Below are 144,179 nucleotides of genomic sequence, written 5' to 3'. Positions count from 1 at the left end.
CCTGCAGAATTGTGAGAGAATACATTTCTGTTGTTTTAAGCCACCAGGCTTGTGTTAATTTGTTATAGCAATCACAGTAAACTAATGAAGCCATATCCTCTCATTTGCACTCAAGTTTCCACACCCTATAGCAACAGAGGGTGTGTATAGTTGATACGTAATAAACTCTTAATGGACTCCAGACCAATGTTTTATATAGTTTAAAAACTAGCTCTGGGGTAGGGAAGAGGGTTGAGGGCAGCCCAAATTGATTCAAAATTATTCTTCTGCTCATACAACATTCATAATCTTACTCTAGAAAAAAATATGGTAAAATACAGTATATTTTTCTTTCCTTGCTTACCATAAGCTATACCAAACAAGAAAGGAAAAACACAGCACAAATAATTTTGATATTTTTTCAAACACAACATGCTCAATTTTTGAGAAAATTATTCTCTAAATCATTTCAGAAATATTATTTATCTTTTCCATAGGATGTACATTGATTGGACCCTTATTTTTATTCTTTTCTTATCTAAAACATCTCCCATTAATCTCTTCCCTTTAGCTATGTAACTAACATAAACATGACTTTTTATTTGGCAAGAATGGATTTGGAAATCCAATATTTATTCTGAAGCCATTCAGAGTTCTAACTTTGTTACCTAGTTATTATAAATTAAACCACAAACCAAGACTGTACAATACTCAATGCTAAATGTAAAGAAGTTTTACATTCAAATAAAATAAAAATTTCATATAAGAACTAAGCATAAAACAGCATCGAAAATAGGAACACACTTAGATAAAACTTAAAAGAAAACACAGAAAATGAGAGAAAAACTTAACAGTTATATTTCTGCAACACTTGACCGTAACCTCCTAAAACTACTTTGGGCTGTAATTAAGCAAAAAGATAAGATAGATGGTGAGTGGAGGAAGGGGAAATAAATAAAACTCTGAGTGGGAATTTCCTGACAAATGCGCCTTACCATTGGAGCTGAGCAACATCTGCATTGCTTGCATTTCCTTTCATTACCCCAACACCAATCACTTGCTCATTTATCATCCCCGTACATACGGCATTATTGAAATGTGATGATTCATCGCTTTCCATTGATCAAATAACATTCAGAGTTACTTTTCAAATGCTTTGCATATAGAGGTGACTAAATAGCTAAAAACCTGTGCACCTTCCTTTTTAATAACACATTGAGGAAAAGATTTGGTAAACCTGATTTCTAATAATTTCTCCCTTTAGCATGGAGCCCAAGCTCTCTTCACCGGCTCCATGGACCTTCATGCCAGTCTCCCTCCATGCCTGCTCATTCCACATGCTTTCATGTGCAAACAAACAAAAAATGTGTCAACTGAGAGCACTTGTGAGCCATTTATCTTAAATAAAAATATAAAGAGAACTGGGAGCAAATGGATGTGACAATTATGTAGGAGACTCTTTAGTATGTCATCTGGAAATATAGCATGTTATACATGAACAGACCAGACTTTGTAAATCAGAAGACATACTGCCATCCTTTCAGACTGTGACTACGTGTGTGTGTGTGTATGTGTGTGTCTGCTGAATGGAAAGAAATATGATCTATATGTGAGTCATTTCTGTAACCCTCTGAGAGCTTAGTGATATGTCATTGGAGATGTTCAGAAACTGTTTATTGATTGTAATGGACATGAGGATTTTCCTTTTCTACATTGTAGAATCTCAGTTAGAGATGTCAGCAAATAGAAGATTTGGGTTTAATAATCCAAATGGAAGATGTGTTAGCCCTACTGAGAGTTTCTAGGGCCTCTATGGTATGGCAATCACACATCTAAATTCAGTTCTGAGCAAACTGCTGAAGGCAGCTGTCACCCATGCTTCCCTCCACAGGTAAGCACAGCTAAGGCAACGGCTAAATTCAACAAGAGAATGTGGGCAGCTGTGAAAGGCCAAAATCTCTTCTATATTGAATCTGAAAAATCTTGTAGTACAACACATATTACAGTCTCTCTTTCCCGTCCTCTTTCCTTTTCCCTTTGTCTCTGATAGGCAGAAAATGGGTGAAACATCGACATTTATAGAACACCTACCATGTGTTAGTTAAGTTGTGCACTAGGTGCTTAACCTTACTTTAACCCTAACTAACTCAGTTATGATAACAGTATTGTCTTTGGAGAAACCTCAGCTCAGAATTCTTGCCAGTCCACTGTTCAGAAGTATAAACTGAGGCACAGTTAGCCAACACACACATCCACCATCTTTCAAAGGAGCGCAATAAGATCAATTGATCAATACGGAAAACAGGGCTGAGCCAACATATGAGCAGACTACATGGAAAAGTTTTCTTTAAATTAATATGTAAGAAGATGATTTACTGATCACAATTAAGGTCGTAAGGAAAGCAGACTGGGGTGCAAATATTCAGAGAATGTTGCAAATACTGGTGGGAATAAGGCTATAGTTTGTAGCCTTGGTCATAGACAAGAATCAAGTCAAATGAAGTAGAAGAAAAACAGAAGTGATCTACAACCTAGGAAAGATTAAGACAAAGATAAGTCCAGTCTCCAAGTTGGGAGCAAATATAGCTGATAACTCCATAGGTATTAGTAGTTTTAATCAGTATTTAAAGCAAATAAAGAATTAGCTAGATGTATCCCAATGTGAATGATGTTTCCCCAGGAGGCAAAAAAGTACTGTACGGTTTTCAGGTATATCTAAGTTGTCCTCCTCCAGTTTTTGGAAACCCTCTTAGAGCTAAAGGGACACTAGATTCAAGCCTTGGTTTCCCTTCATTGCATCTTATGCATCTGTCTTTGTGTTCTGTGAATTTAAAAATGTAATATTAGCAAAAATATACCTACCCAAGAACGTGGACTAGATATTCCAATTTGAAGAGCATATATGTTATGGACTGAATGTTTAAGTCCCCCTCAGATTTATATATTGAAATCCTAACCCCCAGTGGGATGGCATGTGGAGGTGGGGATCTTTGGGAGGTAATTAGGCCATGGGGATGGCACCATCATGAATGAAATTAGTGCTGTTTTAAAAAGAGACCCCAGGAAGCTCCCTTGCCCTTTCCTCCATGTGAGATTATAGTGAGAAGATGGCTGCCTATAAATCAGAAAGAGGTCCCTTATCAGACACCAAATCTACCAACACCTTGATCTTGAACTTCCCAGCCTCCAGAACTGTGAGAAATAAATTTCTTCTGTATATAAGCCACCCAGTCTATGCTATTTTTATGATAGCAGCCTGAATGGACTAAAACAATGAATGTTAGCAATTTTAACTATATTTTCCATGAATAGCTAATACCATTATAAAACTCTATCCTCAAATGAAAAATAAAAAATGTGACCACAATAAAAATGACATTTAAGATTCTTAACATTTACTTGGTGTATCATGTGAGACACTTTGTCTCTGACAACTCCAGTGAAAATGAGCTAAACACACAATGGATATAATGCTGCAGTGAGTTCAAAATAGACATCTTCTGTAGTATAGAACTGATATGATTTGGCTGTGTCCCCACCAAAATCTCATCTTGAATTGTAGCTCCCATAATTCCCATAGTTGCAGGAGGGACCACGTGGGAGATGAAGGTGGGTCTTTCCCATGCTGTTCTCATGATAGTGAATAAGTCTCATGAGATCTGATGGTTTTATAATGGGAGTTTCCCTGCACAACCTGCTGCCGTGTAAGACCTGACTTTGCTCCTCCTCGCCTTCTGCCATGATTGTGAGACCTTCATATCCATATGAAACTGTGAGTCCATTAAACCTCTTTTTCTTTATAAATTACTCAGTCTTGGGTTTGTCTTTATTAGCAGCATGACAGCAGAATAATACAAGAACACACATATTCAAAACACACCTGTTTTACTTAAGCAGAAAAAAGAAAAATTGTGTGTATGTTTTTGTTCTGTAAAGAAAATATAGCTAAAGAGTAACCATGTGAAATATAGGGGATAGGTGTCCAGGTCATTCATTTCACTATTTTCTCTACTCTTGTATATGTTTGAAATTTTCATAATCAGATATAACACATGTATGCTCCAGTATGTAAAGCCAGTGGCTCCTATCCCATTGGAGTTTCCCATAAGCTCATTGGGAGCTGCATGTGAAATGCTTGTCTCATTCATTGATGTAGCGGGCTGTGCCATTATTCAGGTGTCTAACAGGTCTCCTTATTAGGGAAAAAAAGCACTTAACAATGCTTGTCTAATTGTGTCCAGACAATGTAAACAGCTCATCTTTATCCAAGTTGAATTCCTAGTCTCCATAGTAGCATTTCAGTAACTATCAATCAATGTCTTTTTAGACTAGGCCCTGACAAATTGATAATAAAGATAATCTAACACTTCAGAACTGATAAATATTGGAATAGTACTGATAAGGATGAAAATAAACATTTTCCATAAGGGCTTTTGGAGAAAAAAGCTCCAGCATTAAAGAAGTATTGGATATGCAAAATAAAAGCGCTAACACCCCATTAAGGTGCAAATATAAGACTAGGTTAGACAAGTATGCAGATGGTACAGATTCTCTGTACTATACTCTCTTATGTAACTTGGTAGATGATAAATCCTTTGGATCTGGACATTTTGAGAGGGGAAGTTGGTCAAAATCTTAAGAGAAAAGGGTGGTAAGGATTTATCAATATATTATCTCTCCACAATCTCCAGAGCTCTGCTCCTAAATATGTTTGTCAAAGAAGAACTTGCTATTGTGAGTAACTTAAGAATTTATGAAGTCAAAATGGCTTAGAGAGACAGGGGTCATAAATACCCTGTGAAATTATTTAAAATATTATTTTATATATAGTAATAACAAAAAAGGAAGGAAAGATGATGACAGTTCACAACAAAGAAAAATATCAATGATTTCTTACATGTCTTGAATTTGTAAAAAGTGATTATGAGACAGCCAAGTAGAAAGGGGTCCCTGCAGAACCTCTGACAGGTCTGCCCACTGGGAGGAGTGTGCATTGGGGTGGAGCTTTGGGAATTTTGCGCCATGTGCAGTGGGGAAGAACTTGGCCTCTCCTGTTCTGGAGTGGCAACCAGGGTTTCAACTGGTGAGGTGGAAGCCTGCTAGCAGGACTCTTGCTTTGCTGAAAGCCCTTATTTCCCTTTTCACTCAATAAACCCTGTCCTTCTCACCCTTCTAAGTGTCTGCAAGCCTAATCTTTCATGGTTGTGTGACAAGAGCACGTCTTTTAGCTGACCTAAGGAGAAAGTCCTACAACAGTAACTAAACGATACATTTCCATGATCTGTCTCTTGCTCACTTAAAAACTTGAGTATATTCTTTATAGTGATGGTCTTGCATTTGTTCTGCTTTATGCAGTCATATCCATATGCAAAGACATAAAAATCTGTTTGGTCCTTCATCCTACTTTTATTTTTAATTAATTTATTCTTATTATTTTTAGAGACAGGATCTTGCTCAGTCTTCCAAGCGGGAGTGCAGAGGTGCAACCATAGCTCACTGTAACCTCAAACTCCTGGACTCAAATGATCCTCCCTCCTCAGCCTCACAAGTAACTAGGGCTACAACTACATGCCACCACACCCATCTACTTTTCACAATTTTTTTGTAGAGATGGGGTCTTGCTCTCTTGCCCCAGGCTGGTCTTGAACTCCTGGACTCAAGTGATCCTCCTGCCTTGGCCCCCCAAATATGCTAGAATTTTAGGAATGAACCACCATGCTCAGCCCCTCCACCCTATTTTTAAATTTTTGTCTTGTTTTGTTTTCATCTTACTAGTCAGAATAAATTGTGATTTCTGTATATTAGAAACCAAACTCTCACAAATGTGGAAAAGATATTAAAAGTATTTGTATGTTGTGTTAGTTTACTCTCACTTTGCTGATAAAGACATACCCAAGACTGGGCAATTTACAAAAGAAAGAGGTTTAACGGACTTACAGTTCCATGTGGCTGGGGAAGCTTCACAATCATGATGAAAGGCAAGGAGGAACCATGTCTTACATGGATGGCAGCAGGCAAACAGAGAGAACTTGTGCAGGGAAACTTCCATTGTAAAACCATCAGATCTTGTGAGACTTATTCACTATCACAAGAACAGGATGGGAAAGACCTGCCCCCATGATACAATTATCTCCCACAGAGTCCCTCCCATAATATGTGGGAATTATGGGAGCTACAAGATGAGATTTCAGTGGGGACACAGAGCCAAACCATATCATATGTCAAATAAGAATTGGAGTTTGGTGGCCAGGTGCAGTGCCTCACACCTGTAATCCCAGCACTTTGGGAGGCTGAGATGGGTAGATCGTGAGGTCAGGATACTGAGACCATCCTGGCTAACATGATGAAATCCCGTCTCTACTAAACACACACACACACACACACACACACACACACAAATTAGCTGGGCGTGGTGGCAGGCACCTGTAGTCCCAGCTACTCGAGAAGCTAAGGCAGGAGAATGGCGTGAACCCTGGAGGTGGAGCTTGCAGTGCACCAAGATCGTGCTACTGCACTCCAGCCTGGGTAACAGAGCAAGACTCTGTCTCAAAAAAAAAAAAAAAAGAAGAAGAATTAGAATTTGGGGTAAATAATTGAACTCTCTCATTAATTAAAACATTGATTCATAGTGGCCCACCTGACCAGTGAAAAACCCTGCCTAAAAGCTCATGACTCTCATGATCATAATCTACTCATTAACAAGTTGTATCTAAATTGTAGGGGAAAAAAAAGTTTACCAGCAACAATCCTATGAAAGCACATTTTAATTTCCTATCTATTTTTTTATTTAAAAATTGTTCTGGCAATCTCAAGCATGAACTACTGTATAGGAATTTTATATTTTACAATCTCTATTGCATGTTTTTCTCATTGCATACTATCAAGGCCTTTTGGTCTCTCACTCTCCCTCACCCACACTCTCTTTCTGTCACTCTCATTCCCTTAACCCACAGATTATTTCTGAGAGCAAATAAAATGAAAAATGACAGAAAAGACAGATATTACATTCTTTGGTCTTTGATATTCACAATAAGTAAAGAAACAGGGTTTTTGTGTTTTTGGTTTTCCCCAGATAGTTCATAGCCCACACTCAACCAACCCCCTCCACCATAATCTAGGAGTACTATTTTTGTGAGAGCTAGAAAGAAACATAAGCCCTTAAGACTTGACTTCTCTTGGGTGAAGATGAGTGTGATGGCCCAGGAATGCCACCATCTCCTCTACATTGCTCAGGTTTTCGCTCCATTTAAGTGAATCTGTCATGAGCATTCTGTTTCCCAGAGCATCTTCCTCACTGGTCATCAGAAAAGAAAACTGACATGAAATTAAATCTCATTCTACAGGAAATATGATTGAGGGCTTTAAGCTTGTCTTGATTTGTGGAAACATGAATATCTCAAGCCATTATCGTTGGGCCAGGGGCACTAATAATAAAAGCACTGTTTGATGAAGTAAATATCTACACAGGAAGAAACCATAAAAAATGGGTAGTGAAATTAGTCACTGTTCCTGCATTGTCTTTCTGAGAAATGAGATGGGTTTAAAGTAAGTACCCTACACTGTAAGAGGGAGCCATGATGAATGATTACACTTCAACTTATCCAGCAAGGAAAATAATTTTACATCAAAACAGACACAAGGTGTCTTAAAAATTGTAGATGAAGTAAGAAATGTATTTTCTACCTTAAAAAGAGGAAATAAAAAGAAACAAGCAAGTAATTGCTGCCTCCTTTCAAAGGGTTAAGCGTTTCTGATTAGCTTTGGGTCATGCATCACATTTTGAGTGCCTAAGCTTAACGACACACTTCATTGAACCCCATCTAGCAAGCTTCATGCTTATGAAGGTGTTCCTCTTGATTGCTTCTCATCTGGGCTACAAAACTATTGGGTTGGAGACTGACATTGATTAAGTGCAAGAGAACCGTGTTTTACTGTGACAGCTGCTAGGCCTCTGTCAACAAATCAATGTATTTTTTTTTTCTTTTCGTCTTAACTCTCCCGTTAGCATCCTGCTGTTACTAGAGATGAAAAATATCTCTGTAACTGTCTGCTGATTGACCACTTTCTGATTTGCCAATCACATAAAATGTTTGTATGATGGAAAAGACTAACCCTTCATTCTAAGCAGCTTTTTGTGCACAAATAGTGCAATTCACTAGAATTCTCTGGAGTGTGGCTGCTGCTCCTGTAATTTAGAATCACAATAAAGAGTAAGACATATTTTGCAGAAAAATGTCATGTTACTTCCTGAATTTGATTGGGAAGAGTACAACTGCACCCCGTCCATGAATTTGGGGAGTGTTTTAGCAGTGGTCTCACTCACAGATCTTCAACTGTCTAGATAAGGCAGTCATCCTTAATAGCTTTTTGCTCACAGAACACCTTTAGTTATTTATAACAGGGTGAGGTTGTTAAAAGCTGACCTCCCTTAGCATCATGCTGTGCAGGAGGAGTGGCTAGGAGATAGCAAATACAGAGATCCCCAAGCAACAGTGGTTCAAAATAGGACTTTTATAGATATATTGCTTAAAATAGCAGACTAGCCTCCAGTCTTCTACCACCAACTGTGTGGCTTGGGATTGAGCCCCGAGCTTGCTTGATTGGAACAAACACATAGGGAAAACCTATATAGAATGTGCAAATTGCTGCCTAGAGACAAGACAGAATACTCTGGGACTTTTTAATGAAAAGTATATTTTCATATGCATATGCATTTGTATACGATTTTATTTCATAACCAAATAAATAACCACAAACCAAGATTTTCACCTGGTAAAGCTTGGACAACATGGCTTATTTTGTCTAGTCAATTTCTCTTCATGCTGTTAGTAATAAACCCAAAGGACACACAGAATTTCACTGAAAACTTGTTACATCTTCAACAGGCCAAGCCGCCAATAGGATTTCAGCACTAGAAGGTGCTACTTGATGTTGGAAGTTGAATGTAGCCATGAATTGCCCTAAACTTTCTGCCAGCTTGATTAGCAAACCACAAGAAATAACGGAAGAAGGGCTGAGCACAGTGGCTCATGCCTGTAATTCCAGCACTTTGGGAGGCCAAGTAGGGGTGGGTCACCTGGTATCAGGAGTTCCAGACCACCCTGACCAACACAGAGAAACCCTGTCTCTACTAAAAATACAATATTAGCCGGGTTTGGTGGCACATGCTTGTAATCCCAGCTACTTAGGAGGCTGCGGCAGGAGAATCGCTTGAACCTAGAAGGCAGATGTTGAGGTGAGCCAAGATTGTGCCACTGCACTCCAGCCTGGGTAACAAGAGCGAAATTCCGTCTCAGAAAAAAAAAGAAAGAAAGAAAGAAAAAAGGAAAGAAGGAAGGAAGGGAAGGGAAGGGAAGTGAGAAAGAGAGAAAGAAAGAAAGAAGGAAAACTCAAATCTCCTGTATAATGTGGAAAAAAAAAAAAAAAAAACCTACTTGTTCAGATCAGGGAAAGCATCACTAACCATTTTAAAGAACACAAAGAAATAGTCCACTTAAGAGGTCAGGTTTCCAAGTGGGGTAGCACTGGACAGAAATTCTGGCTGTGTGCTGATTGTCCTCTACCTTACTCCTCCTGGGATGCCCCTTGAAGGCCCCATGCTGCACAAAATCCTGCACAACAGAGAATAGCTATAGTAACGTCTTTCCCTTATTTCATCCAGCAGAGGAGAAATAGAGTTAATATGAAAAACGAATGCATCCAAAGGTAAAAAGAGAAAGAGGTAAGATGGCCGAACTTAGTCATGAGGAAAATAGAAAGGCATCTGGAGAGGGTTCCAGAAGAATTCAAGCTAAACAGCTCTTTGGTGTTTTCTGGCACTAGTCTCCACATTTGTGGAGGTATTCTGTTATTATGAAAATGTTAGCTTCCCCTTGCATTTAGAAAAATCTCTTTCTGATTGCCATAGAGAGGTCATTAGAGTTTTCAAAAATTTTGAAGTTCCCAGTAACATTTAGAAATAAAGAGTTACAAACAGTAAGTAGATCTGGTTCTGTTATAAATTACCAAAATAGAAAATAAATTAGGATAGTAACAAAAATCAAAAGAAATTATTTCTCATTTGACTTCATGTCCACACAAAAAGTCTCTTAGAATTGCAAGGAAATATATCACATATCTCAGAGTTTTTCTTCACATTCACCCATGTTTGCCCTATTATATTATTACTTTAAGAACCAAAAAGCTTGAACAATGGATACTATTGCATCTGTGTGATGGTTAATTATGAGTGTCAACTTGATTGGATTGAAGGATGCAAAGTATTATTCCTCAGTGTGTCTGTGAGGATGTTGCCAAAGGAGATTAACATTTGAGTCAGTGGAATGGGAGAGGCAGACCCACCCTCAATCTGGGTGGACACCATCTAATCAGCTGCCAGCATGGCTAGGATAAAGCAGGCAGGAGAAGAGGGAAGAGCAGACTTGATGAGTCTCTGTGGCCTTCGTCTTTCTCCCATGCTGGATGCCTCCTGCCCTTGAACATCAAACTCCAAGCTCTTCAACTTTTGGACCCTTGGACTTACACCAGTGGTTTGCCAGAGGCTCTTGGGTCTTTGGCCACAGACTGAAGGCTGGACTGTCAGCTTCCCTATTTTTGAGGTTCTGGGACTTGGACTGATCCACCACTAGCTTCCTTGCTCCTCAACTTGCAGACGGCCTATTGTGGGACTTTACATTGTGATCGTGAGTCAATTCTCCTTAATAAACTCCCTTTCATATATACATACATCCTGTTAGTTCTGTTCCTCTAGAGAACTGTGATGAATACAATCTGTTATGAAATATCCACACATAAAAATGTTATATCAGGGCCAGTTGAGGTGGCTCACGCCTGTAATTCCAGCACTTTGGGAGGCCAAGACCGGCAGATTACCTGAGGTCAGGAGTTTGAGACCAGCCTGGTCAATGTGGTAAAACCCTGTCTCTACTAAAAATACAAAATTAGCTGGGCATGATGTTGCATGCCTGTAATCCCAGCTACTCCAGAGGCTGAGGCAGGAGAATCACTTAAACCCAGGAGGTGGAGGTTGCAGTGAGCTGAGATCTCGCCACGGCACTCCAGCCTGACAGACAGAGTTAGATTCTCTCTCTCTCTCTCTCTCTCCTCTCTCTCTCTCTCTCTCTATATATATATATATATATATATATATATATAAGTCATATCAAAACATTTATAAATGTTGCACATACTCCCTTTTTTCATGACAAAATTTGATTTTTTGTTTCTCTTACTTTAATCATAAGGAAACATTTTATTCTAACATAAGTAAAAATTAAATTAGAGCAAATAAATGATTAAAACCCATTATGGCTATATTTAGTCCCAGCTTTTTTTATGAGTGAAAGGGATTCTTTATATTATCAGAAAGCTGTGATCCAAAATTAATTTTGTTTTAAGCTTTAAGAATGTTTCTTTTTCTCTGTCATATGCCTTTAAGAACTTTCCTTTTGTCTCTTCTCTCATAAGTCAAAGAATAATTCCAGGCATGTAGAGTTTTATTCAGCTTTTTATAACATATGGGAATTAGTGAAAACTTATATACAGAGACTCCTTTCTAATTGTCCTAACATGTTGCTGAAGAGGAAGCACTTGTCACGATGTTCTCAAGCCCAGCTTTGTCATAGGTCTAAGACTATATATTTGGCCTAAAAGGAAAGGACTGAAACTTTATTTGCATCAACCCTAGGCTGATGGCTATAATTTAAAGTATTGTCTTGTGTAAGATAGTTCAAGCTTCATATTGAAATTATTAACCGTGCTGGAACAGAAAGGACACATACATAGGAAAATTTAAATATCCAAGAAAGATCCTGAAGTCCATTTACATACACATACCTTTTAGGTACATAAACAGGTACATTTGATTGCATTGTATCTTAGACTGTGTTCCATGGCAACAGATGCTGAAATGGAGAATTGCATCCAGAAGGTTAACTAAGGAAAACTCTTGAGATCTACACCTATAAGGAAGGAAAAATGGCAGAACTGAGCAGTGCGAAAAGGTGACCTGCAAAGTAGCTGCTGCTGGAGCATCCACATATCCTAGGGAGTGCTGAGGATGAAATGGCCCATAAGAGTTGTGTCCACTTGAGGCAAAGGTTCTGGCCTTTATCTCCATAGTAGCCAGTTTGGGGCCTTAGGCAGCTCCCTATGAGGGAGTACAAATGTGGGTGAGTCAGTTCCTACATCCACGAGCACTGCTCAGGAAAGAAAACAGCTGTCAGCTGCTAGCCACAGACATCCCAGCCAACTAAGGAATGGGTACATCAGCCAGTAGAGAGGGTCTGCGAGAAGCCAAGGAGTAGCAACTGGAGAAAATATATTGTTTATAGTACAGATTTTTTTTTGCCTTAGTGTAAAAAATCAACACGTCATTTACAGTTGCTCATTTTCACAGGGAAAATATGTTCTAGATTTGATGTGTTGTTTTGATTTTGTTGTTGCTGTGTGTGTTTACATCAGCCTGATTTACTTCTAATTTAAAATTAATTCATCTTAGAATTATAAAAAGAGGATCTTAGAAAAGATCACCCAATTTCCTCATTTTACAAATAAAATAACTCTTCCCATGTCAAAAGGCTGGTCAGTGACAGAGCCATATCTAGAAGAAGGTTCTAATATAAGTTCCTTTCAGATCACCATTCTGCTTCATTAATTTAAAAATATTTGTGCTGCCTGTATTGAAGACATTGGGGAGATACAAAAGAAAACTCATGGATCTCACCTTCATGCAGCTTCCAATCTGGAGACCATTTGTGCTAAAATATGACCTGTTGTTGCTGAAAATCTTATTCTAAGAAGCAGCTATCACACCATTTATATTAGCGGTTTTATGACAATCTAGTGTGAAGCCCAGCCTCTTTTCCCTGTAGAAATGTGCTGATTTTCCCATATTTTAGTTAGGAAATCAATTTTAGTAATGTTCTTCCTATCGCCTCAGTCTGTCTCTGATATGGTTTGGTTGTGTCCCCACTCAAATCTCAACTCGAATTGTATCTCCCAGAATTCCCATGTGTTGTGGGAGGGACCAAGGGGAAGGTAATTGAATCATAGGTATCTGCCTTTCCCATATGCTATTCTCGTGATAGTGAATATGTCTCACGAGATCTGATGGGTTTATCAGGGGTTTCTGCTTTGACTTCTTCCTTGTTGTTCTCTTGCTGCCGCCATGAAAGAAGTGCCTTTTGCCTCCTGCCATGATTCTGAGGCCTCTCCAGCCATGTGAAACTGTCAGTCTAATTAAACCTCTTTTTGTTCCCAGTCTCAGATATCTTTATCAGCAGTGTGAAAATGAACTAATACAGTAAGTAAATTGGTACCAGTAGAGTGGGGCGTTGCTGAAAAGATACCTGAAATTATGGAAGTGACTTTGGAACAGAGTAACAGGCAGAGGTTGGAACAGTTTGGAAGTCTCAGAAGAAGAAAGGAAAATATGGAAAAGTTTGGAACCTCCTAGAGACTTGTAAATGGCTTTGACAAAAATGCCAATAGTGACATGAACAATAAGGTCCAGGCTGAGGTGGTCACAGATAGAGATAAGGAACTCTTTGGGAACTGGAGCAAAGGTGATTCTTGTTATGTTTTAGCAGAGACTGGTGGCATTTTTCCCTTGCCCTAGAGATTTGTCAAACTTTGAACCTAAGAGAGATTATTTAGGGTATCTGGTAGAAGAAATTTCTAAGCAGTAAGGCATTCAAAGGTGACTTGGGTGCTGTCAAAAGCATTCCATTTTAAAAGGGAAACAGAGCATAAAAGTTCAGAAAATTTGCAGGCTGACAATGCAGTAGAAAAGAAAAACCCATTTTTGGGGGAGAAATTCAAGCTGGCTGCAGAAATTTGCATAAGTAGCAAGGAACCTAATGTTAATCCCCAGGACCATGGGGAAAATGTCTCCAGGCCATGTCAAAGACTTTCATGGCAGCTCCTCCCATCACAGGCCCAGAGGCCCAGGAGGAAAAAGTAGTTTCATGGGGTGGGCCCAGGGTCCCCATGCTGTGTGCAGCCTAGGGACTAGGTGCCCTGTGTCACAGCTGCTCTAGCCATGGCTTAAAGGGGCCAACACAGATCTTGGGCCATGGCTTCAGATGGTGCAAGCCCCAAGGCTTGGCAGCTTCCATGTCCTGTTGAGCCTGGGGGTACACAAAATTCAAGAATTGAGGTTTGGGAACCTCTGCCTAGATTTCAAAAGACATATGAAAAAGCCTGGGTGCCCAGGCAAAAGTTTGCTTCAGAGGTGGGGCCCTCATGGAGAACCTCTGCTAGGGAGGTGCAGAAGGGAAATGTGGGGCTAGGGCCCCTACAGAGTCTCTACTGGGGCATCGTCTAATGGAGCTGTGAGAAGAGGGCCACCGTCCTCCAGACCCCAAAATGGTAGATCCACTGACAGCTTGCACTGTGTGTCCAGAAAAGTCACAGGTACTCAATGCCAGCCCATAAAAGCAGCCAGGAGGGGGCTATACTCTGAAAAGCCACAGGGGGCAGAGCTGCACAAGACTATGGGAATCTACCTCTTGCATCAGCGTCATATGGATGTGAGACCTGGAGTCAAAGGAGATCATTTTGGAGTTTTAAAACTTGACTGCCCCACGGGATTTTAGACTTGCATGGGTCCTGTAACCCTTTTGTTTTGATCAATATCTCTCATTTGGAATAGCTGTATTTACCCAATACCTCTACCCCAATTGTATCTAGGAAGCAACTAGCTTGCTTTTGATTTTACAGGCTCATAGGTGGAAGAGACTTGCCTTGTCTCAGATGAAACCTTGGACTGTGGACTTTTGGGTTAATGCTGAAATGAGTTAAGACTTTGGGGGACTGCTGGGAAGGCATGATTTTTTTTTTTTTCTAAATGTACAAACATGAGATTTGAAGGGGCCATGGGTGGAATGATATAATTTGACTGTGTCCCCACTTAAAACTCAACTTGAATTTTATTTCCCAGAATTCTTACATGTTGTGGGAAGGACCAAGTGGAAGGTAATTGATTCATGGGGGCCAGTCTTTCCTATGCTATTCTTGTGATAGTGAATAAGTCTCATGAGATCTGATAGCTTTATCAGGCATTTCCGCTTTTGCTTCTTCCTCATTTTTCTCTTGCTGACACCATGAAAGAAGTGCCTTTCACCTGGGTGATTCTGGGTCCTCCCCAGCCATGTGGAACTGTAAGTCAAATTAAAATTCTTTTTGTTCACAGGTTCAGGTATGTCTTTATCAACAGCATGAAAATTAACTAATACAGTCTCAAATAACTATGCCCATGAGTGACAGGGCTGAGCTTCAGAATTAATTAGACCCAATTCAGGCTCAAGTACACTCTTCCTATTCTTTAAGCTGTCCTCTGTCCCTGCTCAATATAGTTTCAGGCTGATGTTCCATTTCTCCATTCATGCCAAATTATTTGTCCTACAGTCATAAATTGCTCTTTTTTAAAGAGAGTATCTGTCAACATTACATGGGCCTTCCTGATCCCTCAGTCCAGTGGAGGTAACCGAAGACATCTAATTGCCAGAGACAGAAGCTACAGCTGCCAATCCTAGGGAAAAAGCAATACATCCTACCCAGTATGCTGGAACATCCTAATGTAGCACAGCAAGTTTTGGCCATGGAAACTGCTCTGTCCATATGGTGTTTCCATGTTTCTACTTGCTTCTCTCAACTTGATTTTCATATATATGACAAAGGTGACAATGACAGCAATGATGATGATGATCATCATCATGATATCTATCAAGCACTGACAAGTAATTTTATAAATACCATCTCATTTTTATTTTGATCTACAAAAAAAGGGTGTATTTCACAATTTTTGCAAAGATGACCAACTACATATATCACCTTTCTTTTTTGTAGCATTCCATTCTCTCAAACACAATTGTCTACCCGTCCTAGTATCCTATCTGATGCCTCCATGGAATCTTCAAAAGACATTTCCTTGTTTCGGCTGGAGGTGTTATGCCACTATCATTGTTGTTAACAATTTTACGTGCTTATTTTATTTATGTGTATTTTATGTTTGTATAAAATTTATTAGAACCACTACTGCCTTCTTTATAGCAAATTAAAAATAGTAGACAAAAATAGAAGGCTAAAATCCAGCATAAAATATTCTTTATACAAATGCATATCCCACTCCTTCCAACAATTCCTGCTGAAAGCCCCCAATAAGGAGTCCAAATGTAAAAGTGAATCCTCATGTCACTATGCTCTGTCCCTAGAGCCTGTCTCAGCACAACTTGGCAACACACACAAAAATCAGACACAACTCTAATCTCAAAGCATTGATAAGTTGCAAAATTTTCCTTGTGATTTTGATGAAGAGATAGAGGAAGAAATGATGACTTCTATCTTATAAAAACAGAAAGGTTCCCTTTAATAAATCCAAACTTATCTTCAAGTTTCTTCTCCTCCAGCAACTGCCATCTTCTATTTTCCATGAAATCTTTCTCTTTATAGTTATGTCCAATAAAATTGATCCTCTATCTTTTCTCAATCTTTCCCCAAACTGTCCACCAAATCTCGTTTTATAGAACTATTTCACAAAATAAAACAAACAAATCTAGTACTTTGGGGAAGTAAAGGAAAAGAAAAACAACTAGAACCTACCTAATAGACAGCATTTTGTTCCATATGGCAGAAGGTTTAAGGGAAGACGTTGGTGTGTGTGTGTGTGTGTGTGTGTGTGTGTGTGTGTGTCTGTGTGTATGTTCAAAGTGGGGGCAGATTTCAGTGGAGCTGAGCTCATCTCTCCAAAACAACTTGCTGACCTCTTACTCCTTTTCAAAAAAAAAAAAAGTAATCTGAATGCCATTTAGCTTTCACAACTTTCCTCAGTTCTGGTCTTATGTTATCAACTTCCTGTTGGAAAACTCTCCCTCAATAGCCTACCAGCATCTCAACACTATTAATAAAAGTAACTCATTATGTGTGCTGGGACATTTGCTTCTTTTCAACCTGTTTGATTCATCTTATCATCAAAGTGCTCAAAATTTAAACCTTAGAATCTTCTCACCTCCTGCATCCAAGTGGCTCTAATTGAAAGTATCTCAAAGCCTTTCCCATCAGCATCTCCACCATCAAAGCCTTGCTTTAACCCTTCATATCTCTTATACAGTTTTTGCAATAGCCACTTAAATAGCTTCAATTTTCTGCCATCAGAAATTGCTTTCCTCTTTTATGTAATATGTTCCCTATGATTAAGAACTTTTGTTTTTGCTGTTTATTATGGAAAATTTCAAACTGATAGAAAAGCAATGGAAATAATAAAATAAACCTAAGTACCCATCAACCAGTTTTAACAATTCACAATTCATAATTGTAATATTATGATTTATAAAAAACATATATATTTGGTATTTGTCTCCATCCCTCTCACAGAGCTCCCCAAACTCTTGAAATTTCATAAGTGATAAGAGAGATAAAGGAGAGTAGACCATCTTTTGTCATTCATAACAAACTCATTTCAACTACAATTGAGTTTATGTTAATGAAGTGACTTTGGGAAAGCCCCTAGATAACTATGGGATAGAGGCTGGTTGCCAGGCTAACTAACCAAGTGATTACAGAGCTGGAATTTTTAGCCCCAACCCCTGACCTCCAGGTACAGGAGAAGATTTGGAGACTGACTTGATTACTAATGACCAATGATTTAATGAATTATGCCTATGTAAGGAAGGCTCCATAAAAACACGAAATGAATTTCAGAGAGCTTCAGGGTTGGTGAACACGTTGAAGTGCTGGGAGGGTGGCACACCTGGATAGTGCATAAAAACTCACACCTCTGAAACCACCATTGCAAAATTGTAACCAAGACAGTGAAAGAGGTCTGACCTAACAAACTCATTCTTACTTTTAACCTCCAAGCTGTCCTTGTTCATTCCTGGGCATAGGCTGAACTAACCTTGGGAGGAACTTACTTTTATGATTTATAGTTTAAAACAAAGATGACAGCAAGCCTTTCCCAAGGTGAATCCTCTTCTTGCCTGGGGACTAGACTGCTGCCTTTGTAGGACTAACAAATTAGCCACAAGATTAGAAATTATGGTCTAGGAGTCATGCAGCTGGAGGCTACAAGATTCTGACCCTCCCTAAACTGCTCCTAAGATCAGTGCTTTAGATATTTTGCAGACCCTGCACCTGAGGGATCAGCTGCCACCACCCAGACTGATAAACTGGCTCATCTGATCTTGTGGCCACCACCCAGGAACTGACTCAGTGCAAGAAGACATCAATTCCCTATGATTCCATCTCTGACCCAACCAATCATCACTCCTGACTCATTGGCTTTCCCCTACCCACCAAATTATCCTCAAAAACTCTGATCCCCAAATGCTCAGGGAAACTGATTTGACTAATAATAATAAAACTCTGGTCTCCCACAGAGCCAACGCTGCATGAAAATTACTCTTTCTCTATTGCAATACTCCTGTCTTGATAAATTAGCTCTCTCTAGGCAGCAGGCAAGGCACACCCATTGGGTAGTTACACCTCTTCCCCCATACCTTGCCCTATGCATCTCTTCCATCTAGCTGTCACTGAGTTGTATTCTTTTCTAATAAACCAGTCATCTGATAAAGCAAACTATCTTCCTGTGTTTGGTGAGCTGTTCTAGCAAATGATGGAACATGAGAAGGGGACCATGGGAACCTCAAATTTATAGTTAGTCAGAAGCACAGGTAACAGCCTGGACTTGTGTTCGGCATCTGAAGTGGGGGCAGTCTTGTGGGACTGAACTTTTAAGCTGTGGGATTTGACACGATCTCCAGATAGATTGTTTCTGAATTGAATTAAACTATAGGACACTCATAGGTGTCCATAGAGAATTGGAGAATTGCTTGGTGTAGAAGGAAAAAACCCACACATTTGGTGGCCAGAAGTGTTTTGTTGGTAAGAAGAAATACAGTGAGTTTTCCCTTACGGTTACCAACTTAATTTCATCTATGTTCCATTCCTGATTATATTGAAGTAGATCCCAGGCATTCTATCATTTTAACTCTAAATAATGTAAGACAGGAACTCTATTTTTAAAACCTAATTGCAAAACATTATCACATTTAAAAATTAACCATCATTTCTCAGTAGCAACAAATCCAACAATGTTCAAATACTCCTGGTTGCCTTATATGTTTTTATTTTACAGTTTGAATCAGGATCTAAATACGGACCATAAATTTCAGTTGTTTCTACATCTCTTAAGTCTTTTCCACTCCATAGATGACCACTCCTTTCTTTCTTTCATTTTTTCTTTTATCAGTGTAGTTGTTACTGAAGAAAATGGGTTGTTTGTTTTATCTGGGTTTTGCAGATTGCACCCCCATGGTATGATTTAACATATTTATTTGTTCTCTATGTATTTCCTATAAATTAATAGTTAGATCGAGAGTAGTGATCTGCTTTAGATTTAACATTTTAGGCAAGAAAACTTCTTAGGTCTTCTCATGTAACTAGCATCAAGAGGTAAATAAGAATGGTTTGTCTCTCTTTATTTATGTTACCAGCTACTGCCTAAATCTATTAATTCATCCGTTATTTTAAGCAAAATTATTATATTTTACTGAATCTTGATTTATTAGCTATAAATTTCTTATTAAAAAAGCACTTTTCCTCGCCAATTATTTGTTTACTCTAAACTGTGGTTTTAAGCTTTGTGCTAAATCACTTCGCAATCTAGGCCTGATCTATCTTATCTAGCTCACCTCCTCCTCCTCCAGAGGCCACACGTATTTTCCCCAAGAGTGTGGTGGTTTATAAAAATTGTGTTTCAAGATAATTTTTTACATCCCCAGCATTTAGTAATGGCTGGCATATATCAGGCAATTAAGAAATGCTTGCTGAATGGGAGAGTGGATGAGAATTTCCTATATAAGTAACTGATGGTATAATACTTGTATTTATGCATGATTTCAAACACATTCAGACTTTCAGATGCTCATACCTAATGTCAGAAAGAGTTCTTTTCAACATGAGTACAATAATGCACTGACAAGTCATATTAACTTCTAGTACAACATTAGCAGTGAATTAAATGAAGACATCCTAAATTATAGCATTCAAGAGATAAATGTTATTCTAGAATAGATTTGGCACCGTGCACTCTTTGCAATATGAAGTCACTAGTTCTCAAGTATTTTCTTTTCTATCACCTGCAGTAACTAGATCATCAGTCTAAGCAGAGACAGATAACATTTGCATTTCAAAGAGAACACTCAACAAACCTGCTTCCATTACAATGAGATTTCATTCTGAGGAACAGCGCTTATCACTCCCTTATTCTCAAAACACCCTCCCTTGCCTTAGATGATACCACACCTATAGGTTTTCCTCTTACAAATATCACTTTCAGGCTGGGTGCGATGGCTTACACCTGTAATCTCAGCACTTTGGGAGGTCAGGATGGAAGGATTGCTTGAATCCAAGAGTTCAAGACCAGCCTATGCAACATAGTGAGACCCCATTTCTACTAAAGATACAAAAATCAGGTGGGTGTGGTGGTGCATGCCTGTGGTCCCAGCTACTTGGGAGGCTCAGGTGGGAGGATCACTTGAGCCTGGAAGGTTGAGGCTGCAGTGAGCTATGATCTCATCACTGTACTCCAGCCTGAGCAACAGAGCAAGAACTTGTCTAAAAAAAGAAAGAAAAGCAAACAAATATCACCTTTCATTCTGTGTCTACTGACTTTTCCTTTCTATATAGTCTTTAAATAAAAGAGTTCCTCAAACATTAAAACTAATCTTGCTTTACTTCTACTTTATATTTTTCCCCTAGGCAATGCTTATCTGCTTATCAACTTCTTATTTATTGCCCACACCTTTCATTTGAATTTTAGAATAACATATGCAAGTGTCTACTTCATCATCATCATCGTCCTGCTCTTCTTCCTTTTATTGTTTAGAATCTCAAAGGAGAGCACAACTGCATATAGTTAGAACAACTAGGAACGTGGCATCAACTCTGATGTCTCACTCTCCTTATCCCTCATATACAATAAAGTACCAGCTTTCTTTTCTGTTCTAAAAACTAATTATTTCTTGAATAAAATCATTTTTCCTTTTTAAAAACATTTTTAATTCATACATAATAACAATACATATTTATGGGGTACATGTGATATTTTGATACATGCATACAATGCGTCGTGATCAAATCAGGGTAATTGAGATATTTATCACTTCAAATATTTATCACATCTTTGAGGAACATTCAAATTCTTCTTTTTTCTTTTTCTTTTGAGATGGAGTCTCCCTCTTGTTGCCCAGGCTGGAGTGCAGTGGCATGATCTTGGCTCACCACAACCTCCACCTACCAGGTTCAAGCCATTCTCCTGCCTCAGCCACCCAAGTAGCTGGGATTAAAGGTGCCTGCCACCACGCCCAGATGATTTTTGTGTTTTTTAGTATAGATGGGGTTTCACCATGTTGGCGAGGCTAGTCTTGAACTCTGACCTCAGGTGATCCACCCACCTCAGCCTTCCAAAGTGCTGGGATTACAGGTGTGAGCCACCACAACTGACCCAAATTCCTCTCTTTTATCTATCTTGAAATATACAATAAATTTTTCACTATAGTCATCTACTGTGCTATAGAACAATAAAATGTATTCCTCCTAACTGTAATTTTGTACCCATTTATCAACCTTTCCATATCCACTTTCCTACTCTACACTTGCCAGCCTCTAGTAACACAATTATATTCTAATTCTGTAAGAGCAACCTTTTCAGCCCCTACACATGACCGAAAAGATGTAGATGCCACATCTTCTTGATTTCCGTTTTTACCATCCCAGTTCAGACCATTAGAAAAGTTGTCTGGGACCATGGCTGATATTTTGTAATGGCTTCCCTGCATAGAATCCTGCTTTGAGTCAATTCAGAATAACGTTTTAAAGAATTCTTTCATTTTCTTGTTTAAAATCCTTTGGAGGCTTCTATTCTCTGAGGATAAAGAAAAAACTCCTTAACGTCTCCTTAAAGCTTTGCCTGATCTGGATACAGTCCTCTATTCCACTCATGAACCCCAACTCTCATTTAGGTCATAAATGGCTTCTCAATTTAATAAGTACTCTATCTTTTTTTTTTTTTGAGATGGAGTCTTGCTCTGTTGCCCAGGCTGGAGTGCAGTGGCCGGATCTCAGCTCACTGCAGGCTCCGCCTCCCGGGTTCACGCCATTCTCCCGCCTCAGCCTCCGGAGTAGCTGGGACTACAGGCGCCCGCCACCTCGCCCGGCTAGTTTTTTTTTTTTTTTTGTATTTTTAGTAGAGACGGGGTTTCACCGTGTTAGCCAGGATGGTCTCAATCTCCTGACCTCGTGATCCACCCGTCTCGGCCTCCCAAAGTGCTGGGATTACAGGCTTGAGCCACCGCGCCCGGCCAATAAGTACTCTATCTTATTTAAGGAAGAGATAAGTCCTTGACACATTGGCTATTCCCTCAGTCTGGGGTATTTGCTGTGAAAGTTGTCGGAATTAAAATAGAGTCACTGATATTAGGAAAACCCTGATAAATTGAACCAGAGAAGGCCTTGAAGAAAGGGTTCTAATGCTTGGGGCCTGGTAACAAAATCCATCACAAAAGACTGCAAAAATCACAACCTCATACAACAGCCACACAATCTGAAACAAAAAAAAAATACTTCTGTGAGAATATCTGCCCAGCAACTACCTATCCAACCTGGAACTGGATGCCACCCTTATTATTAATCCTTGTAGCCAAGGATAATTGTTTCAAAACGATTATGTAAAATCCCCCTTATATTTTTCCTTTAAAAACCTTTGTCTTCCTTCATCTCCCTGAATATACATACAGTTAACTATGGCACATATATTCCCATTGCAACACCCTATTCCCAAAACACAGGTTTCCTTTTAGAGAGACTCTGTCTGCTTGTTATTTAGGCTGACAGTGACCTCACTCTTCTGCTTCATCTAATTTATCATCAGAGCCTCATTACAATCACAATTAAATGATTAATTGTGTCATAAGTTGGGAGAGCTTTTTAAAAATTATTTTTAAAATATTGGCCTCCTATATTCATCAGCGTTCTCTAGAGGGACAGAACTAATAGGATGGATGGATGATTAGATAGATAGATAGATAGATAGATAGATAGATAGATAGATAGATAGAAGTTTATTAAGTATTAACTCACACAATCACAAGGTCCCACAATCGGCCATCTGCAAGCTGAGGATCAAAGAGAGCCAGTCCAAGTCCCAAAACTGAAGAACTTGGAGTCTGATGTTCAAGGTCAGGAAGCATCCAGCATGGGAGAAAGATGTAGGCTGGGAGGCTGGATCAGTCTAGTCTTTTCATTTCTCTCTGCCTGCTTTATATTCTAGCCACACTGGCAGTTGATTAGATGGTGCCCACTCGGATTAAGGGTGAGTCTGCCTTTCCCAGACCACTGACTCAAATGTTAACCTCCTTTGACAACACCCTCACAGACATACCCAGGATCAATACTTTGCATCCTTCAATCCAATCAAGTTGACACTTACTATTAACCACCACACCTCCCAAACTAAGATGTGTGCTTATGAAGGCTAGAAAGATAAGGCTTTGTCAGTCTTAATCACTGATCTCTTAATTACTAGCACTGTCTCTGATGCATAATATACAGTAAATAAATACTTACTGAATAAAGAAAGGAATTAACCAATCAGTTAATGAATCAAAATTCACAAGGAAATTTCATTTTGTACTTTTGATTCCTAGGGTTTCAGGGACTTTCAGGGACTTTACATGTCTGTGCCAAAGTAAAATCTTCTGCTAAGGCATACACCTCATCTTTGAAAGCAACTAATAAATACAGTAACTGCATTTTTAGTTTTGTCCAATACAATTTTATACAACTAGCATTTATAAAGCACCTTTTAATAAGCAGCAATTAACTCAATCAGCATATATTTTACTGAATGGCAGTTATGAATACTATGCTAAAAGCCATATACTCCTTTAAAGCTCTGAATGGCTAATAGAGATTATTAATCCCCTCTGGTGCCCACCAGCATGTTATCTGCTACATAGAAGTTGCTAAAATTTTTCTATTATTTTTAGAAGCAATGAAGTAACATTGGGAAATACTAGTAGGTAAAGATTATGTAGATTATAAAGGGCTTTGTGTTCAAGCCATTCTTGACTCATATCATAAAAAGGAACCTCCACTCCATCATTCAGTTGACATAGTATCTCCACATTTTATTGCAGTGAAATTGTATTGATGGAAAATTGACTATAAGATAACTGACAATGGATTTTTTTTAAAGTGGCTTAAATGGAGTCCCTTGCAGAAGACTGCTGTGTAAAATTCAACAGATTCACCTTGGAACGTATTATAGTCTCTTATAAATGTGGAGTCTTTAATAAAGAAATTTCATCAACAAGGAAATCTCACAGAGTATTTTAATTCTCAGTAGTATATCTTAGCTTTGTTGATACTATTATTATTGAATGTTATTTGCTCCTGTATTTATACATAACTTAAGATTTGCTAGCATTCCTTAAGTTCAAATCTTTCCGTCCTTACTGATTTGCCTATCTGCTTATTCTGTCGACTATTGAGACAGATGTGCATACTCCTATAGTTAGGGATTTATCTGTTTCTTCTCTTATTTCTGTCAGATTTTGCTTTGTATATTTTGAGGCTATCCCATCAGATGCATATAAATTTAAGCTTACCAGTTCTTCCTGGTAAACTCATTCAGTATTATAAAATTCCTGTTTTTATCTCTATTTTTTCATTAAGTTACTTTGACTTATATTATTGTAAGTTCACTGACTCTTCTTGATAACTGTATATGGTATTTCTTTTTAACATTCTCTTGTTTTTAAATTTTATTCATTCTTGTATTTAAGGTGAGCTTCTTGTAGGCAGCATATATTTGGGTTTTATTGTTTAATCCAATATAACAATGTATTTTTAAAATTGTATCATTTAATACATTTATATTTATCATAATTATTAATATATATGAACTTATGTCTACCGTTATATTATTTGAGTTTTCCACCCCATCTGCTTATTTTTGTTTTTCTTATTGGTTTTCATGTTTCTCTGTTTCTCCTCTTTTTGGGAGTAATCTTTGTATTTAATTTTCAATTAGCTTTTACTTATACATTTCTTGGTTCATATTTTATTGCTTACCTTAACAATTGGAACTTACATTCCAGATTTATTAGTATGTATATTAAATTTAAACTTTTTACACTTTCTAGACAATGCAAGAATCTAGGGCCCTTTAACTTCATTTATCTCCCCTTTTCTGTACTATTCTTTTCACATCTTAAAATTCTACATATATTTTAAAGCTCAAAATGTTTTATTACTGTTTTAAGAAGTTAATACTTACTTAGAAGATTTCCCTACAAATGTATCCTCTTTGTTGCTCTTCAGTCATTCCTACATTACATCAATTCAATCTGAGATAATATTTCAACATTTTCTTGGGAAAATATTTAAACATAACACTGTGAAAGAATTTTACAATGAACAATCAAACACTGCCCACTAGATTCTATAATTAATATTTTACTAACCTCATTTCAACACATGTTTATGTAACTTCCCTCCTCTATTATTCCATTCATTCTATTTTTGAAGTATATCTAAGGAATTTACAGACCACTACATTGCTTGCTAAATGCTTCAGGATGGACACCATTAGCTACAGCTCAATATTTCTTCACAGCTATTTTATTTTAAGGTAAAATTTACTTACAAAGAAATGTACAAATCTTAACAATCCCATTCAATGAGATTTGCTGGATATGTAGCAGTATCTCATTGTGATTTTAACTTGCATTTCCCTGATATTGAATAGTTTTTCATGTGCTAATTTGCATATCTCCTGTTATAGAGTATCTGTTCAAATGTTTTGTACACTTTTAAGGTTTATCATTTACTGTTGAGTTGCATAAGTTCTTCTTATACCCTGCATACCAGTCCTTTGTCAGATATATGTGTTGAAAACATTTTATTGTTTTTGTATATTTCTAATTCATTCTCTTAATATCTTTTGAAAATATTTTTAAAAATTTTTGACGAAGCCTAAATTATCAATTTTTTCTTCTACTGTTGTTGTTTTCTCTATTCTAAGAAAACTTTGTTTCACCCATAAGTTTTAAAGATATTCTTCTATGTTTTCTTTTAAAGGTTTTACATTTTAAGCTTTTATGTTTAGATCCAAGACATCTCAAATTAATTTTTGGTGTAATAGGAGATAGCATTCTAGTTTATTTTTTCCATATGAATATCTAGTTGTTCCAATTTTATACACATAAAAGATACCCATTCCTGCATTTAATTGCCATGAATCTTTGATTGAAAATCAAATGTTAGCCTATTTCTGGACTCTCTATTCTACTCTGTTATTTGTTCATCCTTATTCAAATTAAGACTGCCTTCATTACCACAGACTTATAGTAAGCCTTGAAGTCAGATAGCATGATTCCTTCAATTTTATTTTCATTTTTTAAAGATTGCTTTTGGTATTCTAGAATCCATACCAAATTTTAGAACCACCTTGTCGATACTAAAAGTAAAAAGCCCAGTGGCATTATAATTAAGGTGGTATTTATTTTGCCCTCACTAAATGTCTAGCATCAATTATTCTTAAAATTGTCTGCTTATACCAAACTTGAGATTCATGTTCAGCATCAGTCCAGTTTCTGAAATTCAACTTGGATGCACAAACATTTATCAAAATTTCCTCAAGTATCCTCTGGCCTTAAAAGGCAATTTAACAAATATCTTTTGGTTATTGGTTGAGACATTTGAGATCTCATCCCCATTCGTCATCATCAGCCATCCAATTGTGTGATGCGATGGGTAATATCTTTATTCAAATTGTATTAATTTATCCAAGTGTAATTCTGTAAGTAAAATCTTTCTCAAATTAATATATCAGCAAACAGAAAGTAAAATTGTTTGTGGGTTCAGCAAAGACATTCCCTCTTCAAATCTCTTTCTCATACACAAATTTATATAGACATTCAATGTTTTCACTTCCTTTAGTTATTTACCAGCCTAAGATCTATTCTCGTATTATTTCTCAGCTGCTGACATGAAAATATTTTATGTGAAAAACAGAAATGTCCAAGATCATATTCACCCATCCAGCAAACATTCATGTAATGATTAAAAAGAAATAGACTCCCCATCAACTACTTCCCTCAATGCTCACCATTAAGCCAAGTATTCAGATTATTTCCAGTTATCAGACCATCACGTATTTTTTCCCCTACTGTTTGGTGTGACAGAAGACATTTCAAAAACCTGACTTAATTTACTTGGGCTCTCATCTTTACTTTTCAAGGCAGTCATGTCACTATCAAATGTATTATCTTACACCACTTTTCTACATTTCACAATTCTCTCCTTTTCCCATTCCTAACAAATTGATAAATGCCAACTCTTTTTGATGTGTATCCCTGGATTTAGAGACCCAGTCGAGTTCTGCTCCTGCCAGTTTTACATAAGAAATGATTCCAAATATGATTACTCATGACCTGAACCAAAATCTTCCATAAAATGCTTACAGCAAACCCTGAAAACTCATCCTCTCTGAAACTTCCAGGTGAAGTCAAAGCCTACATTCCAGCATAATAGATTTTTTTTCTTTTAAATTGGCTTTATTTTTAGAGTAGTTTTAGGTTCATAGCAAAACAGAGCAGAAGGTACACAGTGTCTATATATTCCCTATCTCCTGTCATCCTCTACACAAATAGAGCTTGCTTCCCCACTATCAATATTCTGCACCAGGGTGCTATAATTGTTATAATCACTGAATCCACATTGATACATCATTATCACCCAAAGTCCATCGTTTACATTAGGGGGTCACGGCTGATGTTGAATCTTTTCCAGGTTTTGACAAGTGTATCCAACATTATAGTATCATACAGAATAGTAGTTTCACTGCCCTACAAATCCTCTGTGCTCCACCTACTCACCCTTCCCTCTCCCCTTACCCCTGGCAAAAACTTCTTTTTACTATCTCCATAGTTTTGCCTTTTCAGAATGCCATGTGGTCGGAATCATAAAGTATGTAGGCTTCAGATTGGTTTATTTCACTTAGTAATATGAATTTAAAGTTCCTCCATGTCTTTTCATGCCTTGATAGCTTATTTCCTTTTAGTGTTGAATAATATTCCATTCTATAGATGTACCACAGTTTTTCCAGTCACCTACTATAGGGCATTATGGTTGTTTCCAAGTTTTGGCAATTATGAATGAAGGCTGCTATAAAAATCCATATGCAGATTTTTGTGTGAACATAAGTTTTCAAAACATTTGAGTAAACACTAAGGAGCAAAATTGCCTGATCATATAAGAATATGGTTAGTTTTGTAAGAAGTTACCATAACGTCCAAAGTGGCTGTACCATTTTTTATTCCCAGCAGCAATGAATGAGACTTTCTGTTGCTCCTCATTCTTTCCAGTATTTTATGCTGGCACTGTTCTTGATTCTGGCCATTCCAATAAATGTGTAGTAGTATCTTACTGTTGCTTCAGTTTGTTTTTCCTTAACGATGTGGAACATATTTTTATAGTTATTTTGCATCTGTTTATCTTCTTAGGTGAGGTGTCTGTTCAGATCTTTTGCCTATTTTTAAATCACATTGTGCCCTTATAGTTGAATTTTAAGAGTTATTTATATATTTTGGATAACAGTTCTTTGTTTATGAGATATGTCTTTTACAAATACTTTTTCCAGTCTGTAGCTTGTCTTCTCATTCCCTTGACGGTGCCTTTTGCAGTGCAGAAGTTTTTAATTTTGATAAAGTTTCATGTATCAATAATTTTTTCGTAAGTCTTTCCTTTTGTTGTGTATTTCAGAAGTCATTGCAAAATCCAAGGTGATCTAGATTTTCTCCTGTGTCATCTTTTAGGAGTTTTACAGTTTTGCAATTTGCATTTAGCTCTACAAATCCATGTTGAGGTAATTTTTGTCAACGGTGCAACATTTTTGTCTAAATTTACATTTTGTCACGTGTTATGTCCAGTTGTTTCACACTATTTGTTGAAAAGACTATCTTTGTTCCATTGTATTGCCTTTGTTCTAGGCAGTAGACTATTTTTATGTCAATTAATTTCTGGGCTCTCTATTCTAGTACATTGATCAATTCAACTATTATTTTACCAATACCACATTGTCTTAATTACTGTAGCTTTATAGTTAGTCTTGAGGTCAGGTAGTATTGAGATCAGCACATCAGAAAAAAGCAAATAGAATTACAATAAAAATCATATGTTATTAAATAATGGCCAATCTTCATGGATACTACTTTATAGATATTATAATCAATATCTTATTGATTATAAGAATGTAATCAATATGTGACAAAACATAACAGTGCTCAGTCAGGAAAACACACACACGAAGATATGAAGACATATTTTTAGATGTCACTTTACATTACAAGTTAACAAAATATGATCTTGTTCTCTTAATCAGAAAAAAATATTTTCAATGTGAAATTATGTTGAATTATATTGAAATTATGAACTTATATCATCAGCTTCTTAGCAAATTAACACATTTAGGTTGGTAGTAGAGAAGCTTTATGTTTCCTATTCTTCAGAGCTTCCTAAGCCAGATAAATGAGATATTTTTGACTGTATACTGAGACTAACAGATCACTACAGTTACAGATAGAATTGCTCTGAACTTAGAAATTCAAATCTCTTCAGGCCCATCCAATTCTCCCTCCCTCTCTTACCTGTTGTTTCTACCAAATCTGGCAAACTCACTACAAATATAAGCTCCAACAGAGTCAACTGGGGCAATCAAAGCAAAAGAGTATAATATCATTGAGTATGCATCGCTCTCAAGAAAGCTTTAGAGATTGTACAAAACATTCAACTTCTGGATGTTGTTTGTTGGAAATTGTCAGAGCAAGAGGAGCAATGTTTGTTCAACACAGTCATTATAGAGACTCAAGTACAAGAGATTATGTCCTTGGTAGCCAGAATGGTGCAAGAACTACAAAAGGCTGGGTTCTTTTACCTTTTGAAATGATTTAGACATTTTAATTATGAATGAAAGGGGTCTTTATTCTTGAGACAGGAGTAATGGATCAAATGATCCAGACATTTCAATATTAGATTCTTATTTAAGACACATACTCCTCAGATGACACCACAGAAAAGGATGGAGTCTTTTCCAACAGGGTCAATTCTAGCCTTTACAAAGTATAAATTTTAATTTTCACCTAGTCTTTGAATTGGCAAGACTTTGGCTATGTTTGAGGGTGAGCATTACAACAAATTAAATTGTTCTGCAAAAGAAAACAGAATTTTTTGTTTTTTTGTTTTTTGAGACGGAGTCTCACTCTGTCACCAGGTTGGAGTGCACTGGTGCAATCTCAGCTCACTGCAAGCTCTGCCTCCTGGGTTCATGCCATTCTCCTGCCTCAGCCTCCTGAGTAGCTGGGACTATTGGCACCCGGCTAATTTTTTTGTATTTTTAGTAGAGATGGGGTTTCACTGTGTTAGCCAGGATGGTCTGGATCTCCTGACCTTGTGATCCAACCGCCTCGGCTTCCCAAAGTGCTGGGAGAAAAAAAAATTCTCAATTGAAGGGAGGGACAAAGAAGATAAAGCAAATGTTTGCAGACAGAAAATTGTTGACTAACACAGAAGAGTGTTGAATTTCAAGTTGATCATGTTTCTGAAATTAAGTAAACACCTTCCTATCACCCATAGGCACTAAATCAAACGTGTCACAAAAGAACAGGTACGTGTGAGGATTTTTTTGAAAGAGAGAGGAATCAGAAATTTTAAAAAGAGGCCCATACCCACGTTTGGTTCAATTCCAGCTGGACATAAAGGAACAACCACAAAACAAGGCAAAAATCCAGTCAATGCAGGAAACTGGTCATGATATAGCCACGAGGAATTGACATCTCATCTTGGTTTTTATCTTTCTTCACCCCCTAACCCTGGACACAGCATAGGAATCATGACTGAAAGAGGGGATGTTGAATTTTCAACAAGGCATATGTATGATTTGGATCTGTGGCTCCACCAAATTTCATGTTAGACTGTAATCTCAATATTGGAGGTGGGGCCTGGCGGAAGGTGATTGGATCTTGGGGTTGAATGTCTCATTAATGGTTTAGCACCATTCCCTTGGTGCTGTCCTTGTGACAGTCAGTTCTTGTGAGATCCAGTTGTTTAGAAATGTTGGTACCTCCTCCCCCTCTTGCTCCTGCTTCTGCTATATTTGTACAGCCTGCAGGGCTGTAAGCCAATTAAACCTCTTTTATTTACAAATTACCCAGCTTCAGTTATTTATTTATAGTGATGCAAGAACTGCCTAACACAGCACAGAATAGAAATTATGCAATATTCATGAAGATCATTAATGGTTCTAAGATCTCAAGCCCACATTGTGTTGATGACTTCTAAGTTATAATTATAAGCCTAAAAGATATAGGATACAACGGAATGCATACAATACACCTAGAGTCACTAGAGGAGGTTCTGCCCCCAGGTTGCCCATTCACAATTTGATAAATGTTACTGAACACCTACAATGTCCAAGATACTGTGCCAGATGATAAAAGGACTAAAAGAGCAAGTCAGTCAGTTCCTTAACAAAGGTACTTACAGTACAACATGGGGCATAAGACAAGTATCAACATACCATAAAGACATGCAGAATGTGGTATGATTTTATGTGTGTGTGCCTGCATGTATGTGCGCGCACACACACACACACACCACACACACACACATTGTTTTTTAAAAAGAACTTGAAAGTTCAAAGGATGGAAAATCAGTCCCCATCATTTAGGGGACAGAGGGGATTATTGGGATTGTCTTTATTACCTAATGGTTTTGGCAAAGAGCTTTAGATGCCAGCACATTTTTTTAATGTTGAGGTATAATTTGCATGTGATACATGCAATTTACATTTATACAGATCTTACATGTGCCATTGAGTTAGAGAAAATGTAAGCATTCAGGTAATTTAATCTCATTTCAAGACAGAACATTTCTGTCACCCCAGAACATTCTCTTGAACCTCCTTCCAGTCAATTCTTACCACACATACTTTTGTCCCAAACAACCACTTTTTTTATTTCTATGGATACAATTTTAACAGACAGGCAGATGTGGAGCACATAGCATGAGCAAGTGTATAATAGCTCAGGAAAAAAGCAGGGGTTATTACAAGGTGTGCATATAGGTGTGTAGTGAGAAAAATCTATCACAGTAAAATGGGGGACATAATGTTAAGAATCCTAAATACTAGCCAAGAGGAGATATTTACATTTCATTCAGAGGAAAAGATAAATCATTTAAGCAAAATGTATTTTTGTAAAATTATCCTGATCATGTGGGAAGCTCTACTGTTTTACAGTATTAAAGGGGACACAAAGGATGTTTGCACACTACCTTAATAAACCTCCGGCAATTTTTGAGTAGTCTAAAAATGCCTCTATCCCTTAAGCTTTGCATACTTGTACTCAGCCCAAATCTGTATTAATTTGGCTGTTATTTAAATACATTTTTCTCTTTCTTACCGTTTTCCATTTCCATTTCAGCAATGTGCATTTGCAAAAGAAAGGTTTCATAGTAAAGAATATTTATCTGTTATAGGCCAAATTCAGAAAAAAAAAATACTGAACATTTTCCAAGATTGGTGTAACTCTTGTGTGAGCCGTTTGCCCTACTTCTTTCTTACTAAAACACACACATGAATTTGGAGGTGGAGTAACATATGAAAAAGTGAAAGAACAGACTTAAAAGTTGGGGTCCCTGTACATTTTTTGAGCACCACTTCCACCTTGGGCTGTCCTCCCAGAATTCTTGCAATGTGGAATCAATCACCTCATGTGTTGGTGCTGCTTAAGGTTTTCTGTCTTGCAGTGGAATGAATTTCTAAGTAATATGTCATGCATCCAATGCTCCTTCCTCTTACGTTTTTATACAAGAAGGTTGGGACTGAGAGCTGAGGACAGGAGTCTGGAAATGTGATCAGTAAAACCACTGGGAATCAAAAATTCCTTCTTCCTTCTTGTTAGGTATATCGTAAAATTGTCTTGGGGCTGTTAAAGTTTTCTTGTGGGTATATATCCTCCCTCTTTTCCTAGAGTCCTTAATTATCCTCTGCTTCTGCCATTAGTACCTTGGTAATACTGAATCAAAGAATATGCATCATACCATGGAGAAGTCCATGCAAAAGCACCATTTCCTGAAAACCATCGATTCATTGCCCCAAATAACACTTAGACATCTCACATCACTTTCTACAAGATTATTAGTCTAGCCACCTAGGCTACTGTCCACTCAGGGTAGAGGAAACTATAATTATGTTAACATTCAGGGCCTCACACTTGTCTCAAAGTTCATTCCAATAGACCTTAAACTTGGTCTTACTGATCTTTAAACAATAAAGACTGTAAGCACCCCCAAGCACGTACACAAACAAACACACACTCATACACATACAAATGTGTACATACATCTATTTCAAGAATAATCTATAGATTTTAATGGCCATTCTGTATGATCTTTGTAGGCTTACCCAACTTTGATTACTGGATACCTCAACGTGGATCTTATGATCCTACTTCTTAAAAAAAAATCAGTTGTTTTCTACCAAATATCATATGCTCTCACTTATAAGTGGGAGCTAAGCTCTGAGGATGCAAAGGCATAAGAATGATACAGCGGACTCTGGGGACTCGGGGGAAAGGGTGGGAGGGGGTGAGGAATGAAAGACTACACATTGGGTGGAGGGTACACTGCTCGGGTGATGGGTGCACCAAAATCTCAGAAATCACCACTAAAGAACTTATTCATGTAACCAGGCTGGGCGCGGTGGCTCATGGCTGGAGGCTGAGGCAGATGGATCACTTGAGGTCAGGAGTTCGAGACCAGCCTGGCCAACATGGTGAAACTCTATCTCTACCAAAAACTACAAAAATTAGCTGGGTGTGGTGGTGTGTGACTGTAATCCCAGCTACTAAGGAGGCTGAGGCAGGAAAATCGCTTGAACCCAGGAGGCAGAGGTTGCAGTGAGCTGAAATTGTACCACTGTACTCCTGCCTGGGCAACAGAGTGAGTGAAACTCTGTCAAAATAAAAGATCTTATTCATGTAACTAAACATCATTTGTTCTCCAAAAACCTATTGGAATACAAAAAGAGTTTTTAAAAATGTTTTTCAGCTGTTTTCTTACACAAGCAAACTTTGTAATAATCACTTTATCAAGTACAAAAATAAAATGTAATTCAAATGAAGTTGTAAGCATTTTAAACCTATCAAACAATTAGGAAAGGTAGACATTATTATAGTATAGGCTGCTTTCTTATTGTGTCCTCAAATGGCAGAAAGAGAGGGGCAGAGTAGACAAAAGCATATGTATTTGTTTTTATCATATCTTGAATAAGTTGTATGGATTTTTAAAAACTAAATTATTTTGAGATAATTGTTGCTTCACTTGAGGTTGAATAGCAAAAGATCCCTATACATTTTACTCAGTGTCCCCTAATGGTAACATCTTGAGAAATTATAGCACAATATCACAATAAGATATTGACATCGATACATTGAAAATACAGCACATTCTCCATCACCACAGGATGGATCTCTGAGGATTCAGTGAAGTTGTTCCTTGTATCAATAATTTGGGTTTTTTTTTTTTATGCTCAGAAATTTTTTATGGTATAGATGTACCACAGTTTATTTAACCATTCACCTATTGAAGGACATCCTGGTTATTTCCAGTTTGGGGGCTATTGTATAAAAACCTGCTATAATTATCTGTATTACAGTCAGTTTGAACTGCAGTAACCAAATACCATAGACTGGGTGGCTTATACAACAAAAATTTACTTCCTCACATTCTGGAGGGTGGAAGACCAAGATTAGGGTGGGTTCTGTTCGGGGCTCTCTTCCTGGCTTGCAGATGACTGCTTTCTTGTTGTGTCCTCAAATGGCAGAAAAAGAGAGACAGAGAGAAAGAGGCAGAAAGAGATTCATCCTCCTCTCATAAGGCCACAGTCCTATATTAGAGACCCACCCTTATGACCTCATTTAAGCTTAATTGCCTACTAAAGACCCTCTGTCCAGATATAGTCACTTTGGGGGTTAGGACTTCAACATATGAAGTTTGGGGTGACACAAATCATTCCAGAGCAAACTCCATTTGTATAACTTTTCATTTCTCTGAGTCACCCAAGTCCACTGTACCATTCTTACGCCGCTGGGCAGCATGCTGGTTGTATGTTTAGTTTCTTAAGAAATTGCCAAGCTATTTTCCAGAGTGATTGTACCATTTTACTTGCCCATATCTAAGCAATCTAGTTTCTCAGCATCTTTGCTGATGTTTGGTGTTGTCACTCTTTTTTAAGCCATTCTGAAAGATTTGTTATGATGTTGTGGTTTAAATTGCACTTCCTTAATGGTTAATGAAGCTGATCATCTTTTCGTGTGTGTGTGTGTGTGTGTTTTTTTTTAACTGGGTTGTTTGTGTTTTAAGAGTTGTTTATATATTCTAGATAACGATTATTTTGATGGATATGTGGTTTGCAAATGTTGCCTTCCAGTCTCTCACTTGTCTTTTCTTCTAAACAAGTTCATTCCCAGATCAAAAGTTCTTAATTTTGATGAAGTACAATTTTTAATCAGTTTTTTCTTTCTTTTTTTTTTCTTTTTTGAGATGGAGTCTCACTCTGTCACCCAGACTGGAGTGCAGTGGCCAGATCTCAGCTCACTGCAAGCTCCGCCTCCCGGGTTTACGCCATTCTCCTGCCTCAGCCTCCTGAGTAGCTGGGACTACAGGCGCCCGCCACCATGCCCAGCTAGTTTTATTGTGTTTTTTAGTAGAGACGAGGTTTCACCGTGTTAGCCAGGATGGTCTCGATCTCCTGACCTTGTGATCTGCCCGTCTCGGCCTCCCAAAGTGTTGGGATCACAGGCGTGAGCCACCGCCTCCAGCCTGTTTTCTTTTCTAAATGGTACTTTTTAGTGTCAAGTCTAAGAATTCTTTCCCCACACCACGATCCCCAAAACAGTCTTCCATGTTTTCCTAAAAGTTTCATACTTTTATAATTTAAATTTAAATCTGCTACACATTTGGAGTTAATTTTCATATAAGATATGGGACTTATATCAAGGTTCTTATATCTGCCTGTGGATATCCAATTGCTCTAGCATCATTTGATGAAAAGGGTATCTTTTTGCTATCGAGTTGCTTTTGTACTTTGTGAAAAATTTACTAGACATATTTGTATGCATCTACTACCTTGCACTTTATTCTAATCCATTGATTGGTGTGCCTATTCCTCTGCTAATGACACACGTTTTTTAATACTATAGCTATATGTGTTAACTCTTCAAAGTGGGTAGATTGATTCTTTCTACTTTATTCTTCTTTATCAAAATTGTTGTAGCTATTCTAGTTCCTTTACCTTTCCAGTCTCCAATTTAAAAACAGTTTGTCAATATCCACACAATAACTTGGTATTTTCCTGGAGATGACCTAGAATATATAGATGAAGCTGGGCAGACTTAATATTTTAATAATATTGTGTCTTCTTATACAAAAATGTAAAATATCTCTTTTCTTACTTAGCTATTATTTGATTTCTGTCATCAGTGTTTATTTTTCCTCATATATAGTCTGTCATTTTTTAAATTTATACGTTCCTATTTAACTCTTTTGGATATTCTTATAAATAGTACCTTTAAAAAAATTTTAAATCCCAGTTGTACCTTGCTGGCATACAGAAACATAGTTGATTTTTATGTATTAAACTTGTATGCTAAAACCTTGCTACACTCATTTATTAGTTCCAGGGATGTTTTTCATTTTTATTGGTTTGTTTTGTCAATTCTTAGGGGTTTTCTACATAGATAATCGTGATGGGTGAATAAATGGCACTTAGCCATGGTGTAGAATTCTTTAAAAAATATTGCTGCAGCCAGGCACCGTGGCTCACGCCTGTAAATCCTAGCACTTTTGGAGGCCAAGGTGGGCAGATCATCTGAGGTCAGGAGTTCAAGACCAGCCTGGGCAACATGGTAAAACCCTGTCTCTACTAAAAATACAACAATTAGCCAGGTGTGGTGGCGCATGCCTGTAATCCCAGCTACTCGGGAGGCCGACGCAGGAGAGTTGCTCGAACCGAGGAGGCAGAGGGTGCAGTGAGCCAAGATCGCACCACTGTACTCCAGTCTGGGCAACAGGGTGAGACCCTGTATTTAAAAATATATATATATATACACACACACACACACACACACACGTGTATATATATGTGTGTGTGTATATATATGAATTCTATGTGTTAATATATATTTAAGGATATTTGCCTCTATTTTCATGAGGTATATTGATTGGTAGTTTCCTTTAGTGATATTAGTAATAGCTCTGATTTTTGGTCTCAGAGTAATTTTAGCTTTATAAAATAAGTTTGAAAGTGTTCTCTCCCATTCCATTTTCTATGAGAGATTTTCTAGAATTAGTATTAACTTAAAAAAATGTTTGATAGCATTCTCCAGGGAAACCATCTTGGCTTGCCTTTCTTTTTGGGGAGTTTTAAAAGTATAGTCTAATTTTCTTAAGAGTTATAGGCCTATTCAAATTGTCTATTACATATAAGGCAATTTGTTGTAATTTGTGTTTTTTGAGAAATTGATCCAGTTCATATAAATTGTGAAATTTATAAATTTATGTTCATAGAATTTCTCATAGTAGATCCTTATTTTTTTGATGTCTATAGGATTTGTACTGATATCTTCTCCTTTATTCCTGAGACTGATATTTGTGTCTTCTCTCTTTTATTAGTCTTACCAGAGGATTATCAATGTTATTTTTCAAAGAATTCATTATTTTATTTACTTATTTTCTCTATTGTTTTACTGTTTTTAATATTGTTGATTTCTGCTCTTATCTTTATTATGTCCTTCCTTCTCCTTGCTTCTGGTTTATTTTGCTCTTACTTTTCTAGATTTTGAAGTGGGAGTTTAGATTATTGATTCAAGACTCTCCCTCTCTTTTGATATATACATTTACTGCTATACATTTTCTTCTTAGCATTGCTTTAGTTGTATCCAACAAATTTTAGTGTATTGTACTTTAACTTCTACCCATTCCATATATTTTTAATTTCCCTTGAGACTTTCTCTGTGACTTACAGAGATTATTTAGAAGTATGGGAGATTGTTTCTAAAGGTTTTGAGATTTTCTTGTTACTAAATGTTTGGAGATTTTATTTTTTATTTTTATTTTTTAAATAATTATTATTATTATTGGAGATGGAGTCTCACTCTGTCACACAGGCTGGAGTACAATGGCATGATCATGACTCACTGCAGCCTCAACTTCCTGGGCTAAGGTGATCCTCTTACCTCAGCTTCCCAAGCAGCTGGGACTACAGGCACACACCACCACACATGGCTAATTTTCATATTTTTTGTAGAGATGTGGTCTCCCATGTTGCACAGGCTGGTCTTGAACTCCCGGGCTCAAGTGGTCCACCCAACTCGGCCTCCCAAAGTGCGAGACTTACACATGTGAGCCATCACGCCTGGCTGATTTTTAAAAGCTCTTTTTAACCATTTTTTTTTTTTTTTTTTGAGACTAGGGTCTTACTGTGTCACCCAGGGTGAATTGCAATGGCACGATCTTAGCTCACTGCAACTTCCACCTCCCAGGCTCAAACTATCCTCCCACATCAGCCTCCTGAGTAGCTGGGACTACAGGTGGGTGCCACCACACTTGGCTAATTTTTTTAAATGTTTTGTAGAAATGAGGTCTCACTATATTGCCCAGTATGGCAGACTGCCAGGGTTACTACCTGAGACCAACCATCATTACAGTAGTTACTACTATTACTGCTTGAGACCAACCATCATGACAGCAGTTACTACTGTTACTGCTTGAGACCATCATGACAGCAGTTACTACTGTTACTGCTTGAGACCATCATGACAGCAGTTACTACAGTTACTGCTTGAGACCATCATGACAGCAGTTACTACTGTTACTGCTTGAGACCATCATGACAGCAGTTACTATTGTTACTGCTTGAGACCATCATGACAACTGTTACTACTGTTACTACTTGAGACCAACTATCATGACAGCAGTTACTACTGTTACTGTTTGAGACAATCATGCAGGACTGAACGAAGGGATGAACATAGAAAATGATAACAAAAAAAAAACAAAAGAAAATGTTTTAAAGGAAGGGGAACTGGGGAAGAAGAGAGCTCCCTGATTCTAGTGAGCAAAGGCAGCCCCTGAGCTTCTACAGCCCTTTGTATTTATTGGGTAGCAAGAGCAAGGAGAAGGAGATAAAGGTTGGTCAGCTGCTTAACTGATCACAGTTCATATTATTACTAACAGGCTTCAGATGTACCTAATCACAAGAAACATTTTTGCCTGGGTCCTGACCGCCCACAGCATTCCTTCTGGGAGTCATAGGCAGTTTGTCAGTCTGCCAACATTCTGAGTTTATAAGAACAGTTTGCTGTTCACTCATATACTCCAGTGATATATTGAGTTGATCACAACCCCCAATCTTTCGGCCTCCAACAGCCCAGGCTGGTTTTGAATTCCTGGGCTGTAGCAATCACCCTGCCTTGACCTCCCAAAGTACTGGGATTATAGGTGTGAGCCACCATGCCTGGCCTGGAGATTTTCTTGTTATCTTTCTGTTATTGATTCCTAGTTTGATTCCATTGTAGTGAGAGAACACACTCTGCATGATTTCACTTCTGTTAAATGTGTTTAGGTTTTGTTTTAGGGCCCAAGATATGGTTCATCTTGGTGTGCATTCCATGGGCCCTTAAATATATATATACACACACATATATATATGTATTTATATATATTATATATTTTATATATGTATTACATATATATGCATATATGTATATATTCTATTTTATATTATGTTTATGTATTATATATGTATTATATGTATAAATATATATACTTGTATATATATTCTGCTGTTGGCACTAAAGTAGTCTATAAGTATTGAATACATTCTGCTAGGTGATGGTATTGTGGAGCTCTTCTATATTCTTGCTGCTCTTCTGTCTAGTTGTTCTATACATTTGGGAAAAGGGCATTGAAGTCTCTAACTATATTCATAGATTTTTCTATTTCTTCTTCTATCAGTTTTGTTTCATATATTTTGTCTCTGTCACATTATATATGAGATAATATTTCTGTTATTGGTTTATACCTCACTTTGTTATATCACGTATCTCTACACTGAAAAGCACAAAGCATTGCTTAGAGAAATTAAAGAAGCACTAAACAAATGGAGATCTACACCCATGTTTATATGTCATAGGTCTTAATATTGTTAAGACATCAGTTCTTCCTAAAGATAGAGTCAACATAATTCCAGTCAAAGTCTCAGCAGGATTTCTTGGTTGAATGTGCAAATATAATTCTCAAATTCATATGAAAATTTAAAAACCTAGTATTGCCAAAATAGCTTTGAAAAAAAAAAAAAAAAACAATTTGAAGGACTGATTTCAAGACTTATTATAAAGAAATGGTTATCAAGATAGTGTTATAAAGGTAGACATACAGATCAATGGAATGGAATAAGAGTCAAGAAATAGACCTAAATATATTTGGACAACTGATTTTTGATGTAGATGCAAAAGCAACTCAATGGAGAAAGGACAGTCGTTTCAATAAATAGTTCTAGGATGTTTGGATGTCCATATTCAAAAAATAAACTTCAATCCAAATTCCATACCATAAGCAAAAATTAACTCAGGATAAATCAGAGACTAAATTTAAATGTAAACTTAACACTATGAAACTTCTTGAATAAAAACAAAGAACAAAATCTTTGTATCCTTTGGTTAGGTAAGGATTTCTCAGATACAATAACAAAGCTTAATCCATAAAATAAACCAATGTCTAAGAAAATGAAAAGACATCAGAGTGAGAATATATGCAAATCAAATGCCTGATAGAGAACATGTATTCAGAATTTATAAAGACTGTTAAAAGATTATAGAAGAAAAGTTTAACTTTTATAGAAGAAAACATGTAACTGAATAAAAATGAGCAAAATGACTGACATGAACATTTTGCCAACAAAAACATATGGATGCCAACTAAGCACATGGAAGAGTAGTGAATATCATTAGCCATTAGGAAAATTCACATTCAAACCACAGTGAGATATCACTATACATATGAGAATAGGTAAAATTCAAAAGAACAACCATACCATAGGAAGTTTTAGTGAGGATATGAGGGACTAGAATTTTCACACAGCTGCTAGAGGAAATTTAAAATAGTACAACCACTTGGGAAAATAGTTTAGTCATTTCTTTAAAAATTAATCATACACTTCCCATAGGAGCCAATCATTCCACCCCTAGATATTTATCTTAGAGAAACGAAAGTTGTATCCATGCAAAGATTTGTATATGAATGCTTATAGCCTCTCTATTTTTTTAATAGCCAAAACTGGAAATAATCCAGTGCTCATCAACAAAAGAATGGACAAAGAATCTATATATGTCCATTCTAAGGAATTCTATTTAGCAATAAAGAGAAATTAACTATTTATACATGTTACAACATAAATATCAAAATAATTGTTCTGAATAAAATAACCCCCACAAAACAAATGTACATACTATATAATTCCATTCACATACGATTTTTGCAAGGCAAACTGATCTATAATGACAGAAAGCAGATCAGTGTTTGCCTTGGGAAATGTTATAGAGTCATAAAAAGACGGGAGGAAAGATTTGTAAAGGAGCAGATGAAGATTTTCATTATCTTGATTATGGTGATTATTTTATGGGTGCATAATTATATCAAAGTATTATATGCTTTCAATTATATAGTTTCTTGTATTTAAATTTTACTCAATAAAATTGTTAAAAATGAAAAAATAAACAGAAAGTAATAACATATTTGGTCATACTGAGAGTTTTTGAAAGCTTGGGACTGAATTAATAGAACACCAAATATGAGAAATATAAAGCAATGACTAACTGCAAGAAAAGCAACTGATCATAAAGTGAAATTTAATTATGATATATGGTATATGTCCCTGTTGTGAAAAATATTTATGTAATTAAAATAAGATATAAACATAAATATTGATTTATTAAGTCATCAGATAATCACATTAAGAGGACTGAGAAATAGTTTGTATGGATGATGGTATAAATTAGTTAAATTATACTCTCGCAAAGTAAAAGGTTTATATAGTATAAGTCATAGAGTATATAGTATAGGTATACAATGTAAATGCCATAAATTAATAACTAACAGCATAGCTATACTATTTATTAGGTGGAAATAAATGCCAGAAAAAGTAGCCTAAATGTTTATATGTAGTTGCATGTGAGGTGGAAGAATTGAGGTTTGAGAAGGGTGGACAGGAGTCTGCTGATTTTTATTATAAATTTTGAGGTATTATCTGAATTTTTAACCTATGTACTTGTATTGCTTTTATAAAAATAAAGCCTAATTATTTACAACCCTAAGAAGTTTGTAGTTCATTATGCAATTTTTTTTGACAAACATTATTGAAATTAAAATGTTTATTGCCTAAAGGAAGAAAACGTTAGGTCAGAAAAGAGCCATGTTGAATAATTCAAAGCTAAGCATTCTGGGTAACTGAAATTTTACTGTATTATTTTAGTTTTGTTCTTCATAGATTTCAACACTTCAGACTATTCTGAGATTCCTAATTCATTATACAAGGTTTATAGAACATGTGAGCTTCTCAAGCACTAGAGAAATACAATTATTATTCCTATGAATGTGTCTAGTTTCTCAAGTCATAGGAAGGAGCTGGAATGTTTAAAACTTGGTGCATTGGTATAGCAGTATCTATAGACAGATATCTGAGTTCAATCTTTCAGTTTTATCATTGGTATCACAGACGTAGATTCCTACACTTTTTGTGTTAAACTTGTACTTCATGTCAATAACAAGTTTTCAGCATGTTTGTTATTTTTTGCTATACCAAACCATAAAAAGAGGAAAAAGAATGATCACATTACCTGGGAAAGATAATAGGACCAATTCAACTCAATACATAATATGGAGTTGAGAAATAGATCTAATGTTTAAAAGTCAATAAAATTTAAGAAAATAACATTGTTCTTATTACTGTGCCCCAGCTGAAGTCAGATATTTTCTGTAAGAACATTTTGCAGAAAGAACATTTTAACTAGAGATGTAGTAAAGGTGTACAATGCAATTGAGTAAGAATTCTAATAAATGAAGCAACAAATTAGTTCAAATAATGGTGTAACATATGCTCCGTCTAAATTAATACTCAGTGCTAAAATTTTATTTGTGTATATTTTCTACCTTTTATTTTTTTCATTGCCCTTGGTGCTTTGATTCGAATCCAGTTTTCTATATGCAAATTTAGTTACAATTTGCCTACTAGGATGTCTTTTCTAACTCTTCCAGAAGGTCAGTAACATTAATTAGATTGTAAATGGATTACCTAGATGCATTCAAAGGGTTCTCAAAGTAAATACATTTATCATGTTATGAATTTTAGCCTTGAACCTGCATTGACTGACAAGCAGAAAAATATATAATTATGGATTATAACCTCAAATTACCAGCTTTCTACATGGGTCTGGCTGATGACAGATGCTCAACCAGTTGGCATCAGCCAGCCTCTGTCTGCAAACTATACGTGGGATCAACAGCAAAGGCTCTTCTTACCATGCTAATCAAAGTGCTGTTAATTTCAAATATCTAATTTTCTAGCAACTGAGATCAATGATGAGTTCCCAGAATGGAACCATGCATTGAGGAGACCAATCAGCACCCTTAAATTCTATGAAATTGTTTGATTTGTGTATGCTGTCATTTTAGCAAAGAACTCATCCTAAGAACTGATAAATTGGACTCCAGCAAATATTGTTCTGGGTATAAGCACAGTAATCCTCAGGATTGTCAATACCAGAGCAACATGTAGAAAGCTGGTAATTCATGTTTACTGACAATGTTTTCTTTTTTTCTTTTAGATCAGTTAGCTAAGATGTCTGTCACTGCCCATGAGTTTGTATATACACTAACCATTGGCCACTTCTGTTTCCACTCTGCCTAAAACTTTCCCCGTGTCAGTGATCTTTCCAAATTGCTGTCTTTCAAAGCTATCCTTGTGTGGGGATGTTTTGGAACAGTTGTAGTTTTTTGGCTTATCCACATACTAAGCCAACTGATCCTTTCCTTTTCAGTCAGCTGAGAACCTCTATGGGATCACAAAAGGAGTGATGTTAGGGAGAGGCATGGGTGAAAGAGAGGTGGATAATACGAAGGTCTGAGTCACCAACTTATACCACTTATCTGTGCTGTCCAGTCCTGTTCATGCCCAGTCCTCCACTTCCATCTTTCTATGGATTGTTGCTCAGCTTGCTAGATATTCTGACTTGATAAGTATGTTAGAATCCAGTTAATGATGGGCAGTTGTGGCCTTATGGTCACTTCATAACCATAGCCAAATCCTTCATCTTTATTGGAACCCAATATTATTGCAGAAACTATTTTTCAACTGATGTATGATTTTTCACCAACAATGGCAAATTCTTGCACCAAAATCCAAATAGTGTACATAGTGATTCTCCTATTGGGGTTTGTCTTAACTCCACATGCCATCTTTTCTTCCCACAAATATCATCAACGTTTCATTTTCTTGATCATATAATCCAAACAGCAGGGCCTCCTGAACTGCAACCTGGACATGCTTCATAACCCTTTTCCACTCTTGTCCCTACTCAAATTTGGCAGCTTTTCATGCCATTTAATATATCAGAGGTATTGGTAAATCCAGGAGTTGAGTATGTTGCCTTTGGAACCCAGTGAAACCCACTGGGCATTATATGCTTCCTTCTTCATGGAAAGTAATGTGAGATGCAATGGTGAGTCTTTTGCTTTCAAGAGTATGTCATAGAATGTCTCAGACCAATGGACCCCTAAATAGTTTACTAACGTGGTGAGCCACGTAAGCTTAATAGAATTAATCTCCCACCTTCTAAGGCACATGTGTCTCAACAATGGCCTCAACTTATTGGCTACTTCTTGATCATCTGGTTCAATTAGCATAGTGGCATCAATATAGGCACCAGTGTCATGTTGTCTGAGATGCCCAAACAGCCCACATCACTTCAGACTATTATGACAGTAGGTGGGAGAGTTAATATAGCCCTGGGGCCTGTCAGGCCATAAATGTATATTCTTCTCTTCTAAGTGAATATGAACTGTTTCTGATCTCTTTATGGATAAGATGGAAAAGAAGCATTCATTTGTTCAATGGCCACATACCATGTTCCTGAGGTCATGTTAATCTGTTCTAGTATAAGTATTATATTTTGTCAGTATTGAGTTTACAATAGTCTATTGATTTACAGTAGTTTACTCTTTTCCTTCAGAGTTCATCTAGATTTTAAATGAGCCATACTAGAAAAATAAATGGGAACATGAGGGGTTCCACTACCCTTATATCCTTTTGTTTTATAGCTTTATGTCCTTAGGATAAAATATTGTATGATTTCCCGTTCCTCTGACTAAGATGAGAGCCTCTTTACATGCTACTAAGCAGGGCTTCTGGCTTTTATACTCAGTATTTAATTGCTGATTAAACACTCCCTGCTTTTTATAGCTTTTTCCAAACCATTAATCATGCTTAGCACCAGCCACCCAATTTCACTCTTCTTATAGTTATTATTATCCCTTCCCCTCTCCCTCACACCCACAGATTTCTCAAATACTTGATAGATTGCCCCTTGCATGGTAGCTAGATATTAAAGTGGTCTCCCAGCAAAACACCTATCTCAGTATTCACACCCTTGTGTAGTCCTTTTCCCTGGAATCTGGATTGGTCCTATGACTTGCTTTTGACGAATAAAATACAATGGAGTGTTGCTACATAGCTTTAGATGTAAGGCTATAAGAAGATTTTTATCTTCTGCCTGGGCCTCTCAGAACACTAGCTCTTAGATCATTCTCTGATCCTGGACCTCATGTCACATGAAGCCCAAACCACAAGCAGAGACCACATTCCCTCAGAGACCACTTCAAAGCCCCACCTGAGCTCCCAGCCAACAGAGCATATCAACTGCCAGCCAGGTGAGTGAGCCACCTTAAACATCTAGCCCAACTGAACTGTCAGATGTTTGCAGTTGCAGTCAACACCAGAGAGCGACAGCATGGGAGCTCCTAAATTATAACTCTCCAGCTAAGCCCAGGTAACCAAAAAACCCTGTTTTAAAGCATAAAATTTGGGGTAGTTTGTTAAACAACAGTAATTAAAACAACTGGCATATTCTTCCTTATTCACTATTGATAAAAAATTTTAACTATTAAAGACTTACTTTGTGCAAGGAGTTATGCATATTCCAGCTACCATCAGTGATAGAGTCATCATCACTAGCCAACTGATATGTGATTCACTCCTGCATCTCATCTTAGTATCTGTACTATCACACCACTCTTGGTACCAGCTGATAAAGTTTGGGTTTTCCAGGAAGCAGGTTTTAAAGACACAGAGTACACAGAATATATTAAGAGTTCTCTTAGGGACAAGAGATACAGAGAGAAAGGGGAAAGGAAGGAAGAGAAGATAACTAGGCAGAAATGTTGGGGGATGTTGTGGTCTCAACAAAGACCACAATTAAATTCATAGAAAGCTCCGAAGCTACGAAAGCTTTTCAGAGTTGTCACTTGTGCAGAGTGGGTTAATCTTTATGTTCCTCCAGAGAGCAGTTAAAGAAAGTAGGTTGCCCCTGGCAAAAGGGCAAATGGAAATTGCCAAAGGAAATATCCTGAGGACCCTGACAGCTGAAGGCATTCAGCCACCAGAGCTCTGGCAGCTGGGAAATAAGTCCCAAAGGGAAGATCCAGGTAGTTTCTTATGCATCCCCAACACCAACCTTCTCTCTTCTTTGCCTATTAACTTTTAACCAATATTCAGATGTTACCTCAGGTGTATGTTCCATCAGCACAGATTTCTTCACTCCCACATAATGTACTTAGATATCTCCTCTACATGTTCCAAAAGCATCTTCTTCTTGTGTTACTATGGTGCTTATATAATTCTATTATAGTTGATTATTTTCTTGTCTTAGACTAGACCAGACTGCAAGCTCTAGGAGAGAAGAGAATTTGTATATTTTTTTTGTATGAACTATGATAATTACAATGCTGGAAATATAGTAATCCTTAAAAAATTGGATAGAGAAAATAGTCAAGCATTGCAAGTGCATAATGACATGGCTATTTAACCACTGTCAAATCACAGATAACCATCTTCTCTCTGCCTCCCTCCCAGGCCGTATGACTTTGATTAAGCAGGTGCTCATTTAAAGGGTAGTGGATTTGCAGTTTCAGAGTGCTTACTTCAGTGTAATCCCAGGGCTATGCTCACAGCTTTTCACTGTCTTTGAGTTTCCTGAATCCCTTTGCAACCCAGTGAAACCCAAATAATGTTTCCTGAACCAGAGACTTTTAAAAAGTAGAATGTAGAGTGTAAAACAATCTCAAAAGAATCCAGCCTATAAGACTAAGATTTGATAAATGTACTAAGCAGGATAAGGTAAGCCTGTGATGAATGAAAATGATTACACTGTTATTATTACATTTACTTTTATTATTTGAAGATCACATGAACTTTTATGATTGAATATATGTTTATAAGTAATAAACATAAGTATAAAAGTAAGCAATTCAAAATGTGCCCATACTACTACTCATCCACAGCTAGATAAATAAATATCAATACATAAACAAAGATATAAATAGGTAGATAGACATTATTTTAAATTAAAATATATTGAGTTCTTTAGGATGACATCTTTTAATGCAAAAGCATATGTGATATGCTTAAGAGTATGCTCTTAGTCAATAAGAATCTGTTGAAAAATATTGAGTCAAAAAGTAATGTTATCAGATTCTGTTGACTGGAACTTTTAGTGATCTAATTTATCTATTTTTGTTGCTGTTGTTGCTCGTGCTTTCAGTGTCATTCTAAGAATTCATTGATAAATCCAAGGTCATTAAGATTTACCCCTATTTTCTTCTAAGAGTTCTGTAGTTTTAGCTCTTAGATTTGAATCTTTGAGTTAATTTTTGTATATAATGTGAAGTGTGAGTCCAATTTTGTTTTTTTACACATGGTGAGTCAGTTATCCAAGCACTATTTGTTGAAAAAGCTATTCTTTCCCCCATCGAATAGTCTTGGCACATTTGCCAATAACTAATTGACCACAGACACATGGATTTATTTTAGACTCTAGATTCCATTCCACTGATCTAGATGTAGATCCTCAAGCCATACCATACATTCTCAATTGCTGTTTAATTGCAGTAAGTTTGGAAATAATGAAGTATTATTTATTTATTATTATTTGTTATTAGTATAACAAAGTCCTCCAACTTTGTTCCTTTTCAAGTTTGTTGGGTTATCGTGTGTTTCTTGGAATTTTAGATGAATGTGGAATCAACTTGTCAGTTTCTACAAAAATTCAGCTGGGATTCTGATAGGAATTGTGTTGAATCCGTAAATCAATTGGGGAAGTACTGCCAACTTAACAAACAAAGTTCAATCCATGAATATGAGACTCTTTTTAATTTATTTTGATTAATTTTTTAATACAGTTTCATAGTTTTCAAAGTATAAGTTTCATACTTCTTTTGCTAAATTTGTTTCTAAATACTTTATTATTCTTAATGATACTATAAGTGGAATTTTAAAGAACACTATAAAAAAATAAAAAGACAACCCACAAATTGGGTGAAAATATTTGCAAATCTTATGAGGCACTTATTTTTATTTATTTATTTATTTATTTTGAGACAGTGTCTTGCTCTGTCACCCAGGCTGGAGTACAGGGGTGTAATCTTGGCTCACTGCAATATCCACCTCATAGGTTCAAGCAATTCTCCTGCCTCAGTCTCTCAACTAACTGGGATTACAGGTGCACACCACCATGCCCTGCTAATTTTTGTATTTTTTGGTAGAGACAAGGTTTAGCCACGTTGACCAGGCTGGTCTTAAACTCCTGACCTCAAGTAATCCACCTGCTTTGGCCTCCCAAACACTGGGATTACAGGCATAAGCCACCACACCTGGCCTGATGAGGCACTTTTATCTAAAATAAATAGAAAACTATTATAACTCAAAAATATAAATAACTCAATTAAAAACAAGCAAAGGACATAAATAGATATTTCTCCAGAGAAGGTATATAAATGGCCAATATAGACATAAAAAGGTGCTCAACATCATTAGCAATGAGAAAAACACAAATACAAACCACAATGAGATACCACTTCATACTCAATAGGATGGCCATAATTTAAAAATCAGAAAATAACCAGTGTTGGTAAGGATGTGGAAAAAAATTGAAACCCTCACACACCAATGTGGGAATGCAACATGGGACAGCTGCTTAGGATAACATTCTGGTAGTTCCTCAAAAGGCTGAATGTAGAGTTACCATATGACTCAGGAATTTCATTCCTAGGTAAATACCCAACAGAAATGAAAACATGTCCACATAAAAACTCATATGCAAATATTTAGAAAAGCATTATTTAAAATAGTCAAAAGGTGGAGATATTTCAAATGACCATCAACTGATAAATGGCTAAAGAAAATGTATTACATCCATACAATAGACTATTATTCCACTTTTTAAATATTATTTTTATTATCAATAAAAAGGAAGTGTGACATGGCTGAATCTTGAAACATTATGCTAAGTAAGAGAAAACAGTCACAAAAGACCATATATGATATAATTCCATTTATGTGAAGTGTCTAGAGCAGACCAATCTACAAAGACAAAAATTAGATTAGTAGCTATCCAGGTTAGAAGATAGTGGTGGGAAGTGATAGATAATGGGCGTGGGCATTCTTATGAAGTGATAAAAATGTGCTAAAATTGATTGTCACAATACTTGCAGAGAATTGTGAATATATTAAAAATCATTCAATTGTACACTACAAGTATGTAAATTTGGACATGTGAATGTTAATTGCATTTCAGCACAGCCATTACTTAAAAAAAATTAGATGAAAAAAAATTAGGACTTCTGCTTCCAGCTCCAACACATAAATAGCTTGGAAGTCATCACTACCACCCTCATAACAACAACAAACTGAACAAACTGAAAACCAATGACTTTTCTCAACCATCAGAGAACTGGTATCACAGGGCAAACCACAACCCCCAAATCTTCAGAGAGAGGAGAATACCTCAAACCACAGTTAAAATCAGCTTCCTAGGAGCAGAGAAGTTCCCGAAGGCAGTAACTGATAGAAATAATTAAATGGTAATTTAGATAAATTGTTGAAGGGTGAGTATAGGCTAGCTTGAGAGTTAAAAATTCTGGGGATATTTTCCTTTGGAATTCGTAATTTTCAAGCTAGATTACACTCAGCCTTTAGCAATTCATCAAAATTACTATTTAAGTGTTTGTCTTTGTCTGTTCAGGCTGCTGTTACAAACTGCTATAAACTGTGTGGTTTGTAGACAACAGAAATTTATTTCTCACAGTTCCAGAGGCCAGAGAGTCCAATGTTAAGGTGCTGGCATACATAGTTTCTGGGCCCCCTTTCTGGTTCATAGATAGCCACCTTCTTGCTGAGTTCTCTTATGGCAAAAGGAGTGAGGGAGCTCTCTGGGACATCTTTTATAAGGGCACTAATCCCACATATAAAGGCTCTGAATGAAGGGACACATTGAGTCTATGTCAGTATTCCTATCAGTTACTGACTCTGGAAGGAGGAGGAAATGATGAGCTGTTAATCAATGGCTATGGTTTCAGTTATACAAGATAAATAAGTTCTAGAAATCTGCTGTAAAACATCATACCTACAGTTATCAAGACATATTGCACAATTAAACCTTTGTTAAAAGAATAGATCTAATATTAAGTGCTCTAACCGCAATAAGATAAAATTTAAAATTTGGCAAAAGTAAACTTTTAAAATACATTTATAGGTATGTCTTTCAGGTACATTTCTTATTCATGTCTTTTGCCCTAATTATCATTGAAATTGTTGTCTTGTGCTCTTTATATATCAATACTATTAATTCCTATATCATAGGTGTTGTGAATATGTTTCCTAATTGATCATATGCTGTTAAACTTAAAAAAAAAAAAAATCTAAGCAGTTCAGTCTTGGGTGGAATCCCTATGCTTTTGTGAATTTTAGCTCCAGGAACCCTACTAGGCCCTCAAAGTGAAAATATGAGAAAAAACACCCTCTTGTCTTAGGCAGGAGGAATGCAAAAGTAAGCATTTTGAAATATATTCAGAGGTTCTGCATAAGAAAGGCTTATCCTGTCAAAAACTGTTAAATGCCAGAGCCAACTCTAGCCTTCATGTCTGGAGAGGTTTAAAAAAAAAAAAAAAAAAAAAAAAACAGACTAAGACATCTATTGGAGAGTTACAGCCCAGGACTATATAAAGCCCAGTAAAAACTGACATAATCGTAAGATTATGGAATGTTTTCCCCTCCAAGATCACCACATCAGCAGGGCTTCAGTATAAGGATGGTAGATTAAAATCAAAAGACCTTAAAGACATAGGCTCTATTTAAAAATTCTTAGGAACACAAACAAAACAGGGAATGAAAGAAATAAGAAACTGGAGGAACCTAAATCCTCTCTCACACTCATCTATAGAAACATGAAAAAAGGGCGAGCTCCTGGATAGATTAACATAAAGCTTCACACTGAAGGCCTACTTACCTCAGTTGCTATTATCTGTTCCATAATGTCCAGCTTCCAACAAAAAATTACAAGTCATGTGAAAAGGCAAGAAAAACTCAGTCTGAAGAGACAATACAAGCATCAAAACCAGACATAGATATAACACAGATAGTATAATTATTAGAGAAGGACTCTTTAAAAACTGTGATAAATACGTTAAGGACTCCAATGGAAAGTTACGACAACATGAAAGAACAGATGAACAGAAAAAAATAAAATAAAACTCTTAAGAATCAAAAGGAAATGTAAAAAAGCAAAAGCAGTACACATATGTTTACTGCAGCATTGTTCACAATAGCAAAGACTTGGAATCAACCGAAATGCCTATCAATGGTAGACCGGATAAAGAAAATGTGGCATGTATACAACATGGAATACTATGCAGCCTTGAAAAAGGATGAGTTCATGTCCTTGCAGAGACATGGATAAAGCTGGAAACCATCATTCTCAGTAAACCAACACAGGAACAGAAAACCAAACACTACATATTCTCACTCATAAGTGGGAGTTGAACAATGAGAGCACATGGACACAGGGAGGGGAACATCACACATTGGCGCCTATTGAGGGGTCAGGACTAGGGGAGGGACAGCATTAGGAGAAATATCTAATGTAGATGATGGGTTGATGGGTGCAGCAAACCACCATGGCATGTGTATACCTATGTAACAAACCTGCATGTTCTGCACATGTATCCCCAAATTTAAAGTATCATAATAAAAAAATGCAGCAAAAAAGAAAAGCAGTATAACAAAAATGAACACCTATTTCAATATACTGAACACAGCCAAGAAAAGGATAAGTGATTTTGAAGACACATCAATAATAACTTTCCAAAGTGAATTTTAAAATGAAAAAAAAAAAATTTAAAGGAACAGAATATCCAAAAACTATGGGGCAATATAAAAAAGGTATAAAATGTCTGTAATTGGAAAAGAGGAGGAGAGAGAAAGGAGAAAAAATATTTAAAGTAATACAAGCTGAGACTTTTCAAAAATTAATGATATACATCAAACCACAGACCTGAGAAGCTCCAAAAAAATCCAATCAGGATAAACAGAAGAAAAAAACAACCTATACCTGGGAATATCATATTCAAACTTCAGAAAACCAAAGAAAAGGAGAGTGTCTTGAAAGAAGTAAGAAGGGGAGGGAATAAGCATTTTACCTATTAGACGGTCAAGGAAAAGAACTGCACTTGACTTCTCGTCAAAAAACATGAAAACAAGAAAAGAGCAGAGTGAAATATTTACAGTACTCAAAGGAAGACAAACACCACCCTAGAAATCTGTATCTAGTGAAATTATCCTTCAAAAGTAAGAGAGAAATAAAGACTTTCTCAAACAAAAGCTGAGAGACTTTATCACCAATATACCTCCCTGACAAGAAAATATTAAAATCCTGAGGGAGAAGGGAAATGACACAGCTCTAAAACTTGGATCCACATAAAGGAAGGAAAAGCATAAGAAAAGAAATAAGTAAAAATAAAATAGATTCCTTTTCTCTTCTTGTTAATCCATCTAACAGATAATCATTTGTTCAAAGCAAAAATAACAATATTGTATTGGGTGATCATAGCATATGGATAAGTGAAATGAAAAACAACAACATTATAAGGTTAGGGAGGGAGAACCGGGAATGCTATATTGTAAGGTGCCTGCACTGTCCCTCACATGTTATTTGCAAGTGAACTTAGATTAGTTTTAAATGTATTTTGCCAACTCTAGTGCAGCCACATAAAAGTATTTAAAAAGAAGTAGAATTAATATGTCATGAAGAAGATATAATTGAGGCATATAAAATGCTCAGTCAAAACCAGGAAAGCAGAAAAAGAGGGAAGATAAAAAAAGAAACAAGTGAAATGAACAGATAACATTTACAAACATGTTACATATTAATACAACTTTGTAACAATCATTTTATGTTTTAATACTGGTCTAAATATTACCAATTAAACGATGGAGTCTAGCTTTAAATATGAAGACACAGACAACTTAAAAGTAAAGGAATATATTTTAAAAACATGTTAATACTAATCAAAGGAAAGCTAGAGTAGCTATATTAATCTCAGACAAAGAACACTTCAGAGTGAGGAAAATGATGGGGTACAAAGAAGGTTATTACATAAATGACAAAGGGGTCAGAAAGTAAAACAGTTCTTAATGTGTATGTACTTAACAACAGAGCATCAAAACACATGAGGCAAAAACTGATAGAACTGCAAAGAGAAATAGATGAATTCACTGTGATAGTTGGAGACTTCGACACCTTTCTGTCAGTGATTGACAGGTTTAGAAGTTAGAAAATGAGCAGGGATAGAGTTAACCTGAACATGAGTTTCAATGAACTTGATCTATTCAGTATATACAGGATACTTTATCCAACGACTCCAATGACAGAGGAATACAAGTTATTGTTTTGTTTTGTTTTTGAGTCAGAGTCTCGCTCTGTCACCCACGCTGGAATGCAATGGTGTGATCTCAGCTCACTACAACCTGTGCCTCTCAGGTTCAAGCAATTCTCTGCCTCAACCTCCCAAGTAGCTGGGATTACAGGTACCTGCCACCACGCCCAGCTAATTTTTGTATTTTTAGCAGAAATGGGGTTTCACCATCTTGGCCAGGATGGTCTTGAACTCCTGACCTTGTGATCCACCCACCTCAGCCTTCCAAAGTGCTGGGATTACAGGCGTAAGCCACCACACCTGGTTCACAAGTTATTCTTAAGCTCACATGGAAACATTCACCAAGAGAGACCACATTCTGGGTTTAATAAGTTTAAAAGAATAGAAACTATACAAACCTGAACAAATGTAAAAGAATGGGTACTATGCAAAGCATGTTATCAGACCACAATGGAATTAAACTAGAAGTCAATAAAAATTATCAGGAAAATTAAAAAATATTTGGCCATTATATAACATACTTCTCCATAACGTAGGGATTGAAGAGGAAATCTTAAGGGAATTTTTGACATATTTGGAACAAAATAAAAATGAAAATACAACTTATCAAAATTTGTGGGATGCAGCAAAAGCAGTGATTAGAGGGAAATTTATAGTATTCATTGCATATATTATAAAAGAAGAAAGATCTAAAATTAATAAACTCCCACATTAGAATATGAGACAAAAAGAACAACCTAAACCTCAAATAAGCAATAATAAGAATTATAGCAGTAGCCAATAAAATTTAAAATGTAAAATCACTAGAAAAAAATCAATGAAACCAAATTTGGTGGATTTTTATTTGTTTTGTTCTTGTTTTTAAATCAATCAAATAGACAAAATTCCAGCTAGGCTATCCAATAAAAAGTTAGAGAAGAAATAAATTATTAATATCAGAAATGAAAGAATGGTTATCACTACTGGTCATATGAATAGTAAAAAGATTATAAGGGAATATTATGAACAACACTGTCTATAAATTTGATGACAGATGAAATGAACTAATTTTTTGGATACACAAACTATCAAAACTTATAAGAGAAATAAGTAATCTGAATAGGCCTATATCTATAAAAGAAATTGAATCAATAATTAATAACCTGTCAATAATAAATACACAGGCTCAAATGGTTGTACTGATTAATTCTACTAATTTAAGGAAGAAATTATACCAAATTTATACATGCTCTTTCAGACTATCGAAGCAGAGTTAACACATTTTACTCATTCAATGAGGCCAGAATTACGCTAATAATAAAACCAAAGACATTACAGGAAGGGAAAACCACAGACTAGTATTTCTCATGAACATAGATCAAAATTTCTAAACAAAATATTGGCAAATCTAATCCAACAGTTTTAAAATAGTGTATAATTATACATTATAACCAGTGGAATTTATTCAAGCTATGCAAGGACTGTTGAACATTTGAAAATCAATTAATATAATCTATCACATCAAGACTCAGACTAAATGAGAAAAATCAGTATGTCAATAAACTAACTCTAATGTTTATATGGAAGGACAAAAGACCTAGAATAGCCAACATAAAACAGAAGATAATGATGAGGAGGAGCCAAGTAGGAAGACTGAGAATTCTCAACTTCAATACTTTCTTTGATTCTGCAATAATTAAGCCAATGTGATGAGAAAGAATAGACAAATAGGTCAATGCAACAAAATAGAAAGCCCAGAAATAGACCTACACATACCAAGTCAACTAATCTTTCTTGAAGGAACAAAAGCAATTCAATGGAGAAATGATAGCCTTTCAAATAAATGGTACTAGAAAAGTTGTGCATCCGTACGTTAATGAAATGAATAAAGGCAAAGACTTTATTCCTTACATAATAATTAACTTAAAATGGATCAGATACCTGAATTTAAAATTCAAAACTATGAAACCTGAACCTATGATACTAAGAAATAACGCTGGAGAAAATCCAGGTGACCTTTGTTTTGGTGAGGAAATTTTAGATGTAACACTAACACCATGATGGATGATAGAAAAAAATTGATAAGTTGGACTTTATTAAAATAAAAACCTCTGCTCTATGAAAAACACTTTTTAAAAATGAAAAGACAAGTCACAGACTGGGAGAAAATATTTGCAAAACACATGTCTGATAAAGAATTTGTAACCAAAACATGTAAAGATTCTTAAAACTCAGCAGTAAGGAAATAAGAAATTCAATTAAAAATGGACTGAAGATCTGAACAGACATCTAACCAAGGAAGATATAGTAAATAAGCACAAACAAAAATGTTCAACATTATAGGTCACTAGGGAATAAAATATTAAAACGGCAATGAGATACCACCACACACCTATTACAATGGTTAGAATTCAAAATACTGACAATATTAAATGCTTGCGAGGATGTAGAACAACAGGAACTCTTATGTATTGCTGTGGAAATGCAAAATGATACAGCCACTCTAGAAGAAAGTTTGAGTCTTACAAACCTAAACCTAACCATATCATATAATCTAGCACTTGAAGTTCTAGGTATTTACCAAGTTAAATTCAAAGCAAAAGCATGCCCGGAGATTTTATCACAGCTTTATTTACACTCACCAAAAACTGGAAGCAATCACCATGTCCTTCAATATGCGAATGAATAGATAAGCATTCAGACATCATATAGTGGAATACTATCCAGTGCTAAGAAGAAATGAGCTACCAAGCCATGAAAAGAGATGAAGGGACCTTAAGTGCATTTTGCCAAGTGACAGAAGCCAGTCTGAAAAGGCAGCATAATGTATGATTCCAATTATATGACATTATAGGAAAGTCAAAACTATAGAGGCAGTAAAAAATCGGTGGTTGCTGGGGGCTCACAGTGGGACTGTGACATAAGTTAGTAAAGAACTGGAAATTCCTAGAGCAGTAAAACTACTCTGTATAATACTGTAAGGGGTGGTTACATGACATCATGCATTTGTGAAAGCCCATAGAACTATAAAATACAAAGAGCAAATCCAAATTTAAACCATGGACTTTAATTAATCATAATGTATCAATATTGGTTTATTACAACAAACCACATGACTATAAAATATTCATAACTGCAGAAATTGTGGGGCAGGGGTGAGAATATGAGAATTCTCTGTACTATCTGCTCATTTCTTCTGTAAATTTAAAACTATTTTTAAAAATGTTTATTGATTTAAAAACAAGATTAACATGTGATGAATATAGAAATAAACTGCAGAAGCTTCAAGAAGAAAGGCAAGGAGACCAGTTAGGTAACTTTGGTGGTGCTCTGAAATATGGTAAGCACAATAAGCATGAATTAAAATTGAAAAATTCCAAAGACAGTGATGATGTAGTCAATCAAACTGTCGAGAGAGAGAGAGAGAGAGAGAGAGAGAGAGAGAGAGAGAAAGTTAAGTTAAAGGGTAGGCAAGAAGTTGTGACAGATAAAGAGAAGACAAGTTGATCCCTCAAGTTTCTGGCTTGAAAAAAAAAGTTATCTTCAGCAATCACCAACCACTATTGTACTAGAAAGAAATAACCATAGGTGATATGGGTATTTATCTTGCTAAGAATCAACAAACATTGCCACTAATTTTGCTAAAAATAATAGATTGGAACTATTTTATGTTCCAATGTTTTCTATGGCATTTCACAGGCTTATAGAGACAGTATTCTATGGTTATGATGAAAGATTCTTGACACAGAACAGTGCCTAAATCATTTGCTTTTGTAGTCAGACCTTTGGAAACATGGATTTTGATCAGTTCTTCTCATGCTGGGTCTAGTAAAATTAATTGCTGTTGACTACATTGGCAATTTAAGCCTGCTTTTAAACAGACCTTAGCAATGGTAAGGTGATCAGTTACCTGTGATTTCAAGAAAGGAGATTCTGAGACATGTTGTGGAGCAGCAGAGGCATCTTTTTCATCTCCATGCCTTTTTGTCATTGCTCACACTCCTGTTGTCAAAACCTGTGATGAACTGAGGAGAAAAGATATACTGGTGTGTTTTCCTGTCACACAAGACAAGATACAAAGGAATAGATGCTTGAAATACTCATCAATAAGACATGGGTTGTCAGTATTATATAGCAGGGCAGGCTAAATCCATTATGATTAAGGTAAGGGCCCTCATCTTAAAAGTAATTTGCACTAAAAGGTAGACAAACAGCCAAAGACTCTTAACCTTACTTGCATTTGAAGGTCTTGGAAGAAAAAAAGAAGAGGCACTATTTTGTTTCATGGTATTGGTTTGTAGAAAATGTGCACTCTCTCTCTCTCTCTCTCTGTCTCTCCCTCTCTCTCTCTCTCTCTCCCCCTCGTGTGTGTGTGTGGTGTGAGAGAGAGGGAGTGAGTGTGTGTGCATGCGCATGTATATTTATGCCTGCCAGCAAAGATAAAAGTCAGAAGTAGAGATCTACTTTCTCCCCTAGTTTTCACTTAATATGAACTACATGATTATTCAGTAAAAAAGAAAGTTAAATTCAGTCAATATTTTTGGACTACTGTAAGGAATCCACAGAAATAGAAACATGACACATTTTCCTTGATGACATTAATTTCAAATTTTTGCTCAAATGATCAAATAAGCCATGTTAGACTTAGCTGAGTTTAAACTTGGTTGAGTTTAGTCTAACAGAGCTGACTTCATAGAAGAGATTTCCTGTGAAACATCAAATTAAATTCATCCATATTTGTGGACAGAATTCTCAGTAAGTTAGGATTTGATTCGTCTCCACACAAGGAAAACCCTGTGACAGTAAGGTTTACGTTTGCTTACAGAAAAAGTCCAGAAAGAGTAGGCCCTGTGTATATTCATTTTTGAGAAATGTTTTTCAAGTGAAATCATTTATCTTATTTCTCAGATATCTTCTAATGCAAGTATAAGTCTTTTAAAAATATTTCTCACAGATTTCTCCATTGACTTCAAATCTATTCCTTATTTCCAGCTTCCACATGCATGGTGTCATAAATCCAAGTTAGCAAAAGGATTGTTTATGTATTTTAGCACAGAATCAAGAGACTTTCTTCCCTCTCTATAACAAAACTCTCTTTCTAGAGCCTCTGGTATGGAACAGCAGGAAATAATTTTGAGGAACTCTCAAAGACTGAAATTCCATAGGTCACTTTAACAGTCTCAGAATTCTAGTGTTAATTTCTAAAGTTCACTCAAATACTTCACAATCACTCACATCTGATTCCTAATCACAGCAATTTCTAAAAGGTGATTCGTATCTACCTAGATGCTTTCAAAGTAAAACATACCTAGGATAAAAACTCTTTGATAATACCAACCAGACAACTTTTAAAATGTTTGAATTCAGACACAAGAATCCAATTCCACAAAAATGAAACATAAGATTAAAACCATCTGACTTCACCGTATTTCATATTAACTAAGCCCCAGCTCAGCAAAAGTCAAGAACATAACTAAATTCACTTTTAATAATATTTTTTTTCTAATCAGCTAATACTTACCCAGTGCTCTAATAAGTTGACAGGCTCCCTTCATATACATTGGTAAGTCATATTTATAATGAAAATAAAGTTTTTAATTCTGGGATCTGGGGAAATAAATAGTATAAGTCTTGAGGATGGTTAAAATAATAGGGGCCTGGAAAAGTGTGTTATGAGAAAATGAGAAAACTATGACTGTTGAAAGAGCTAAGAATTTTTAAGAGGGAGAGAGATAACACTGGGTCAGGGGATAGGGAAAAGATACACAGTAAATAACTATCTAGTTATTTATGAGGTAAGCTTTTTTTTTTTTTTGGCAAAGCAAATGATGACACTCCCTACTTAAAATCCTCATTGTATTCCCAGTGTATATTATTGCTAATCACATGTGGACCTGTAACCACTCAGGCCACATCTTGTACCACTTGTTTTTGTGCCCACTTTTGTCAGATCTGTAATGCTGAACCATTTCTGGTGATGTTCCCAGAGAGGACTTTGATGACCACGTTCCCGAAAGGAGTGTTCCGTCTCTGTAGGCACTTTTTTAAGTACTACCTTTTCTATTTCCTTCTCTCTCAGTATTATCTTCTTTATTTGTTCATTGACTCACTTCGTCTTTGCCTTTGCACTAGAATGTATGCTCAGTGAGGTGAGGGAATCTTTGCTTTTATTTACATTTGCATTACTAAGATCCAGAACAGTGGTGTATAGAAGGTGCCCAGTAAATATTTATTGAATTGATCAATTATATCAGAAAGAAGAATTCATTTCAATGGAAAATAAAGGGTGATACATTTTCTTTCAATATGAGAAAGAACAGGATAGTAATCTATGAAGGTAAAAATGCAGTGGTTTCTCATGAAAGTGCTGAAGCCCACACTGAAGATGACTTACGTAGAGTTGCTTTAGAAGCAAATTGGAAATCAGTGGCAAAACTAAACAAACCAATCTCAAATATCCCTTCCACAATATGATTCTATGATACAAAATAAGTGGACTATGCTGTGAGTTCCTTGAGTGGAGGGGCGTTGTCTTATTCATTTTTATACTCCCAGTGAAATACCTGGCTCAAATATATTAAATGAGAAGGTCATTTTGAAGTTAATCAATATTTCCAGACTTATTTATTCTCTGTGTAGCCATCAGGGTCTAGTAAGGACGGAGAAGCCCCACCAGTAATTTGAACAGTGAATGTAGAACTGTTAACTATGGTGGTTAACCATAGTAGAATGTGGTTAACAACTGATGAAGTAGAAGAGAATTCTAAGGTGTAACAGAAATAGGAACTGCAGGAAGTGGCTCCCTCCCCTAAGGGCTGAGAGAAAAGCGAACAAGAAGAAACATAGAGGTTGTAAGTGTAAGATTCAAAAACTCCTCGCCCACCAATGTAATGAAACCCATGGATTTCAGAACAAACAGAGCTACTCATCACCATGTGAAACCCAAAACCAGAAAGCAGCAAGTCCCCTCTTCTCCCTCCAGCCTCACAATCTCCCTCTGTGCTCAACAGTGGGAGAGGCTAATATTGAGCCAGAAGAAAAGAAAAAAAATGTTGTTTGCTGAGTCCTGCTCCAGTAGCGCAAAGTAGAACAAAGAAATACGAGTTCAGTGCCGAGAAGCAACAAATAAATGGCACACTCCAACGTTTTCTAACAGCTTTGAAGGCAGTTTTCAAAGGCACATGTCCTTCAGCAACATAAAAGTAAACACATACATAGAGTCAGAAATACAGAAGGGCAGGAAAACTAAGATACATCCAGAGATTTTATGAATATGCAAAATGCATGCTTTCATGGATGGTATCTGTTTTGTACCCATTATCAAAATTAAGTCTCAAAACATTCTTATGAAATAGCTGATATCCCACATTTTATAGATGAAGAATCCCCGTGAAAGTCATGCTGTTTCTAAATTGCAGGATGAAAAACTGGTTACACACTGAAGTTTATAATTTCCATTATATTGAACTACCTCCTTGGGAAGTGTGAAGAGTTGAGATAGGATTAGAAAGAGACACATTCAGAATGGAAAGTGCTGCCTTTGCTCTTTATTTTTTTCTTTTTATTGCTCTGCTATATTACCAGGGCAAATTTCCTCACCAACATCTCTAGCACAACTACGTATTAAAACAAAACATGGAGACTCAGCAAGTGTAGCAACAACATATTACATATAGGTGAAACTCACATGCAAAGCCCTGCACTCCTCAAGGGAGTAGTAGAATCCAGTTTTCTCTTTCAAATGAACAAAAAGGCAAAAATTTGCAGCTACAGACCCATCGATACTCAAAGGTAAGCTTTCAAACCAACAAATAAACAATTAATATTTAAAGAAGAAATAAAAGCCAGGTCAGCAGCAAGCATCCTTTAGAAGTCATCATAGAGACCATTTTTATTGACACTTTCATTTTGTTGACCCATTTTTATGTACTTTTATTATAGGATACTTTTAGATATACGCTCAAGAGCATCATTTCAAAACTCCTTTAAGAAAAATATAAAAATTTGAGGCATCACTGAATATTTTATCAGGGTTCATTAGGAACTGAACAATAATAATGAGTCAATCTTGAGTGCAGTGAGAAAGCGACTGTTTCTTTGTGCACAGAAAATGCCACACAGGGTTCATTGGAGTAAGAGGGATATTTGTTACTATTGTCGAGACTTAGCCAATTTTGTCATTGCAATGGAAAGTTTACATCCAAAGCATATTTAGAATTTGCTCTTATCATCAGTTTCATTGTATAACAAAGACTCTCTAATACAATCTTAATCACATATTAGGATCTAGGAGATAGTTGGCTAAACCAGTACAAATCTAGCCACTCTGATAATGACGTGACCCTAAAATAAAGATTGAGGCTCTGGGGTAAAAACACTTCTAAGGAATTTTCTGCTGGTAGATATTAGCTAGTATGATGGTCCCTTTTAAGTCACTAAAATAAGATAGTGCTTCAGTGTACGTAACAGTGGCTGAAATTAGCCTGGCATCTCAAATGAGCCAATAACTTAAAAAGAAGGTGACTTTACAGACTTAAAATGAATGTGAAGTTGGCATAAGTATCATCAAGATATATTTACTTAGCTCCTACAATGCAACGTGCCACATGGCTGCAGATATAAATAGGAGCACAATTTCTTGCCTCAAACAGTCCAAAAACAGTTAACATCTATTTGGTAATGTGGTAGAACCCAGCTAGATGTTCACCAATTCCTTTTTTTTTTTTTTTTCCCCTGGATGCTAAGAAGGACCACATCTTCCAGTTTCCTTTGCAGTTAGCTTGCTGCCATGTAATTTGATGCTGCCAAAAGCGATGTAAGCGGAAAATTATGTACACCACTTCCAGGCCAGCCATGAAACAGGTTTTCCCATTTTTCTTACTATGGCTATTTCATGCTGAATGCAAGGGTTTCAGCAAAGTCCAGTGGAGATGTAGAAGCTAGCAGCATCACAAGCTGGAAAGCTACTTGATCCCTGAATTACTTGACCCATGCAGAAGGCTGCCTAGGAAACACCCAAGCAAACTACGGCATCATTTAGAAATATATTGTTGAAATTTAGGGACTGATGAACATAACTAAAGAAGCAGTTATTACATGTTACGCACTGAAGGTGGGACAAATAAAGGAAGACTATAAGTGAGGCTAAATTTTAATCAGTCCTGAAGAAAAAGCAGTCCTTAAGCAGAAACAAAGAGCCAGAAGTGTGGGCAGGGTCCACACTATAGGAAAGTCAAAGCAGAAATGCTCACATTTACAAAGGAGTAAAAGAGTCAACTTGGTTGAGGATTGGTGTAGGAAGAGTTGGGGTTGGAAAATAAGCAGAGGTCAGATTACATAAAATAAGTAATAAGAAGAAGTTGGCATTCCTATATGACAGAGGTCGGCAATTTTTTTTTTTTTTCTCTAAGGGGCCAGATAATAAATATATTAGGTTTTTCAGGCCATACCATCTGCATTACAACTATTCAGCTCTGCCATGGTAGGTGAAAGAAGACATAGATATTATATCAAGAAATCAGTATGTCTGTGTCCCAGTAATGCCATGTATGAATGCTAAAATTTAAATTTCATGTAATTTTCATATATCCAAAGATGGCATTATTCTTTTGATTTTTTTGAAACCATTAAAGATGTAAAAACCATTACTGGCTGACAGGCCATACAAAAGCAGGCAAGGTGTCAGATGTGACCCATAATTTGTCAAACCCTGATACATGCAATGGAGCATCACGGGAGTTTTCTGACAAGGGAGTAAGGACAGGGACACTCGTGATAATTAGTGTTGTACCTCTTAACCTGGCCAAGTGCACAAATGGGTATTTGCAGAAGGACAACTGGAGAAAAAGAGACCAAGAAGCACACCAATGCCAGTGTATACAGGCTTAGAATATTTTATTAATCAGAAAGGAAGGGACAAGATAGATAAGAATAGAGGAGAGCATCAAGATTTACTGAATATTTTAAGACCAGATAATTGAAAGAATAATGACATCAATAACTAGATTAGAACAACCTAGAGGGTAAAGATTAGGCCAAGTCACCAATCCCTAACCCAACAAAGATAGAATACTACATTATTAACATCCCAAGTGGTACACACAATTCATTTTTATAATTATATCTGTGTAGGTTTTCCTGTTGTGGTCTCTCATAATTTATCTCTGAAATACCCTGTGATGGTTAAAATTAGGCATCAGCTTGACTGAGTTGAGGGATGCCTAGATGGCTTGTGAAACATTGTTTTTAGGTGTGAGGGTGTTGCTAGAGGAGATTGACATTTGAGCTGATGGACTGGGAGAGGAAGACCCACTCTCAATGTGGGTGGCCACCATCCAATGGACTGAGCATGGCTAGAACAGAGCAGGTGGAAGAAGGTGGGATAAATTTGTTTGCTGAGTCTTCTGGCTCTATTTCTTCTTCCTCTGCCAGATGCTTGCTTCTGCTCCTCCTGTCTTTGGACATCAGACTCCAGGTTCTTCACCCTTTGGACTCGGGTATTTGCACCAGCATCTTCCTGGGGCTCTCTGGCCTTTGGTGACAGACTGAAGGCTGCACCGTTAGCTTCCCTGATTTTGAGGCTTTTGCACTTGAACTGAGTTACTACCAGCTTCTCTCTTTCCCCCAGCTTGCAGACGGCCTATGGTGGGACTTTGTCTGTAATCCCATGAGCCCATTCTCCTTAATAAACTCCTTTTTATAAATACATATATCATATTGGTTCTGTACCTCTGGAGAAACCTTACTAATGCAGACCAATATCCAGAAGAAAACAAAAGCTGATGATAGTGAGGCTAATAATTGTCAGGATGTGAGGCTTTTCATAAACTACAAATCAGTGGAGAATACTGGGAGGAAATTAGATATGTAACCTATGTTTTCCCCACATAACTCAAAGATAGTAAGAACATGAATTTGCCCTCCCACAAAATATATGCCTAGGGTGCTCTGAATCTTGTGGTGTGGTCCAACTGTGATAGATAGATAGATAGATAGATAGATAGACAATAGTCAGATATATAGACAGACAGACAGAGGTTGACAAACTTTTTTGATAGAGCCAGATAATAACCAATCTACATTTTGCACCTAATAAAGTCTCTGCAACTACTCAACTCTGCCATTGTAGCATGAAAGCAGCTATAGACATTATGTAAACAATGGACATGACTGTCATCCAATAAAATTTTATTTTACAAGATCAGATGATGTCTTATAGTTTGGTGACCCTTGCTCTATAGCACATCTGGATTTTGTTTTGTTTTGTTCTTTCCAAGTGGCCTGAGCAATCTTTTTGTCCCCTACCACTCCCGAGCTACCATCCATTCATTACCGCCAGTATCACTGTGACCCTCATTTAATCTTACTCATCTTAAATTTCACATTACTTTTTACTTTCTCTGGAAAGCCTTCCCTGGCCTCACTGATAAAATAAGATTACTCACCTCATGCCTATTTCCTTCCTCTTCCATTGCACACATCCCAAATATAATTTATATTTTAATATTTGCTTTTGTCAGCTAGACTTTCAACTCTACGAGGCAAGGGCTGTATCTGTCATCGATGCTCAGCAAAGCTCAGTATGTAATGATGCTAAATAGATTGTGGTTGAACATAATTCAATACAATTAAAGTGGACTGAATTAAGAGAGAAAAAACTCAATTTAAAACTTAATACTTAAGAAAAAGAGAGCAATTTTGCAAAAAAAAAAAAAGCTACAGCATAATTAAAAGTACTTTTATAAAGTGAAGAATAAAGGAAAACAAAAAGTTTCACCAAAAAAAGGCTTAAAATAAAAGAAAATCTGTATGTAACATACTTTTGAAAAATACAAAATACAAGAATAAAAATATTCTCAAACATACTGAGAAAAAATACATAAAAATTAAAAAATTTGTAAGGGTTTATCATCAAACTTATTTTACATTCACAAATATTACCTAACAATATGTTAATAATCATGTATCTTAAAAGGAAAAGGTTATAAATTTAAACTTTTATTGCTATCTCATTTGTTATTTACATGCGAAAGCATATTTTCCAGATATGTCAGAGTTTAGATATGCCAACTTTTACCTTTCTTGAAAAAAAATACATTTTATACAACCTACAGTTGACCAAGTGATGAACCAAAAATGATACGTAATAATGAACAATTAAAAATATCAAACTTGTATTGAATCCAATTAAATGTAGAATAGAATTGAATCTTACTAAATGTGAATTGAATGCAAATAATTCTACAAACAGGATATTTGTAACATGATTATATGATCACCTAATAGCAGTAATCTGGTCCTCATAGCCAAACCTCTATATACAAAATCTGGGACTAGAGTGAAAAGTGAAACTAAAAGTTTCAGAAATGCTTCATCTTACCTGAATGGAACTCAAGATTTTTAAATTTTCATCTTAATAACTAGGGACATATAAGGAAAACTTTTAAAACATTTTAAATAAAACCATCAGAATAATTAAAAGCAATGTTAGTAACTGCCAAATCATTTGAAAAAGTAAAAATAAAACAAGTTTGTATAGTAAAATATCAAAAACAAGGAAACATAAAATGACAGAAAATAGATATTGGTTTAGTTGTTGAATGTCAATAGGCTGGCCTTCTGTCTTAAAAATCAATGACCCTCACACTGTATTAAAACCAAGTCCCACAGGCATTTCTCTCATGAAGATATACAAATAGCCAATAAGCATATGAAAAGAGGTTAAACACTCTTAATCATCAGGGAAATGCAAATAAACACCACAGCAAGAGACTATGTCACATCTACTAGGATGATAAAAAATAATAATAATAATAATAAAAGGCAGACAGTATAGTGTCGGCAAGGGTGTGTAGAAATTGGAACTCTCATATGTTGCTACTGGGAAAGTAAAATGTGCAACCACTTTGGAAAAGTCTGGCAATTCCGCACAAAAGCTGAACATGGTTAGCATTTGACTCAGATCCCACTCCTAGGTATATACCCAGGAAAAATGGAAGCACAAATCCACACAAAAACTTGTGCACAAATGATCACAACATCATTATTCATCACAGCCAGAAAGTAAAAAGACCCAAATGTCTATCAATTGATGAATAGATAAGCAAGATGTGGTATATACTTATAATAAAAAGGGATGGGTGACTGATATATGTTGCAACATGAGTAAGCCTTGAAAATATTACGTTAAATGGAAGAAATGAAACACAAAAGGCCACACATCATAAAATTCCATTTATACGAAATGTCTATAATAAGAAAATCTATAGAGAGAGAAAGTAGGTTAGTTTTGCCTAGAAATAGGGACAGGGTGATGGGGAGATAAGGATGAAAGTATACAGAATTTTTCTCTGGGGTGATAAAATTGTTCTAAAATTATGGTGATGACTTTACAACTCTTTGCCAATACTAAAAGCTATTAAATTCTATACTTAAAATGGTTGAATTGTATGATATAAAATTCATATCTCAATAAAGCTGTTACCAAAAAATGTAAAATAACTATGAGCTATTTTGGAAAGGTAAATAGACAGAAAAAGATTTAGCAAAGATCAGCAGATAAATTAAAGGAACGAGTGGGGATAAGCATAGTAATTTCAGATAAAGGGGAATACGAGTGAAAAAGTAATTAAGTAAAATAAACAAGGCCATTGTAGATTAGTAAAATAGGTGCAAACCAGCATAAAGATATAAAAGTTATCAACATTTGTGCTTACTAACATAATATTAAAATAGATGAGGGAAAAGTAATAGAAATATAAGAAAATACTAACAGAACTACAGTTTCTATAGAAAAGTACAAGAAAAGTATAGTAAACAATAAAAAAGACTAAGAGCAACAACATTTGAATAAATATCACAAGGTAGACTTTTTGAAGCATCCATCAAATATTTGCACAAATTTAAACCAATAACAGCAAAAAACCTTAACAAAAACTTTACAGCATAAATTATACAGACTACATTCTCTAACAAAAGTGAAATAAAATTCAAAATTAGCATTGTTTTAAACAGCAATAAATGTAGTATTTTGAAAATTAAAAATTATTGTGATAAATATTTCCAAAGGCAGTTCTCTTTGAAACTCCGAAAATTATTTCCAAAATCTATACTACTTCCTTTAAAAAGTATTTTCTAATGGCTCCAATCCAATGCAGTCTTTCTCCTTATTATATCTGTTATTGCTTAGTCTAATTCACATGATTATTAACTTAATAATATATGGCCTTGCTTTCTAATAATAATATATGGCCTTGATTCATGCATGTAAATTCCTGAAAGACAAAGATACTGTGCTGAATTTATTATCACTATATTTAAATATCTTCCTGAACATAGAAAGTCAGTAAATGTTTATTAATTGATTTCATTGAATAATTGAGAAGAGAGTTGGCTGGAAATTAAGGAACAAGAGTTCTTGACCATTATTGGAAAGCCTTAATGACTCTCAGCATGTCACTTTACCTCCCTGGATTTTAATATCCTCCTTCATTAATGAATTAGTATTAAAATATTTCTAAAGTTCCTTCCAGTTCTAAAATGTGTGACTGAACTTACAGGGGAAGAAAAGACATCCGTCAGTACACCCAAAAATTCCCCTCCCTGTGCAGAAACACTGGTTTCTTTGAATGTCAGGGACTGGAACAGATTGCGCATTGTCGAGAAGAGAGTCACCCTCAATTACTCATCAATGGTGGAATTCTTTGTGGTTTACTCTCACTAACCTAGTGTTTCCTTAGTACCACCCACCTAGGTCCAAGGGGATATACATGTGTCTGAGTATGTGTGTATTTCTGCCTCTCTGACGACATTCCAAGACTAATATAAACACCTTTTAAATTACCCATTACTCTGTCACTTCTCTCTTCCACCAGAAAGAGGTTAGCCTATATTTACATTTGAATTTCTAATATTCTACCCTTTCCATCACCTTTTTCTTTCTTTTTTTTTTTTTTTTTTTTTTTTTGAGGCAGAGTCTCGCTCTGTCGCCCGGACTGGAGTGCAGTGGCCGGATCTCAGCTCACTGCAAGCTCCGTCTCCCAGGTTTACGCCATTCTCCTGCCTCAGCCTCCCGAGTAGCTGGGACTACAGGCGCCCGCCACCTCGCCCGGCTAGTTTTTGTATTTTTAGTAGAGACGGGGTTTCACCGTGTTAGCCAGGATGGTCTCGATCTCCTGACCTCGTGATCCGCCCGTCTCGGCCTCCCAAAGTGCTGGGATTACAGGCTTGAGCCACCGCGCCCGGCCACCTTTTTCTTTCTTAAATACTGATTTCATCTCTTCTATTTGTAGTCCAAATTTCAGTATTTCTTTAAATTTCTATATTGTCATAAGTGTCCTATACTTATCATTTAATATTATATTATATTGAATTATATTTTTATTACAATATTAAATGTAATGAATTACTTATTTAATATTTAACATAGGTAAGATATTGTATTAATATAATTAATTTTAATTATTAATGCTATTGCATATATAGAAACAATTCAAAGAATGTATCACGAGATTAACTAGAAATGAGATTATGTGTGATTTTTATATTTTGCTCTTTGCGTTTCTGCTTTTCTACAATTTTATGAATTGCATACACAATAATTATATATGCATTCACCCATACATACACCTTAGTTACCTGAACCAAAATCAAAAACCTTTACACAACTCTTTATTATTCTTAATTTCACTTTATGAGAAAACATCTCTTGACACATAGAAAGTCCAGATGAATACATGAAAATATACTCTAAAAGCAAATATTTTAATGTGTAAGTGGTTCTAAGTTACTGACATTAATCATTAAGTTAATAATAACCTTGATCCTATAAGACAGTCAGAATATGCTCATTTTCAGCATAGTACACTTACTAAGGCAGCAAAAAGGAACAGTATACTGGAACAGTATACTTGAACAGCATACTTGAACAAGATTTTCAACTATCATGGGCAAAATAAAAAGACACAGTTAACTAGAAAATTCAATTACTTAGAATATATTCTTTAAACATCTATCAGTCAGGCAAGTTTCACTTTTCAGGGCCTTGTATCAAAGCTTTTTAAAAATTATAAAAACCCATAAACAATGCTAATTATTCACATTTACAAATTAAACACCAAAGTCCATTCCAAGATTAAAACAGAATCTAAATTGATGTGCTTTTACCAAGACTTGATGTGATCATTATCCATCCCTTCCCACTATTCCTGAACTTAAATGAGCCCCTCCGATAAAGTCTATTTTACTGGGTATGCTTCCATAAAACATTCACATTTTATCATATAGTAAAGTTAGAATTTATGCTAAATACTTTATTATTTCCCTAGAGATAAATTCAAGTGCATCAAATACTAAATGACGTAGCAAAGTGTATTATTATAAAACTAAATGCCTCCAAATATCTTAATAGTCTTTAATGTTGATAAGTAAATGGCTGTGATGTTTTCTTTTTAATACTTCAGTCTCACTAAGGCTAACAGGAAGCCTAATTCTCATTTCTGCCAATTCCTATTAGATACAAAGAGAAGTACATTGTGTTTATGAGACTAGGGTTCCATTTCTACTAAGCATATAAAAGCTTCCATTAATCTATCTTAATAGTTATTGAATTTGCCTTTGAATGTTTGCTAAGACAATGATGGACACTCATTAATAAGAGGATAGACTCTCACAATTTGCATATGTTAGTTCCAAAACTTTCTTCAATCAAACTCAAGAAACTAAAGGAAGAAAAATGTGTCAAGTACATAAAACATTTTACTCAGACTTAAAATGCTTTTATTTCAACTTCAATTTATTTCCACTAAGGCTTCAGTGGTAGGAAAGAAGATGGAGAATATTCGTTTTACTGCCTTAACAAATTACCACAAATTTAGCAGCTTAAAGCAACACTCATTTATTAGCTGACATTTCTGTAAGTCAGAAATCCCAGCGAGTTGAACTGGGTTGTATACTCAGAGTCTCGTAAGGCCATAATCAATGTGTCATTGGATGGGTCCTTATCTGGAGGCTCTGGAAAAAATATTTGCTTTTACATTTATTTAAGTAGTTGGCAGAATTCAGTTCCTTGGGGAAGTCAGACTCGGTCTGCCTTTTCTAACCGGCTATTGGCTGTGAGGTGGGTAAGATAGTTGTCTGCATTTGTTGGCGTGTGGCCCCCTCTCTCTTTTAAATTAGCAAGACAACATCAAATCTCTCTGACCTCTCTGATCAGCTGGAGAAAATTCTCTGCTTTTAAAGGGGTTTGTGACATTGGGAGACCTACCTGGGTGGATAATCTCCCTAACTCAAGGTCATCTGTGCCATATAACATAACAAAATCATGAAAGTGATATTAATATCTCATTATAATCACAGGTTTTGGGAATTAGCATGTGGAATGCTGGGTGGCATTTTTACAATTCTGCCTGCTGGGGAATTGGAAAAATCGAGATTAGGAGTGTACCCAGGCTCTAGATGTCAGATTCTATAAATACAGAAGCCAGAGCAAAGATCTCTTTCCAGCAGAGGGGCGTTCAGGAACATCTCCTAATGTTAATCCCATACTGGTATTAGAAAAGGAGCATCAGGCCTTAAGCATTATTTGCATTATTTGCAAATGTCAATGAGCTTGGAATTCTTTTCAAGTAGATAAAGAAAAAAAATCAAGGGATCAAAGAAAGAGGAAACAGTGCAAAACTGGCTACAGTCTTGCAGTTGAATGACTCCTGTTAGGGAACTCTGGGTGGAGTTATTACACATTCAAGACTGAGAAAACTGGGTTCAGAATGAAATCCAATTCTGAAAACTACGAGATCATGGAGGCACTTCCTCTATGACTTTGAGTCACTAGAGTTCAAGTCAGGGATGCCATTACAGAGTAATCAGGAGACAAGATAAGGTACTGGTTACTGAAGGACTCAGAAGGAAGCAAGTCAGCTGGTCTGGCACCAGGATCCCAGGTGTTCAGGATCACAGCACAATTAGCATCTAACCTGACTCAGAGCTGAGTCACTAATTTACTAACCCAAGGCTCACAGTACACTCACTTCCCAGGGCCTTGACCGCTTTCAGATTCTGGGGTAGGGCTGGACATACAAGTAAGTGACCCCATCTGCAGAGCAGGAGACAGCTAGACCAGATGTCACAGAACTGTCAATATAAAGTCTAAATTCCTCTCTTTCCTTCTCTCTCCTCCCCCTTTCCTCCTGTTCATCTCACCAAATGCCATATGCCCAGCTTTAAAGGATGCTGAAAGAATCTTCCTTTACTGATTACTGGAGATGCTGGTGCACACAGGGTAATAACAAGGTCAGCAGGTCTATGAGAACCCCGAAGACGTGCTGGGAAGAGGAGCCTTAGGAGAGCAACGGAGCATACAGAAGATCTCTCCAGCATTTTTTATTCATGCCTTTTCTCTCCTTAGAGATCTTGTGGAGCAGAGAGAGAGAGAGATCCAGGAGGCCTGAGACTTGCTGGGAGCCTTTTATCATGTAGATGAGTCATTAAAACACATTGCATCATTTAACAATTACTCTTCAAAAATGGCCCTACTCCAGAATGCTCCCATTATTTTATACTGTCTCATTTGTAAAATATATTGGTGCAGGGATGGTGGTGTCAAAGTATTAAATTAAATTTGGCCTAAGGTAATCTCTGAACTTGGAGTCTTTACTTAAGGAACTACGACTGAACTTAGTACCTAGACAAACTGAAACCTACCTTAGGAGTACATTTTTGTGTAACAGATAGGTCTAAGCCAATCAGAAGCAGTGGAGCTTCGGCCAATCACAGGCTGCCAACGGATCAGATATGCACAAATAAGGCAAAAGCCCAGCTGTAACCAATGGAACTATTTCTGTACATGACTTCCCTCTTCTGTCTATAAACAGTCACGGCCCACTTGCAGAGCAGAACTCTCTGAATCTCTTCTGGTTCTGAGTGCTGCAAGATTCATGAATCATTCTTTGTTCAGATAAACTCTGCTACATCTAATTTGTCTAAAGCTTCTCTTCACAGGTTTCATTCATTTCCCAGAATTTTGTAAAACAAAATTGAATATCAAATAGCACCATGGCCTCCCATTGCAGAGTAAAGAACGGGAATGAACCTTTTACTCTGAGCACCTTTCCTGGGCTTTCACATTCCTGGTACAAAAAGCCAATAGATCGCCTTCTGGGGTATGCTTTTGTGGGAAGTTTTTGTTGGTTTGTTTTGCCCCCAGGCTGTTAAAATAGGCCATGTGTTTTTCTGGTTAACCATTAGGCATTACAACCTACACACCATATCCATGATTGTGTTGATGGAACAGATGTGAGGACAGTGAGGGCAGGGATGTGGGCTGAGGGGATGGTTTGTCCCTGCAGAGTGCAAGAAAGAAACAGAGGCCTGTGAGTTGTTTCTAGTAGTTTGTGGTAAAGAGAACCCTGTGTCGTGCTCCGAGACTCCAGGGTTTTAAGATAAGTGGTGTGCTGCTTCAGGGCATTTATGTTTAAAAAGCTCAACGGAGCAAGACAAGATAAGGAATACACAAAGATTAATTCTGAAGTTCTTGTTAAAACTAAACACTTTAATCCTAGAAAGAGAGGGTGGGGAAGAAACCCTTCTAATACACTCAGCTGAGTTCATTTTCAAAATTACCAGAAGGCTGACATACATGTGGCAGGAAGGAGGAGGGAGGAAGATGTGTTTAAAACAATTACTTTTTCTCTGAATCAGGTTTCAGTGTATCTACTGTGGCCATTGTGTCTGTCAACATTAACAGATCTTTTTTTTTTTTTTTTTTGGAAATGATCCCCACGACAATTTTGAGATTAACTTGATGAATCAAAAGAACTAGAGAAAAAAACTTGTAAAAAAAATGTGTTTGAAGAGGGGATATTTATTTCCTAGCATTTATTTTTTCATGCCATTAGCTGTAAATGCAAAAACCAGGCAATAAGCAAGAATGGGTCACAGATGCCTTCATGAAAACTGAATGCTGGGTACATGCTCAAGACCAGTTCATGGCTTCGCGCACATGGTTTTGAGGCAGTGCACATTTATGGCTAATGTTTTATAAATTCATTATGTGGTTCTGTCAACATTTCCTCAACTGGAAAGTAAGCTGATAGGGGACAAATGATGTCTACTTTTTATTCTTCACTAACTGATTTACTCAAGAAGGGAGAGAATAGGGAGATAAGGAAGTGGGGAGGAAAGGAGAAAGGGAGAGATGGGTGAGAAAAGCAAGGAAGAAACAGGAAGGAAAAGAGAAGGGAAAAGAGAGGAGAAAAGAGAGGACAGATGTGGGACATGTTTGGGGATTCACTGTAGTTTACTGAGGGAAATTAGAAATGCAAGTGTGCACTGCTCTTTGACCATGTGCACGCACATTTTATCACAGGAGTCTGATCATGCAAAACTGGAGTCTACAATACAACAACCTTTCAGGAGTCAGCCTCCTAAGAAAACAGCTTTGCCTTGTGTCAGTCATTAAATTTGGGAGCAGATTCTGGAAAGATCCCCTGAAGCATCTATATACAATTAGTAGATAGAAGACTCTTTTACAGGGTGACCACAGTAGAGCAGTCCATTTTGGAGCTTGTTGATTTAAGCTGTAAACATGACCCAAGGGATATTATGCTAAAGAAAAGGATTATTATTTCTTGACTGTAGCTCGAAGCCAGTGAACCCCTAAAACAGACTCTGACATATAGCCTTCTAGTATGTGTATTTGATATTTGGAGATGCCCACACAGTATAAACATCAGCCTTCTGCTATTATCAGGCAACCATTGTAACAAAAACACAACACATTGGTATATGTGTCACCTGCTGCCAAAGAGGTCCTTTGAAGAGATAGATACAGAAAGCCACACAAGCTCGCTCCTGTTATCACCAAGTCTGAGTAAAGATAATTCAAGAGCTCAAAGTATCTATAATCTGTTCTGCATTTAGTTGGCATATTGCAGATGTCTGCCCCAAATTTAATCTGAGAAACAGGAGAGTTAAGATAAATTATGGGAGTATAATTATCAGGATTAGTAAGGAAACATCTAGAATATATTTAGATAATTTTGGAAGTAATAAAATGGATTTATGATCTTTCCAGAACCAACCAGAGGCTTTGTTCAGGTCCACAACTGCAAGCTGGTAGTATATATGTCACTCTCACTTCCTGCACCCACTATATACACATTGCTGCTTACCCGTAGCACTCTCTTCCCTACTAGGACAGAAGAAACTTCTAGGTCTTTTTTAAAGAAAATACTCCTGGAAGCTTCCTCCAATCATCCTGAGTTGATCCACAAGTGAAAAATCTATTTGCCGTCATTTGACTAAACCATAATTTCAGAATTCTTTATGGATCTCCCCTGAGCTGCACACAAACCCCATGTTAAACATAATCATCTTTGACAGCTGATAATAGTTTGTAAATTGTATCTTTCAAGCAATTAAGAACTTTTTCTATAATTCAGATTTCATCCTATTTTATGCCTCAGGTTTTCTCATCTTGATCATTTACTCCTAGATTTTAATGTCTTTATGTTAATTCAACATTCAAGAAATAGATTCAATGAAGTCATACGGTGGTTTTCAAGAATGTCAAGTTCCTAAGAGTTTGGCTTTAATTGTCCATTAGGAACAAAATAAAAATGTTGTTGATTCTCAATTATGATGTTTCATTCTAAAATGTGGGAGATGTTCTCTGGGATGAAAGTGAGTCATTTAACATTTATGTTTTTCAACTGATATCCACTGAGGGAAAGCATACACCAATTAATGGAAAGGATCTGTCTAGAGATAAGCATCAAAAAGAAATCTGGAGAACTTCATTCTGACTTCAAACCACATAAATGAAAGGCTTGCAAGCATTATCCCTACTGTAGCCACTGCACTGTGTCCAATGCCGTAATTATGCCTTACAGCCAGAAAAGTGAGCTGCCAGGGCTTTAAGCTAAATGCCACTCCAGCTGTATTATTCACTCTGAAGAAGAAACTGCCTCTAGGAAGGTGCTTTATAGTGCCTTTAAAAAGGTAGATTCTATACCTTTAATGCCTTCTTTCTTAATTCTTACCCCCAATATTAATACTTCAAATTTAGTAAGACTTATAGAGCTAAATGGATGAAAATTTTTAATTAAAATTATGTCTACAAACGGACCAAATTATTTATAGTTTTGAACCCCCCCCAGTGGACATCATATTGCTGCTAAAACACACACCACTGGAAAATCAGAGTGAAAAGCTCATTGACTTGATGACTAACTCTCATCCCATATCAAGTTGACAACTTTCTTGCTGAGGGACCTTGAAGAAGACACTGAACCTCTAAAGCTCAATTTAAAAAAATAGTAAAGAAAGTTTGTCTATGTTCCATGGACTTTACTAGACCCTTCATAAAAATATGAACTTTTATCCTCAGAGGAAAATTGGACTGTCACAGCATTAGCTTGATTTTCTATTTATGTAATATTCCATTAATGAGAGTTAAGGACATAGTTTTAGCTAATCAAGAAGTTAGTGTTTTAGGGAAAAATATATATATAATATATGTACACACACACACACCCCACCCAAAGACAAAGCCAACCAGGAATTCAGATAAAAACAAAAAGGGACAAAACTCATTTTTGGAGAAAATGTCACTTGCCAAAGCCGGAATGAGCAGAGATGCTGGTAGCTTAAGAATAAAGAAGTGCCAGGTGCAGTGGCTCACTCCTGTAATCCCAGCACTTTGGGAGGCCAAGGCGGGCGGATCACAAGGTCAGGAGATGGAGACCATCCTGGCTAACATGGTGAAACCCCATCCCTTCTAAAAATACAAAAAAATTAGCTGGGCATGGTGGCAGGTGCCTGTAGTCCCAGCTACTCAGGAGGCTGAGGAAGGAGAATGGCATGAACCTGGGAGGCAGAGCTTGCAGTGAGCTGAGATCATGCCACTGCACTCCAGCCTGGGTGACAGAGCGAGACTCGGTCAAAAAAAAAAAAAGGAAGTAACATGGGAAATTCAAAATGATGTGATAAAATCTCCTTAATCGAAATGAAGTTCTTGCTCCCAACACAGATGAGACAGGGAAACCACCTGAGAGTAGGGAGCAGAGGAGAAGCACAATCCAATGGTAGAGAAAAGAAATGTTTTTGCTTGAGAATAAATCACTGACTCCAGAAAAATAGTAAAATATGCTAACAGGAAGTAATTTTTATTAATTGCTCAGTGGACAAACTTACTTAAGCACCTTTCATGTTCTAGGTTCTATGGCAGAAGTTTAAAGACCTACTTTAGTGGAGGGAAAAAAACGGGAGAACTTTGTGATTGATGGGTAATAGAGATTTGCCCAGGGCACACACCTGAAATCCAGCACCCATTGAGACTGGAAGTAGAAAGAAAAGCTTCTCAGAAGAGGTTCCAGTTATTCTAAGGCTTGAAGAATGCATGGGAGTTACTGAGGCAAAGAAGAGAAAGAACAGGGAGTTAAAGATGCTGAAGACATTTCAGGAGCGACTCAATTAAAAATCAAAAGGAGATCTTAGGTTAGTGGTTCCCAGCCTGTGACATTTTAGGAGCAATCTACAGTGTCACATTGAAACAAAATGTGTATGTTCCCCCTACTCACATTGACTCTTATTTGGTAAGAATAAGCCCCTGAAATGATGGATGTTGTAAAGGAGTAGGACAACCACCAGCAGAAAAATTAGAACTATTTGGCCTTAAATCCTTGCTCTACAACTTCTACCTGTGTGGTCTAGGGCAATGACTTGACACTCTTTAATCTCCATGGAGTCACTGGCAGCAACCTCATAGGTGTACTTTGGTGATAAAATGATGTGATACATGATTAACTGAGTATAATGCTCTATTCAAATTCAGTTGAATAGAGTACTGATATTAGAATTATTATTAATGTAAATGAAAGAACATGAAACTTGGAATCTGGAGACATCAAATGTGTGACATTAGGCAAGTTGCTTAGCCATTCTGAAAATCATATGGCTTAATTATTTAAAAAGAAAAAACTTTTCAAACTTTGTAAGATTGTTTTAGGAATTAAATATGGCAACATAAAAAAAACACCTAGCACAGACAAGGACCCTACTAAATTTTACTTAAATCTGGGTCTGAAATACTCATATTGTAGAACCACAAAATTGTATACAAAAATGTACTTTAATAAATAATAACAGCAAATAATTAAGTCTTTCTCTGTGTTGGGTATCTTAGGCATTTTTACATATACTTTCTCATGTAGTCCTAAAGATCACCTTTTTATTATCCCTGTTAATCCTGAGAAGTACAGTTACTTACCTAAGGTCTCACAGCATTTTTATTTTTTACCATAAGAACACCTTCTTTAAAAAGACTTCTAAATTTCCAAAGATTCTTTGAGTAATAATAGAAAAGAATCTAAACTCTAGCCCTCAAAAGAAGAGCAGAGTCCTCCTATGAAACCAGCCCCAGGGAAGCGGCATCATCATCTGTCAACCAACATTGAGGGTTTGTGTGTATTACCATAATGGTGCCTTTGAAGAGGCACAGAAATCTCTAACCTCTTAGAACTTGCTCTGCAGTTTGGAGAGATAAAGCATGTAAACAGATTAGTCTTCTTGATGCAGTGTGTATCGAAGGTAGATTGATAGTGCAGTTATTAGTGTTAGATTAGTTCAGAGGAGATTAAGGCTGCATCTGGCTGGGATGATAAAGGAACCTTCCCAGAAGAGAGCAGAGACTGAGCAACGGTTTGAAGAATGAGTAGGATCCTGATAGTCAGAGATGGATGGAAGGTATTCTAACTTGAGGATAATACATAGACTAACAATGGAAGAGGGGAAAAAAAAACCACACACCCGAAGACTATTCTGGGGATGATGAGCAGGATTTTTGGACCTAAAAGATCCCGCAGGACCATAGTGAACATTTGGGTAGGTGGGATAAGACCACATGTGAGGCAGCCTTGACTATTAGCGCTAAGAGTAATTATGACTACAATTGCAATAATTGTCAGCAACTATCATTTGCCAGCATTCCTCATATGTCAGAAAAAAGGCCAGCACTTAAATATTTCATCCTCCCAATCACCTTATGAAGGAGGTATTATTATCTGCTTTGTAGAGATGAGGAAATTGAGGTTCATGAAGGCTACGTGACTGTCCTAAAGTCACAAACTAATGAGGATCAGCCCTGGGACCCAAGCCCAGATCCATCTGATTCCCAAGATGTGTTTTTCATGATGATAGTGCTGCTACTTCTCAAAATTTTTTGGTATTTTTCTTGTAAAGAAAAGGAATTTCCTTACATGATTTTACTTGAACCTGCTAAAGTTTTTGAAATATTAATGCTCATTCCTCTTCTCTCCTGACCTGTCAGCGGTATGTACCACAATTGATCATTTCTTTCTTGATATACTTTATTTGCTCTCAGGACAAAACACTGTCTTGGTTTTTCATCTATTTCACCTTCTACATCTTTTTGAAAGTAGAAAAGTTTATTTTCCCCAACCTGCTAATGTAATGGTGGTTCAACATTTTATTTGCCACTTCTTTCCTGTATCAACACTCACACCCATTTGTGATCTCATCCAAACTATTTAGTTTTGTTTTTTAAAAATAAATTTTATTGTATATATTTAAAGTTTATAAGATGGTAGTATGGAACACATATGGATAATAAATAATCCATTATAGTAATTATAGTAAAATAATTACTATAGTGCAGCAGATTAATATATTAATCATCTCACATAGTTACTTTTTCTAACAGGAGCAGCTAAAATCTGTTTATTTGACAAAAATCCCCAACACATTACAATTTTATAAACTATAAACTACAACTCCGTTGTATTTAGCTCTCCAGACTTTTTCCTCCCATTTATCTGCTACATTGTATTCTTTGGTCTACATTTTCCCATTTGCTTCCCTGCCTCTCATCTGTAGTAATTATATTCTCTATCTCTCTATCTCTGTAGGTTTGATCTTTTCTCCCCCTAGACTCCACATATAAGTGAGATCATGCAATGCTTTTCTTTCTGTGTCTGGTTTATTTCACTTATCTCTTCCATGTACTGATGAATCAGAACCTGAAATCTCTAGCCCATACCTTTTTCTGGGAAGCCTAGACTCAGCTCCGGCTGATTTCTTGATTTCTCCACTTGGTTGTCTGAAATTGAATTCCTAGTCCTTCCCCGCCTAAACCTATTCCACCTGCAGTCTTCTACAGTTTTGTTGGTATCAACTCCATCTTCACCATGGTTTATGCCAAAGCTGTGACATCATGTTCAACTCCTCAGTTTCTTTCCCATCCCAGTGTCAAGAACTTTGGAGATGTTCAAAATATTCAGAATCTGTTCACTTCTACCACCTGCACTGCTGCCACCCAAGTCTAAGTCACCATCATTTTCCACGTGCCTATCTGATGCCGCCTTCCTCATGTGCTACTTCTGCCCTTCCCCCTTGAAGGTCTAGTCTCAGCACAGCAGCCAGAAGATTCCTTTAAACTGTATATCAGATCACTCAGTGGCCTTTTTTTTTTTTTTTTTTTTTTTACTGTATTCCCTCCCTCTCTTACTTCCCTCAGCAGCTCCACCATCACACTGGCCTTCTTTGTGTTTGTCTCCTCCAGATTGCACTAGCCGTTTCTCCTGCCTGAATTGTCCCACCTCAAATATCTGCTTGGTTAGTTCTCTTGCCTCCTTCAGATCTCAGAGCTCATTTTTCCAAGAGAGTCTGTCCTGATCATCCCATGTAAAAGTGAAAAGTGTCACAGCCCACCATCATCCCTGATTGCCCTTATCTTGATCTAATAATTCTTCTTTCTGTTTTCCATAGGACTTATCCACACCCCATAAACTACTTCATGACTTATATGTTTATTGACCATTTCCCCCAGGAGAATGCAAGCTCCTGGGAGAGGACAGATATTTTTATCTGTTTTGTTTACTCTTCACAGTTCCCAAATGGCTAGAAACAGCCTGGTACATAGAAGGCGTTCCATTAAAACTTGTTGACATTCATCTGAATGTTGAATAAACAAACACCCACAGTATGCATTTTTCTCTCATAGATACGTGTTTTCCAAGTGCCCAGGTAAAGTCATTTTTCTCTTCTAAGAAGTGAACATTATGCCTGAACACTTTAAAAACTTGAGTGAGATATGCAGAGAAGTAAAGCATATTGTCCTCAGGACACAAGTCTTTCTATGCCCAAACTTACCTTGAGGAGATAATATCTGGCACATTGTAAATGTGAATGAAATAAGTAACTATTTCAGCTATTACAATAGATTGGGAGAATAGATAGCCAAGGGTTGACCTGGAAATATGTATGAAGGAAAGTGTTGAAAATAACTAATAAAAAGTAGCCTTTGAGATAACAAAATGGCTATGTTTCCTAAACAGAGAGATTTCTTATGTTCATACTAAGTGATTAAAGCGACAGGCATGCAGAAACATTTATAAGTAGCTGTGCTTTTACTATGCTCTAACTTGAATATGTGATGCAAAATGTGGACATCTACAGAAAGCACTATGAAGGAATTATCAGAAATATTGAGATCAGTGAAGCCTAAACTGTGTCCAAGAAAATAAAACTCGTTTAAAATGAGACCACATGGTACAATACCACACACTGCACGTATATGTGAACATTTGCATACATGCAACACTGATACAGAAATAAAAATCATCCATACAGTCTTAAAAAGTAAGAGTACAAGCAATGGAATATAATTAGTCTTCCTTTGGCATATCTGTTTTCATGGAAAAATAATATGATAAAATTCAGCATAAATTAGGTACTGAAAAGTCTGCCAATCAAAGTTTTCCCAGTAGTGAAAAGCCCTGGTTCTTGTTTGCAGAAACTCTGTCTTTATAAGTAAACCTCATCACTGTACTCCTAGAATTCTGAATACAATCTGCTTTGGTGTAGACTGAATTCCTGTTTCAGCGCACTCAGTTGCTAGTTTATAAAAGTCTACAATATTCTTTTCCTAAAGTGTGTGTGTTTGTATGTGTGTGGTAATTACCAAAGTTTTAGTTTAATGAAAGCAGTTCACAGTGATATCACATAATACCAGGCTCTTACCATTCACCCATAGATCCATTTTTCTCTGCCTCCTTCCTAGCAAAGTAAGTATTAAAAGAAAAAAATAATCATCTTCCTTTTGATGCCATCTCTATGGCAGCAGAAAACTAATTTTGTTACATCTTGACACATCAGTATTCACTGTGTTGACTATGGCTTTATTTTTATATAAAGCCTAAAAAGAGAAAATATTAAACAGTAGTATAACATATTTGTCATTTTTACAGCCATAGTTCCAACCCTCAGTTGAGAAAGGTTACTTTTTCTTTGATGGATCCTTCAATGAGATATTTATTTTTGTACCACCATGATTTCACAGTGTGCTGTTATGAAAGTAACTCAAATATTACATATTTAAATCCTAAGTTTCTCCATAGTGTCAATGAGCGGGAGATAAAAGGCCAACAAATAAAGCCTTTTATTTGAGAAGAGCCAGTCAATAATTTTAAAACACAGTAAGAAAATTTAAATTATAAAAGGTAAATGGATTTATATTTGGAAAATGACACATTTAAAGTATTCTCTACAAAAATCTTGTTTTAAAAACAGTGTTTCATCAATTCTTCTTGACATCCATGATAATGACAAAATATCCTTACACATTTTCATATGTATTATTTTCTAAATGGTATAATAAAAGCTGTCAGCTACCCCCGTGCATAAAAACAGAAAAGTAGAATCCTTTGTTCTGTGAGTGACTGCATTTGCACATTATAGAACTATGAAATATTTACAAAGGGAAGGTTAAATCAATACGGCTCTAAAATTTGTACTTCAGTCTTCGGGGATTTATACCATCTTGATTTAATGAACTACGAGGAGTGAGAATGTTGACACACAGAAAAAAAATATTTCGGTTTCTCCTTTATTGTACATACAGGAAGTATTGAAGTAGGATTTGTTGACACCTACGAAGTAACTAATTATTACTTCAACTATCATTTGAGAAATCTCACAGCTAAAAGCAGATGCCAGCCATCAAAAAGAGAAAAAATATGCTGCATACTACAGTAAAGAAATACTGTATCTTCATTTAACGTAGTTTGTCAAAAATCTTTTAAAATATTTTATATTACTAGTATTTAATTTTTATAATACAAAGATTAGCCCAGATATATCAAACATACAAAAATATAAATACTATATATAGTTATCTAAAATATATTGTATATGCTATATATTATAATAATGTATGTGCATTTAATATGTCAATTATGCCTATATATCTCATTATATCACAACAAATCTGAGTTGTGAACCTAACTTTTCTTATTGTAGTACAAGACTATGTTCATCAAACAGAACAGAAACATCTCTTATTTGCAAAAATAGCCAATCTCAGTTTTTTCCAATGAAAGCATTAACGAGGAAGTACAAGGATTGAAGGAGGGAAACAAAGAGCTTTGAAAAGTGCATTTTCTTGATACATAAGACAGAATCATAAGTACTTATAAAAGGGCATAGGATATGTCAAGATGAAAACTTAGGTGAAATGCAACTTCTTTTATAGAACTGATTCGTTCAAGTTCACATTGTTACATACATATGTTATATTACATTGTATAAACTAGAAAATTCTTAACATCATCAGTGGAAACATCAGACTGTATTTAGAGGTACTGTTCATAAGTGCATTCAATCCAAATGTACTAATTTACAAGGCCCAGTGATTTCAAACTCTTGATATAACAGAGACCAAGGGGAAATAACAAAATTTTAGTAGACTCATGACTCTGGTTCTAACAATTGTCTCCTCTGTGATCTAAGGCAAGTTACTTTTTCTCCCTGAACCCCAATTACCAGCCTATGTAAGATAAATAAACCCGCTTACCTCACACGACTATTTTAAAGACCCAAAGATGTTATAAACTCTGTTTGTAATGTGTTATGTAATTCTGGTGAGACGTAAAAATCAGTTTTACCTCCATATTACATATTGCTTAAGTTTTTATTAAAACAACCCCACAGTAATTAACAACTATTTATTGAGCACAGATTCCCTGAGCACATACCTGTTAAAAAGCATATAGATTTAAAAAGATATTTTCCTGTGCTTTCTTCTAAACATTTAACATTTTACATTTAGGTCTATGATCCATCATGATTTAATCTTTGTGGAAGGTATGAGGTTTATGTTGATATCCATGTTATTACATGTGGATGTCCCAACAGCACTTGCTGAAAAGGCTATTCTTTCTCCATTGAATTGCCTTGAACCTTGGTCAAAAACTAGTTGGCATATTTGTATAGGTCTATTTCTGAACTGAAGACCAGAATTCCCTTAAGTGTATAGCAGTGAAAAGGGGAAAGTCAAAATTAAATTAGAAAGGAAAAGAAAAACAAAATTCATTGCATTAAACTAAACATAATTATGTAATATTTCTATTCAACTGGAAATGCTTACCTCATCTTTTATTATACTTCACATGGGCCTCTTAATTAAGTAATGATGTTATTTTGCTACTTGGCTGAGGTTCCCCAGAAAATAAAACATTAGATATAGCTCTAAGTGCTAATGTGCAATTAGGGACTGCAGAACCCGAGAATAGAAGCAGGAGACAAAGGGAGTAAAGGAAAGATGGATGCAGTGGAAGCTAACTGAAAATGTGTCATCAGGTGGCTGAAAATAAATGCAATTGATTGCTTGATTTCCTGGGACCTTCCTCTGAGAAACCATATAAGCCGCATCTCAGGACCATTCTTTGAGTACACAGAGAAAGGGGAAAGAAAAACAATTTTCAGCTAGCTCCTACCCATCAAAATGTTTGGTACACAGAGCATTAATTCTTGTTGACTTCCAGAATCTTCCAGCATTCCATGGCTCTTGGTGAATAGGAAAGCCCTGAAGCAGCGGTGAGATAGATAGTATGAGGTGAGACACTGTTAGATCACATCTGTGTGAACTTAGTCAGAGCCCATAGTGCAGTTGGATCCACTGAAAAATGAAGCTGAGAAAATCAGAAACAGGGTGTAAGAGATGGCTGGTACACAACACACAGAGTGGTTACTACGTTCCAGTTTTATTCTCACAAAAATACCTACCTACCCCTAATCTGATGATATTCTCATCTTGCCAATGGGTCGCTAGATCACGACTGAGCTAAAAATTCCAGCCTCCCTCAAGTACCTCTTGCCATGTCACGCATATATTAGAACCAGGCACTCCAAAAGAAAACAGGCCTATTTACTGGACAAAGCAGATAAAGGGAAAATCCTGGAATAGCTCTTATTGTACCATTATTTTACTAATAATTTCCAACCTCTAATGCCATGGCAGAAAAATCGTAGGATCTTAGTGTTTTCCTCGTGTACATTATACTAATTACTCAGCACTCTTGAACTAAGACTTGAACACTGTTGAGTGCCCATTAAGTTACTTTGCTTCTCATTTCAAAAGAAAAAAAAAAGTCAAGAGGAAAGGATCTGAAATCATCAATGTGAATGATCAAGTGGTGTGAGCAAGCTTCAGCAACCCAGGCTTTGTCTACGGCTCGGCCTCCTTAGAAATCAGGGCCCCTCCCTTTTCAAACTCTTGTAAATGTAGGCAATGCTAGTTTCTCCTTGATCTTTCCAGACTGTCTTATCAGATAATTATGCTATCTGATTAAAGGAGAGAAAGGGGCTGTCTTCATTAGCTAGCTCATACAGCTAGATTATTTTTATAGCTATAGACAAGCTAATTCTAAAATGTATATGCAATGGCAAAGAAACTCGACTAGCCAAAATAATTCTGGTATAAAGGGAAGTTGGAGGACTCACATTTTATAATTTTAAAATCATTATAAAGCTTTGGTGATCAAAACATTGTGGTTTTAGCGAAGGGGTGGGCTCCTACATCAATAAGACAAAATAGAAAGTTGAGAAATAGACCTATACAAATATGCCAACTAGTTTTTGACCAAGGTTCAAGGCAATTCAATGGAGAAAGAATAGCCTTTTCAGCAAGTGCTGTTGGGACATCCACATGTAATAACATGGATATCAACATAAACCTCATACCTTCCACAAAGATTAAATCATGATGGATCATAGACCTAAATGTAAAATGTTAAATGTTTAGAAGAAAGCACAGGAAAATATCTTTTTAAATCTATATTAAGCAAATAGTTCTTACATATAAACACCAACTGCATAAATAATTTTTAAAAATAGATGTTAACAGCAAAATTTAAAACCTTGGTTCTGCAAAAGATACTATGAAGGGAATGTAAAGAGAAGCTAAAGGCTGGAATATACCAATTACAAATCACTTGGATCCTGAACTTTAAAACTCAACAGTAAGAAAATGATCCAGCTTTAAAAAAAAAAAATTGGGCAAAAGGTTTGCACAGATACTTCATCATAAAATATATACAAAGAAACCAGATAGATGGCAAACACACACATGTACAGATGTCCAACGTCATTTGCCATTAGGCAAATGCAAATTAAAACAACGGTGTGATGTTACTAAGCCACTAACAGAAGGGCTAAAACAAAAAGTACTAACAAAACTAAGGGCTGGGGAGGAAGTAGAGCAACTAGAACTTGCATATAATGTGAAGATAGCGATGCAAAAGGGCAAAGTCTCTCTTACAAAGTTAAACATACTTTCTATATGACCCAGCAATTCCACCCCTAGGTATTTACCCTAGAGAGATTAAAACTTATGTTCACACAAAGCCTATACATGAATGGTTATAGCAGCATTATTCTTATGTGCCCAAACTAGAAACCCAAATGTTCTTCAATGAGCTGATAATCAGTGTTACAGACAATGGAATAGTACTCAGCAAGCAAAAAGAACAAACTACTGATAAACAATACTCGGACAGATCTCAAAGTTGTTAAGCTAAGTGAAGAAAAGCCATTCTCAAAGGTTAAATACTATATGGTCCCATTTATAAGACATTTGCAAAAAGACATAACTGTAATATCAGCAAACAGATTAGTAGTTGCCAGAGGATAGGGTGGGGAAGGATATTTTTATAAAGAAGCAGTACAGAGTAGGTACAGGGTAAGTTTGAAGGATGATGAAATGGTCTATAACCTGATTGTGGTAGTCATAATACAAATTTATACACTAAAGCTTGTAGAATTTGCCACAAAATAGTCATTTTAACTCTATGTTAATTTGAAAATAGGGGATTGTGGGAGTAAGTTAACTTCATTCTGCAGAGGAAGATACCCCCAGTGTAGTCCAGTGTATACTTTCTTGTCCACTCTCAGGCAACTTTAGATAATTTTAAGAAAAGGACTAAAAGAAATGATTTTACACTGTATTTCTCTCCAAATCCCTAAGGTTTCCTATGAATAATATTTTCTAGGCAGGTAACCTTTTAGATTATAATAATATAATTCATGCCCCAAGTTCTTCTGTATTTCAAATTATCATTTTTTCCAATCAAGGTATTATTAATCATTAAATAACATTTGAAAGGCACACTTAGAAAGTAAAACAACCTTTTAGAAAACTAATTGTTACCCAAAGCATCTATTTTCCCCTGTCACAAAACAAATGTTTGTGAAAGATGCTATACCCTTCCAGGAAATGTGGTCAACCTTCGTCAAAATCACAGTGCTGCTGTAAGGGTGTCCTAAAACACCATTCAGAATTATTGTGATACCTTTTAAAAAGAAATCATTTCTTGTCTACATACAATTGCGACCTATTAATAGCCAATATACCCAATCTGGACTAAGTCCATGTTGCGTGACCCATATTAGACGGTAATGATTTTTTAGATACAACAAAGGCACATTTTTCAAACCTATGACCTGGAAGTGAAAGACTTTAAATTCCATTAATAATTTCTTGAGACAGCAGCCTCCCTACTGTGAAGTCCAGGGAAAGGTGTGCATCTGTTATTAATACATTACCATAATGTTCCAACCATCTGCCTAAATAAAAACTAGGATGGGGAGGTATTTAAATAAATATTCTTGCTGAGAGGGAGACTAATTACGATGTAAAATTCCAGAGGCTTTTACCAAAAATCAATACTAGATCGGTAGTATTGTTTCTTCTACTATGGTTTTTTTTTTTTTTACTACTATTTCTTTTTAAAAGACTGAGTTTCCAAAATCTACTGGAATAAACAGGAAAACTCTAGATCTGTGTGAGCTCTATTCCTAGATTATGTTTGTTGGTATTTTGGCTTCAATAAACCACATGGCAACTAGCAGCCTGCCATTTGCTGTTGTCCTTGATGTGTTACCCAATGTGGGAATAGAGCTGCACCCTAACAGCTTATCTAATAAGACATTCCCAGCTGAACACAATAGTTATACCTCTCACCGGTAAAGCGAGAACAAAGTTTATACATAATGGCTTAAGCTCTATTCTAGGAGTGTATTCTAGAATTCCAAAATCCTAGAACAAGTTGGTTTGATTTTCAAACCCTTTGGTTGAGCTTTCTGTCCTTGTGAGGTATTATTCTTCCTTCTGGGTTTGATCATGGGGCAAAAAAGTCCTAGCCATTATCCTGCAACTGTGCTGATGTCTTCACCGGTCTTAGACCTCAGGACATAATCTTAATTTTTACAGACATGACTCGAAATGCACCTCTGGTTGGCTTGGATAGCTGATCGTCATCTCTAGCAAAACTGTTAAGCCTCTAAAATTGCCTTTGTCTTCTGGTTAGTCTCATGTCAAAATGAGATGTAGGAGGGAATGAGAGAGGATAAACTCTCCACAATGGAGAAAAGGAAGAGGTCAAATGCTCAGGCTCACTCAGACCCACGGTATGGGACTAATAGCAGTGCTGCCAGAAATTCTTTCTCTTTCAGAACTGGGCTGCTTTCTATGTTCCAATACGACATGCTGAACTCTGACCTCACATGTATCTTTTAGAGAGTAGACGTTATTCACCAATTGACTTAGGTAGTTTCTAGTCCTTGCATATTTATGTTTTCTATATCTTATGGCACAAAACAGACTAAAAATTTGTACAGTATGAAATGTATATCGAGTTTGTACCTGAAATTGTGCCAGATAGTAGGTATATGGAAACATTATCACGTCTTTCCTCTAGGTGTTTGTATTACGATGGAGAAGGCATACATAGAAAGACTAAGATACAACAGGAAGAGAGGAACATAAACAGATGTTCATGAGAAAGCTGTGAAAGCCCACAAGAATGATTTGCTCTCACACACAGTGCAGTCAGGAAAAAATATCAGGCCATGATGACACAGATCATGAAATCAAATCAGATAGAGAAGTGCATAAAGGACATTTCAAACCAAAATTCTTCATCCCACAAAATGTTTCCAGTCAGTTGGTTGTGCTTATTTTTTCAGTGGGCTTGTTACAGAGTAGCATAATCAATATTCATGTTCAAATGATTAATAGTCTTTTAAAACATGTGTGAATAGAAGTATTGGCAGTAAAGAAAAAAGAAAAAAACATTCTTTTCCAAAAAAGAATATTGGCAGTGTGGCAATTCTGGACTCCTTTCTGAACATTACTGCCTGTTTTCCTAGTGGTGGTTTATTGTGCATATATCAATTCAAGTGTTAATGGATATTTTGTGTATATTCAGTGTCTGCCACAGTTCTAAATGCTTTACACGTACTGCATTTTCTTGGTTCTAAGATGTATTTTTTTCCACATTTAACAACCTTTGACATTGGAGTATGACTCACATATGATGGCTTATAATAATTTAATTGGTGGCATTTTCTTTTTTCTGGTGCATAGCATAAAATAATGCTGTACCTTTAAATCAATAACATCACCGTATTAATTAAATATCATGGTAATTCTTTCAAAACCCACATCAATCTATTTAAAATCTGCATTTTAAAGAGAAGACAAGACACTTACGTAGGTTACATACCTAGTAAGCATCAGAGCCAGTAATCAAATCCAGGGAGTATGGACTCCACATTTGTGCTCTCAGACACTGTCTGTAATGCCTCTCAAACAACACTGCATATTACAAACCAGACCTTTTGTTCTCTAATAAGATCACACCTACTGAAGAAAATATAAAACATCCTATTCGTATTAATTTTTAACAGAAAGTGTTTTTGTAGTACACTCCCCTGAAAAAAAAAAACAAACATTGTGGCACAAGATGACCATGAAAGAAATAGAAACCTCCAAGCAGTCATGCAAAGACTCCAATACTTTCTCCATGTAGAAAAACATCATGTGCAATTACTAATGGAAATTCCATATTAGAAGTTGTGAAGAATCAGGAGAAAAGCACCTGGTAGGGAATTGCTGAGCTGACACCAACACTGAGTATATGGTAAAGACAGAAATTACATAAGGCAGAGTTTCTCCACCCCAGCCTTCCTGACATTTTGCAGCAGGTAATTTTTTGTTGTAGAGGGCCTTTTCATTGTCCTTTTATTGAGCAGTGTCCTCGACTCTACCCAGTAGATGCCACTAACACTCCCACAGGGTGACAAGCAAAACTATCTCCAGACGTTGACAAATGCCTGTTGGGGAGCAAAATCATCCTCAGTTGAGTACCACTGATTTAAAGTATCTTCTATTATCCCATATTCTGTAGCACACAGAATATATTCAGTGTGTGCTGTTGGTGATAGGAGTGAAGAATAGACAAATAGGTGAGAGAAAGAAAGAAAAGGCAAGATGGAGGAAAAGAGGGAGACAGAAGCAAAGAGGGTCTACACTGTTTACTAATACTCAATCAATAGCAGTTCCTTTTAACTCTAAATTCAGAGACTAGACAGTATTCAGTAGTACTATAAACCAAACAGAAAACTCACTCCTTAATGCAAAATCATATTTAGTAACTCTTATATGTTATTTTAGAAAGAATTTATATAAAATGTCAACCACAAGAGTGAAAAATAACTGTTCCCTTAGGAGTACAATGGTTATAGATCTGATTTTCTTAAGCATATTATGAGTTTGTTTAAAAGAGTTAATAAACAGTGTTATTGACAGACGTATGCTCATTTCACTGAGACGAAATTGTAATTGAATTGATAGGTAATGACCCTTTAAATCATAAGAGTAAAACCCAAGTGGATTCTTGCATAAACCCCAAGGCAGAATTTCTCTACATTAGTCATATTATTATTGATATGCTGTCATGCTGATATTAATACTCCAGCATGATGCTACATCAATAAGGCATTAAGGTTTTTATATATTCTGTTCTTATGAGGAAGTTTTAGAAAATATAATAAAAAGGAATAGCTCTGTGTTAACAATATAAATCTATTCCAAATGCATTAATCCATTCAGTAAATATTTATTGAGCACCAATCCAGAAATTGTGACATAATTGTAAGCTTTTTTCTTGAAATATATTCATAATAATAAAAACCCAACTCTATAGTTCAAATATGTGTAATTAATATGTTGTTATTTGCATTTATATGTTCTAGCTATCTAGAGGTTAGGTTTTTGTCATTAATAAAAATATGTAGTTTAATTCTTAAAGTACTAAAATGCCCTCCTCCCCCAAGACATTCCACAATTAGCTAAAATAAAGATAATGACATAGAGGTATCCTATTTCACTGTTGTAGCTACTTTCACCAACAATCTGTCTCTCTTGATGCTCAAAACCACTCTGTGAGATTGAGCAGGTTTTATTATTATTTATCCATTTTTAAGATGGGCAAATGGAGATTTTAAGGGATTAAAAGACTAAACTGAGAATATCACACATTTAGTCAGTGAGAAAAAAAATGGGATTTTTTTTACTCCAAGCACTATTTTTATTACACTATAGTAATGTTTCATTCATTTTTTGTAATAATAGATAATAGAAAATTATTCTTGCATTTCTGTTTAATAAAATACATTCTAAAAGCAGTGCTTCTCCAATCAAACTGGGTGTCAAAATCACCTGAGTCAGTGAGTCTGGGTAGTTCATGATCCACTCTTTGAGAAACATTGCCTTTAAATATTAATATTTTAATATTTGAAAATGAATGAATACATTAGATTATATTCCCAGGCTCAGAAAAATTCTTTAGAATGGAGATAAAATAGAGAAAAGGCAAACAGGACTGAAATGGAATGAAAGGCTGTTAAAAAAAAAATGGAAGCAGATAGTAACATGAATTCCACCCATTGTATGAATATGCCTTCAGGAATCCTTGCTGTAAGCCATACTTTTAAGACTACACTTATCCTCAACCATCTATTTTGAATTAGAAAACCCATTTCCCTCCAATTGCTCTTACAGTAATGCCAAGCACATAACCAAATTTCCAATGACTGTTTTGTTGTTGTTGTTTTAGAACTAATCCAATGTCAGCCTGATCTTGCATGTATATCATAGTAAGTCTTGAAAAATTTAGTGTGTCCTCTGTTCTGTATCTTACAAGTTCTTGACCTAGACTATTTGGTAGTCCTGTCAATTTTTAGTAATGTTTATTTCAATGTAAGAGATTATATTATACCCAAAGGTTGAAATTATAAGCCCACTTAACATCCCATTTAGTAGAAAGGAAGAAAGGTCAAAAGTGATAAAATATGTCAGTATCTAGAAAATAATAAAAATTTACATTTGTATGGTGACTTGGAGTGTTCCCAAGATGCTTTAACATATATTATCTTATCTGCTATAGACCTATAAACCAGGCAGGAGCCATAGTCTCATTTTGCATAGGAGAACTTAAGATTACAATGATGTTAAGTGATATGTCTATGGCCACATGCCTAGAAACAGACAAAAGTTCACTTCATCTAACTCTTAAACTAGAAGGCCTTCCTATGTAGTATACATCAAATGCTAAAGGGTTTTTTTACACCTGTCCATGCTTTTTCTATGTTGTCTTCAATACTTTCTATTTCTTCTGTGGTTACATGATATCTATGCTCCCCAAATATTTGCCCTACGCCTTCTGCTCTTCTTCCTCTACATTTTATCCCTGAGTCATGTGATCCAAATATTCTTTTCCATTCCAATTTCCTTATTACCAATACTGCCTAAATTTATGTTTTCAATTTAATCCATATATTTATACATCCAACTATCTAATGAATTATATCTCCTTAGATATAATTACAGGTGTGTCTCACTCGTTGTTAATGAATATGACCTCACCATGTACACTAATAAAACTGCTTCTCCTGTATTATCTCTCTCCTGGAGAATGATATTATCATCTCATTGCCCACTCCCCACATCCAAATGCACAAGTCACAGTTCTGGTGGATTTGACTTCTAAAATAGTATCTACCATTTTCTCTTCCCTACCACTGCAGTCACTGCCTCCCTTCATCACTTTATTTTATCTTGCCTGAATCACAACAATATTTTCCTAACTGGTCTCTCTTTAGCTTCTCCAATTTCTACTGATCATAGCTGCCAAAATATATTTTTGAAAACAAATCTGGTCATGTTGATCGCATGCCTCCCTGAGGAACTTGCCAGTGCTTTCAAAATCAAGATCAACCATTAGTTTAGTTCATATTTCTGATTTCTGCTTCTATCCTCTGCCTCTCTGCTGACTCATATTTCCACCCACCATACTTCTTTGGCCATATGTGACTTTCACTGCAGCTATACCGAACTACTAACAATTCTTCAAACATATCATGCATTTTCTGTCTCCCAAACATGCTGGAAAGTCATTTACCCTACCCCATGACCTTGACATAGTTAACTACTTTTCCCCCAGAACTCAGCTCAGATATCAAATTATACATAAAACATTTTTCTATCTAACCACACTCTAATTTATATGCCTCCTCATTGTATTTCCATTTGCAAAGAGCCATTAAGATGTTCATACATTTTAAACATGTATTTACCCTTAAAAGTTCCAATATATAGGAAAGGTTATAAGTATGACATTTCAGACTTTCAACTTATGTGACTTTTAAACTTATTACACAATACGTCAGTACATCAACTGAAAAAGAATATTTTAAGCTATTGTTTTACTCTTGGAAACATTCAGGTTTGGCAGTGTTGACATCAGTTTTTCTCTTCAGCAATATTTGTGCAATTATTTTGATATATTATTGAATGTTATGGTTATTTTGTAAATAATGTAAAATTTAGAAGAAAAGAAAAAATGCTGATACAAGTAAAAATACTGGTTCTACAAGTGTAATAAAATTGCAAAAAGAAAGAAATCAGGAAATTTTTAGCTTCAGTCAGTCACTCACTAGAATTAAACTGGTTGGCAGTGTCCCACTGCAAAGAAAAGAACAAAGGCCTTCTGTGAATAACTGTTGGAAACATATTGTCTTAAAAGAAATACAGTCACGGATTTTATAAATTCTTTTGCTTTGGAAAATGGACTTTCCCTTATAACTAGTAAGCATATTGTACAAATTTCACACATTGTACTTTCATAGAACTATCTAGGAATGCATTATATCTTATCACATGGGCCTGTTTGTACCCATGAAAACTGAGAAGCAATCTAGATATGCACCAGTAGAATGGGAACGAATTAATTGATGCCACAGTCACTAGATAGAATATTATGCAGTCTTTATTAGGAAGGCTATGTAGGAACCTGAAAACATAGTTATAATTTAGTATTAAATTGAATGGCAAATTAAACACTGTATGCCTATTAATTCATTTTATTTATATATATAAATAATATATCCCTATATATCAATAATATATCATTCTATACATAATATATCACAATGGAAAATTATTTGAAAGGGTTATATCAAATTTACCAGGCTCTTCAGTTTTAATAGTGAAATTATAGATAATTTATCCCTATATTTCAAGATCTTTATGATTGTTATTATTTCTAGAAATAATGAGATGGTAAATTTCTAAAAGTTTAGGAGGAGGCTATTTCTATAAGCTCAACATTGGGCAAGGAATGAACATCAATCATATATAAAATAAATATCTTGCAGCTTTGTAAATCCTCTATTGAGGAGAAAGCGTATTTTCAGTTATAAAAGAGGCAGATGCATATTAGAAGCATGATTTTGCTATTTTTTAAACCTAAATATGATTAAAAGAGCTGTGAGTAGATGTCAAGGTGACAAGGGCTGAAAAATACTGAACTGTTCTATCGTCAATTTGTTCACATGGATCTATGTTTTCTAGAATCCCCTTATATCACTTCAGCTTAGAGTTGGCTAAATGGGAAGTTGCATGAGATTTGAGAGATAGAGGTGAAACACCAGCCATTACACTCTAAATATCAACATTGGTTGGTGGCAAACAGAGAAAGGTGCCAAGGATATCTAACGTATTCCAGTTTGCCTTCCTTTCCTACTCAGCAACCAGCTTTCCTTAGCAACTGTTGGCCATAATAACTAACAGAGGCCCCAGGCCTATCACCACCATTTAGATGTGCACTAACCCAGGAAGGTAGCAGTCACAAAGTACCAACTTCCATAGATGCCTGCATCAGACCTCTTTATGGTCCTACTCTAGTAGTAGTATGATATGACTAGCTTCCAGAGTTTCCAGCAAATTCTGACTCATTCCCTTATACTAGAAATGGCTAGGGACATTTCTCTGATCTTCTAACTTCCACCCTCCTTTGGAACACTATTGCCAGAAAGGATATAGGATCTTATATCTATAATAATTTCCTTATACCAAGATATACTTCTGTGTCAAACTAAAGCAGTTATTGATACCAGAAGCTGAGAGTGTCATAAAAATCTGAAATAAGTGAACTGGCAGTAGATGGAAGTTATGAGTGTCTTACTGTTAGTAAAGGCCTGAAAGATGGACAATTTCTATTAGAGGCTGAAGAAAAGGGGATCTAACATGGAAAATTAAGCTATCAAATAATCACATATAATCTAATATATATATATACGTGTGTGTGTGTGTGTGTGTATATATATATATATATATAATAGGAATAGACAGTGGTACTGAAAAGTAGAGGCTGAGTTTTCTCCTAAAGCAGTATATATGATTACAGATGAACTCTGATTGGAGAAATGGTTACTCCAAGGGTGCTTGTTAAAATAATGTGGATTGCACCTAACTTCCAGACTTTCTGCTTCAGTCATCAAGGAAATGTCCAGGAATCTGTGTTTTTTAAAAAGACCCTAGAAGACTGTATTATCAATGAACCAATCACCATTAGACACTCAATCACAGAGAGGGAGATGGTCATAGCAGAAAAATTAAATAAACTAGCCAGGTCAATGGAAAATGGAATACAGGTCAAATCTCACTCGAATTTATAAGCAAAAATTCTAGATATGTGCATTAGGTTGAGGAACATGCACACAAATCAGTCGTGAAATAGAAATTTAAAATAATATAAGACATCCTCCAACTAATAATTATTGTTCTTTTTTTGGTGGGGGAGGGTACTTCATATATATTAACATTGACAAAGTAGTTTCAAGAGAAAGTAAAAGAAACAGAAATGTAAGCACAAAAGGTAAAGTAGTCAGATTCTAAAAAGGAAAGGAAAATGAGAGTTTTTTAGATATTACATTTAGTTACACTATAATCTCTTCATGTAATTGCATATAAAGTATCAGTTTTGAACATTAAGAGATGAGTCTTAGACTAGGATTGAGACAGAGACTAAGGTAGAGTCTTCTTACCATATCTTCAAAAAATCATTTTCTCAATTAGTCCTACTAGAGGTCAACATCATTTCTCACAGTCTGAAGTTGCTATTGCCTTTTAAGCAAACATCTTATTCTTGTTAAAGCATTTTTATGATGACTACAGCAAATTAAAGATGATCTAAAAAATTGCTATACTTTAGGAGGCCAAGGCGGATGGATCATGAGGTCAGGAGATCAAGACCATCCTGTTTAACACGGTGAAACCCGATCTGTACTAAAAATACAAAAAAAATTAGCTGGACGTGGTGGCGGGCATCTGTAGTCCCAGCTACTCGGGAGGCTGAGGCAGGAGAATGTCATGAACCTGGGCTGCGGAGCTTGCAGTGAGCCGAGATCATGCCACTGCACTCCAGCCTGGGGAACAGTGTGAGACTCCTTCTCAAAAAAACAAAATTGCTATGCTTGCTATGACATTCAAATTCTATGTGTCAATTTGGCTAGGCTATGAAGTCCAGTTGTTTGGTCAAACACTGATCTAGACGTTGCTGTGAAGGTATTTTATAGATGTGATTAACATCATCAATCAGCTGACTTTAAGTTTACTCTCGACCTTGTGAATGGATCTCATGCAATCAGTTGAAGGCCCTAAGGGTGAAACTGATGTTTCTTAAAAAAGAAGATATTTTGCCTCAGGACCATGACACAGAGCTTTTGCCTGAATTTTTGGCCTATCTGCCTACCCTATAAAGTAAGGACTCAAACTGCAATGTTAGCTTTTGCCTGAGGTAACAGCCTGCCAGTCTGTCCTACAGATTTAGGACTTATCAGCTCCCACAATTATGTGAGCCAATTCCTTAAATTTCTTTATATGTATACACACACTATATACACATGTACATATACATATCCTGTTGGTTCTGTTGCTACTGATACACCTCCCAGTGAGCAGCAGAGACTAGTTCCTTCCCACCAAATTTGTGCAAACCTTTGTGGAGTTCTTGACCAGTAAAATACAGTGGAAGTGATGTTCTCAGGACTTCTAAGGTTACATCATAAGAAACCTCGCAGCATTCACCTAGGTTTTCCATGACACTCACTCTTGGGATGCTTGTTCTTGGAAGCCAGAGCCTAGCTCACATGGAGAAGCATGCATAGATTCTCCAACAAATAGTCCAGCTGAGCTCCAGCTGAAGCCAGCACCAACTGCCAGCCATGGGAGTGGCCATCTTGGATGTCCAGTTGACTGCAGCCTCATGAGAGACCAAGAGCAAGAATCATCGCAGTCAACCCACAGCACAAAAATAAAGACGTTTTAAGCCAACAAATTTGGAAGTGATGTGTTATATAGCAATAGATAACTTCAGTGATGATAAAGCAAAAGGAAATGCCTCAAATACTGCAACCAGGAAGAGAAAATTAAACATTTCTTCTTCACAGAAGAAATATCACAGAAAAATTATTTTGCACCCAAGGGCCAAAGATTTAGAATTAACTTATTTTTAATTTTATTTTTAATTTGGCTTCTTGCAAGTGAGAATTAAAATACAAATCTGAACACCACCCAAAGCACATTTTTTATCATAAATTTCTCTGCCATCAGATATATAATCTTCAAAAAACTACTCACAGAGAAGTGTCTGGTGAAAACTGAACACAAGTAAAATCTGTATAGGCCAAGGAGCTTTTCTGTAATAATCTGCAAGGATAATGCTACCATCTAATCAACCTAATTTGCAAAATGCCAAAAGCCAGTAGTATGTAATCTTGGATAGTGATTAACATAGATTCCTTAAAGATGGGCAAAAGCAAAAAGTAAATTATTTTAATACATAGATTGAGCATTATAAATTCTGGGAAAATGTGTATTTTGTCCTTTTTATGTTTTTCTAAAAGCAAAACTATATGATGCTTTTCAGAGACAAGGTAAAAATGATAATGAATATTAGATCGCTGTTATTTGGGGTATAAATTACACTTAATAGAATCATCATCACCTAAATCAGAATTTATAAAGATCAAATGGGAGAAAACCATGTTGATTTTTAAATAAAGGGAAAGGTATGAATGTTTTACCTTTTAGAAGGGGCAATATTTTTATCTTTAAGATCTCTTTTGACTATGATAGATACAGAGGTAAACAAAGATGGAAATAGGTGAAGACATAGTCTGTGTGCTCCAGAATGTGAATAAAGGCTATCCTTTGCATTCATGTGATTTCTGGATGTAGTTAAATGGAAAAATCATGACCCTCACAAATATAACTATATGGTTTCAGTTTGAAACACGCAATTTCAAGACAAAATAAAAATGGTTATCACACTGACATTCACTTTTTTTTTTTGAGACAGAGTCTCGCTCTGTCGCCCAGGCTGGAGTGCAGTGGTGCTATCTCGGCTCACTGCAAGCTCCGCCTCCCAGGTTAACGCCATTCTCCTGCCTCAGTCTCCCGAGTAGCTGGGACTACAGGCGCCCGCCACCACACCCGGCTAATTTTTTGTATTTGTAATAGAGATTGGGTTTCACCGTGTTAGCCAGGATGGTCTCGATTTCCTGACCTCGTGATCCGCCCACGTCAGCCTCCCAAAGTGCTGGGACTACAGGCGTGAGCCACCGCGCCCGGCCAACATTCACCTCTTAAGTAGAAGACTAGAGGTAGTAGAGTCATCTCAAACTTAAGACTATTCTATTAAAAAGAAAGAAGAAAAAAAACAACGAAAAGTAAGATTTTAAAGCTCAGGCTCTCTTGCAGTTACCTTGATCCTTATGAAATCAGTTATATTTTACAGATTAAAATCTTAAAAACATGTACAATTTAATTCTACAGCCCCTTAAAGTCAAACTAAATCTTTTTCTAACACTGATGTGAGGAAGGGGAATTATATACACCTTAAGGCATTAACTTCAAAATTTTACTCAACTGGGAAGACAGTTACACCAGGATCTTTTCAAAAATCTATGTCAAAAGATAGATTAAGAGCTTCTATGCTATTTCTTTCTTAATATTTGAGAAATTTTTCATCTATTCATAAGAAATGAGGTTGTATCTTTGATAATATATGTCCATATAAAGAGATCATTCAGAAGAAGTTTATTTGCCTTTCCCTCACCATCATGTTAATTGTGCATACAACAATTACCTAATGAGTCAGGGCAGCTAACTCAGCAAATTCTTCCCTTTTTTATATTAGCTCATCATTCCAAAATTCAAAGTACGCCATGAATCATAGCATTCATGCATTGACATTCTGAAGAAAACAATTCTGCATAACTTTTAAAGTTGTATGACAGATACAATTAGTAAAAAAGGGGTTTCTGTGCTGTTATTTTCCGTGGAAGAAAAAAAAAAACACAAATCCTTCTCAATCTTTGTTATTTCAAAGCACTCTTTACTGAAAGGAAAACACTCTTTACTGAAAGGAATCCCGCCATGTAAGAAAGACAAAGTACAAGAATGCAACAAAAATATTTTTCAAAGCAAAATAGCCTAACCTATTGAAAGTCGTTTGATGCCATACAGCTAGCCCCGATGACTCCTTGCTTCATAGTTTCTCAGATGTTGTATACCGGAATGCTATTTGAACTGCGTCATTCCAAACAAGAGACAATGAAATATCTTTACATGCTGAACTTGGCAGCAACACATTCTCTCCCTCTTCCTCACTCCCAGTCTTACAGGTTAGTACAGTAATGTCAGATTTTTAAGATATATTTTAAAAATATTTCCCCAAAGACTTGGTTAGTTATTCATTTGTAGTTCAAATGACACCAAGAAATGTATGATGAAAAAACTGAAGAGTTCTCTAGGAGACTTGAATTGTTTCCGCAATGGACATTGGGCTGTGGGGCATGGGGGACACCACCAGGGTGCTCTAAAATGCAAAGTCTCCCTGAGAACAGTCTCTCTCATAAAACTCGTATCTACAGGGACATCTCTAAGAAGGTTAACTCTCTTTTGGATTAAGTGCCCAATGCAGAATTTGAAACCCCAGAGTTAAGCCAACTTAATCAAGACTGAAGGTTTTAGAGGGCAAACGAAAGGGTTTGTGGAATTGAACTGGGTAAACATCTTTCTCTCAAATCATTTGATATGGTTTGTTTTAGTATATTCTTTCTATCCACATCATTTATCTCTATCTATCTATCTATCTATCTATCTATCTATCTTCTATCTCATTGTCTTATGCAGCCAAATAATGTAAAAAACACTCCATCATGAGGGTTGCCAGTGTGATTTTTACATCCCATAGAAGGCCAGGAAGCTAGAAAGTTAAAGTACAAGGAAAAGGAAAAAAACTGGGCCAATTACATCTCTAGACCTGTAAGTGAGCCCTGGTTCAGCTGCTTGCCACTTGAAAGCCAGAAACGAGAGATGGGGGTTGGTGAGAGGAAAAACAAGTTTATCCGAAGGTCCAACAAACTGAGAAGATGGTGAACTAGCATTCTAAAGTACCATCTTACATTTCTTCAGGTTGACCAGAGGGTTTTTATGGGAGGTAAATATGGGGAAGAAGAGGGAGCTGGTATCAAGAGGTACTAATGACCACAGACATGTGGGCGCCAGGGAGGGTCCAAGGAGGTTGGAAACTTGTTTATCCTTGGTCAGGTCGCAATGCTCTTATACATCTTTTACAAAACATAGTTGTTTATATACTTCTTTAATCCCAGAGTTAATTTTAAAAATTACATGATCACTGTTTTTGCATATTATCTCAGTGCTCTAAAATTATCCTAGCCTACATGCAGGAACGGGTGAAGGCCTCTTAAATAAAACAAGTTAGTTACATTAGTTCTTGTGCTCTTTCACTATTACAGGCTTGGTACTATAAAGGCCAGGGATCTTCTAAGCTCGTTTGAGTCAGTGCCTTCAAGTATTTGAGACAAAGCAAGTAAAACAAATGGCGCTTTTGTTTACTTTTTTCATTTTTAATTTTTGTGGGTACATGGTAGGTGTATGTATTTATGGGGTACATGAGCTATTTCAATACAGGTATGCAATGCATAATAATTACATCATGGAAAATGGGGTATCTTTCCCTTTAAGCATTTATCTTTTGTGTTATAAACAATCCAATTACACTCTTTTAGTTATTTTTAAATTTACATTAAATTATTATTGACTATAGTCATCCTGTTGGGCTATCAAATACTAGGTCTATATTCATTCTTCTATTTTTTTGTACCCATTAACAATCCCTACCTCCTATCCACCAATCTACTACCCTTCCCAGCCTCTGGTAACAATCCTTCCACTCTGTCTCCATGAGTTCAATTGTTTTGATTTTTAGATGCCACAAATAAGTGAGAACATGTGATATTTGTTTTTCTGTGCCTAGCTTCTTTCACTTAACATAATGACCTCCAGGCCCATCCATGTTGTTGCAAATGACAGAATCTCATTATTTATGGCTGAACAGTACTCCATTGTGTATAAGTTACACATTTTCTTTGTCCATTAATCTGTTGAGGGAAACTTAAGTTTCTTCCAAATCTTGGCTATTGTGAACAGTGCTGTCAACAAACATGGTAGTACAGGTATTTCTTCAATATGCTGATTTCCTTTTTTTTTGCTGTATACCCAGCAGCAGGATAGCTGGATTGTATTGTAACTGTATTTTTAGTTTTTTGAGCAGCTTCCTAACTATTCTCCATAGTGGTTGGACTAATTTACATTCCCCCCAGTAGTGTACAGGGTTTCCTTTTCCACATCCTCACCATCATTTGATATTGTCTGCCTTTTGGATATAAGCCATTTTAACTGGTATGAGATGATATCTCATTGTAACTGTAATTTGCATCTCTCTGATGATCAATGATGTTGAGCACTTTTTCTTATGCCTGTCTGCCATTTGTATGTCTTCTTCTGAGAATGTCTATTCAAAATATTTTTCTATTTTTGATCAGATTATAATTTTTTCCTATAGAGTTGTTTCGCTCCTTATATATTCTAATTATGAATCCCTTGTCACATGAGTAGTTTGCAAATATTTTCTCCCATTCTATGGCTTGTCTCTTCACTTTGTTGATTGTTTCCTTTGCTTTGAAGAAGCTTTTTAACTTGATGTGATCCCATTTGTCCATGTTTGCTTTGGTTGTCCTGTGCTTATGGGCTATTACTCAAGAAATTTTGCCCAGACCAATGTCCTAGAGAGCTTTCTCAATGCTTTCTAATAGTAGTTTTACGAATTGAGGTCTTATATTTAATTCTTTAATCCATTTTGATTTGATTTTTGTATATGCCAAGAGATAGGGGTTCAGTTTCATTCTTCTGCCTATGGATATCCTGTTTTCCCAGCACCATTTATTGAAGAGACTACCTTTTCCCCAGTTGTTCTTGGCACCTTTGTCAAAAATGAGTTCATTGTAGGTGTGCAGGTTTCTTTCTGGGTTCTCAATTCTGTTCTATTGGTTTATGATATGGTTTGATGTGTCCCCACCCAAATCTCACCTTGAATTGTAGCTCCCATAATCCCCATGTGTCATGGGAGGGACCAGTGAGAGGTAACTGAATTATGGGAGCAGTTACCCTCATGCTGTTCTCATGACAGTGAGTGAGTTCTCACAAAATCTGATGGTTTTATAAAGGGTGTTTCCTCCTTCTGCTCATACTGCTTCTTGCTGCAGCCATGTGAGAAAGGATGTGATTTCCCTTCTGCCATGATTGTTTCCTGAGTCCTCACCAACCATGCTAAACTGTGAATCAATTAAACCTCTTTCCCTTTTAAGTCATGCAGTTTTGGGTATGTCTTTATTAGCCATGTGAGAATAGACTAATACAGTTAAATTTGTACTGCAGAGAGTGAGGTGCTACTGTAAAGATACCTGAAAACATGGAAGTGACTTTGGAACTGGGTAACAGGCAGAGATTGGAACTGTTGGGAAAGCTCAGAAGAAGACAGGAAAATGTGAGAAAGTTTGGAACCTCCCAGAGACTTGGAGGGCTCAGAAGATAGGAAGATAGGGAAAGCCTAGAGACTTGTTGAATGGCTTTGACCAAAATGCTGATAGTGATATAGACAATGAAGTCCAAGCTGATGTGGTCTCAGATGGAGATGAGGAACTTTTTGGAAACCAGAATAAAGGTCACTCTTGCTATGCAAAGAGACTGGTGTCATTTTGCCCCTGCCCTAGAGATCTGCAAAACTTTGAACTTGAGAGAGATGATTTAGGGTACATGGCAAAAGAAATTTCTAAGGGTCAAAGTGTTCAAGAGGAAGCACAGCATAAACGTTTTAAAAATTTGCAGGCTGACAATGCAGTAGAAAAGAAAAACCCATTTTGGGGGTAGAAATTCAATCTGGCAGTAGAAATTTGCATAAGTAACAAAGAGCCAAATAATCACCAAGACAATGGTGAAAAGGTTTCCAGGGCATGTCAGAGACCATGGCAGCCCTTCCCATCACAGGCCCAGAGGCCTAGGAGGGAAAAATGGTTTAATGAGCTGGGCTCAGAGCCCCCCTGCTTCTCTGTGCAACCTCAGGACTTGGCATGCTGCATCCCAGCCATACTATAAGGGGTCAACATACAGCTCAGGCTGTTGTTTCAGAGGCTGCAAGCCCAAAGCCTTGGCAGCAATGAGGTTTGGGAACCTCCACCTAGATTTTCAGAGGATGTATGAAAATGTCTAGATGTCAAGGCAGAAGTCTGTGGCAGGGTAGGAGCCCTCATAGAAAACCTCTGCTATGGCAGTGCAGAGGGAAATGTGGGGTTGCAGTACCCACACATAGTCCCCACTGGGGCACTGCATAGGAGAGTTGTGAGAAGAGGGCCACCAGAATGATAGTTCCACTGACAGATTGTGTCATGTGCTGGGAAAGGGGTTGTACCCTGCAAAGTCACAGGGGAAAGCTGCCTGAGGCCGTGGGAGCTCACCTCTTGCATCAGTGTGCCCTGGATGTGAGACATGGGATCATTTTGGAACTTTAAGGTTTAATGACTTCCCTGTTGGATTTCTGACTTGCATGGGACCGGTAACCTTTTTATTTTGGCCAACTTCTCCCACTTAGAATGAGTGTATTTACCCAATGCCTGTACTTCCATTGTATCTAGGAAGTAACTAACTTGCTTTTGATTTTACAGGCTCCTAGACAGAAAGGACTTGCCTTGTCTCAGATAAGACTATGAACTTAGACTTTCAGATTAATGCTGAAGTGAGTAAAGATTTTGGGGAACTGCTGGCAAGTTCTGAAATATGAGGACATGACATTTGGAGGGGCCAGGTGCAGAATGATATGGTTTGGCTGTGTCCCCACCCAAATCTCAATGAATTCTAGTTCCCATAATCCCCATGTATCATAGGAGGAAACTGATGAGAGGTAATTTAATCATGAGGGCAGTTACCGTCATACTGTTCTTGTGATAGTCAGTTCACATGAGTTCTGATGGTTTTATAAGGAGTTTTTCCTTCTTTTGCTCAGGACTTCTCCTTGCTGCCACCATGTGAAGAAGATGTTTGCTTCCCCTTCACCCTGATTTAAGTTTCCTGATTTCTTGCCAGCCATGCTGAACTGTGAGTCAATTAAACCTCTTTTCTTTATAAATTGCCCAGTCTTGGGTATGTCTTTATTAACAGTGTGAGAACAAACTAATACAGTCTATGTCTGTGTATTTATGCCAGTAACATGCTGCTTTGGTTACTATAACTCTGTAGTATAATTTGAAGTCAGGTCATTTGATTCCTTCCATTTATCCCTTTTTGTTTGGGATAGCTTCGGCTATTCTGTGTCTTTTGTGGTTCCATATGCATTTTATGATTGTTTTTCTATTTCTGTGAAGAATGTCATTTATATTTTGAAAAGGGATGACATTGAATCTGTAGATTGCCTTGGGTTACATGAACATTTTAACAATACTTCTTTTAATTTATAGACATAAAATATATTTTCATTTTTTGTTTCCTCTTCAATTTCTTTCATCAGTGTATTCTAGTTTTCATTGTAGTTATCTTTTACTTCTTTGGTTAATTCCTAGTATTTAATTTTATTTGTTGCTACTGCAAATGAGATCACTTTTTAAATTTCTTTTTCAGTTTCTTTACTGTTGGCATATACAAATGTTGCTGATTTTGTATCCTGCACCATTACTGAATTTGTTTATCAGTTCTAACAGTTTTTTAGTGAAGTCATTAGGGTTTTCCAAGTATCAGATCATATCATCTGCAAACAAGGATATTTTGACTTCCTTCTTTCCAATTTGGATGCCCTTTATCTCCTCCTTTTGTCTGATGGCTCTAGACAGGACTACCAGTACTATGTTGAATAACAAGTGGGCATTCTTGTCATTTTCCAGATCTCAAAGGAGAGGTTTTCAGTATTTTTGCATTTATTATGATAGCAGCTGTTGAATAACAAGTGGACATTCTTGTCATTTTCCAATCTCAAAGGAGTGGTTTTCAGTATTTTTGCATTTATTATGATAGCAGCTGTGGGTCTGTCATATATGACTTTTATTACGTTGAAGTATGTTCCTTCTACACCCAGTTTTCTGAGGATTTTTATGATGAAGGGGTGTTGAATTTTATCAAATAGATTTTCAGTACCAGTTGAAATGATCATATAGATTTTGTTCTTCATTCTGTTGATATGATGTATTACATTGATCAATTTGCTTAGGTTGAACCATCCTTGCAACCCTGGTCTAAAGCTCACTTGGGATAAATCATCTCACTTGGGATCTGTAATCTTTTTGATGTATTATTGAATTCAGTTTGATAGTATTTTGTTAAAGATTTTTGCATCAATATTCATCAGAGATTGGCCTGTAGTTTTCTTTCTTTGATATGTCTTTGTTTTTGGTATCAAGGTAATAATATCCTTGTAGAATGAATATGAAATTATTCCCTCCTCCTCTGTTTTTTAGAGCAGTGTGAGTAGGATTGGTATTAAGTCTTCTTTAAATGTTTAGTAGAATTTAGCAGTGAAGCCATTGGGTCCAAGGCTTTTCATTACTGGGAGACTTCTTATTACAACTTCAATCTCATTACTTGTTGGTCTGTTCAGGTTTTGAATTTCTTCCTGGTTCAATCTTGGTAGCTTGCATGTGTCTAGGAGTGTATTCATTTCTTCTAGGTTTTCCCATTTGTCAGCATATAGTTGCTCATAGTAGCCACTTAAAATCCTTTGAATTTCTGTGGTATTAGTTGTAATGTCTCCTTTTTCATCTCTGATTTTATTTATTTGAGTCTTCACCTTTTTTTCTTCATTAGTCTGGCTAAAGTTTTGCCAATTTTGTTTATTTTTCAGAAAACCAACTTTTGGTTTCATTAATTTTTTGTATTGTTTTCTTCATTTCAAATTCATTTATTTCTGCTGTGATTTTTATTATTTCTGTTCTGCTAATTTTAGATTTGGTTTGCTCTTGCTTTTTCAGTTCTTTATCATGCATTGTTAGGTTATTTATTTGAAGTTTTTCTTCCTTTTTGATGTAGGTGCTTATAGGTGTAAATTTCTATCTTAGTACTTTGCTGTATCCCATAAGTTTTGGTATTTTGTGTTTCCATTATCCTCTGCTTCAAGAAACTTTTCAATGTCTTAATTTCTTCATTGACCCACTAGTCATTCAGGAGCATATTGCTTAATTTCAATGCATTTGTATAGTTTCCAAAATTCCTCGTTATTAATTTCTAGTTTTATTCCATTGTGATCAGAGAAGAGGCTTGATATTATTAAAATGTTTTGACTGTTTTAAGACATGTTTTGTGAGCTAACATATGGTCTCTCCTTGAGAATAACCTATGTGCTGAGGAGAAGAATGCATTCTGTAGCCACTGGATAAAATGTTCTGTAAATTCTATTAGGTCCATTTGTTCTATAGTGCAAATAAAGTCTCATATTTCTTTGTGGATTTCCTGTCTGGGAGATCTGTCCAATGCTGAACATGGGGTGTTGAAGTCTCCAGCTATTATTGTATTGAAGTCTAGCTCTCGCTGTATTTCTAATAATATTTGCCTTATATATCTGGGTGCTCCAATATTGTGTCCATATATATTTACAATCATTTATCTTCTTGCTGAATTGATCCCTTTATCATTATATAGTGAACATTTTTGTCACTTCTTACAGTTTTTGTCATGAAGTCTTTTTTGTCTAATATAAGTATAGCTACATCTGCTCTTTTTTGGCTTCCATTTGCATAGAATATCTTTTTTCATCCGTTTATTTTTAATCTATTTTTTCTTTGTAGGTGAAATTTGTTTCTTGTATGCAACAAATCATTCAGTCTTATTTTGTCATTCATTTAGCCATTCTGTGCATTTTATTAGATAGTTTAGTCCATTTACTCTCAATGTTATTGATAAGTAAGGACTTACTCTTGTAACATTGTTATTTGTTTTGAGGTCTTCTTTGCCTTCTTTTCTTCCTTCCTTTCTTCCTTTTAGTGAAGGTGATTTTCTTTGGTGGTGTTATTTAATTTCTTGCTTTTTTATTTTTTGTGTATTCATTGTATTTTTTTAGTTTGAGGTTACTATGAGGCTTGCAAAAGCAACTTATAACCCATTTTTCTAAACAGATGACAACACTGATTACATAGACAAACAAAAAACATGCAAAATAAAACAACCACTCTAAACTTTAACTTCATCCACTTGCTTTTTAACTTTTTGTTCTTTCTCTTTATGTCTTATTATACCAAGTATTAAAAAGTTGTTGTCGTTATTCTTTTTTATTGGTGTATCATTTAGTCTTTCTACTTAAGAGTAGTTTACAAACTACCATTACAGTGTTACAATATTTTGTATTTTTCTGTGTGGTTACTATTACCAGTGAGTTTTGCACCTTCAGATGATTTCTTCTTATTCATTAATATCATTTTCTTTCAGATTGAGGAACTCCCTTTAGCATTTCTTGTAGGACAGGTCTGGTATTGGTGAAATTTTTCATCTTTTGTTTGTCTGGGAAAGTCTTTTTTTCTCTTATATGCTTGAAGGATATTTTCGCCAACTATAGTATTCTAGGGTAAACGTTTGTTGTTGTTGTTATTGTTGTTTTCCTTCAGCATGTTAAATTGTCATTCTACTCTCTTCCGGCCTGTGTTCATTCAAAAGTCTGCTGCCAGATATACTGGAGGTCCATTGTATGTTGTTTCTTTTCTCTTGCTGATTTTAAAGTTCCTTTCTTTATCCTTTACCTTTAGGAGTTTAATTATTAAATGCCTTGAGGTAGTCTGCTTTGGGTTAAATTTGCTTGGTGTATACCCTTCTTGTACTTGGATATTGGTATCTTTGTCTAGATTTGGGAAGTTCTCTGATATTATCCCTTTGAATAAACTGTCTACTCCTATCTCTATTTTCTCTTTAAGGCCAATAACAGTTAGATTTGCCCTTTTAATGCTATTTTCTAGGTCCTGTAGGCATGCTTCATTGTTTTTTATTCTTTTTTCTTCTGTCTCCTCTGTGTATTCAAATAGCTTGTCTTCAAACTCACTAATTCTTCTGCTTGAGCAATTTTGCTATTAAGACTCTGATGCATTCTTCATATGCCAATTGCATTTTTCATGTCTCACATTTCTGCTTATTTCAATCTCTTTGTTAAATGTATCTGATAGAATTCTGAATCCCTTCTTTGTGTTATCTTAAATTTCTTTGAGTTTCTTCAATGCAACTATTTTGAATTCTGTCTGAAAGGTCACATATCTCTCTCTCTGTGATTGGTCACTGGTGCCTTATTTAGTTCATTTGATGAGATCACGTTTGGATGGATGGTCTTGATGTTTATAGATGTTCATTGGTGTCTGGGTATCAAAAAGTTCAGTATTTATTGTAGTCTTTGCAGTCTGAGCTTGTGTCCATCCTTCTTGATAAGATTTTTAAGTTGTTCAAAGAGACTTGGGTCCCAAGTCTAACAACACTGTCGTTTTTGCAGACTCACAGAGGTATTGCTTTAGTGGTCCTGGATAAGATCTGAAATAATTCTCTGGATTACCAGGCAGAGTCTCCTGTTCTTTTCCCTTACTTTCTCCCAAACACAGTCTTTCTCTCTCTGTGCTGAGCCACCTGGAACCTGGGGTGGAGATACGTGAGCAGCCCTGTGGCCACCACCAGTGGGACTGTGCTGTGTCATAACTGAAGCCAGCACAGTATGGGTCTCACCCAGGGCCTGCTGCAACCACTAGCTGGCTACCATCTATGTTCACTCAAGTCCCTAGAGCTCTACAGTCAGCAGGCAGTGAAGCCAGCCAGGTTTGTATACTTCCCTTCAGGGCAGTGAGTTCCCCCAGGCTCCAAGCAAGTCCAGATATATTGTCTGGGAGCCAGGGATTGGAGTCAAACATCTTAGAAATTTACCTGATGTTCTATTCACCTGTGGCTAAGTTGGCACTCAACCATAATGCAAAGTTCTTCCCACTTTTCCCTCCCCTTGCCACAGGCAGAGGAGCCTCTCCCTGTGGGCACCACCACTACTGACCCATGGAGGGTTCTGCCAGGCCACTGCTGATGTTCACATCAAGCCCAAGGGCTCTTCGGTCAGGTTGTGGTGAATGCTGCCAAGCCTGGGACTCATCCTTCAGGGCAGTGGGCTTTCCTCTGGTCCAGGGAAGGTCCAGAAATGCTGTTCAAGTCCAAAAGCCTAGGCCTGGAGAGAGGGACCCCAAGAGCCTGCTTGGCGCTCTACCCTACTGTGGCTGAGTTGGTACCTAAGGTACAAGACAAAGCTCTCTTTACTTTTTCCTCCGCTTTTCTCCAACAGAAGGGGACTTTCACCATAGCTGCAGCAGCTGGGAATATACTGGGTTACAGCTGAAGTCAGGTGTCAGAGCCCAAGGCCCACAGTGCACCATCTGGATATCCTTGCTGGTTATTTGGAGCCTAAGGGTTTTTTTTTTTTTTTTTTTTTTTTTTTTTTGAGACAGTCTTCGCTCCCTCACCCAGACTGGAGTGCAGTGGTGCGATCTCAGCTCACTGCAAGCTCCCCCTCCCGGGTTCACGCCATTCTCCTGCCTCCACCTCCTGAGTAGCTGGGACTACAAGCGCCCGCCACCACGCCCGGCTAATTTTTTTGTATTTTCAGTAGAGATGAGGTTTCACCATGTTAGCCAGGATGGTCTCGATCTCCTGACCTCATGATCCACCCACCTCAGCCTCCCAAAGTGCTGAGATTACAAGCGTGAACCACCACGCCCGGCCCCCTGAGGGTTCTTTAGTCAGCACGTGATGAATCCTTCTAGGAGTGGGTTCTTCCCTTCAAGGCAGCAGGTTCCCTTTTGGCCCAGGGTGTGTCTAGAAACGTCTGGAGCTAGGGCCTGGAATGGGGGCTTCGCAACTCTGAGAGTTACCCTAGCCTACCGTGGCTGAGGAGCTGGTAAACAAGATGCAAGACAAAATCCTCTTTAGTCTTCACTCTTCTCTCCTTAAGCAGAAGGAAGGAGTCTCTTTTGTTTTTGCCCGCTGCACTGCCTGGGAGTGGGGGAGGGATGACACAAGCACTCTCTAGCTGCCCCAACTGGTGTCTTCCTAGGTCACTTGCCACCCTAGTCCTCTGGCTCTGAGCCCAACCCAGCACTAGCAGTTGTCTAGGAATTGCAATATTTGTGCCTAGACTGCCTTTCAAGTTCATCTAAGACCCCAGAGTACTTTGACTCATGGTGGCGAGGTTTGCCAAGAAACTCCAGTTCTCATGGCAGGATAGACAATTCGCCTCTGGCTAGGTCTAGTCCAAATGCTCCCTTCGTTTGTGGGTGCTGACTGAGCTCAGGACAGCTTTGCTCTCTGCTTTGCTGGGCAGTACTGAGTTCAATGTAGAGTTGCAGTACTCTCCCTCCCCTAAGTGCACACTTGCCACATGGCCACTGCCAGAGATAAGGGAGGCACGGTTTTGGCAATTCAAGACTGTCTCCTGCCCTCCTCCGTGCCTCTTTCAGCAATATGAAGTTAAAGCCAGGCACTGTAATTACTCACCTAATTTTTCGGTTCTTGTGACATTGCTTTTCTGTGTGCAGAAAGTTGATAAAATTTGGTGTTTCTGCAGGGGGTATGAAAAGTATAGGCTTCTATTGCACCCTCTTTCTCTGCCCTCTGGGTGCTTTTCTTTTTTTTTTTTTTTTGAGTCGGAGTTTTGCTTTTGTCACCCCGGCTGGAGTGCAATGGCACAATCTCAGCCCATTGCCATCACTGACTCCTGGATTCAAGCGATTCTCCTGCCTCAGCCTCCCAAGCAGCTGGGGTTATAGGCATGTACCACCATACAGGGTTTTTTTTTGTTTTGTTCTGTTTTTTTTTTTTTTTTTTTTTTTTTTTTTTTTAGTAGTAGAGATGGGGTTTCACCATGTTAGCCAGGCTGGTCTCAAACTCCTGACCTCAGGTGATCCACCCGCCTCAGCCTCCCAAAGTGCTGGGATTATAGGCATGAGCCACTGTGCCCGGCCTCTTAAGAAATGCATCTACATCTGCAGCACCTAATGTAGCAGACAGTAACTGGCCAGTATTCAAGAACTTTAAGATCCTTATCTTAACAACATAGAAAACTAACAAAGGACATTTTATGCATTTTATCTTCCAATAGCCCAAACAACTAAATACAATATAGACTGTGTCCCAAATTAATTCTATCACTAAATGCTTTCAGTTTGAAAAAAGATTGTGCTATTTAAGTATATCAGTACAAATCTTGATTGATACAAAAAAATATTGTCTGCCTGATTTGAAAGAAGTCAAGGGTGAACATAAAAATCAAAAATTAAGCATTTTTGAAAGTAACAAGCATCTTGTTATGGTGCATGCCCTGGCCACACTCCTAAGGAAAGCAGCCCACATCCACCTGTTGCTGAGGGGCCATGGTTGGGTAATGTACTGCAGGGTCAGAGCTGGCCACTTCCTAACCTGAACGAATCAGACAATGTCTCTGGAATATGTCCAAAGAAGGACTGGGTCTGATCCACAATAAGAGTTGAAGCAAGAAGGTCATGATGAAGAGGGGCCAGAGGCAGGCCAGACATGCCCATGGCAAGTTGCATGCAAGTTGAAATGATGACTGTAAACCAGCAAGCAAAGGAAGCCTGCCACTAGAGAAAAGAGATGGAAGAAGGAAGATGGAGATAAATGGGAGCCCCAGAAAGGCGACAAGTTCCTTGAGCAGCAGTCTCCATTTTTTAAAAACAATTATTTTAAAAATATATATAAAAAAAAATTGACATGCAAAAAAAGTAACAATCATCTTAACCTTATAGCTTCCTATGCTTAAAGACACTAGATTCATTATGTATGCAATGTACCCTAAATATTTTCAACTTAAGTGCTGTAAGAACCTTGCTTGGCTAGCACCAACTTTTCTTTATTTTCACCCATTCTTTATTTTTTTCTGTCTCAATAACCAGTCTTGTAACTACTAAAGTACGTTTCACCAAGAAACACCTGGTTCTGCCCTCGAGCGCATGTGGGATGATCTCAATGTAAATACAGCAGCTACCTTCTTTCCAATTACTGATCCCTCAACTTGGTAATTGTAGAGTTAAAAGTCTCCTTCTCACACTCTAAACAACCTGAAAGCGAAAACTACATCTCATTCAACTTTCATTTGTAGCACCTTGCTAAGTGCTACATTAAATTAAATTAAATTTATTGGCTTTTGAAATTAAATTGAGAACAAGATTCCTGAGAATGAATGAATCATTCTAGCTAAATTTATACAATAAAACCAAACTTTTCAACTTGTTTTATGATATAGCTTGTGAATTAGAATAAACATCTAAAATACTTGCTTATTCAGTAAAATAAGGATATATGATTGTAAGTTTTTGTCTTTAAAATCAATCCCAGATTATCTTTTAATCCTTTAAGGTGTGAAGAGCCTGGGTGCCAATGGGATTGTTTATCAGGTCAACTATGACTTCCTCCAATCAGGAGTCACTTCAAAAAAAAAAAATGGTGTTCATCAGTTTGTATATGTGTGATTCTGTATACATAAAAGTTCTATACTTAGCCGCCACACCTTAATAAAGTGCTACAAAACACATCAACATCAATCTCAATCATCTTTAACAGCCACTTTAGAAACTGTGGTGATTTTACAGCAATATTTTATGATCTGAGATGGCATCTAGCTATTCACTATTTGCAAGAATCCTGCCCTTGAATGTTGAAGAGTTAATATCAGCTAAGTATACTCCCCTGCATGGTGAATGACTAGGGCAAAACACCTATCATTTGGATTTCTCATTACTTTGGATCATTTATGTAGTCTTGTTCCAGAATTACCCATTTCCATCCAAACCATAAAGCACACACATGCACACACACATGCAGATGCCTGCACAAATCACACAGAAATAGGAGCTACTCTAAAGCAAGACAGCTGAGATTCCTTCAAAAATCACATGAATTATTTGGCTTTAGTGCCATCTCACATTTTTAAGACCATGTAAATCATCTCAGTAAACTAAAAAGAAGATGAAAGTTATGATTTCCTCTCCAATAAAATGTGGACTGCATGCAACTCTTCATTTACAACTACATTCATTGTGAGCAACTTTGCCAATTTAGAATCTGGAGAAATAGCACAAAGAATGCTCTCAGCCCTCACCACTGAGCCATGACTCTAGGCCAAACAAGCACCTTACTTAGCAGCAGAGTGTAACTTTTGGGGTATTTCTATTGAGCCCATCTCATCATTTCCAGAATTGATTCCAAGTAATAGTAAAAGGGTGGCCAGAGTATACAGAAAACAAAGGCTCAGCTTAGAAAGATATGCTTTTAGAGACTCAGATTTAGATTTTTCTTTTTAAATATTTTGAAGGCTAGTTTTGAAGTCTTCATCATCAAATAAATAATAGCAATTTCTATTTGTTACTTGCTTGGGGGCTTCATAAAGGGTCTTCCAGATCCGTTATTTCTCCTCATTTGATTGGCCATGTGGGGAAGCCCAGGCCCAGCAGATGTTACCGTCTCTTCATCTACAATGAGGCACCTGAACCTCAGATATTTTTGTTGATTTATCAAAATCCTTCAGGGAGTAAGTGTTCAAATCAGGATTAGAACCTGGGATGCAGGTATTCAGTCTAAGGCTTTGCAGAGTTCACTCTTTCTACATAAACAAGGCTGTGTTCAATAGCTCGAAATGTTAAATGGGGTACAGGAATAAGACCTGCCCCCACCAGCACTAACTATGTCTCCAATGCTCCACAGTTATTCATATTCTTCCCCAAGGACATAATTTAGTTCTGAGAGTAGCTTAGGCCCAAGGGAGCATTTGGTTCACTGATGTTTAGGACATTGTGCACTCCCTAGCCATTGGGTTTAATGTTTCCTATTTTATAACTCCAGGCCCAGTCCCATCTCTCTGCTGAATTGCGTTGTCCTGAAAAAATATTTATATGTACCCAGGGATTCCAGTAATGGGCCCATAAAAAATTCAATAAAGAAATGTTTTAATCAAAATACTCTGTCTGACATCACAGAGTCACCAGAATTCTCATTTAAAATTGGAGCGCATCGCTGAAAAACGTTGATTGCTGTTGTAACCTCTCTGGTTTCTAAATGCATTCTATTCATGCACTGCTGTTGATGGAACTGGCTACTGATGTGTATCCTTAGAGGAACCTTTTTGTATAATGAATAAAGAATCTCAAAAACACATGAAAAAGGCTTTACCATCTCTCTTAGAAATTGTGCCAGAAAAACAGAGAAAGGGCAGCGGTCCCACTTCCTTTTGCTGGTTATAATGATCATATGAGCACCATAAAAAAGAATAATATATCTTTAAGGGGAAAGAAATGTCCTTTTATTCCCCCGAGCAACTGCACGTGCAAGTTTCTTAAAGTATCTTTTCAGTGCAAGCTGTAGGTCCTTTTCCAAGGTGAATAAAATCCCCACAAATGCCTGCAAGGAGAGATGTTCCCAATGCTTCCCTTGGGCATTTGCTGAGCTAGCCAAAGTCTGCACTCATGCTATAGATCACTTTGGCACCATTAAAGAATTACAGGGCATCACATGATCTTGTAGGAATTAATCACTGCTTAACAGTATGTGCTCCTGTGTTTATGAAGTCATTTGGAATATCTGCATGCAACCACTGGCTCGGTGAGTCGAGTATCTGCAGGTAATGAACCATGGCATTGTGTTATGGTCGAGCTAGGGAATGTTCCAACTGGCAATTAATATGCTAGCAGTGAAATGTATTTCCTTTAGAGAAAGGTGAATTCATAATTTGAAAACTTTTGTGAACCACAGAGAGATCCTATTTACATTATATTTTGCCTGTATAGATCCTCACAAAGGATTTCAAGGTGGGGACAGGATAGTATCAAAGATAAATACTCTCTGGCATTACATGACAATAACTATTAAAGACATTGCTCAGATGGCCTTATGCCTGTATTTTTCTTTAACTAAAGAATATAGATTAAGTTTCAGTTTCAAGTATTTGCCATCAGTGAAATAGAACTGTAGATTATGACCTACTAAAGCATTAACAACCCTGACGAAACTTTTGACAAAAAATAAATAAAATGAAAGGAAAGAAAAAGAGAGGAAAATAAGGAGATTTTAAAAAATTATACTTTATATAAATAGGTAGTAGCAGTTAGTGGTTAAAGAGTACACTGAATATTAAGATCAAGTGAGGGAGTCCCTTCCTGGATTTCTCAGTTACACAATTTTTACTTATAAATATTTATCTTGCATGTGTGATTCAGATGATATACTCAAACATCAATTAGCCTCCCAATAAAAGACAAGATGTAAAGACGTGGGGATTTGTGTAAGGCTGTTGAGCTGTATGCTGCTAATTCATTTCTAGTTCAAGTTGTTTATCATTATTGTACCTCATTTTTAAAGTGAAGGAGTTTTTAAATAGATACTTTTGGAATTTACATATAACAAGTACCCTAGAAGGAAGGCACTCCACTTATACTAGTATTCTGGAATAAGCACTAACCAAATCATTGAGAATTGTATATAGCTGAGGCAATATAAAGATATAATCTCATATGGTCCTATTTGATTAGCAGTGGAAACCATCACCTTCAAATTATTTTCCCCCCTTTTAGCCTACCTTTACTTCGATCATGCTACATTAGAGAAATAAACTCAACATCACCAGTAACCATAAAGACATGCTCCATGTAGCTATCAAGCTTTCCTGAGCCAGGATTTAAATTTTCAGTTGGTAAACCTCCCAGGCATGTCTCTGAGTTCCAAAATATTAGAATACGGAAGTATCCACTCATATTCACATATGCATGGACTATCCTACCATTACCCTGATATGTGCTGCTTACACTATACCAAAAATGTCTGAGGTTAATGTAGGAAATAAGAAACTAGTACTAAACACTGTTATATATTGTTTTTATTAGAAAATAAACACATTTGGAGTCAGAATTGTTCCCCTCCTTAGCCAAGAGGAGGGGTGGGGGGAGAGAGAGAGAGAGAGAGAAAGAAGAAGATACTTTTCAGGGAATGAGATCTAAGAATGTCCAAGTCCATGAGAAAGTTTGGAACAAGATGTGAGTTGACTTATTCAGACCCTGTTTCATTTTTATAGTCCAAAGATATAGGATCCTTTAAGGATGCCCATATATCTGTTAAATCAAAGAGGAGAATATCTTAGTCTCAACCCTCTCCTAGAATCAAACCACCTTTTGCCTCTCATTCTGTTTATAGCTCTCAGTGCTGTCTCTGCTATCCAAAGGTAGTCAGTCAACCCTGAAACTCTTTCTTTGGAAGCAAAGTCAGCAGGGGAAATGATTTCCTCGTGCTATTGAGACCCGTCTCTTGCCAAGAACTTTTGCTGCAAATCAAGGAAGCAACTTCCCATGTGGTCATTTCATGCTTCAGTTCTACTGAATTTTTGGTGCTCTTTGAACCCTAATTTGGAATTGAAATTCCATTTGCTTGTATTAGGAGTAGTGGGGGAGAATATCTGGAAATGCATTTGTGTTTAAACGCGAGTTCTCCAAGTTGCTCAATGCTTTGGTCTTGGTTTTAGGAAGAAAATTAAAATCAACTGGAATGGCCTGGCTGCCACAGCTCAAGTCAGAATCACTTTGATTCCTGGCCTTCCAGCCTTGACTTGCTCTAATGTAATCTTGTCTGCTGAAGCAAGATGTGTGACCACTGTGTTATTATCTGCATTTCAGCTCTAAACCCCTCACGGCAGGGTTTTCTCTCTCCAGCATACCTCTCAATCTTATTACACCAGGCTGTGAAAGTGAACCCTGGCTTCTCTATTTGCCCCTTTTGTAGCTGTTCAGCCTATATCTTGAATGTTCTAGCAACCTCTCCGAATGCCACTGTTATGCACATTCTCCTGCAATGCAAGGGTAAATAAAAGTTACATGCCTATCAGGAAATCAAGAGTTTCAGGGTAAATTAAGTTCTCTCATCATCTCTAATTGTCACTTGCTGTGGATGTCAAACTGACAGAGTAGCAGAATCTAATTTCCTTGTTTGATTCACCATGAAATTAAACTGAACTGACAATTTTTATTTTCACCTGGCAAATTCATCTGACACTATTTAAATCTAGCTAATCAAGTACAGTTATCTGCTCCGCACACTCATCTCTCCCACCACACCTCTGATTTGCAGTATCCCACTTCCTGAACTCCCTCCGACAGCCATGTGTTGGATTACATTTACAGTTTTAGAAGGTGTAAAGGAATGCATGAACATAGTTAGCCAAGGTGCCAGCAAATGTTTCATGTCACAAAATTACTACTGAAAGATGGAAAAAAAAAAAACAGTGAAAAACAAAACTCCTGGACTGTAGCACAGTTCGAAAGTCCAACCAGTTGGATGGTTTAGTGACGCCTGTGCTCAGTAGAGTAGAAAATATAATTCTGAAGTTAACTGACTTTTGGGGGGGGGGGGAACATGTTTAACCTCTGTAAAAACAAACAAACAAACAAACAAACATCACTGTCCAGATACAGTCAGCATGATAGTAGGAAGTGCTGGATACATCTGTCTTAGGAAACCAGGCTATCTGGTAGTGTGGGAGTGGTCAGTGATAGAATGAACTATAATTTGAGTTTTCAAAGACAAGGAAGGTTTCACATTTTGGAATCATTAGACACTGTCTCAAGAAAAGGTTTTTAGTATTGCAGGACACCAAAAAAGACTATAAGGCTCATCAGTTAACCATTGGTAATTATCAGCATCTATGAAGGGACTGCTTCAAGGATCATCAAGGAAGGAAGAAACCTGGACATAGTTATTCCACAGAACAACTAAATGGTTTTTTTGCTGCCTGGATCCACCAGGAGGAGGCTATTCGCTTGGCCCAAAGCTAGCAGACATATTACATTTTTACCTGTAAACATCCTTCAGTTTCAGACTAGTTTCAAGATTTCTAAGCTCATTTCTACATGTGCATAGTCTTTCTTTACTCTGAAACTGAAATGAAGATTCATGGGTTGAACCCTAGCCCCAAGACACCATCAAAGATGAACAGAAACTCTGGGTTGATTTCACATTTTAGACAGAATCTAAAACATCTCTTTATGCTTACTGATTAAGAACCATGTAAGAATCTGATTAAACATGTATCCCAGCCCTTAGAAAAATACATATGATGAATAATTGGCATATAATTTCACAATGTATTCGTGTACCCCTTGAAGCCCTTACATTAACCGAACATAATCATAGCTACAATTGCGGGAGGACATTTTCTATATGCTGGACATTGTGTTAACACTTCAGAGAGAGCTCACACCATCTGGCTTGGCCTCTTCAGCCCTTCTGAGAAGACTCATTAAATTAAAAACTCCAGGCCACTTATCTTGAGGAAGTTACGTGAAATTGTTCTTGTGACAAGCTGCGCAAGCATAAATAAGCATCTGCAAGTAGGAGTGCCTGCCATTGTAACTTTAATTTAGGGCTTCTATTTTAAATTACTGATTGTTTGCATTGCTCCCAGTATCTTAGTATATATAACATTTTTCTCTTTATAGGAAGTCAAACAGGCCTGTTCAACTGAATCTCAGTGAAAGCTGCTCTGGAGAAAGACTGGCTGTCTGTATTTCTCCCAAGGTTCCCTCAAGTGATTTTTGCATCTACCGTATAATGTCTGTTTTGGACCATACCGAGCATATTCCTCCAGTCATTTTTTTTTTTGTAATAAGAGGTACAAAAACTTTTAGGTTTATTTGTATAGTTTGGTTCCTTATAGCACTGGAAGAAGGTATCATTATTCCTATTTGATATAGTGGAAAACTAAGTCCCAGAGAGGATGAATAACTTGTCTTGTTCACATACCTGGTAAGTGGTAAAGCAGGGTTTAGAATCCAATTTGGTTTGACTTCAACAGCCAAGTTCTCAGTTGTTGTGGTCTACTGCTCTAGACTTCAGAATAAGAGCCATTGCTAAACACACTGGTGTATTATAAAATTGAAGAGCCATCGTTTTACTTTAGCTCAAATAGAATAAACAATAAGAAGTTAAACTTAAATGTATGATAAAGCATTCCAGTTATTTCTGGCTGATAAGCAAGTTTAGACATTTCATTGCATAAATCCTACCCTATCCACTGCCAAGAGTATCTTCCTTCCTGCAATCTCCACCTAGTCAACCAGTCCTACTTATTGGAAGACTTTGTGATTACCTACAGTAAGCCCAATACAAAACAGACACAAGGAGAATCTGAGCCCTGGATTCTTAAATCTGTATTTTTGCACAGTGTCTATGCCATTTTTCAGAATAAATATGAGCTATGAAAACACTTCCCCCTTGGCCGGGCGCGGTGGCTCAAGCCTGTAATCCCAGCACTTTGGGAGGCCGAGACGGGCGGATCACGAGGTCAGGAGATCGAGACCATCCTGGCTAACACGGTGAAACCCCGTCTCTACTAAAAATACAAAAAACTAGCCGGGCGAGGTGGCGGGCGCCAGTAGTCCCAGCTACTCGGGAGACTGAGGCAGGAGAATGGCGTAAACCCAGGAGGTGGAGCTTGCAGTGAGCCGAGATCTGGCCACTGCACTCTAGCCTGGGCGGCAGAGCGAGACTCCGTCTCAAAAAGAAAAAAAAGAAAAAGAAAAAGAAAATACTTCCCCCTAGCAAACAGGAAACAATTAGCTACATGGAAACCTAGTGAGCTAAACTCGAGTAGCATGTTTAAGGTAAAGAATTTACACAGAAAAATAATTGGGGAAATGAAGATTGCATTACAGGAGCAACTGCTGAAAAGCAGAAGAGAAGCATTGGAGTAAATGTCACTGAGTGGTAGCAGACGATGTAAAACTTCGGGAAAGTTGAAACCTCCAGGAGCAGCAGCAGAATTGGCAGGACAAATCTGAGGAACTAAAGCAAGATGATGGAAATCTGTGAAAGAATAAAGGGCAAGAGAGCAAGGAGGAAAAGAAAAAGTGCAGGGCCTCCTGATGTTCTAGACTCACTGCACCATGGGTCATGGTGGGGGAAAGGAGAAACAAGAGAAGGCCTTTGATGGAACAGTTCCCTGAAAAGATCACTCCCAAGGACAAAGAAGTAGCCGCTTGACTATAGATGAAGATGTGGGTAGGAGGTGAGCTCAAGATAGTTCTTCCTCAAATACCCACCAGCTAATTCATTAATGCTACTTTCTAACCCATGTATAGATGTTGGACATGGAATTCTAGAAAGAATGTATAGATGTTGTACACGGAATTCTACAAAGAACTCCATAACAAGGATTCAGAAAAAATCAGAAAGAACCCTAATTTTTTCCATTGGAGATAATGAAATCTGAGCATTCTTTCATTTTGTCCCCCTTTTTAAAAAAGAGAAAACATTATTAAGAGGCATATTGTAGCATAGTACAACATACTTACCATTCTAGTGAAAGCAGCGAGCAAGTTCAGGCAATGCCCAAGGAATAAATGTGAAATTGAATTGCTGAAAGGGAAGAGAAACTTGATGATCTACTGTATGTTATAAGAACAGAAAAGAACTACATCTAGCAAAAGGCTCAACTTTCTTCCAGCATAAATTATGGGAGAGCCAGAGTATCTTCCATGGGCAGCCATCAATATGCAGAACAATGCTCTAAGTTGGAAAAAGATTTAAGGGAGTGTAGGAGGGACAAATTTAAATTAAAAACACAAACAAACTAACAAGAAAACATCTACATTTAGGAACCTGGACAAGAAAATAGAGCTGGAGAAACAAGATTGTTGGCATTCCAAAGGTAAGACAGAATTATGGACTAACAGGGGCAAGTAGAAGATGTAGACCAGCTCTACTCAATATGCTGGACCTTGATAAGGTAAGTAGCTTGAGCCAGACTAAATTAACATGCTTTTTCCTTCATTGAGAAGGTGTGGCTACTACTGCTACTGCTACTATTCAAATAATAATAATAATAGCTGAATAGACAAACTAAACAGTAAGTGAGTTTGGTAATACAGTTAAGTTACATTACTGGTGAAAATTTCTTATCTCCCCATGGACTGGTAACAAGCCTAGTAACAAATAGGACCACATGTTAGCTAGGCTGCTTTAGACTTCAAAATAGAAGAGATGGTCAACAAAAGTTTTAAAGTGAGACCAGAGAGCCAAGCAACAAGTAAGCACATCAACACCTAAGGCAGGAGAGAAGATCTAGCTTCCACAGGATGTTATATGGGAAGTGAGTCATCCAGAGAAAGAGGTGAAGAAAGGACACTGAAGGAGAGACAGAGGAGAGGGATAATAGTCGCTGCACATATAGGGAACATGTGGATAGAAAAGAGATGTGGTGTTATTGCTGAGAGAAAGTATCTGGCCTTTTGAATATTACCCCACATAGATAGTGCAGTACAGAAAGAAGGGCTTCTCGCCTTCCAGATGCATTGGTAAAGAAAACATGGGGGCTACTGGGAAGGCTACCAAGTATATTTTTAGAGTAAATCATTGTTCTAAGTATGATTTTTAAGATGATTAAATACATTGTCTTAAATGTTAATACAATTTATGCTCAAATATCATACTACTAAGACTTTCATCATTGATAAAGCACAGCTTTCAGTAGTTATGAAGTTCCTACACTCTGAACCTGATTCTTGGCACAGAGAATGATAGCCTATTTGTTTGCTAGGGCTGCCATAACAAAGTACCACAAACTGGGTGGCTTAAACACCAGAAATTTATTTCCTTACAATTCTGGAGGCTAGAAGTCTGAGATCAAGGTATCAGCAGGGTTGGTTTCTTCTGAAACTGCTTGCTTTGTCTTGTAGGTGGCCATCTTCTCCCTTGCCTTCTTCACATGGTCTTCCTTCTGTCTGCATCATAATTTCCTTTTTTATACACACCAGTCATTTTCAATTAGGACCCACCCTATTGACCTCATTTTAATTTAACTACATCTTCAAAGGTCCTATCTACAATGCAGTCATTTTCTGAGGTACGGTACTGGGGATTAGAACATCAACACATCAACATATAAATTTGGGATGGGCAAAAGTCAGCCTGTAAAATGCATAAAGCTTCAACCCATGGTGAACGCTGTGAGCACATAGTGCCATGTGCAGCTGTGCTGTCTGCACACTTACCAGCACAGCACATTGCCCATGAAGTAGGGAGATGCAGAAGTCTTCATTTATATTGGTTGAGTAGATTGTTTTAAACCACTTCCTGATTCTCTTTCAAATTCTTGAATCAGCTATCAGTTTCGCTTTATCAACAATTCAGCTTGAAAATAATTTTAGACTAGGGATCCATATATCCAAAGAGAAAAGTGGGATGGGGTGATGCACAGAAGATTCGAGTCATGAGTGGCACAGCTCAGGCCAAAACGTGTTACGAAGGATTATATGGCAAATTGCTGGTAAATTTAAGGGGCTGGGTTCTTTATTCCTTCCTTAACTCATTACAAAGTGCTCTGTCAACACATGACAATATTATTTTCAAACCATAGAGGTTGCATTTTAGAAACTTTAGAACTTGAAGCCTAGACCTCCAGGCCAAAATGCAATGAATTTGACTTCAATAATTCCATATTTCAAGCTTTTCATGTCTTCCCTGACTTCTTTGAATTAAAAGGCTTATCTTTTGGATTCAATCAGATGACTTTGTGGCTTTCCTCTAGCTTTGGGGCATTTCTTCTCCATTCAGTTAGTTCTCTTCTGTGAGCAAGACTTCAATCCAGTCACCCAAGTCATGGAAAAATGATACTTCATTTGCATCAAGTAGAAGCACGTCCTTAAGGTGATCAGTTTGGATGAAACTCATCCAAACTGAAATATTTCTGCAAGGTTTGTGTGCAGGATTTGATTTTACTTTATTCCCTTTATAGAGACCATCCCAACCTGCTCTGGTTCTTTGCTCATTAACAGCATAAATCATGCAAAATGTTAAAAGTCACTGTTGCAATGGTATTTGATACAGAATTTAAATGAGACCACAGAGAAAAATGACAGTACTCCTCTGAGGCTCTATGATTCATTTCTTGGTACCAAACCAGAAGTGGAAAATGCAATGCAATTTTATCATGAACGGAAGCATTGCCTCTGGCCTTCATACAACTCCAAAAATAGTTAGAACAAGTCTGACCAAAAACCAGGAAGGCCCTATGCAGAACATTTTCAGAAGGTGGTTCCACGTTCATCTTAAAATACATATATATACATATATTATGTATATCATATATACATACGCAAGCACACAATTCTCTTTTTGTCTCTATGTCCCCATGCCGTGACTCTCTTTCCATCTTTGGGCTTCTCTCTTTCTTTTTCTCACTCTCTTCCTTCTTCTATCTCTTGACATCATTTTTTCCACTTCTCACTCCCTTTCTCTCTGTCTCACTCTGTGTCTCTATCTTTCTCTGTTACTCTGGCTCTGTTTCCTCTGGCTTTGCCTATACCTTCTTCTCTGTTCTTTTTGTCACTGTCTCTGTTCCTCTCTATCCTCTCCATTCTCTTATTATCTTGCTGTCTCTCAGTAATACCTTTGTGTCTTTGTCTTTCTTCCTGTCTGACTTGTTTTCCTGGCCATGCATCTAAGCCTGTTTTCCTATGTGAATCTCTTTTTTTCCCCATCCTGCACATACACAGACACTGAACAGTACCTAGAGCAATTCCATTTTGAAATGTTTCCTTTTTTATAGAGAAGTTATGTTTTGAAAGTCCTGCCACTCCCTCTGCCTACTGAGACATGGAGGAGCCCTTTCTTTTCTGCTCTCCTCTCGCCAAGACTGTGTGTATATTTCACAGATCATCCAGCAGAGGAAGTGCAACCAGTGCTTTCCACGCTGCTTCACCCTGGAAGCTAAATGTGTGTCCTTCTTTCAGGCTACTTAGCCCAACTTAACTCAGTGGGAAACATACCAGGAGGGTTCAGATCTTCTGCATAGCCAGTTTGCCCAAAGACAGTCTGTTAAAGCCATCCCCCACTGGCTTTGCTATTTTTGCCATTCTAAGTGACTTCTGGGTTACTTAACATAAAACCCTACATAGTGCTTCAGTTCTAAACCTCATGATAGAACTCCAAAGGGTGAATAGGTTCTCAGGCTTGAAGAAGGGAGATTGTGAAAAGGATTTAGATTCAGACTTTTAATAGTGTAGTCCTGATATAGTCCTGAAATGAGAGAAAGCAGTCAGGGTCAGAAAACCAAGGAAGAAACCCTTTAAGCAAGTGTATACATTACTTCAGAAATGGTGTATATTTTACTTTAAATATGTTTAATTGCACAGTTTTTAGGAAAATAAAACAGCACCATGATCATATTACTGTATAATTACCATTGTTTTCCAAGAAGTTACTATGTAGTTACCACATTATCACAGAAAAATAAAGCATGTTATTTCATGGTAACTATGCAATTAGTTCATGTCACCATCAAGCGTACACTTATTGAACCAACAAAGAAATAAAATGTTCCATTTATTTCCCTCCATGCTCATGAGTCATAATATTGTCCCTCTTTTAGAAATGACATAATGAATCAATGTACTAATGTAGGAAATATGCAGATTATGCTTTTTTCCTAATCTTTTTTTTTTTCTGGTGAGCAAATGAATACCTTGGGAACTGAAGATGCAAAACAGTTAGTTAGCACACCAGATAGGCAGGCAAGCAAAAAGATTCTATCAAGCAAATCTGCTGTATTTAATGAGAGAGGAACAAGGACTCCTTTTTGGCTGTGGCGAGGCAGGGATACCTTGGCAAGCCAAGTCCCTCAGTGGCTAGAAGGAATGAGAAAAGGATTAAACATATTTCCTCCTATGTTGCATGCAGGCTGAAAGCATAGCAAACAAAAACTGGTACCATCTTATGTGTACATTCACAGAAGAATTTCAGTTTCTGTTGCACATACTGCGAAGGAAAAATCTAGTGTTTCAATATTTAAATCAGTTCTATAAAAAGCAGACCACTTGGTAAAAGTTTGAATTCACTATCAGAAGCTGGTTCTGGTAGTGCAAAAGAGATGTAGAATTAGAAATAAGGAATACACTAGAATCTTTGTCAATGGCAGCTTGTCTTTCTACTTAAAGCTCTGTGTACAGTCATCTTTCTATGAAGCTAATTGCAAGCTGCTTAAAATAACGAGAATAGTTCTGTTTATTGTAACTAATTGATTTTCAATACTTCAAGATTAATTGGGCAGAACAGGTTATCTCAAGTTTTCTTTGAGGCATGCTTTAGTGGCTCTGAATTAAAGAAATTATTTGATAGATTAGTATAATTTATTTTCACATTTGTTATTTTTTTATAAATAGCTTTAAAATTCTCCAGAGAGGATACCCTATTCCTGTCCTTTTTCTCAATCCTTTCCATTGTTTTCCTGAACAGCATTCAACTAACTTCTTTTTATTTCTAGCGGGAAAATTCCTCTGTTCTCTAGCTGTTCTTAATTTAAATTCTAATCATGAGAGTAAAGAATGTGCTAAAGAGCATCTAAACTCACTAAAGTCTTTAAAATACATAATACTCCCTCTTCAATGGACAAAAAGGTACCTGAGGAAAAATTATGTTTGTATTATCAGCTATACAGTATTTACATTTGTATGTAGATTTCATGAATCCTGGCTGATACATTATTTTTGGAGGCTCTGGATTGAATTCAATACAAGTTTCCACTATTCCTATTAGCGCATACTTTTAATGACTGTTTAAAAGGAGGGAAGCAAATAAACTTTCATCAATGAAGAAGTTCCCTAAAGTTGTACTTGTCTGATTCAATAACTGTCAGTCATAACAATATATATATATATTATTTTAAAGACAAGATAATCAAGGGCTACAACGAATGCCACAGAGATTCGGACTTCTTGAAGGCAGATGTAAATGGAACTAAATCTAAGTCTACCTGTGATTAAATAAATCAGGGTTATTGTGCCTTTCTCTTCACACCTAACCTGTCTTCTCCCCTTTATCAGCCCCAACCTTTCAGTACTTTTATTATACACAAGACACAATCATTCAGTTAAATATCACCTTAAAGTCTTTGTGTGCCATTAAGGATTCAGGGGAAGATTCATTTCTTCAAAAGGAGAAGCAGAGGTATAGTAGGCAGAATTTTATTTTATTTTATTTTATTTTTTATTTTTTTATTTTTTTTGAGACAGAGTCTTGCTCTGTCGCCCAGGTTGGAGTGCAGTGGCCGGATCTCAGCTCACTGCAAGCTCCGCCTCCAGGGTTCACGCCATTCTCCTGCCTCAGCCTCCCGAGTAGCTGGGACTACAGGCGCCCGCCCCCTCGCCCGGCTAGTTTTTTGTATTTTTTTTTAGTAGAGACGGGGTTTCACCGTGTTAGCCAGGATGGTCTCGATCTCCTGACCTCGTGATCCGCCCGTCTCGGCCTCCCAAAGTGCTGGGATTACAGGCTTGAGCCACCGTGCCCAGCCTAGGCAGAATTTTTAAATGGGCCTGGAGATTTTCCACCTTGCTGGTGGGCATCCCCTGCATAATCCTTAGGACTGGGATTGTGATGGATTTTACTCCCATCATTAGGCTATGTTAAAATAGGGAGACTGTCCAGGTGGGCCTGGCCTAATCACCTAAGCCCTTTAATTGATGACACTTTTCTACAACCGGTCACAGAAAAGGAGGTCAGACAGATGTTCCCACTGGCCTGAAAGAAGGCCAATATCCATGATGTGAACTGTCCATACGGGCCACTCCCATCATAAATAACTCCAAAATCCTCTAGTTACTGAGAGAGGTCCCTGGCTAATAGCTAGAAAGAAAATAGGCACCCACAGTCCTAAAACTACAAGGAAATGAATTCTGATAACAATCAGTGAGTCTGGAAGAAGACTCCAAGCCCTGATGAGAACCTCAGGCCTAGCTGACATGTTAATTTTATCCTGATGAGACCCTGAGCAGAGAATCCAGTCACAGACACTGGACACTTGACCTCCAAAAAAAAAAAAGTAAGATTAAAAAAATACTGTTGTTTTGTGCCTCCAAGGTTGTGGTAACTTGCTATGCAGTGAGAGAAAAATAATACAATTGGAAAGAGAGGATCTCCCCTTTGACTCTGTATAAATTTTTTTTCTCCCATACTTTTTATCCCAGAGAGTCTGGAGCTTTGCTGTTGAGGTTTTCACACCATATTACTTTTTCGCTGCCAAAGCTGTAGATACAAGATTCAGTATTAAATGAACATACCTAGTATTTAAAGACTTTATGGCAACAACAAAAAAATGTTCATAGAACCAGGGTTCCCTCAGAAGTATCCACACTCTCTATTAACTTAAGTTTTTCCATGAATGGAGCCTCTTTCTACCCAAACCATAACACTTCTTATTAAGAAAAGGTTAAATAAGCACTTCATGCCACTCAATACCAGAATCTGGTTTTATCTGAAGCATCCACTAGACTGGGATGTAAATGATCATACTGTCAAATGGTATAATTCACAGACAAAGGGAGGGGGAAGAAAATCCAGCTTTGCATCAGCCCACATCAAATCTGTGAAAATCACAAAAGGGATAAGGTTTCAACTCACACAGTTGATGCTGCTTTGTTAAAGGGATATCCCATCAGACTCCCACACAGAGACTCCAAGAGGAAGCCTGATATTGGCAAACTTGCAAAGACATGCAACACTCTTTTCCTTTAATGAGTTACTGCAGATAAAGATGTTACAGTGATCTTTGAGAAGCTGAGCCCATGGATAGACTGTCATTTAATAGTACAATTAAATTGCCTTAAAGGTAAGCCTTATTACAGAACTTGAGAATCCCAAATGGAGTTGTCTCCTAAGTGTTTACATACTGCCCGTCACTTGTCACCAGGTCATGCTTCACTGAAGAACTGGAGGTCCGGGGGAGCTTGGTTCTCCACCATAATCTATTTTTGTATTAATATATGAGCTGAATATCTGATCCCTGTTAAATCATGCTCATATGTTTTGTTTGGTTTTACCCTCAAAGCACCTGGTTTTTAATGCAGTTTTTTTTGAGATATAATTAACAGACCATAAACTGTACCTTTTTAAAGTGTAAAATTCATGAGGTTTTAGTATATTCACAAAGTCATGCAACTATTAACACTGTGTAATTTTAGAACATTTTATCATCCCATAATGAATTCCTTTACCCGTAATCAGTCACTCCCCAGCTCTCCCAGACCCTGGGAACTTCTAATATTCTTTCTATTCTCTATGGATTTGACCACTTTGGATATTTTATACAAATAAAATCACATAACGCATGACCTTTTGTGTGTGGCTTATTGACATATTTCCAAGGTTTATCCATAGTATAGCATAAATAGCACAGTACTTCATTTCATTGCAAGTAGTTCATTTCATTGTAAGGCCAAATAATGTTCCATTGTATGAATATACCACTTTTTGTTTATCTATACATCAATTAGTGGATATTTAGATTATTTTCTGCTTTTTGGCTATGATGTATAATGCTGCTGGGAACATTCATGTACACATTTGTATATAGACCTGTGTTTTTGCTTCTCCTGGAAATAGAATTGTTGGATTATATGTAATTCTATGTTTAACATTTTGAGAAACTGCCAAACTGTTTTCCAAAGTAGCTGCACAATTTTGAAATCTTACCAACTAGGTATAAGGTTTACAATTTCTCCACATCCTCACTAACAATTGTTACTGTCTGCCTTCTTTATTTTAGACATCCCAGAGGGTTTGAAATATTACCTCGTTATAACTTTAATTTACATTTCCATAATGACTAATGATGTTGAGCATCTTTCTTTGTGCCTATTGGCCATCCGTATATATTTTTTTCATTTGTATATCTTCATTGGATAAATGTCTACTCCAATTATTTGCCCATTTTTAAATTGGGTTATTTGTCTTTTTATTGTTGACTTGTAAGTGTTCTTTATATATTCTGAATCTATGTTTCTTATCAGGTATATGATTTGCCAACATTTTTTCCCATTCTGTGGATCACCTTTTCATTTTCTTGGTATTTTTTGAAATATAAAAGTTTTTAATTTTGATATGTTGATATGTTAATTTTGTTATGTACAGTTTATCTATTTTTTCTCACTTGTATTTTTTTGTGTCATATGTAGGAAACCATTGACTAATCCAAAGTCATAAAGATTACTGCCTGTTTTCTTCTAACAATTTATAATTTTAGTTCCCACATTTAGGTCTATGATTCATTTTAATTTTGTGTGTGTGTGTGTGTGGGTGGGTGGGTGTGTGTGTGTGACACAAAGTAGGAATCCAATTTTGGTATTTTAACTGTGAATATCCACTTGACCCAGCACCACTTATTGAAAAGACTACTCTTTTACCATTGAATTGTCTTGGCACCCTTATCAAAAGTCAGTTGAGCATAAATGTATGGGCTTATTTCTGGACTTTCAGTTCTATTCCATTGATGAATATGTATAACCTTATGCCAGTATCACACAATCTTGATTACACTAGCTTTGTAGTAAGTTTTGAAATAGGGAAACGTGAGTCCTCCAACTTTGTTCTATTTCAAGATTGTTTTGGCTATTCTGGGTTCCTTGCATTTCCATATGAATTTTAGGAACAACTTTTCAATTTTTCCAAAAACTGTAGCTGAGGTTTAGATACAAGTTGCATTAACTCTGTTGTAAAATTTAATTAGTATCGCCATCTTAACAATATAATTCTTCCAATCCATGAACATGAGAAGTCTATTTATTAGATCTTTAATTTTTTCAATGATTTCTTGTAGTTTTCATTATAGTATGCAAGCCGTGCACTTCTTTTGTTAAATTTATTCCTAAGTATTGTATTCTTTTATTGTTATTGTAAACAGAATCATTCTCTTAATTTCATTTTCTTATTTTTAATTTTCCAAAAGCAAATAAGGGTGTTGCTTGGTGATCTCATTCACTATTTCCTTACTCTGATATGGTTGGTAAGGATTGCTTACAATTTTGTAAATATTATTTTTCACTTTGCTTTAAACTCTAACTCTCAGTAATCTTCCACCCTCAAAATTACTGACTTTGACCTAAGTCTAGCCAGAGCAATGTGTTTTTAGTACAATATGATTACGATGATTCCTAGGACACCACATCATGATAAAAACAGTATTTGAACTTCTTTCAGTGGTTGTGTTATACTTGCAAGGAATTTTGTGTCTTTGTTTCTCACATAGGATACTTCCTGATTGTTAATAAGGACATTTTAATATAAAAATATAGCTATAAATATAAGATCAACCTCCTACATTATTCATTCAGATAACAAACATTTATTGATCATTGTTTATGTGCCAAGCAATGCTCTAGGTGCTAGGGATGCATCAGAGAACAAATCAAAGATTCATGCCTTCTTGGATCTCACAATTTTTATGCTCAGAATATGTTTACTGTTTGAAAATGAAAAAATGTAACTACTAAGCATCTTGTTCTTGAGAAAATTTTAATCTATTAAGGTAGTCAACAAAGGAATAGGCTGATATTTGCCATGGACATAATTATTGGATACGCATACACATTGTTTGTTTAACTTATTTAATTATATTGTAAGGACTTGGAGTATGAAGATCTCTGTCAAGTGCTGTTTAAGACATAGGTCTGTCTCAAATGACTTACATTTTAAAATGAAAGCTGTGTTGTCCATTCAAAAGCTAGCAGAAGGCAAGAAATAACTAAGATCAGAACAGAACTGAAGGAGATAGAGATAGAAAAAACCCTCCAAAAAAATCAATGAATCCGGGAGTTGGTTTTTTGAAAAGATCAACAAAATTGATAGACTGCTAGCAAGACTAATAAAGAAGAAAAGAGAAGAATCAAATAGACGCAATAAAAAACGATAAAGGGGATATCACAACCAACCCCACAGAAATACAAACTACCATCAGAGAATACTATAAACACCTCTACGCAAATCAACTAGAAAATCTAGAAGAAATGGATAATTTCCTGGACACTTACACTCTCCCAAGACTAAACCAGGAAGAAGCTGAATCCCTGAATAGACCAATAGCAGGCTCTGAAATTGAAGCAATAATTAATAGCCTACCCACCAAAAAAGTCCAGGACCAGATGGATTCACAGCTGAATTCTACCAGAGGTACAAGGAGGAGCTGGTACCATTCCTTCTGAAACTATTCCAATCAATTGAAAAAGAGGGAATCCTCCCTAACTCATTTTATGAGGCCAACATCATCCTGATACCAAAGCCTGGCAGAGACACAACAAAAAAAGAGAATTTTAGACCAATATCCCTGATGAACATCGATGCAAAAATCCTCAATAAAATACTGGCAAACCGAATCCAGCAGCACATCAAAAAGCTTATCCACCATGATCAAGTGGGCTTCATCCCTGGGATGCAAGGCTGGTTCAACGTACACAAATCAATAAACGTAATCCAGCATATAAACAGAACCAAAGACAAAAACCACATGATTATCTCAATAGACGCAGAAAAGGCCTTTGACAAAATTCAACAGCCCTTCATGCTAAAAACTCTCAATAAATTCAGTATTGATGGAACGTATCGCAAAATAATAAGAGCTATTTATGACAAACCCACAGCCAATATCATACTGAATGGGCAAAAACTGGAAAAATTCCCTTTGAAAACTGGCACAAGACAGGGATGTCCTCTCTTACCACTCTTATTCAACATAGTGTTGGAAGTTCTGGCTAGGGCAATCAGGCAAGAGAAAGAAATCAAGGGTATCCAGTTAGGAAAAGAAGAAGTCAAATTGTCCCTGTTTGCAGATGACATGATTGTATATTTAGAAAACCCCATCGTCTCAGCCCAAAATCTCCTTAAGCTGAGAAGGAACTTCAGCAAAGTCTCAGGATACAAAATTAATGTGCAAAAGTCACAAGCATTCTTATACACCAGTAACAGTCAAACAGAGAGCCAAATCATGAATGAACTTCCATTCACAATTGCTTCAAAGAGAATAAAATACCTAGGAATCCAACTTACAAGGGATGTAAAGGACCTCTTCAAGGAGAACTACAAACCACTGCTCAGTGAAATCAAAGAGGACACAAACAATGCTCATGGATAGGAAGAATCAATATCATGAAAATGGCCATACTGCCCAAGGTCATTTATAGATTCAATGCCATCCCCATCAAGCTACCAATGACTTTCTTCACAGAATTGGAAAAAACTGCTTTAAAGTTCATATGGAACCAAAAAAGAGCCCGCATTGCCAAGACAATCCTAAGTCAAAAGAACAAAGCTGGAGGCATCACGCTACCTGACTTCAAACTATACTACAAGGCTACAGTAACCAAAACAGCATGGTACTGGTACCAAAACAGAGATATAGACCAATGGAACAGAACAGAGCCCTCAGAAATACTACTACACATCTACAGCCATCTGATCTTTGACAAACCTGAGAAAAACAAGAAATGGGGAAAGGATTCCCTATTTAATAAATGGTGCTGGGAAAATTGGCTAGCCATAAGTAAGAAGCTGAAACTGGATCCTTTCCTTACTCCTTATACGAAAATTAATTCAAGATGGATTAGAGACTTAAATGTTAGACCTAATACCATAAAAACCCTAGAAGAAAATCTAGGTAATACCATTCAGGACATAGGTATGGGCAAGGACTTCATGTCAAACACCAAAAGCAACGGCAACAAAAGCAAAAATTGACAAATGGGATCTAATTAAATTAAAGAGCTTCTGCACAGCAAAAGAAACTACCATCAGAGTGAACAGGCAGCCCATAGAGCGGGAGAAAATTTTTGCAATCTACTCATCAGACAAAGGGCTAATATCCAGAACCTACAAAGAACTCAAACAAATTTACAAGAAAAAAAACAAACAACCCCATCAAAAAGTGGGCAAAGGATATGAACAGACATTTCTCAAAAGAAGACATTCATACAGCCAACAGACACATGAAAAAATGCTCGTCATCACTGGCTATCAGAGAAATGCAAATCAAAACCACAATGAGATACCATCTCACACCAGTTAGAATGGCAATCATTAAAAAGTCAGGAAACAACAGGTGCTGGAGAGGATGTGGAGAAATAGGAACACTTTTACACTGTTGGTGGGACTGTAAACTAGTTCAACCATTATGGAAAACAGTATGGCGATTCCTCAAGGATCTAGAACTAGAAGTACCATATGACCCAGCCATCCCATTACTGGGTATATACCCAAAGGATTATAAATCATGCTGCTATAAAGACACATGCACACGTATGTTTATTGCGGCACTATTCACAATAGCAAAGACTTGGAATCAACCCAAATGTCCATCAGTGACAGACTGGATTAAGAAAATGTGACACATATACACCATGGAATACTATGCAGTCATAAAAAAGGATGAGTTCGTATCCTTTGTAGGGACATGGATGCAGCTGGAAACCATCATTCTCAGCAAACTATCACAAGAACCCAAAACCAAATACCACATGTTCTCACTCATAGGTGGGAATTGAACAATGAGATCACTTGGACACAGGAAGGGGATCATCATACATCGGGTCCTATTGTGGGGAGGGGGGAGAGGGATAGCATTAGGAGATATACCTAATGTAAATGACGAGTTAATGGGTGCAACACCAACATGGCACATGTATACATATGTATACATGTAACAAACCTGCACGTTGTGCACATGTACCCTAGAACTTAAAGTATAATTTTTAAAAAACTTATAAATACATTTATTTGAAAACTTGGAAAGACAAAATTAATGAGTCATTGCTGAACTCAGTAAATTAAAAATTTAAATAAAAAACTCAATAATATAGAATGAAAAAACTGAAATAAGAACAGAGATTAATACAAATAGAAAACAAAAAAATGCCAATGATTTATATACCCAAAGCTGTTGCTCCGAAGAATTTTGTTACAAACAAAAGCATAAATCTTTAAGAATCAGCTAAAAATCAAGTGAATATCAAATTATTTCATTTCAATAATGGCACCACAAACAAAGCTTAACTTTACTTATTGACTGGAAGCAAAAATTTGCAAGGACATAACTGATGAAGGCTTAGAACACTGAAAAACAAAAACTTTTGTATAAATAAGAAACTTACTACCAATATTTGGAATTGATTAAAGATACCACCATTAAGCAATTCACAGAATGGACAAAAACATGAACAAATCCTTAACCTCACAATTAATCTGAGACACACAGGATGAACAACTAACAGTTACCATTTCATGCATGACAATGACAAAAATGTTTAAACGTGATAAAAACCCCTCCATGAAGGCAGAAATCTTTGATTTTTTCCTTGTTCCGTCCTTAGCACATAGAACAGTATTTGGTTAATGGGAACCACTCAGTAAGCATTAAGTGACTGGATAAAATATTCAGTACTGGTAAGCATAGGGAAACCAGACTTCTCATGTACTCTAAGTCTAAAATAATTCAGTTACATTAGAGAATAATCTAGTCAAGTTGGAAGGTGTACATGCCTTTCAATCCAGCTCTTCCACTTCTAGATGTCCATCCCTGGGTAGTCTTCCACATGGGTTAAAGAATATTCACTGCAACATTGTCTCTAATGAAATATTTGAAATAAAAATCCTTAAATCCCTTTTTAAAGACTGGTTAAATAAGTAGAACATATTCATATTATAGATGTTTTCCATATGGATGCAACAGTAAAGATTAGTGAACTAAAGCTTTATGTAATAACATAGATTATCATAAGTATAGCATACAAATGAAATCTTTGTACTAAAGCATGCTTGGGGATTTTATTTGCCAAGTTTAGGATAGTAATTGCCTTTGTCGGGGGCCAATAAGAGATGAAAGTGAATACAGCTCTTCTACTGTACATGTCACGGACATTTTTGTTAAAATAAAAGATCTGTTTTGGTTTGCTTAAAGAAAAGATCTGAGTCAGATAAAAGGTTAAAATTTGTTGAAGTCAAATGGGTAGTAAGGATATGAATTTTCTTTAAATTATCTTTATATTTTATGTATGTTGGAAATATTTTATAAGCTATTTCATGTAAGATAATTCATATTATTTTATAAGATGAAAGAATAGAAAAAGATATGGAAGAACAGGATTTTGCTTGCCCCTGAGCAGGGGCAGTGTCTTTTTCAATTGGGGAGCAATGTGTGCTAAGCAAGAAGAAACCTGAAGTGATATGGGACTAAATGAGTGTGGTAATATAAGGCCCACAACCTCAGACAGCAAGATAAGAATTGTGGTTAACAGTCTATGAAACATCCTGAGCTATCTAGATCAGTATATGAAATGCATATCCATAACAAAGATGGAGTATATAAAAAGGGCACAGGATCTGGAGAATGAATTGGGGCACCATATATTTTAAAAAGGCAAGGTCTGGAAAAGGCTCTTTGTGATTTCAACATAAATCTTCTGACGAATTTAAAAACTTTTCAAAAGAAGGCTAACCCTGGTAATGCTGTTCTGAAGATGAAAACAAATAAATATCATCACTACCGGTGGGGCACGGTGGCTCATGCCTGTGATCCCAGTTCTGGGGAGGGAGGCCTAGGCAGACAGACCACCTGAGGTCAGGAATTTGAGACCAGCCTGGCCAACATGATGAAACTCCATCTTTACTGAAAATACAAAAATTAGCCAGGGGTGGTGGCGGGCGCCTGTAATCCCAGCTACTTGGGAGACTGAGGTGGGAGAATCACTTGGACCTGAAAGGCGGAGGTTGCAGTGAGCTGAGATCACGCCACTTCCAGCCTGGGTGACAGAGCAAGACTCCACCTCAAAAAAAAAGAAAAGAAAAGGCAAGAAATGAAAAAGGGCTTTGTGATTTAAACATTAATCTTCTGACAAATTTTAAAACTTTTCAAAAGAAGACTAACCCTGGTAATGCTGTTCTGAAGATGAAAGCAAGTATCATTACTACCAGAGACAGAATGTCATTAGCACAAAAAAAAAAAAAAAGAGTAGCTTGCTTAGGGCCATAATGAATGCCAGGGACAAAGTCGACATGAACATCCCAGTCTTTTTAAGTCCTTTCTTGTCCACACAAGGAAATCTGTGTATCTGCAACCAAAGGAAGACTTAAGCTTTGGCTGGCCTTGGCTCTGCCCCCATCAAACCGGAGCTCATTGAACTGTTTAATTGTGAATAGCTTCTTTGGTTTTTAAACTGGTTAAATGATGAAAATCTGTGCACAAACTTGCAAATGAATCAGAGAAAGACAAAGGCCTTTGAAACGGACATTTCAAAGGAGCTAAGTAGGCAAAGGAGCCTGCAAGTAATTGTTCATATTTCATGGGGACTTGGCTTTTCATGAATTCATCTCAGTGTCATCTTTCATACATATTACAGTGTCAGTTCATTAACATTCTTCATGCAGTGCTGAACCTGGTCAGACTGAAACGGGGCTGACAAACCTCATGTCTGCCGCACAGATAACCAGGCCTTATGAAGGTGAAATTAGTTTTCAGGAGCTGCACTGCTCACTTGATTGATTCCGTCTTAGAAGTCATATGACTTAATGTTTCCTGCTTGGGCTGCCTCTGTCATGCAAACATGACCTGATAACACATTGTCAGGAGCGCTCCAGAGAGCTAACAGCAATCTAACATCTTTCTACTGAGTGTGAAGTTCCATCTGAAATGTGCATATTTGATAAGCAGCTCGTCTTCTCTCTGTCCTTTTCATTTTCAGAAAGTTAATCTTCCCTGCTCTACTGAGTGCACTGGAGGGATGAGGTGGGCAGACATGCCGCAGGTGGCCCCAAACTCTGGCACCTGGGGAAGCTTACTGTGTAGAGGCCAACGTGTCTGGACATCACTTCCAAGAGGTAGCCAGGCAAGAAGTGACAATGCAAGTCTGCCATCGTGTTCAGAGGTGCCAGCAATGCCAAGGACTCAGGAGGAGAATTAAAATCAGAGAATTTCATTACTGTGTTGTTTGACTTTGTTGTTACGGATTCATTTAACCATCTCTCTACCGTGGGAAAAATGTGTATCCTATGTCCAGTATGAAATAAAAACTGCCTCCTTCCGAATTAGGGGTGGCTGAACCACAGAATTTTAAAACTGGAAAACACATAGAACTCTCCCATTTCATAGCCCCATTTTACAAATGAGCAAATCTAGGCTGGGAAGGGCTAAGTGGCTCATCAAAGTCACATCGCTATATTAGTGGTAGATCAAGGACTAAGACTAAGATCTCTAGGTCATTTTAGTTTTTCCAGCACTCGTTGTACCATTCTTCACCTCAAAGTCTGACTCAGGTGTCAACGAGCTTCCAAGCAAGGGTCACATTTGAATTGAATACAAGTTTTCATCCTGATCTAGCTTCCAATTTCCTCATACAACATAATTTTTTATTGAACTTCACACATGACAAAGTATAATCGCAGACATGATTTCATTGCTGTACACAAAGAAATTTTATAAGATAAAGCATGGCAGGCATTGTTGTCACTTTACAGGTAAAGAAGCCAAGAATCAGCAAAGTAAGGTGACTTCTACAGGGTAAGTCAGAAAGTACTTGGAGGAGTACTAGTTTGATTTGAGATAACCAAAGGAGAGAAAGGCATGAGAACCCAAGAACTAGAATATCCAATATTGAAGAATGGCCAAGTGTCAGTTACATTGCCAGACTAGAAAGCAACCAGACCAGATGAAAGGAAGAGGGCAGGGTGGTCCAGAAGGAAGACTCCAAGAAAATAAAACCAAAGTAAGTGATCTTATTTTTTTAAATTACTAACTTTACAGCTTTAGTAAAATATAATTGACAAATAAAAATTATATGTATGTACAGTATACATGTTTTGATACATGTATATGTGTAATTATTAAATCAAGCTAATAAACATATCCATTTCCTCATATACTTGTCATTTTTTGTGGTAAGAATATTTAAGATCCACTTTCTTACCAAATGTAAGGAGACTATAGTCTCTGTTCTGTATAATAGATCCCGAGAACTTACTTATCCTAACTGAAACTTGTATACTTTGACCAACCTCTCAGCCCACGGCCACCACCATTCTATTATCTCTGCTTCTGTGAGTTCAACTTTTTAAGATTCCACATGTAAGTTAGATTGTGCGGTATTTGTCTCTCTGTGCCTGAATTCTTTCATTCAGCATAGTGTCCTCCAGGTTCATCTGTGTTGATATGGTTCAGCTCTGTATCCACACCCACATCTCATCTTGATTGTACTCCCATAATCCCCACATGTTGTGGGAGGGACCCAGTGGGAGGTCATTATAATTATGGGGGCAGTTTGCCCCATATTCTCATGGTACTGAATAAGTCTCATAAGATCTGATGGTTTTATAAGGGGTTTCCACTTTTGCATCTTCCTCATTTTCTCTTGCTGCCACCACGTAAGAAATGCCTTTTGCCTCCCACCATGATTCTGAGGCCTCCCCAGCCATGTGGAACTGTAAGTCCAATTAAACCTCTTTTTCTTCCCAATCTCGGGTATGTCTTTATCAGCAGCATGAAAATGAACTAATACGTATGTTGTCACAAATGACAGGATTTTCTTCCTTTGTAAGACTGAAGGGTATTCTATTATATATACATTTTCTTTATCCATTCATCCATCAATGGACACTTAGGTTGGTTGCATATCTTGGCTATTGTAAATAATGCTGCAATGAACATGGGAGTGCAGCTATCTCTTTGATATACTGATTTCATTTTCTTTGGCTACAAACTCAGAAGTAAGATTGCCGGATCATATGGTATTTCTATTTTTATTAAGAAACTGCCATTCTGTTTTCCATGATAGCCATACTAATTTATATTCCCACCAAAAGTGTGTAAGAGTTCCCTTTTCACCACATCCTTGGCAACTCTTCCCTTTTTCATCACCCCCGACTTTTCCCTTTTATTGATAATAGCCATTGTAACAGGTGTGAGGTGATATTTCATTGAGATTTTGATTTGCATTCCTCCGAACAGTGATTAAGGATTTTTTTCATATATGTGTTAGTCATTTACATGTCTTTTGAGAAATTGATTCATATCCTTTTCTCATTTTTTATTGGGTTATTTGGTTTTTTGCTGTTATTTGTGTTCCTTATATATTTTGGATATTAATCCCTTATCAGATACATGGTTTGCAAATATTTTCTCCCATTCTGTAGGTTTTCTGTTCACTCTTGATTGTTCCGTCTACTATGCAAAAGTTTCTGGTTCGATGCAATCCATTTGTCCATTTTTTATTCTGTTGCCTGTACTTTTGAGCTCATATCACAAATATCATTGCTCAATGTCAAGAAGCAAACATTTTCCTTATACTTTTTTCTAGTAGTTTCACAGTTTCAGGTTTTACATTTATATCTTTAATCTATTTGCAGCTGATGTTTGTATGTAGTATGATATAAGGGTCCAATTTTATTCTTCAGGAGGTGGATATTCAGTTTTCCCATTGTATGTTCTTGACACCTCTGTCTAAAAAGCAATTGACTATAGATGTGTGGATATATTTCTGGGCTCTCGATTTTGTTTCATTTGTGTATGTGTCTGTTTTTATGCCAGTACCATGCTGTTTTGATTACTATAGCTTTGCGTATGTCTGATTTGTTTTATCATTGATAAAAGAATATTCATTTGTTGTTGAAAGATCTAAAGGAGAATTTTGGGGGAAAATCCAAAGGTACTTAGAAAACTATGTAAATTTTAAAGAGACGATGATTATCCTTAGGAAATATTCAAAAGAAAGCATTATTCTGATAGACTATTTGGCTCTGATGTAAACAATATTTAAATGTCATTAACAGTACCATCACTGACTTTGGATTAACAAAGGTTTGTAATTAAGTATTTTGGGAAGATAGTAGGAGTATAAGAAAGCCAAATCCTCATCTACACAAAAAGGAAGTCAATAAATGAAGTCTGAAGTTGATAAATCTGTCAGTTGGCTTTTGCTATGTAACAACTACAAATGCTAGTGGTTTAAAACATGGACCATATTAATTGTTCTAGATTCTATGGAGTAACAATTTAGGCTGCACTTAGATGGGATAATGCATCCTTGCTCTGTGGGATTACAGCTTATCCATGTGTTGTAGTCAATTAATGGTAGGTGACTTCACACATGTATGTGGGCAGTCACTGGCTGTTAGCTGGGCCAACGGTGGCAACTGAGCCTTGTGTCACTCATCCAATAAACTAGCCAAGGCTTGTGTACATGGTAGTAGCTCTGCGAGCAGTGATGAAGCAAACCCTGATGCAAACTTCTGCTTTTATCATGTTTTCTAACGACACACTGGCCAAAGCAAGTCACATGGCCAGGCCCAGATTCAAAAGGTGGAGAAATAGACTTTACCTCTTCAAGGATGGCTGCCTTAACATTACTTGAGTGGAGACATAGTTGGGATAAAGTTTTCAATGAGATTTGATAGAGCTTCAAAAGTTCTGTGTCTAAAACTATTTAGAAGGTATGATGATGTGCTCCAGAAGTTATGTAATGTAATACATAAGTGGATCTAGAAATGAAGGTTCTGATGTTAGTTCAATTAAAGCATTTTATAAAATATGTTAAAATTCTCAATTAGCGTGTTATTTTACGTACTATGAGTTTAAATGTATCTATAACTAAATTAGGCCTTGAATCTACTATATCCCTGAAATACTGAAGTTGGCCAAAAACTAGCTTTCTGTTGAGACCATGATAATTTCCTTATGTTTGGTGAGGACATATATATTCAGCCACATAGAATATATTATGTCAAAAGTTTAACAAAATTTTAGTAATAGTTATTTATTGGTAATGGAACTGCTAGGAATTTTAGAAATCTTTGGTTGTAATAGTCTAGTTTTCTGAAGGAAATATGTATTATTGGCTGGGCGCGGTGGCTCATGCTTGTAATCCTAGCACTTTGGGAGGGCGAGGCAGGTGGCTCATGAGGTCAGGAGTTCAAGATCAGCCTGGCCAAGATGGTGAAACCCCATCTCTACTAAAAATGCAAAAATTAGCCAGGCATGGTGGCAGGCACCTATCATCCCAACTACTCGGGAGGCTGAGGCAGAGAATTGCTTGAACCCGGGAGCTGGAGGCTGCAGTGAGCTGAGATCGCACCGCTTCACTCCAGCCTGGGTGACAGAGCGAGACTTCATCTCAAAAAAAAAAAAAAAAAAAAGGTATTATTTGAACACTAGTTTCCATCTCCCACTCTATCACTCTATCAGCTTTAGGTCGTTGGTGTAGATGGAAGGAAGAAAGTCTCACTCACAAAAGGTCAAACAAGGTCAAACAATCAATGGGTTCACAGCCCAGGAGCTGGCAAAGGAAAGTTCCCTTCCATATGAAAACTGAGTGTTCAGTGAGTTTAGTTAATGAAGATCAGTATCCCTGCAGAGATTCTTCAGACAAACCAGAGAAAAATTAGCTGTGGAGGTGATGAAACTTTTCCATATCCTAATTGTGGTGGCGTTTAGAATTCAAAAAAATGAGCAAAGCATAAAAAGTCAATTTTCCTGAAGGATAACATAAAAAATAAAATTAAAGCAACACAGAAGTCATGGAAAATACTAGTTCTCCATTCCTCCAGGATAGGAAAGAATCAGTTTTTAAAAACAATACAAAAAGGAACTGTCTGATTTTAATTTCTTGGAAAGACTGTTTGCATTACATCCTGGATAAGGCTTCTTCTCTGTAGACTAGGCCTACATGCCACAAACAAAAAAAATCATACAACGATTGAATGTCCATACCAAAAGAAGTCAAACATCCTTATCTTGCCGCACATTAAATAATTATTTTAATTCATTCATTTTTCCCAATGGAAGGCCTATTTCCTAAATTCTTCTGTTTTCTTTGAACACCATTAGTATCCAACATTGTATCCAACACCTCACTCATTGTTTGGCACATGGTAAGCATGCAATACATTTCTGTCAAAAATCAATCATTTATGTTTACCCCCAAATGGGCATATTCTGTTGATATCAACATAACACTGAAAAATTTATCTTAGCATCACCCAATAAATGATTGCTCATTAATGTCAATGGCCACATAGAGCAAATATAAGCAAAACAAATCCACAGATATGTGCGTTCAATAGCCTGTATACATTTATCTTCACACATTTTTGGCATGGGCTAGTGTCTGGCTCTACGATGCCTGCTGATTCAGACTTTTGAGAGACAGATAAAGATTAGGGTATCAAAGAGAACAGTGTAATATTAGGGGATGTGTTTAAGAATTCTGAACATTTCATATTTTGACTGGATAAAGGATAGGAAAATAATTATCAAACTCCTCTGTCTTTCCTCTAGTGTTATCAGTTTACACTCAACATCAAATCTATCTGTGATATTTAGCATTACTCAAGGATGCTGCCATACCCACTCTAGAAGGAAAAATGAGAGAGAAGCCCTTCTTCAAAGGTGTCACAGCCCAGAGAACAGACACCTAAAACGAATGTAACCTTTGTAACCTAATTACCAACTGCAAGACTCTGAACTCTGACAATTAGGTTCCTGTGCCTTTTGGCTTAGGAAAATTCATGTTGTTGACCTAAGGTGAACAATGATGAACACGTCCTCCTGGTTAGTTTAGATTTCATCAGCCTTCCCCAGGCAAACTGTTGATCTCTTTTTCGCTTTTCCAGAACCAAGTCCAGGCTATAGCCATTGGCAGAGCAGTTGTATTATGGGTCAAGCAATCAGTCGTCTGGGGTTGAAATCTCCGAACAGTTTTTCCATCTGTGACATCAATTCTGTGTGGGAGCAGAGGTGACAGTCCTGCGTGTTAGCTGGAGTGTTTGCTCTGCTTCACAGAGTACAGACAAGCCGGTGCTTCCCCTCACCTGGCCAGTGCGTGCTGGAAGCTTGCTCAGGTTCATGTCGCAAATGCAGCTGCAAGCCTGGCCACATTGATTGTATGTCCCAGTCCCCCTCGCACTTAAAAAAAAAAAAAAAAAAAAAAGAGAAACTGTCCTTTACTGGTCCCTCTTCCTCAACACATTTGAAAAATTTCCTCCAGGTTGAAGCATTCATTCATTTTCCTTTGAAATTCTTTAGATGCATTTTTCAGATCAGCCACTAGATGCCCAGATGCCAAAATAAAACTCTAGCAGCTTTTCCAAGGGAAAACACGATGGTTTTGTAATTTAACAAAGATAGATTATTTTAACTATGCTGTCTAGAAGCCTAGGAAAGGCTTTTGTGTCCTCGGGGAGTAGTTTAGTTGCTGTTTTTTAATGTATAGAACAACGTCTTTATACAGATTAAGAGAAAAAAGCTCTTAAACCAAAATTACTGAAAATAAAGTTCAGAAGCTGCCACTACTTTACTGACAATATAGTGTAGAAAAAAAGATATAACTTTTGCCTT

The 144,179-nt window shown here is 36.7% G+C and overlaps 1 long non-coding RNA gene across 1 annotated transcript; it reads left to right on the top strand.

Annotated features, from left to right (window-relative positions):
* Positions 1-78,517: 78,517 nt before the first annotated feature.
* Positions 78,518-137,746, top strand: LOC117099308. The gene is made up of 3 exons (XR_004443756.1): positions 78,518-78,858; positions 119,488-119,660; positions 137,539-137,746. It is a non-coding gene; the product is annotated as an uncharacterized LOC117099308 (long non-coding RNA).
* The last annotated feature ends 6,433 nt before the right edge of the window (positions 137,747-144,179 follow it).

The sequence above is a fragment of the Trachypithecus francoisi genome, unplaced genomic scaffold (assembly GCF_009764315.1).
Source record: "Trachypithecus francoisi isolate TF-2019V2 unplaced genomic scaffold, Tfra_2.0 Lachesis_group16, whole genome shotgun sequence".
Taxonomy (NCBI): Eukaryota; Metazoa; Chordata; class Mammalia; order Primates; family Cercopithecidae; genus Trachypithecus; species Trachypithecus francoisi.
The sequence above is the reverse complement of the archived record's forward strand: the minus strand, read 5'-3'. Positions and strand labels throughout refer to the sequence as shown.